The sequence below is a fragment of the Amphiura filiformis genome, chromosome 2 (assembly GCF_039555335.1).
Source record: "Amphiura filiformis chromosome 2, Afil_fr2py, whole genome shotgun sequence".
Taxonomy (NCBI): domain Eukaryota; kingdom Metazoa; phylum Echinodermata; class Ophiuroidea; order Amphilepidida; family Amphiuridae; genus Amphiura; species Amphiura filiformis.
The window spans coordinates 3914757-4042285 of record NC_092629.1 but is presented as its reverse complement, the minus strand read 5'-3'; the positions used below and the strand labels follow the sequence as shown (position 1 = coordinate 4042285).

General features: G+C 38.7%; 2 protein-coding genes and 4 long non-coding RNA genes across 6 annotated transcripts; 4 read left to right on the top strand and 2 right to left on the bottom strand.

Moving 5' to 3' along the window:
* Positions 1–18248: 18248 nt before the first annotated feature.
* Positions 18249–20107, top strand: LOC140172592 (uncharacterized). Its single transcript, XR_011861741.1, has 3 exons — positions 18249–18354; positions 19458–19568; positions 20017–20107. It is a non-coding gene; the product is annotated as an uncharacterized lncRNA (long non-coding RNA).
* Positions 20108–22010: 1903 nt separating this feature from the next.
* On the top strand, positions 22011–27180 carry LOC140172586 (uncharacterized). The gene is made up of 3 exons (XR_011861740.1): positions 22011–22172; positions 24544–24635; positions 27097–27180. It is a non-coding gene; the product is annotated as an uncharacterized lncRNA (long non-coding RNA).
* Positions 27181–32305: 5125 nt separating this feature from the next.
* On the bottom strand, positions 32306–84356 carry LOC140145786 (anaphase-promoting complex subunit 1-like). Its single transcript, XM_072167465.1, is given in 44 exon segments — positions 32306–32456; positions 33504–33638; positions 34603–34792; positions 35740–35832; positions 36355–36513; positions 37026–37169; positions 38038–38115; positions 38297–38414; positions 39054–39277; positions 40041–40151; positions 40621–40711; positions 43082–43158; positions 49893–49967; positions 52049–52127; positions 52353–52483; positions 53102–53188; positions 53798–53889; positions 54727–54911; positions 55110–55159; positions 56569–56709; positions 57445–57646; positions 58310–58387; positions 59658–59816; positions 60177–60250; positions 60252–60463; positions 61029–61104; positions 61700–61848; positions 62390–62484; positions 63684–63754; positions 64473–64661; positions 65067–65135; positions 66405–66592; positions 67976–68002; positions 68005–68035; positions 68675–68824; positions 70699–70848; positions 71014–71079; positions 71242–71431; positions 71863–72054; positions 72930–73183; positions 73994–74136; positions 81831–81910; positions 82379–82458; positions 84264–84356. Coding segments are annotated over 43 exon segments (5277 nt in total). The 5' UTR covers positions 82450–82458; positions 84264–84356; the 3' UTR covers positions 32306–32355.
* A 17489-nt stretch (positions 84357–101845) lies between these two features.
* LOC140172579 (uncharacterized) lies at positions 101846–102720 on the top strand. Its single transcript, XR_011861739.1, has 3 exons — positions 101846–101993; positions 102287–102363; positions 102645–102720. It is a non-coding gene; the product is annotated as an uncharacterized lncRNA (long non-coding RNA).
* Positions 102721–102747: 27 nt separating this feature from the next.
* On the top strand, positions 102748–104312 carry LOC140172506 (uncharacterized). Its single transcript, XM_072195653.1, has 3 exons — positions 102748–102851; positions 103531–103917; positions 104139–104312. Exons 1-3 carry the CDS (start codon positions 102828–102830, stop codon positions 104310–104312), a joined length of 585 nt encoding a protein of 194 aa, XP_072051754.1. The 5' UTR covers positions 102748–102827.
* Positions 104313–104532: 220 nt separating this feature from the next.
* LOC140172573 (uncharacterized) lies at positions 104533–105565 on the bottom strand. The gene is made up of 2 exons (XR_011861738.1): positions 105494–105565; positions 104533–104970 (listed from the first exon to the last, which is right to left on the bottom strand). It is a non-coding gene; the product is annotated as an uncharacterized lncRNA (long non-coding RNA).
* Positions 105566–127529: the final 21964 nt, after the last annotated feature.

Below are 127529 nucleotides of genomic sequence, written 5' to 3'. Positions count from 1 at the left end.
TGGTACATTTTACAGGTTCACTTTACCATGCTTACAGCACGGTGTGTCAATTGCGGGAAAATCCGTCAAGGTGTCCCGAAGAATAATCATTTACAGTTGAGTCACGGTCACCGGCCATCTCGTTTGCATATCCATATTAAACTACAGCGCCTCTAATGACGTGCATGCACTGTTACTGTGCGACTGAACAACCTTTGTTTATTACTTTAGACAGATCAGCACGCTGTGATTGGATGTACCAGAGAGTTGATATTCTTGAGAGGGCACTCTATTCACGTGGTTTCTTTTCCAACGCTAAAAGATCATGAATTTTGGTGGTTTGCAAATGAAAAGTGTCCGCACTATCGATTGATTACGTAACTGTTATGAATAATGTATTAGGTTTTCAATGCAATCGCCTCGACCCATCAATACATATTATCTGTATTTATCAAAGTACTTGGAATAGCAATCTGGTGAGTTCACTGAACTACGCCCTAATACTGATGGAGTTTTAATGGCGTTTAATGGCGCTAATCCTCTCCATACACAGATGAACAAATACAATAGGAGAAGGTCAACACATATGACCTCCTATATGACATGTTATATGAGATGTACAACAACCTGAATATCATAAAGATCAGTGTTCGTTTGTGCATATGAACTGCATATTTACAATACTAAATATTAGTCGTTATATATTATGCCAAATATTGGTATTATGACAACACGGTATATGCATTGTATATAAAACAACTAATAGATCCTGCTATCATGGCGTCAGGTCATTGGTTCATCATATCCCGTATGTTTCTTAAAATTCATTCATATTTGAGACAAATTTCTGTGCCCATTTTATAGGCGTACAGGTGGATCCGGTTTTTGGTCATTTTCATTTCTTTTTGATGAAAGAATTAAGGTTTTCCACTGCACGGAGGCCACTATGTGATACTAATTTAATGCTATATTTATAAATTGAATACGTGTTCCCGATTGGCTCTATAGCGATTTCACAGAAAAGGTATTTCTAGTACAATGCAGCGTCGGACTCTAGCTGAGAGCGTAGTAGCCTAAGTCATGGACTCCAAGAAAGGCTCTCCATACACAAATGAACAAACACAAAGGAAGGTAGTCTCCTCCGTGACCAGCTTGATTTCGATGGAGCGAAAACAAATTGGCTGCAGAGGAGACGGGTAATTTTGCCATGCAAATGAGGTGAGTGTCATCCCCCTGGATGTACTATGTAAATAAGTAAGTTGTTGTTGTAATGGTAACACACCATACTTTGGTAACACGAAACTTCACCCATCCCGTCCACATGTAATGACACGTGATACAGTTTTTGAAAGCTAACTCCCCAGGCTAAATCCATATTCCTCCGCCGGCAAAAATATAGCCCATGATAAAATTAATCATAGTTATAATTATTTTCTTCAAATGTGGTTGTCGGGTTCAGTATACCACAATTAATACAACAATAAAACAATTCCCACCAGATAATTACTTGATATGTAGGCCTATACTTTCTCAATCTAAACCTGAGGTATAATATGGTTTCAGATCTAAACCAAAATCAGTACCACTGACGTCATCTCTGTCTACCAACCAAGTTATCAAAATTTGTCTATGGCATATGCAAGGTATTCTACCGGGACAATACACTAGGATAAATTATTACTTGTGCTGTGATAGTTGCCATCTGCGACGTGATTGGAAATTATGCACATTTACAAAAACATAGGCCTACGTTTAAACTGCTAAAATACATCACGCATTTTGACTATAAACTCATCTATACCATTTTACTAGAAATGTACTATCTCCAAGGACGCTACGACCAACTCAACGAACTCATGCATATGCAAACGAGCCCAATCCCTATGCTAAATCAGGGGTGTGAGAGTAGAAATTGACAGGACGCATGCTCAGCTAATGCTTGTAGCTAATATTCCTCATGCAAGGAGCCCAGGTTGAGTGTGTTGTTGAAAATCATTGCATTAAAAACACTTCTTTCAATGAAATCGCATATAAAATCAATGGATACACAACCAAAATTCTACAAAAGTCAATCTTTATATTAATAAAGCTATCGATGTGTACGAAAAACTTCAGTGGTACAAAATGCCTTTCACATTCGAAAATTTCAGTATAGTAACACCCAGCCAATTCAGAATTAATGCAGCACTGCTGCAAAAACAGTGTGTCAGATTGTTAGGGGAATAATTAACAGCCATCTGGAATCTCAAAATGGCGCCCATTTATGATCTATTTTCAACCATGATTGGCGCTGAACTGCCTGTCGTATACAGTTATTCACCTTTCATGAGAATTAATTGGATAACACTGTGTATACTTTAAGTCATCTGGGATTTGATCAATTAGTAGATAATTAAATCTGGTCAACCAGAAAAACTCAAAAGATTTTGGCCCAAACGTCGGTTATTCCATCTGACCAAAAGTGAGTTTTTCTGGTTGACCAGATTTAATTATCTACTAATTAATTGGATAGTTTAATTGGTAATTACGTAGCATTGAGTGATATGATACCGATATTGAGTGATATGATACCGATATTGAGTGGTATAATACCGATTATGAGTGATATGATACCGATATTGAGTGATATGATACCGATATTGAGTGATATGATACCGATATTGAGTGATATGATACCAATATTGAGTGATATGATACCGATATTGAGTGATATACCGGTATTAAGTGATATGATACCGATATTGAGTGATATACCGGTATTGAGTGATATGATACCGATATTGAGTGATATGATACCGATATTGAGTGATATACCGATATTGAGTGATATGATACCGATATTGAGTGATATGATACCGATATTGAGTGATTTGATACCGATATTGAGTGATATGATATCGACATTGAGTGATATGATACCGATATTGAGTGATATGATACCGATATTGAGTGATATGATACCGATATTGAGTGATATGATACCGATGTTGAGTGATATGATACCGATATTGAGTGATATACCGATATTGAGTGATATGATACCGATATTGAGTGATATACCGGTATTGAGTGATATGATACCGATATTGAGTGATATACCGGTATTGAGTGATATGATACTGATATTGAGTGATATGATAACGATATTGGGTGATATGATACCGATATTGAGTGATATACCGGTATTGAGTGATATGATACCGATATTGGTGATATGATACCGATATTGGTGATATGATACCGATATTGAGTGATATGATACCGATATTGAGTGATATGATACCGATATTATTGAGTGATATACCGGTATTGAGTGATATGATACCGATATTGAGTGATATACCGGTATTGAGTGATATGATACCGATATTGAGTGATATGATACCGATATTGAGTGATATGATACCGATATTGAGTGATATGATACCGATATTGAGTGATATACCGATATTGAGTGATATGATACCGATATTGAGTGATATGATACCGATATTGAGTGATTTGATACCGATATTGAGTGATATGATATCGATATTGAGTGATATGATACCGATATTGAGTGATATGATACTGATATTGATTGATATGATACCGATATTGAGTGATATGATACCGATATTGAGTGATATGATACCGATATTGAGTGATATACCGATATTGAGTGATATGATACCGATATTGAGTGATATACCGGTATTGAGTGATATGATACCGATATTGAGTGATATACCGGTATTGAGTGATATGATACCGATATTGAGTGATATACCGGTATTGAGTGATATGATACCGATATTGAGTGATATGATACCGATATTGAGTGGTATGATACCGATATTGAGTGATATGATACCGATATTGAGTGATATGATACCAATATTGAGTGATATGATACCGATATTGAGTGATATACCGGTATTGAGTGATATGATACCGATATTGAGTGATATGATACCGATATTGAGTGATATGATACCGATATTGAGTGATATGATACCGATATTGAGTGATATGATACCGATATTGAGTGATATGATACCGATATTGAGTGATATGATACCGATTGAGTGATATATCGATATTGAGTGATATGATACCGATATTGAGTGATATACCGGTATTGAGTGATATGATACCGATATTGAGTGATATACCGGTATTGAGTGATATACCGGTATTGAGTGATATGATACCGATATTGAGTGATATGATACCGATATTGAGTGATATGATACCGATATTGAGTGATTTGATACCGATATTGAGTGATAAGATACCGATATTGAGTGATATGATACCGATATTGAGTGATATGATACCGATATTGAGTGATATGATACCGATATTGAGTGATATGATACCGATGTTGAGTGATATGATACCGATATTGGTGATATACCGATATTGAGTGATATGATACCGATATTGAGTGATATGATACCGATATTGAGTGATTTGATACCGATATTGAGTGATATGATACCGATATTGAGTGGTATGATACCGATATTGGTGATATGATACCGATATTGAGTGGTATGATACCGATATTGAGTGATATGATACCGATATTGAGTGATATGATACCAATATTGAGTGATAAGATACCGATATTGAGTGATATACCGGTATTGAGTGATATACCGGTATTGAGTGATATGATACCGATATTGAGTGATATGATACCGATATTGAGTGATATGATACCGATATTGAGTGATTTGATACCGATATTGAGTGATATGATACCGATATTGAGTGATATGATACCAATATTGAGTGATATGATACCGATATTGAGTGATTTGATACCGATATTGAGTGATATGATACCGATATTGAGTGGTATGATACCGATATTGGTGATATGATACCGATATTGGTGATATGATACCAATATTGAGTGATATGATACCGATATTGAGTGATATACCGGTATTGAGTGATATGCTACTAGTGATATGATACCGATATTGAGTGATATGATACCGATATTGAGTGATATGATACCGATATTGAGTGATATTATACCGATATTGAGTGATATGATACCGATATTGAGTGATATGATACCGATATTGAGTGATATGATACCAATATTGGTGATATGATACCGATATTGGTGATATACCGGTATTGGAGTGATATGATACCGATATTGAGTGATATACCGATATTGAGTGATATGATATCGATATTGAGTGATATGATACCGATATTGAGTGATATGATATGATACTAATATTGAGTGATATGATACCGATATTGAGTGATTTGATACCGATATTGGTGAGATGATACCGATATTGAGTGGTACGATACCGATATTGAGTGATATGATACCGATATATTGAGAGTGATATGATACCGATATTGAGTGATATACCGATATGAGTGATATGATACCGATATTGAGTGATATGATACCGATATTGAGTGATATGATACCGATATTGAGTGATATGATACCGATATTGAGTGATATGATACCAATATTGAGTGATATGATACCGATATTGAGTGATATGATACCGATATTGAGTGATTTGATACCGATATTGAGTGATATGATACCGATATTGAGTGATATGATACCAATATTGAGTGATATGATACCGATATTGAGTGATATGATACCGATATTGAGTGATATGATACCGATATTGAGTGATATGATACCAATATTGAGTGATATGATACCGATATTGAGTGATATGATACCGATATTGAGTGATTTGATACCGATATTGAGTGATATGATACCGATATTGAGTGATATGATACCAATATTGAGTGATATGATACCGATATTGAGTGATTTGATACCGATATTGAGTGATATGATACCGATATTGAGTGGTATGATACCGATATTGAGTGATATGATACCGATATTGAGTGATATGATACCGATATTGAGTGATTTGATACCGATATTGAGTGATATGATACCGATATTGAGTGGTATGATACCGATATTGAGTGATATGATACCGATATTGAGTGGTATGATACCGATATTGAGTGATATGATACCGATATTGGTGATATGATACCAATATTGGTGATAAGATACCGATATTGAGTGATATACCGGTATTGGTGATATACCGGTATTGGTGATATGATACCGATATTGAGTGATATGATACCGATATTGGTGATATGATACCGATATTGAGTATGATACCGATATTGAGTGATATGATACCGATATTGAGTGATATGATACCAATATTGAGTGATATGATACCGATATTGAGTGATTTGATACCGATATTGGTGATATGATACCGATATTGAGTGGTATGATACCGATATTGAGTGATATGATACCGATATTGAGTGATATGATACCAATATTGAGTGATATGATACCGATATTGAGTGATATACCGGTATTGAGTGATATACCGGTATTGAGTGATATGATACCGATATTGAGTGATATGATACCGATATTGAGTGATATGATACCGATATTGAGTGATATTATACCGATATTGAGTGATTTGATACCGATATTGAGTGATATGATACCAATATTGAGTGATATGATACCGATATTGAGTGATATACCGGTATTGAGTGATATGATACCGATATTGAGTGATATACTGGTATTGAGTTATATGATATCGATATTGAGTGATATGATACCGATATTGAGTGATATGATATGATACTAATATTGGTGATATGATACCGATATTGGTGATTTGATACCGATATTGGTGATATGATACCGATATTGAGTGGTACGATACCGATATTGAGTGATATGATACCGATATTGAGTGATATGATACCAATATTGAGTGATATGATACCGATATTGAGTGATATACCGGTATTGAGTGATATACCGGTATTGAGTGATATGATACCGATATTGAGTGATATGATACCGATATTGAGAGATATGATACCGATATTGAGTGATATGATACCAATATTGAGTGATATGATACCGATATTGAGTGATATACCGGTATTGAGTGATATGATACCGATATTGAGTGATATACCGATATTGAGTGATATGATACCGATATTGAGTGATTTGATACCGATATTGAGTGATATGATACCGATATTGAGTGGTATGATACCGATATTGAGTGATATGATACCGATATTGAGTGGTATGATACCGATATTGAGTGATATGATACCGATATTGAGTGATATGATACCAATATTGAGTGATAAGATACCGATATTGAGTGATATACCGGTATTGAGTGATATGATACCGATATTGAGTGATATGATACCGATATTGAGTGATATGATACCGATATTGAGTGATTTGATACCGATATTGAGTGATATGATACCGATATTGAGTGATATGATACCAATATTGAGTGATATGATACCGATATTGAGTGATTTGATACCGATATTGGTGATATGATACCGATATTGAGTGGTATGATACCGATATTGAGTGATATGATACCGATATTGAGTGATATGATACCAATATTGAGTGATATGATACCGATATTGAGTGATATACCGGTATTGAGTGATATACCGGTATTGAGTGATATGATACCGATATTGAGTGATATGATACCGATATTGGTGATATGATACCGATATTGAGTGATATGATACCGATATTGGTGATATGATACCGATATTGAGTGATATGATACCGATATTGAGTGATATGATACCAATATTGAGTGATATGATACCGATATTGAGTGATTTGATACCGATATTGAGTGATATGATACCGATATTGAGTGGTACGATACCGATATTGAGTGATATGATACCGATATTGAGTGATATGATACCAATATTGAGTGATATGATACCGGTATTGAGTGATATGATACCGATATTGAGTGATATGATACCGATATTGAGTGATATGATACCGATATTGAGTGATATACCGGTATTGAGTGATATGATACCGATATTGAGTGATATGATACCGATATTGAGTGATATGATACCGATATTGAGTGATATATCGATATTGAGTGATATGATACCGATATTGAGTGATATACCGGTATTGAGTGATATGATACCGATATTGAGTGATATACCGGTATTGAGTGATATACCGGTATTGAGTGATATGATACCGATATTGAGTGATATGATACCGATATTGAGTGATATGATACCGATATTGAGTGATTTGATACCGATATTGAGTGATATGATACCGATATTGAGTGATATGATACCGATATTGAGTGATATGATACCGATATTGAGTGATATGATACCGATATTGAGTGATATGATACCGATGTTGAGTGATATGATACCGATATTGAGTGATATACCGATATTGAGTGATATGATACCGATATTGAGTGATATGATACCGATATTGAGTGATTTGATACCGATATTGAGTGATATGATACCGATATTGAGTGGTATGATACCGATATTGAGTGATATGATACCGATATTGAGTGGTATGATACCGATATTGAGTGATATGATACCGATATTGAGTGATATGATACCAATATTGAGTGATAAGATACCGATATTGAGTGATATACCGGTATTGAGTGATATACCGGTATTGAGTGATATGATACCGATATTGAGTGATATGATACCGATATTGAGTGATATGATACCGATATTGAGTGATTTGATACCGATATTGAGTGATATGATACCGATATTGAGTGATATGATACCAATATTGAGTGATATGATACCGATATTGAGTGATTTGATACCGATATTGAGTGATATGATACCGATATTGAGTGGTATGATACCGATATTGAGTGATATGATACCGATATTGAGTGATATGATACCAATATTGAGTGATATGATACCGATATTGAGTGATATACCGGTATTGAGTGATATACCGGTATTGAGTGATATGATACCGATATTGAGTGATATGATACCGATATTGAGTGATATGATACCGATATTGAGTGATATTATACCGATATTGAGTGATATGATACCGATATTGAGTGATATGATACCGATATTGAGTGATATGATACCAATATTGAGTGATATGATACCGATATTGAGTGATATACCGGTATTGAGTGATATGATACCGATATTGAGTGATATACCGATATTGAGTGATATGATATCGATATTGAGTGATATGATACCGATATTGAGTGATATGATATGATACTAATATTGAGTGATATGATACCGATATTGAGTGATTTGATACCGATATTGAGTGATATGATACCGATATTGAGTGGTACGATACCGATATTGAGTGATATGATACCGATATTGATATGATACCAATATTGAGTGATATGATACCGATATTGAGTGATATACCGGTATTGAGTGATATACCGGTATTGAGTGATATGATACCGATATTGAGTGATATGATACCGATATTGGTGATATGATACCGATATTGAGTGATATGATACCGATATTGAGTGATATGATACCAATATTGAGTGATATGATACCGATATTGAGTGATATACCGGTATTGAGTGATATGATACCGATATTGAGTGATATACCGATATTGAGTGATATGATACCGATATTGAGTGATTTGATACCGATATTGAGTGATATGATACCGATATTGAGTGGTATGATACCGATATTGAGTGATATGATACCGATATTGAGTGGTATGATACCGATATTGAGTGATATGATACCGATATTGAGTGATATGATACCAATATTGAGTGATAAGATACCGATATTGAGTGATATACCGGTATTGAGTGATATGATACCGATATTGAGTGATATGATACCGATATTGAGTGATATGATACCGATATTGAGTGATTTGATACCGATATTGAGTGATATGATACCGATATTGAGTGATATGATACCAATATTGAGTGATATGATACCGATATTGAGTGATTTGATACCGATATTGAGTGATATGATACCGATATTGAGTGGTATGATACCGATATTGAGTGATATGATACCGATATTGAGTGATATGATACCAATATTGAGTGATATGATACCGATATTGAGTGATATACCGGTATTGAGTGATATACCGGTATTGAGTGATATGATACCGATATTGAGTGATATGATACCGATATTGAGTGATTTGATACCGATATTGAGTGATATGATACCGATATTGAGTGGTACGATACCGATATTGAGTGATATGATACCGATATTGAGTGATATGATACCAATATTGAGTGATATGATACCGATATTGAGTGATATACCGGTATTGAGTGATATACCGGTATTGAGTGATATGATACCGATATTGAGTGATATGATACCGATATTGAGTGAGATACCGATATTGAGTGATATGATACCGATATTGAGTGATATGATACCAATATTGAGTGATATGATACCGATATTGAGTGATATACCGGTATTGAGTGATATGATACCGATATTGAGTGATATACCGGTATTGAGTGATATGATACCGATATTGAGTGATATACCGGTATTGAGTGATATGATACCGATATTGAGTGATATGATACCGATATTGAGTGATATGATACCGATGTTGAGTGATATGATACCGATATTGAGTGATATACCGATATTGAGTGATATGATACCGATATTGAGTGATATGATACCGATATTGAGTGATATGATACCAATATTGAGTGATATGATACCGATATTGAGTGATATACCGGTATTGAGTGATATGATACCGATATTGAGTGATATACCGATATTGAGTGATATGATATCGATATTGAGTGATATGATACCGATATTGAGTGATATGATATGATACTAATATTGAGTGATATGATACCGATATTGAGTGATTTGATACCGATATTGAGTGATATGATACCGATATTGAGTGGTACGATACCGATATTGAGTGATATGATACCGATATTGAGTGATATGATACCAATATTGAGTGATATGATACCGATATTGAGTGATATACCGGTATTGAGTGATATACCGGTATTGAGTGATATGATACCGATATTGAGTGATATGATACCGATATTGAGTGATATGATACCGATATTGAGTGATATGATACCGATATTGAGTGATATGATACCAATATTGAGTGATATGATACCGATATTGAGTGATATACCGGTATTGAGTGATATGATACCGATATTGAGTGATATACCGATATTGAGTGATATGATACCGATATTGAGTGATTTGATACCGATATTGAGTGATATGATACCGATATTGAGTGGTATGATACCGATATTGAGTGATATGATACCGATATTGAGTGGTATGATACCGATATTGAGTGATATGATACCGATATTGAGTGATATGATACCAATATTGAGTGATAAGATACCGATATTGAGTGATATACCGGTATTGAGTGATATGATACCGATATTGAGTGATATGATACCGATATTGGTGATATGATACCGATATTGAGTGATTTGATACCGATATTGAGTGATATGATACCGATATTGAGTGATATGATACCAATATTGAGTGATATGATACCGATATTGAGTGATTTGATACCGATATTGAGTGATATGATACCGATATTGAGTGGTATGATACCGATATTGAGTGATATGATACCGATATTGAGTGATATGATACCAATATTGAGTGATATGATACCGATATTGAGTGATATACCGGTATTGAGTGATATACCGGTATTGAGTGATATGATACCGATATTGAGTGATATGATACCGATATTGAGTGATATGATACCGATATTGAGTGATATGATACCGATATTGAGTGATATGATACCGATATTGAGATACCGATATTGAGTGATATGATACCAATATTGAGTGATATGATACCGATATTGAGTGATTTGATACCGATATTGAGTGATATGATACCGATATTGAGTGATATACCGGTATTGAGTGATATACCGGTATTGAGTGATATGATACCGATATTGAGTGATATGATACCGATATTGAGTGATATGATACCGATATTGAGTGATATGATACCGATATTGAGTGATATGATACCAATATTGAGTGATATGATACCGATATTGAGTGATATACCGGTATTGAGTGATATGATACCGATATTGAGTGATATACCGGTATTGAGTGATATGATACCGATATTGAGTGATATACCGGTATTGAGTGATATGATACCGATATTGAGTGATATGATACCGATATTGAGTGATATGATACCGATATTGAGTGATATGCTACCACAAATAAGGATTTGAAATCTGACATTTTTGGTGTTATTTCCAGGGATTAATTTGTCCTTTACTTTGAACTGCTTTTTGACAAAGTTATGACTGTAATTATTTGGAAATAAAAGACATCAGATTTGATTTTTAAAACTTTATTTCCACATAATATCGATTGCTTATACAAGATTTGGTTTCATCGGAAACGGTTAAAAACTGAAGCCATAAGTTTAGTAAGCATCATTATTGTTGCTTTGGATAATCTCCATAAAAATATTTTGTCCAACTGTTTACTCAGGATAAATATTTTGTTCCTATTTGAGCGGGCCTGAAAAGCATTTGGACGTCAATACAAAATAAAACATGTTTTATATGAGAAGAAAACATCGAAGGGTTCAACAGACACACAAATGTTAGTGAAATTAGCCAAATTTCGACTAGACCACGTTTGAGGCTAATTCGTAATTACGTCGTACGTCCTATTTTAAGCAATGGATGCATCTTGACGTGGAAATAAGATGAGCAGTTTGTTAATAACTTTGTATATATCGTTATGAACACGGCAGAGTGCCGAATACGCAAAATTGCTGTTCTAAGTAAACGGCGTTTGAAAATCTTGGTACCATTTCATTGGTCCTTAAAAAATTTTTGAAGATTCGTGAGCACTCATTTAAAATGTATATTATAGAAGTGAGTGTACACTAATGATTTACAATACTTGCATGTTCTGAAACAATCGATATATCCCTCAAAACGCGTTTTAACAGCTATTCGGCTTTATGCTGTATCCAAAATGTCTCTACCACTGCGCAGAGAGTCGTATTCGGGATCGAATATGCATTCAACTACGTGTAAACCATAGCACGCATTCTTGACTTGGGGCTTTTGTGTAGAAATTACTGGTTGTCTTTAGGTTATGTAGACTTAACTTGGTATATAAGTTATAAATAATCATTCCTGTAATATTTAGCAAAAGAAACTCGAGGATTTTAAAGCAGAAATAACAATATTGGCCTACATTTTGCGTATGATTTTCAGTGATTTTCCAATTTCATGGGGGCACACTCACATTATTAAGCCATATATAGCGATATAATGTAGGGAATGTTTGTACTTATTTTGGTATCACTGGATAGAAGATACCTACAGCTATATGTTGATATCAAATATATCAGTATAGAACATTTAGCCTAATATATAAAATTCAGGGTTTCCAGCTATACAATACTATAGATCAACCTCATTTGTACAGCAAAGTATACGATTCGTCTCTTTGCCGAATTCATTTAGGCTATTGCAATTAGGCGCGATTCGTCCAAATCAAAATTTCAATATCTACGCCGGGGAGAAAGATTTACCATTATTTTTTAGTGGAAATAAAAGATAACCTGAAACATAATCATAAGCATACAATAACTCAATTTGCTCAAAATTCTCGATTCGTCACTCTGCCGAATTCATAACGAGATTATAAAGGCATGCAAACGAGGGTATGAGATATTAGGAATTATTCCCTAGCCTCTTAACCACATGTTTGGTAGGCTACAATAGCTAATTCAAGACCCCGGGTTCAAGACACAGGGTATGTAAGGGATAAACCGGGCATATGAGATGTGGATGCAAGTCACATTCGTGAACAAAAATATTATTTTCCTCAATCCCGTGAACTTCAGGGACAATTTGCCTCTACGAAAATCGGAGCCGCCCCCTGTACAACATGGAAATTGACCTTGGACCTGTTGAGCCTCATAACTTGATAACTATATGTCATGTTGGGGTCCTTTAGGGTCACTCCAGAGGAGACAAAATATTTGAATTCAGCATACCGGAATTAACAAAAATAATTTGGTAGCCAGCTTTTAGCGACCTTGATGTACGCTTATAGGCACATTATTTACAAAATAGACAATTTTAATTTCTAAATGTACTAATCAGCTAATGTACACTAAGCATACTATGTACCCGAGGTTGACTAATGTGTTTAAAAACAAGTCATGCACGCACCTAATAATCACCTAAACATATTATGGTGCGTTTTGTGTTTAAGGCAAAACCAACACTTGAACCAACCCAAAAGATATTCATATTTTCATTTTGCTATTTAATCAGCTGGTGTGGGGCCAAAATTTATCAATTTTGGCTGAAATTGTATACAAACCAAAATTCATTAATTTTGGCTGCAAATGTATAGAAAATTTTTCCAAAAATTTCCAGATTTGTCAGATGAAATTTAGGGGTAATTTTAACCTCCAGGAAAACAACTGACCGACCCTACTTGAAAAGTAGCTAAAGGTATGGCCGCCCGTAGAACCATAGGCAAATCATAGGCGTAAACGAAGAGGACCTGGGGACTCAACACAAATGATCATACGGGTATGCTCCCTGGAAAGAACCCAGCTCCGAAAGACCCCTTATATTTGACCAAAATTTGACCGATTTTCAACCAGAAAGCCAAGACAGACCCTTGATTTGGACTGTTCGCAGCTCCAAAAGTCCCCATTTTACTTGTTCGCAGCTCCAAAATACCCCCTTTTATCGGTACGCCGTCAGCTCCCAAAGGCCCACCACCTCAAAGTTCCGGGGGAGAATACCCACCAAAAATGTTCGATGTGCCCCGGGGAGAAGAAGCAAGCACAGAGCTGAACATCACATCTCTCCATCAAAGACGTCAAGTGGCTGCAGCGACAGTCCAGATTGTGCCCACCAGATCTGAAGGCCAAAGCCATTTGTCGTCAATACCGTTCCAGCTTGTCATGCTCTCACAGTAGGCCCTGAGTTTCTAGAACCATATTGGCAGGACCTTCATCCACGCTGCAGTTCACGTTTGGAATAGCAGATGGAGTAGTCGGAGACATGTCTAATAACGGCGCACCGTCCTTCAAGAGCTGCAGAGTGCATAAACATGTTATTTTGAGTGTCTGATGCTTTCCTGTGCATGCTGTACCCGTTGTCTCTTGTTATTCGTAAGCTGCTGTGAACCACTGATTGACCCATATGGTTGTCTTGCCTGTGTCACTCCTCATGGGCTATTGTTCACTCTAGCATTTAATGGAAAAAAACCTTTCCTTTCGTCGCCCTATGGACCTTATTATAATATTAATGATATGAGCTCTTATTCGCCCAGCTTTTGGCAACACTGTAAAATTAAAATAAAAAATCTTCCTTTTGCGACGCGTATAAGGGCATTGAAATCGTACTTTTTGAATAAGTAATTCCCCCATGTTTGTGATCCATTAAGTATATTATTAAAAACAGTAATATAGCGACGGGTTTGTCGTTAACTGTCATAATAGAAACGGTGCGTCTAGAGAAAGGTTATTTCTTAAAACTGACACCATATTCAATACCAAAGACAAGGTGATGTTGACGAAATCGATCATTCTATCACTGGCATTCCTTGCAGGTAAGCATATCCAGCAAACACAAAACGTTTTACAGAAAACGTTTCAGATCTCACACCACCAAATTATAGTCCCATAGAGATGTGTGCTAAATTTGCCTTTTTTTTCTTTACAGGAGCGACTCAGTTCTTACTTAGCGGCAGCTATGATGGTTGTTGACAAAATATTTTTTCAGAAATGTTTGACAAAAATATTTTGCAATAAAATTTTGTCAAAATTTGTAAAATTGTATTGTTTTTCATATAAAATATTTTTTTAATGTTTCAATGACCTTACAACCCGACATTTTAATGTCGAGATCGATCGTCTACAGACATTATGTTCATGCCAATTAACTTCGGAAAATCGTGGGGCGTATCCGATAAGAAGCTGAATGTGTGGTGTTTAAGGTTAGCAACTATTTTAAACTGTTGCGATTTGGTAGTTCACAGCATCTTGCGAATGGTAGTGAGCTTTGGCAAAAATTGCATTGATCATTTCATAGCGAGTGTGTAGAAGAATTCAAATATCACATAATTTGTAGGTCCTGTGATTCTTGATTTATGTTGTAAAGAGGGCTGAAACAACAACAAAAATTGACCTATTTTGACCTACTTTGGGAGATTTCCCCCCAAAACCAAACATGGTTTTAAAAAATAGCTAAATGTTGCTTAATAATCATAAAAAACCGATTTATGCCAAAATGTCAAATATTTTTGGTGAAGTTGATCAAATTTTTTTTAAAATTAAAAACTGGTCTTAGATATGTATATCTAAAAGTGATTTTTTGACAAAATCCAATGTTTTGTACTCATTTTCTGAACTTTCGATGACCGGTTATGTCATTTTGATCATAAATGTCCAGGCTCACTGCACTTTCCGCCGTGGGACTTGGTAGTCTCTTTCCCACATGTTCGTGATTGGTTTAGCAGCTAGTCATAGACGTGATCCAGATAATATATCCATATGTCTCGATTCATGGTTTTGTCGCCACTCCGATCCTTCTGATCCACATGGCTTCACGGATTTTTCTGGTAAATTGATTAGAGTCTTTGTCTATTATCTTTGCCCCCTACCAGTTGATAACATGGTTTTCTTGCGCGATATGGTCTGCTCTAGCAGAAATTACACCAGAGTCCAGCGAAACTAGAATCTCTAACAGAACAAAACAAATCCGCCATAATAATTGACACAGTTCATAATTTATGTAGACAAATCCAATTTCTACTCACAGTTTAGACAGTTTCGTCACCCAGGTCGGGCGACTCCTCCAGTTTGTTTTGTTTTATTTCTTCTTTTACCTCATTGCCTGGGTTACTCATTCAGTGGATGTTTTAAGGTATCCTCGATCTGTTCTTCCATGAGGCCCAGTAATGATCCGCCTACTCTCCCGCGAAATTTCTCATTCCTCGGGTGCACAGTTCTTAACAGTATACGTGGTTTAGAGAGTAGGTGCCCTCGAGGGGCACTGAAACTATCAACCATGACGAGGGCATTTACTCTCTGAATCACATACCTGTGACTCGAGGAATGAGAAATTTCGCGAGAGAATACCCAGCAAACACAAAACGTTTTCGACATCATTCGCAAAAGGTTATAAAAGGTTGTGAGAAAACGTTTAAGTGTCGGGTTATATAAAGGGTATATTAAGGGTATAAAACGTTTTCATAACATTAAAAAACAATTTTTGATAATCTACTGAAAAAAAAAAAAAAATGTTTTACAGAAAACGTTTAAATGTCGGGTTATATAAAGGGTATAAAAACGTTTAATAACATTTCAAACACATTTTTGAAAACTTGATACAAAACATTCTAAACAGAATGTTATTTTGGGGTTGAAAAAATATTTTGCGAAAAATGTTTGCCCAAAATATTTGCAATAACGTTTTGAAAATGTTTTCATGACGTTTATATAACCCGACATTTAAATGTTATTAAAACGTTTAGAAAAAAAACATTTTAAGAACATTTCTGTGTTTGCTAGATGCAAATATTTTAACATAATGTTATTTAAGTGTTGACAAAATATTTGGCAAAAAATGTTTGCAAAAATAGTTTACAATAACATTTTTGAAAACAATTTTAAAATATTGTTGCAGTGCGTTTTCATACAAAATGTTTTAAAACGTTTTCATGACCTTTATATAACCCGACATTTTAATGTTATTAAAACGTTTTTATGTAAACCAAAAGCCAAAATAGAACTTCTTAAAAACGTTTTTGTGTTTGCTGGGTAGGTAGATCATCGCATTACTGAAGAAGTCGCCCGACCTGGGTGACGAAACTGTCTAAACAGTGAGTAGAAATTGGATTTGTCTACATAAATTATGAAATGTATGACTTTATACAATCCTGATGAATCTATTCCTAGTACTTGGAATGCTTAACAAAGTTGGAGTAAGGGTAAAAAAATAATTTCTTTCCAAGATGGTGGTGAGAGGTCATAAATGTTTCCGCAGGGGTCACATTCAAATATTGCTCATTGTAAATGGAATTGTTTTGTTTTTGTTAAAAACATTTTTTGTGTTTTCCAGTGAGTACAGTTATTGTCAACTGTCACATGTGTGTGCTGAAAAGGCGACCAGACCCAAACCAAGGAGGAACATTAAGATGGTCATTGCCCTATGATGAGAGATGCCTTTGTCTTCGAGTGGTAGCCATATAGATACCGAACCATGTGATTCTAAGAAATGTGTTGGTAAAAAGACATTTTGGTATGTGGACGACCCAAAACCCTTTAACAAGCGTATACAATGGGACAAAGAAACACTTGATGTGCTGTTGGATCGAGCTAATTATTGCGGTAAGGACAATCCCTATAGATGTAATCATGATATCGTTATGAGTTTGACAGATTGGTGTTGGATCGAACGAATGCGGTAATGACAGTCCCTAGATAGATGCATCATGATATCGTATGCTGCGATGCTATAAAAACTGAAATCTGAGCCAGGTTTTTACGAGCTCCGCGGTAAAAATTCTCATCGCGCGGTGGAAATTTCGGTCCGCGATGGAGTTGGATTTTGTTCAACTTTATAGCATTATTGCAGCCGTGCACGCTTGTGATTGGCTGCTGGAAAATCGAGGTCGGCAGAATGACCATAAAAGGAGATGCAGACCCCACATGCTTTTAAAACCTCGCAGCATCGCGCTGTACATTTTAATTTCATCGCACGATGCTGCGAGGTTTTTAAAGCATCGCAGCATCGCATCAATAAGGACAGTCCCTATAGATGGCATCATGCTAGCTCCAATTCGCGGCGCGATGCGATGCTGCGATGCTTTTCAAACATCGCAGCATCGAGCAATGAAATTAAAATGTACATTTTTAATTTCATCGCGCGATGTTGCGATGTTTGAAAAGCATGTGAAGTCTGCATCTCCTTTTAAGGTCATTCTACTGACCTTGATTTTCCAGCAGCCAATCACAAGCGTGTACGGCTGCGATATCGCAAACATTGTTCAATTCCATCGCAGACCGAAATTTCCACCGCGCGATGAGAATTTTCAACGCTGACCTCGTAAAAACCTGGCTCAGATTACAATTTTTATAGCATCGCAGCGATCTTGCTGGATCGAGCTGCTGCCGGAGCTGATTATTAGTGATTGCGGTAAGGTTTGTGACTCCCAGGATCTCCAGTTCCTCCTTCTCAGCCAGAAGATCTAGCTTGGTTGGATTCCTTTTTCTTGATATTGTCATTGCCTTACATTTTGATGGCTCGAAGATCACCTTATGTGCCCCAGTACAGGTCAAATACAATCATTATAAAAAATATAATGATAACTAAAACATTTGAATAAGTGCAATATTAATTTTTATCAACAGCAATTTCACTGTGGTTGTGTAAACTGTAGCACATAATGTATTGGTTAATTTGTTCTCATTTATTCATGATTGATTTGCAGCAAACGAGTGTGATTCGAACCCTTGTCATAACGGAGGAACCTGTCAAGATGGACTTGGTAACTACATCTGCACATGCGTAGATGGTTATATTGGTGACAGGTGTGAGCAAGGTAAGTTCCTTTGTCTTTCTTTATTTCTTTATTTCTTTTAATTTAATGATAATAATTATTAAAATAATGGTGATCATGGTGATGATTTTAAGAGCAAGGATTTGAACGTATGTTGAAAAACTGACGGAGATAGCCACTCGCATTTTTCTAATATAAAACACTAATATATAGCCTTTATGTAACCATCGGTGGTAAACCCTTGTTCACCCAAAGGACGAAAGAGAGCCACGGAGTAATAATACATAATAATACATGCAATTTATTAAGCGCCTTATATTGCACGGAACCACAAGGCGCTTTACAAGATAAACAAAATACAACTCTAAAACACTAAAATTAATCTACAACTCAAAAATTACAATTAATTATTTACCTACGATAAAAAAAATTTAGTAGCCTATTACTAATTTGTTCTCGTAGTTATTCCATGATTGAATTACATTTCTAGAAGCAAACGAGTGTGATTCGAACCCTTGTTTTAACGGAGGAACCTGTCAGGATGGACTTGGTAACTACACTTGCACATGCGCAGATGGTTATATTGGTGAAAGTTGTGATCAATGTAAGTCGCAAATGCGTTTGTTTGTTTCTTTGTCTGTCTGTCTGTCTGTTTTCTATTGCAACATTATGAGGGATAATAGGTCATTTGGGGGGAATTTAATGATAATAATCATTATAATAATGTTGATGATGATTAGTTTACATCTGCAGGCTGCATCTATGAAAACCCTTGCGCTGGTTGTGATCCAAGATGTCCAATGTAGTAGAAACAAGGCGTCGTTTATAAACCAGACTGAATGACCGTAGGAAAGAATTGTCCAGTGGATAACCTAGCAAACACAAAAATGTTCTTAAAATGTTTATTCAAGACGTTTTAATAACATTTAAATGTCGGGTTATATAAAGGTCATGAAAATGTTTTTAAAACGTTATTGTAAAACTTTTTTGGGAAATATTTTTGAAAAATATTTTGTCAACACTTAAACATTTTGTTTAAAATGTTTTGCAGAAAGTTTTCAAAAATGTTTTTGAATGTTAATAAAACGTTTTTATACCCATTAGTAACCCGACATTTAAACGTTTTCTGTAAAATGTTTTGTGTTTGCTGGGAGGTTAAACTAGAGATTTCGGTTAGCGATTGATAAACTACTTAGCCCTTGCCGTTCATGTAGTTTTTGAATTAGAGCTATGTTACCAAATGCCACCTCGCAATGGATGGAGCAATAAGGAGGAGAACTCCTCACACATGGGTCCTCTCGCTATTCCGAAGGTCCGCCATTCCGATGGTTCGCTATTCCGAATGTTCGCTTTTCCAACAAAAAACGGTTCTCTATTCCGAAGGTTCTCTATTCCGAAAATTCCCAAAACACAAAAAGGTTCTCTATTCCGAAAATTCCCAAAACACAAAAGGTTCTCTATTCCGAATATTCAAATATGGGTTCTCTATTCCGAAAACGAATAAAGGTTCTTTATTCCAAAACAAGCCACCGTGTTCTCTACTCCGAATATGAAAAACATGGCTAACCGAAAAACTTTACTTGGTTTCTTTTAGGGCCTTTTCCTCCGTCATCAAACGCATCATTCTGTCAAGGCTAGCGCTAAAACTACAAAGGCCCCAGGGCCCATATGTGGTACACTAATGGGCCCTACCCCGTAGATTTATCCTTTGCCCATCTTGGCCCCAGAGGTCAAAGGTCACGGGCCCCAGATTTCGGAATGGAGAACCCTTTTTTTTTCATATTCGGAATAGGGAACCTTTTTTTCATTTTCGGAGTAGAGAACACGGTGGCTTATATCGGAATAAAGAACCTTCTTTCGTTTTCGGAATAGAGAACCCATTTTTTCATATTCGGAATAGAGAACCCTTTTTCATATTCAGAATAGAGAACCTTTTCTGTTTTCGGAATAGAGAACCTTCGTAATAGCGAACCTTCGGAATAGCGAAGTTCGCCCCTCACACATTTCGGCTTAGTCATCATACAGTCTCCTTCTTTGGCGCTAGTGCGCACTCTGCTAGTGACCTGTTAGGGACCGATCGTTATTTACGGCAGGGGGGAATGGGTGTTTTGGCAAAAATATCGACAAAAATTTCGCGTTCCCCCCTCGCGTCCGCTCAAAATTTTCGCGTTCCCCCTTGTTTTCCCAACTTTCTCCATTTAAAATTTAACAATCCCCCTCATGGTTCAACTAAAATTTCAGGTTCCCCCTCAAGACCACAAAAAATTCCGTGTTCCCCCCTAAATTTACCCATTCCCCCCCCCTGCCATAAATAACGATCGCTCCCTTAACACACCTAACCACCATCATCCCGATAATGGGTATACTCATCCTAGATGGGCCCGAGAGATGGCCAAACCTGTTATATCAATTTTAATTAATTTCATTGGGCAAGACCAATGAATTCATGAACTGTAAATAGCTTATTTTCAATTACAGTAGCCTGCGACCAAGATTGGAAAATATTTGGAGAACACTGCTACTTCTTTCTCCTTACCAATGATTTGTCATTGCTTAAAAATTACGGCGATTCTGGAACTGCGTGCCAAAATATGGGCGGTGATCTAGTAAGCATCCACAGCCAGGAGGAACACAATTTCATTACATGTGAGTTTAATTTGCCAAATTAGGCCTATGTGATTATTAAAATATGTGACGTTAAACTATTAGGGCTACGTAAGTATCCAGAGAATTAGCTCATGTTTATGTTATGTGCTCATGGCAGCTTAACACTGCTATAGCTGGCTTAGGGGCTGTGCAATAACTATGAGCCGCCCCCCCCCCCCGGGTGTAAAATTTCCAAACGGCAAAATGCCAAAAATCGCTTGCCCCCCCCCTCTCGGCCCGCCAAAAATTCTTGGCCCCCCCCCCTTGAACCTGCCAAAATTTTGGGATCCCAAATTGCAAACCTAAAATGGTCTAGATGTATGTTACGAGCGCAGCGAGCTGGAAAATTTGCATATTTACGCGTTTCCGTACTGTTTTCCTAAGCCTTTTTAGAGCGTTTTATTAAAAAGGCGCCCCATGAACGCGTGCCAAAAATCGTTTGCCCCCCCTCGGCTTGCCAAAATTGCTTGCCCCCCCCCTTCGGCTCACCAAAATGTCTTGCCCCCCCAATTTTACCCTCCCCAGGGCTCATAATTATTGCACAGCCCCTTCGTACCCAGGCAATTGCTGAGCTAGAGTGTAGGCCTATTTGTTTTCGCATTTCTTAAGATGGCTTGAACGCCTGTATTCTTATTACGTTGTATACTATACGCGCTTATTGCGCTTACAAACAAGATTGTTCAAGAGCCGGACATAAACAACGTTAATCATGAATGCACGGCTGCTCAAAGTGGGATAGCAAAAAGGTAGGAAGATACATCATGATTCATATTTGCTGTTAATCTTGATGAAAATAAATCACCAAATACTATGGTATTTATGAACGGTTCTTCCTCGGGAATTAACAATTGATCTTGCCCTCAATGCTAAGTCATAGTATTAAATAAAGGCTTAATGTACGATTTCCTTCAAATTTTTAATTTGTCATTATATACTCAAAATGCTGAAATAATACTAGTAATAATGATCGGGAATGGTTTCTGTCCATTTTGAGCTGAAATAACGAGGTAACGTGAAAGAAACACTGCTTGTTATTTTGGCCGTTTAACACAAAGTTCTATGGGCGGACATAAAGTCATAATTTCTTGCTCTGTTTACCTACAAACACAACAAATTTGGCTGATTCCATTTAGGTGCAAGTTGTGACATGTGTAAACATTACAAATATACCAAAAAAAAAAAAAAAAAAAAATAAACCAAATTCATATTATAAGATCGTACATTATGACTTTAAGTGCAATGCTGAAGAAAACGCAGCGTACGCGGGGCTTGCAATCGGTGGATTATTTACCAGTCGTTATCCTTGCTTCTTTACACAGCCGTGACGTTAGTCACGGCTGTGTCTTTTTTCTTACAGGTTCTTCTTTCTTTCTTTCTTCTTTCTTCTTTCTTCTTTCTTCTTTCTGTCAACCATTACATTTGCTCTAGCACTCACATGCTTACATAGATTTTGACCTAACTTGGTCACAATGATCATTGACCGTGCCCCTACATGTCACATGAAACTTGTGGGGTCAAAGGTCACACAGGGGTCATAGGGGTCAAAAACGTGATTTCGACTCAAAATGCATCTTCTCCTACAAAGTACGTAGAACAGTGACGCCACTTGCACACATGCATTGTAATTACCAAGTGTCTATAAGGTGTACACAGATTTGGGGTCAAAGGTCATTAAGGGGTCACTTCCGGTATAAAACGGAATACCTTCAAAATTTTTTATTATCTAAGGAAAACATAGGACAATAATGGTATGTTCACATATGAGTTGCAGTTATCCAATGTATATGTGGTATTTTTTTTTTTATTTGGGGTCAAAGGTCATTAAGGGGTCATTTCCGGTATAAAACGAAATACCTTTAAAATGCATCTTCTCCCACAAATTACGTAGGACAGTGACACCACTTGCACACATGCATTGTTATTACCCAGTGTCAATGTGGTGTACACAGATTTGGGGTCAAAGGTCATTAAGGGGTCACTTCCGGTATAAATTGAAATATTTTCAAAAAATTTTATTAGCTAAGAAAAACATAGGAGAGTGATGGTATGTTCACACATGAATTGTGTTTTCCCAATGTATATGTTTTTTTTTATTTGGGGTCATAGGTCATTAAGGGGTCATTTCCGGTTTGAGACAAAAACTTTCAAAATGCCCTTCTGCCACAAATAACATGGCAAAGTGATGCCACGTACACACATACATTGACATTAGCCAATGTCTATGGGGGTTTCATATATTTTGTGGTCAAATGTCATTAAGGGGTAACAACACGGCTGTGTTCGTGGTCTTAGACCACAGCTAAGTCTAGTTCTTATTCTGCCCACTTCACCATGTTCACAGTGAAAATGAACTACATTTTGATATTTTCAGTGAATGTCAATCATGATAGTGTATTTGGATATTATATCGGGTACAACGACATAGCTGAAGAGGGTACATGGGTGTGGACAGACGGCACAGTGGTAATTGCTCTTTGGTTATTCTAAACTAAGGCTCTCATTATTTTGTTCTTATAAAATTACTATTCATTTCTGTGTAAAATTGCAATTGCAGAGGCTTTGTCAACACAAAAAACGGGGAGGGCCCTAATATTTTGTTATTTCCCAAAAGCACTACCCCTAGCTTGAAGAAAGTGTTTGCAATGTGTTTATAAATGATAACCAAGAACATCTTAACATGGTTTTTTTTCATCACAACAATTTTGAAACCAAGGAAGCAAATAACAAAAAATCTCCAAACATCGGTGAGGGCAGAGAGGATATACATGTTATTTATTTTACTTGGCCTAATAATGCTATTTTATTTGTTCCTGGTGGTGGTAGGATGTAACCCACTGATTATTAAAATAAACAGTTTCCGTCCGAAAAGGGAGGGGGGCAAGCAACTTTTGGCAAGCCGAGAGGGGGGGACAAGCAATTTTTGGCACACATTCATGGGGCGCCTTTTTAACAAAACGCTCTAAAAAGGCTTAGGAAAACAGTACGGAAACGCTTAAATGTGCACATTTTCCTGCTCGCTGTGCTCACTACCGTATTAAAAAAAAAAGTGGGATAACTTTGATGTGCATGGTAACTTTTTGCAAGTCACTTTTTACCAGTTCAACTCAATATAAATCTATGGGAATTTTCTTTTTTTCATTTTCAAGCATTTTTTTTCCAAAAACCTCTCACCTTAAGGGTGGTCTTAACCCTGGAATTATGGACACTTAAGGGCTTCATAACTGCTAAATTATTAGTCTAAAGAATATAAAAGTATACATTTTTAGACTGGAAATGACTTGCTGAATTCATCTGTGAGGTCCAATTTGGGCCAAAATGCTCATTTTTGGAGAAAATCCCCCAAAACGGGTTTTTTTGGCCCAAATTTTTTCTTGCAACGGCCTAACAAAAAAACTGTTTGGCCCAAAAAATTTTTTATTAATTTTTAAAAACTAGATAAAAATATCTAGGGACCGTTTTTTTTATTTTTTTGAATTTTGACAAACTTTGAGAAATTTGCACCAAAAATGGTCAAAAAATGAAAAAACGGTCCTTAGATATTTTTATCTAGTTTTTAAAAATTAATAAAAACATTTTTTTTGGCCAAACTATTTTTTTTGTTACGTTGCACGAAAAATTGGGCCAAAAACCCGTTTTTGTGATTTTCTCCAAAATGAGCATTTTGACCCAAATTGGACCTCACAGATGAATTCATCAAGTCATTTCCATTCTAAAAATGTATACTTGTATATTCTTTAGACTAATAATTTAGCAGTTATGAGGCCCGAAAGTTTTCATAATCCCAGGGTTCAGACCAACCTTAAACTTCTCGAATGATTTAAATCAACCTTTTGTACCGCCCAAAGAAAACAATAACTTGCAAGTGCATAGTCCTAAAACCAAACAATATAGTGTTCATGGTCGGGCTAAAACATTAAAATTGTCCTCTAAAGGAAGAAAGGATGAAACTGATTTCTAGGACAGGGCAAAGTATCAGGCATGAGAATGATGATCTATGAAAAAACCTGAAGTTTGAAAAAGCGCGTGAAATTAGGCTTAAAAGTCCAAACGGGCTGCGCTGAAATTAAAAGAAAGTGCGGGATTTTGGACCCGAAAAATAAGCCTGAATTCAGGCTTAAGCCTGAAAATTCTCATGCCTGAAAGTATTGTGTGTAGACGTATATGTAGGGCGGATCTGCCGTCGGGGTGGGGGCCTTCCTCTAAAATTTTGTCTAAATTTAGCCTCGGTTTTGAGAACATTTGGGTTTTGGGTGCTTTTCTAAGATCTGGTAAAGGGAGTGGCAGCGCCAGGAATGTTTTTCGGGAGAACATTGGGGGAGGGGTAAAGTGAATTTCGGGGGAGGGGGGGGGGCACAAATTTGCCACAATAATTTTTTGTTGTAATTTTGAGATTTTACTGGAGGGCAATTGGGAGACAAGACAAAACTGGGGCATTTGCCCCCCCCCGCCCGTGGCGCCGCTAACTAGCTCAGACCCTGAACTAGCTCTCTAAATAATGTAATAATTGAAATAGATTGGTGCACACGGAAACGTCGTCTTTATGTCTATATTTAACTGATATAAAATCATCATATCATTATTTATGATTAACATATTATTTCATGTTAAACATTACTATTTAAATATTTAAAGCAATATTATAACATTTGCTGAGGAGAACGTCCTCAAAACTATTTTAAATTCTGGTTTTTACACGATTGTAATGTACTTTAGTAAACAAAGATACCGAATTACAACCGCTGGAGTAACATGCATTGGGGCTAGTAGTAAATACCAACCATTTTCTTTGCTTTACCTCACTTGTTCGGCTCAAAAGGGGACATATCTGACAGTAAAAGCTAACATTTTATGAAAATAAATACTAATATATTTTAATATAAATGTTATAACATGGCTATAATTTTGCTTATGTTTAACAATTCAGGGTAACTACTCAAACTTCAATACCGATGCGGGCGAACCAAGCGGGAACGGCAACTGTGTGTGCATAATGATCATGCAAAATAGTAACGGCCTCTGGTACGATGAAGAATGCTTAACCCGTGCTTTTATTTGTAAAAAAGATAAGAATTCAGTGGCGTAGATTTCTTTCTGACAAGTGGGGGTGCAAATGTTTTCTTGAAGTACATGTATAGTGAAGACAGCACCTTTTCGCAACTAAGTAAGTTTATGGTACAAATGTGCGAGAAGCACGCAAAAAGTGTTTGCCATATTGAAGCTAAACTAATGAAATGTGGTACAAAAATGAAATTAATTTGGTCTGAAATCCACGCGTGTAGGCTTACAGGCGTTAATATTGGGGGGGGGGGCGATTGCATGGATCCCCCATCAAAATATTGGGGGAGATTTACCCCCCGATCTATGCCTATGTCAGAATTAGGATCTAATGGAGCTTCTGACATACTACGAGGGGGTATCAAAAAGTTCTATAGCAGCATCTCCAAATTTACTTTGTAATTAAAAAGTACGTTGCCTTAAAAGGTTATGCACAGATATTCATATATCTGTCATTTATTATTTTCATGTGAGGTCCTTTGAAAGTCTTCAGATTCAGCAAAGATCCAAAAATTGATATACAAGAAGCTCATACAGTAATTAAATATCCTCATAACAAGGGCATGATACCCAAGGCCATCCATGAAGACATGGTCAGCACACTTAGTGATACCTCTCCAAGCTATTCCACCATAAAGAAATGGGCTGCTGAATTCAAGCGATGGAGGGAGAGTTTGGAAGATGATTCAAGGTCCGAAGCCCAAGATCTTCAACAACAGCAGATCAAGTGGACACCATTCACCAGATGGTGCTGGAGGACTGACGCTTGACTATTCAACAAATAGCTGACAAGATGGGTCTTAGTTATGGTTCAGTGCAAAGTGTTTTGACTGACACCTTAGGCATGAGCAAGCTGTCCGCAAGATGGGTGCCGAGAATGCCGACTCCAGATCAGAAACTTGCCAGGCATGACATTTCGAAGGAACTTCCGGTGCATTTTCAGACTGATCCAGATAAGTTTACTCCAGAATTGTCACTTTGAACCAGAATCAAAATATCAAAGCAAGCAGTGGAAGCATCAAGTTCAAGCAAGTGGCTTCTGCTGGAAATGTCTTGGCCTCTGTTTTTTGGGATAGCAAGGGTGTCATTATGATTGACTACCTTCAAACTCTAGCAGCTAAAAGAAGCCATTAAAGAAAAATGCAGAGGAACGTTGCGGGCTGGGGTCCTTCTGCTGCAGGACAATGCCCCTGTCCATAGAGTGCAAGTTGCAGTGGCCGAAGCTGCCAAGCTTGGCTTTGAATTGTTGCCTTATTCACCATATCTGGCACCATCTGACTTCTACCTGTTTCCAAAACTCACATCCGAAATTCTTGGACACCATTATGAGCCAGATAATGATGTCATTGAGGCCTCGGAGTCCTACTTGGAGCCTCAAGTTGGAGGCCCATAATGAAGCTTTCTTCCATGAGGGCTTCCGAATGCTGGAACACTGTAGGACAAAGTGCATTGAGGTCAAGGGGGACTACGTTTAAAAAAAAACCATGAGTCAAATAACAAGCCTTCTTGTTGAGGCTTAGAACTTTTTGATACTCCCTCGTATAAAGACAAGTTTGAATTTTTATAAGTTATGCATAAATCGTAGAGTTTGACATAATTATTGCACAACCCCTTTTAATATGTAAAAAAGAGACCGTTTAAACTGTGTTAAAAGTTGAGTCTATAGGAGTCAACTCTCAAACAATACAGCAGGCCAGGCCTATTCATGTGTTTGTTGAAGAAAACCCGACTGCTATGGGCTTACGTGCAACTTACATACTTTGTGAATGAACGCAATGATGTGTGAGGCTATAAATTGGTCCACAGGGGTAAAAAAAATACGGCTATACATATCTTTTTACATTTTTACATTTCGTAAAATATTTTTCGACTTATTTTAAAAAGTATTAGGGGGAACTTATAAGTTGTGCACCCTGTATATAAATACTTAAAAATACTTCATTTTTTTCATAGAATAAATAGGAAACATTGTTATTATTATCAATTATATTTTATTCATATAATTATTTATCATTATTTTATTCATCCATTTCAATGAATTTATTTGATTACCCTATTATTCACACATTTTGTGCTTCTTCTTTATTTAGTTCTGTCAAAATTCCGTAATTCTGACAATATTCTCACTGTACGACCCCCTCAGATGGGGGAGGGGAGTCCGGGTGGTTGGAGGAAGCTGCGCTGCTACCAGAGATAGTTGACATCAATGGGTACACACAAATGCATGATAGCAATTGAATAGGAGTAGCTTTTGGCACAAAAAGGTCACCAAACTTCAACACAGAATCAAGTTACTTACTCAAATTATGTTGAAAACCATAGCAATGTATTCCTCTAGGATTCAGAAAACGTTTAATATGGCTTATATATGACATACCATTCTTGAGTTGAACCGAAAATGTAAAAAGCCACATTTTTGGCTATATGTGGGTTAAAAATATCAAAGCGCTCCGAAAGATGTAAAAATGTCAATGGTACTTGACCTATTTTGCTGAGTAACCTAGGTAACTAAACATCCTAGATTGTGCATTCCTATTTCATTTACTTGATTACACATTCTTTTTCTTTCACACCTTTTTTGCTGCTAGTTCTGTCAAAATTCCAGAATTGTGACATTATTGTTAGTATCAAAACTTTAAAATTATTCTCACCGTCAATAAATGTATTGAATACATGAATACAAACCATCCATGTCCATACTTTGGTCAAATTGAGTTAAGTGTGGGAAATTGTTGCTTATACAAAGGCCTATCATAATGTAGAAAGGAACAGCTCAAATCCACCCTCTATGTGCATCTAATGGGCATTTAAAATCCAGCATGTATGAAAGAACAGTCCATGACTTGTATAGCACATTCATTACGTTCATTGCTGGAGAGTGACCTTTGAAAAAAAGGGGTTTAATCAAGTGTTTTGTTTATATTGCATGGCAGTGTGCTCATCAACATACATACCTGTGTGCTTTATTTTGTATTATCTTACTAGTGATACTCTCATTCCAACTTTGCTTTTTTTGTATGTGATTCACTGAAAAGCTAAATGTCATACCTAATACAGTTTAATTAACCCAATCATTTACATGTAAAACTTGTTGATCACTTTTGATCAGGTAAATCTAACTGACGGAATTAAAATGATACTCATTGTTTATTAGTTTTCTCAAAATCACTTTCCATGCACTTGGATGGGTTTTGTATTCAGGTATTCAATTATTAATTAATACTGTATATATATAAATAATTCAAGTTTGAAAATAAAGTATAAAAAAATATATATTTGGCTGTTCTGTATCAAAACTGAGTTTTATTTTCAAATAATTGCAACCATAATTTCCACAAATAGTTCACATAATTTAACTCAAAGTAAATTAAATCATACCTGGAAATTACTACAATTTCAGATTTCAGAGTCTGCAAACATGATAAATTCAAAACTATCTTTGTTACTAAGAGAATAATGTCTATTGCATTTAAAATCCATTATACACCCCTTATGGAAGACATGATCCACAGGGGGTGAAAATTTCAAATGGAAACCCCTATTTGGGTAACCCCACTTGAAATTCACACTCCCTGTGTGGAAGATTAAAGTCATATCTTCCATAGGGGGTGTATGGATTTCAACTGGAATAGTTCAATGCAATGGACAGTCTATTTTATAGGTGAACTATTGCATTACATAATCTGTTATGTTTGAAAACATGTGAACATTTTATTTTGTAAAGAAAACAAAATGGATGTTTAACATGCAAGTTTTTGTATGGAGATACTGACCGTTCAGACATGCTTACTGGATTTACTAATTTTTGTAAGGCCATACATAAATGGATTGATTCAGTACACTGCTCTAAACGGTGAGAAGTCAAAATTTTCATCAAATTTCAACAAAGATAGTCTGTTCAATCTTTGCCCTGATGAAGATCAAATTAGTAAGACACATTGTCTCATTTGCGATATTTGCTGGCGTAGTGCATGTTAGAATATGATCGTTGCTAGGTCAACTGGCTCATGCTTTCTTTGTTATAAACCACTGATCGAAATGATCACAACACAAAGCCTATGGCATATCATAATTCGGAACAGGTGCAGCTAATTTTGGTCCTCATACATTAGTCCTGGGCCAGTACTGATGACATTTTAACACTCATTCATTTACAGTTTCACAGTCATAATCGTTTTACAAACATGAGATGGAAAAAGCAATCCTACATGGGAATCGAATTCAGGCTTGCTAGACCTGCGCCTTATGAACTTTGCCAAAGGAGCTTCATGATTAAGTCGAATGTCAATTTAATATTTAAGCGATCAGTCAATCCTAACTCCCTCAGTTAAATTATCCATAATAAATTATCCATAATAAAGTTAAATTATCCATAATAAAGTAAATTTTTTCAAACTTCATTGGTCTGTTCTGTGCGTTTAACATACACAAGTGTAAATACACAAGTGATAAACAATCATGCTTGCTGATTGGCTGATCAACGGTCATGACAACAAGACTGTTGACCAATTGGTTATCGACACAGGGGGGAGGAGAAAAATTGGTCATCATCATCATCGCGTACCCGGACCATGGAAGTATTGAAAATTTTTCTTCAGAGCCTAAACAACAGACAAATATGTGCCAATCCTCACTCTAGATAATGTATAACAATATCTCATATTCTTCATTCCTCTGCAACAAAATGGTGCTTATGTCCTCACTCACAGTTGTGAAAAAATAGCTGAATTCTAGTTTATATGTCAACTTGCTGCTTATAGAGCACTTATGTGTAAAAAATAAGGCATCACACACCTTTGGGCGAGCGCTATATAGTCTGTGTGATACCTTGCTGCTTGAAGAGAACTGAATATGTGCATCAAACAAGAGACGTCATATTAAAGTTCTGTAATTCAGCACACCCCTCTAGACCGGCTACATCCCTTGTGCTACCTTGCTGCTTGTAATGCACTGAGTATGTGCATCAAACAAGAGACGTCATATTAAAGTTCTGTAATTCAGCACACCCCTCTAGACCGGCTACATCCCTTGTGCTACCTTGCAGTGCACTGAGTATGTGCATCAAACCAGATGCATATTAAAGTTCTGTAAATCAGCACACCCCTCTAGACCAGCTACATCCCTTGTGCTACCTTGCTGCCTGTAGTGCACTGAGTATGTGCATCAAACCAGATACTGGCATATTAAAGTTCTGTAAGGCATCGCACACTTCCGGAAGAGAGCTACAGCCTGTGGGGAAAAATAAAATAGATAATTTCATGTCAAGTCAACAAACTAGCATTTACTGCAACTGTTTCTAGAAAATGGGTCTTTGTTAATTGAGCACATTCACAGGGTATTGAATATGTGAATGTGGTAAAAACTATTCTGAGGTATTTGACAAGAACCAAACATAAAATATAATTTATCCACAAGCAATACATAGTTCAAGAATTATTATGTCCAATTCTGGCAACAAAGACCCAACATCACCGTCTTTAATCACAATAAGGTTAAGGGGGAGAATCACAGGCTGGGCCTGCCCATCTCTCAAAGTGATTGGGCTCAACACCTCTTCCTCCTCCACGGTACGTTATTTTCCTTCATAGCAATTGAATAAAGCCGGTACCCATTTGTACACCTGGGTGGGGGAGAGGCAATGGGGTGAAGAACCTAAGTGCACAAAATGTGGATGCTGCAACGATTTGAACCCACGACCTTCGGCTACCTTCGGCTATAAAATGCAGTCTTAGATCTCTGCACCACTGTCCCCCATTATCACAATATAAACACCAAATGATTAAAGACAATGCTGCCAAATCAGGCTACAAGGATTACAATAAATGCAAATATAACCATTATATGTGTACACAATGTTATATATAACAAGTCCCTAACATGGTTTTAAATGATTGAATCAAGTCACAACATCTGATATTGTAAGGTGAATCATTGCAGAGCTCTGGTGCAATAGATGAGAAAAATAATTGTCTTCTTCAGCCACTCAAATTCCTTTTTTTATTTTCCATGTAAAATCTGCCAAAATTCTCAGAAAACAACAAAAAAGAAAAACATGAATTCCGCTGTTTAAACAGAGAAAATTCTCATGCCTGAGTGGGGGCTCATGGTCATATGTGACCCAATCAGGCTTATATCTCAGTTTCATTATTGCCAACTTTAGGCTGAATGGACCACATCTGGTCACATATGAAGTTGAAATGTCTTCATTTGATGAAACTGAACTATCCTCATATTGAATAATATCACCCAATACTAATCAGGAATCCTATGACTTACCCATCAGAGGGATTTGGTTGATTTCCATATGTGATGGTATGTCATGGAATAACAGGAAACAGAAAAGTAAACACCTGGAACTAGAATCTGGCAACTGGCCATGTATTAAATACCTCACAAACTTGTCTTCATTGTCTGAAAAGAGAAAGGATAAAACATAGACAGGGATGATATGTTCACAGATACATGATTATGGTAATGGATACACAAGAAATTATGTTAACATTAAATTATTATTAATATCATATACTGTAAAGCTATTTAATTTCCCCAGTACTTAATTTCGCTAATTACCAATGACCACCATTTTCGTGGGTATTTAATTTCGCTTATCAAGCAATTCATGTTTACAATTCAATGTATAACTGTCAAATTCGCGCATATTTTACCGAATTAAGGCTTCTGGAGAAATTTAATCGCTAGCAAAAGTCAGTGGTTTTACAGTAATTCAATTGAATTTGAATTAGTTTATTCACATTATGTTTTTCCATCTTACATAGCAATCAATAATGCTGGGGTGATGATTCAGCTTCACACATTTTGTCAATCTTATCCTAGTATTTCAGCGGTCGGTCCGCCACTACTAGTTATAGTGGCAACATATCAGGGTATCTGTTGGATGGGCTGGTTAGGAAAATAGCACCTCCGATGGCCAGTCTTCAAATTAATTTTTTTACCTTGGGGTGAACTTTTGCACCCCATTTTGAAAGCTGTGGTGCAATTTCATCTGATGTTGAGCAATTTGAAGTGCAGTCTCACACAATCAATACGTAAAGTCAGTATAATGTGGTATCACAATTTTGCACCACACTTTTAAAGTTGTATCACAACAGGTGAATTTTGGGGTTCAAATTGCACTGCGATAGGGCTTATTTCGGACACTGCCAATCTTATCAATAACGAAGTAGCCCGTCTCGGATGTGCTGACACACCAAGTCTCTTGCAGGCATTAAACATGAGAAGACTCCAGTATCACACTGTGCAATGAAAAATCAACCGTGCATCCTCTTCTGGTAGAGCTAAACCTGAACCACCTATACAAATAAATTTATCACTGTGCAATGATTAAAGTCAAAATATGAAAAGAAGTGTCTCTCACCTTGTAGCCATGTTTCCAGAGTTAATTCTAGTTGGCTTGATACAGTAGCACACATCTCTGCATTCACTAGTGATGCTTTACTGTAGTCACCACTGGCAACCCTTGCATGTGTGAAGTCATAGTAGGCTAGCAGTAGCTTGATTTGCCATAATAGGTACGGACTTGGATTGCTACACACAGATTTCATCGCCTAAAAGTAAAACCAAATAACCAATCATGTAATTTTAAAGCTTTATGTCTTAATCAACACTGGCACCCCAGGCATGTGTGAAGTCATAGTAGGCCAAAGTTTGTTCGGTTTATATAAGGCTGAAATTATTCGGTTTTTGTTACTGCGCGCATCAATAAAGTCCCAACTCACGCTCACGTAAATTCACATAAGCGTGCACCAGTCATGCATTACGCAACACACAACTAGCATTAGCATCACGCCCAAATGCGTGTATGCCATTCTATATCAATACACAGCGTTATGAGTCTTATTTTTTCTGCCTTATATAAGCCGAACAAGCAGTAGCTTGATCTGACATAACAGGTAAACACAGAACAGAACTTGTTCCCATTTTACATGCACTCATGTGCAGTATACATACATGATGCAAAATGACGTATCGCACAATCATTCACCAATAAGTGTGGTGTTGCTGTGTTTTGTAACACACTATCTTCAATTTTGTCATACAAGATCACCCTGAGCTTCCAGAAACCAATTTAGCACTTGCATTCTAAACTACACACACTGTACAAGAATACAGATTACAAAAAGAGGTGGATCAGAAATTTAATGCGTCACTGGATATAAGACAAGCACTGTTCAAGAATAGACTTCAAGAATAGCTTTGATGGATCACATATTATTAGTTATCCCCTGTTTGTTCATGCAATCCAAAAATATCAGTGGTTTGAGGTCGTATCACACGAAGCCACAGATCCCTTGACATGTACACCTACCTGATGTATCTCTGCTAGCATTGGCAAAAGATGAGGCTTCTCTTTGGTCACACACTCATGAAGATAAGATGCTAAGTTGACATGTACACCTACCTGATGTATCTCTGCTAGCATTGGCAAAAGATGAGGCTTCTCTTTGGTCACACACTCATGAAGATAAGATGCTAAGTTGACATGTACACCTACCTGATGTATCTCTGCTAGCATTGGCAAAAGATGAGGCTTCTCTTTGGTCACACACTCATGAAGATAAGATGCTAAGTTGACATGTACACCTACCTGATGTATCTCTGCTAGCATTGGCAAAAGATGAGGCTTCTCTTTGGTCACACACTCATGAAGATAAGATGCTAAGTTGACATTGAAACCATCCTGGAAATTTAAGCAAACAAACAAATGATACAAAATAGAGGGATGTTGAGGAAAAAAATGTGTCTTAAATTTTATCAACTGTGAACTGTGCAATGGTATAACTCATAATCGTGAGGTCTGGGGATCAAACCCCGCTGAGTCCCGATTTTTATCTGCTCTCTCAATTTATTATATATGTCGGTTTTACCCAAGTTTCATAAATTCATTCAATCATAATTTCATGGGCTTGAATCACTTATTTCCGATCCTTGCATATATTAATTGTGTCTATCATTGTCTTACCAGCCTGCCACGGTGAAGTATAGGCTGCCTTCTTTCTTAATTTATTTTCTTATTTTATTTATTTCTTATTTTCCTAAATTTCAAGCACCTTGCAGGAATTTCATTTTTTTTTTACATCACATTTTTTTTAAATAAAATCTCTCTTACCTCCTCTGCAATTCCAGGCTGCTCGCGACAAAAATACTCCGCAAAGGTCAATATTTTGGGGTCAGAGGTGAACGACCTGATGGCTTTTGAGTTGATGCCATTAGCATGGTAACCAAACCCATCTTGAGTGAAGCTATGGGCCAAATGACTGTGGTAACCCTAGGGAAGATACAAAGTAATATAAATAAGGCACCAGAATTAATTTTGTTCGATCTTTGGATCGACCGTCGATGCTGCTTTCACTGCAATTACAGCAGGTCAAACCAGATCCTCCTGTGTGTTTGTGGCCCCTGAACATGTTTAAAACATGTTCACGTGCCAATGACACATAGGAGGTTTTTCCTGCCCAACGACAAAATATTGTAAAAACTATGCTGTGGTAATGAAATGTGCATTGTGGTATTGAAGTGCATATTTTACACACAAAATGCTATCAAGTGCACATCATCCTGATGCACATATTTTAACACAATATTTATACTGTCAAAATTCAGCATATTGAGATCGCACTTGATCGTCGTCATGTTACCACCTTATTTGTTGCCAAGCGGGCAAATATGCTCTTCACACAGACTGCATCATGTACAAATGGTCATGCAGCAAAATCAACAATATGCAGTGGTAATGATTACCTCTACATTGCGGCACCACCGGATGAATAAAACTCATACCTTAGGGTCTTCTTCATACGACAAGTGGCCAGCTCTCTGTTTCACATATACCATGCCTCCTGCCTCAAAGATGGACTTCAGTGTCTCCGCATCCTTCTCTACATCCAAGATGATTTGTAGATAACGAGGACCCATCACTGTGATCTAGAAAGTGTGAGATGTGAAATAAATAATATCATTACACCAGCATAATACTAGCAGACGCATTGATCAAGAGATGAAAGGCTGGTGATTCAAATCAAATCATTTCATCAATTTCCACCCCAATTATAAATCTTTACCTTTGTCCTAAAACCATTCCGGGGTCAATCACCTTGAGCTTAAGGTAAGCATGTTGCTTATGGGGGTCAATGATAAGGGGGTGTGTTAGTGAACTCACAAATAAAGCAAATAGCGTTAGCGTACACAAAATAAAGTTTGCGCGTAAACACTGACAAGTCGGGCGCTCCTGTGTACGGTCAGATGAGCAATGTCGCCAGGTGTGAATGCTGTACCGGCATAAGCTGAATTAAAGTACGCTCACAGGCATGCAGAGCACAGGCATGGAACATTTCAATCTATGTGTCATTAATCTATTGATATCTGAATAGACTATCGCCAAGTCTTGTTATATTACGTATCAATATGTGTAAATTTAGAGCAATTCTTGGGACTGAAAGAGTATTTTCTTGTATTCTTGTCCTGGATCGCAGGAATGTATGGTTGATTTGATGTATTCAATAAATTTAAGTTCACAGATACGCTAAAAAATTAGAAAAAATAGCTGCCCAGTATTTGAAAAAAATACACTCATAGTGGGCTTGTAAATGTCAAACTGCGGATGCAGCACGCTGCACGCAACAACTTTACATGCAATTATATTGCTTGAACACAAAGCATTGTATGCGATAAACCCGGTAAAAATCACAGTAGTGTTCAGGATACGCAGTGGCAGGGTCAATGGCAGCCTACATATCTTTACACAATTATTTTCTTAGCTGTCATATCCCAATTGATTAATCCCTTCACTTACCTTTTTCAAATGTTTCAACTCTGGTATAATGCATGGAGCAAGCATCTGTACTGTCTTTTCATCATAAAAACTGGATCCCTGAAATGATGAAATGAGAAACAAACATATAAGAATATAACTCGGCTTATATATAAGCATAAATATACATTAAAAATATGTCCCTATCACATGGAATTTTAAAAGGCAGACAATGCCAATAAAACCATAGAAATCGACAGAAATTCAAACATTTCACATGCCAAAAGATGATTATACCTACCTTGAAGACAATTTCAATAGGTGCATAGCATGGCTTGCAAGAGTCTACATCTTTTGGTAATATGAGACGTGGTTCAGCTGCAAGCACATAAAGATGACGAAGAGCTTGCAAATGGTACCTAGTGGTTTAAAGAACAGAATTAAAGAAAGTTAGTTAAATTAACCAACCAAACAATACAACACTGACAACCAACAATCTTGGTAGTCTTCTAACATGTCTACTGGCAGCACCCATGATCAATCGACGAATTGTTTCATTCAATTAAAACCATATTGTAACATTTCCGTAAGAAATAGAAATGTTTTTCTATCATAAAATGTTAGTTTTCACTGTCAGATATGTCCCATTTTAACTTTGACCCAGACAGATGAGGCAATACAAAGAAAATTGCTAGAGCACATGCCAGCCACTCCTTCCAACATGACTCGGGTTGGTTCTTTTGATGTTATGATTGTCTTGCACGACATGTACGTACTGTGTTATGAACATCGTGTGTGCATTCGACTAATATTTGCATCGTATTAATTAAAAGTCTTGTTCAGATGTTTTATTAAAAATCTCTGATTTTGATAAAACTACAGTTTTTAATTTTGGAGGGTAAGTTATAAGTTTACTAAAGTACATAACAATCAGGTAAAAACAAAATTTTGAGAAATATTGAGGGCATCCATCTCAGCAAATGTTACAATCTGGCTTTAATCTATTTGATATTACACACTGTTCACTCTACCTCTCTGTCCACCTCTCTTCATCTCACCTGTTATCACTGCTGTTCTCTGGAAATCTTGGATAGATACTACACAACAACGCTGCAATCGCTGGTCCCGATGTACTCAATGTATAGCGCCCTCCTCCCAGGAATAGCAGCCCAATGGCCATGTGAATAGCCATATGGCTGCCATATGGAACATCAACTGAGATACGGCAGTGCAGTTGTCTGGTGAGGCGCAGCACCTTGAGGTTGCCAGTTCCTGCCATCACCTATGTACAAATAAATAGTAACTTGTTATAGGCGGTGATTGCACGCAAACATTAGGCCAAGAAAAAAAGTCTTTATTTGTCCTCATATGGTTTGTTGGTCAGAAAAACTGTTTAAAATTTTTTTTTTAAACTATAAAGTAAAATCTCTATTGGTTAAATATGAAGTTGACTAAATAATGTGAAACTTGCAATAATAGCCTATTGTGGTGCTCAATTTACGGGCAGTCTTTTTCTGCCTTATCATGAATTAATGACAAATTTTACAGAATTATAAATTGAAAGGGTTTTAAATCCTGACATTCTGTGGACTTTTTTCACACCGGTTTAATATTTCACAAGAAACCGAGGACAGGTATTACACCCATAACCGAGGACCTTTTTTTATATGGTCTAATATCATATTTACAGGTTTCTATGGTTGACTTGCCCACAAGATCAGCTGCAAGTTGAGTACACACACCCACCCACATATAACCCCCACCCCATGCACACATACCCACTTACGAGTGCTAGAGACAGCATGACAGCATTCAGACAGGTTTCTATGGTTGACTTGCCCACAAGATCAGCTGCAAGTTGAGTACACACACCCACCCACATATAACCCCCACCCCATGCACACATACCCACTTACGAGTGCTAGAGACAGCATGACAGCATTCAGACAGGTTTCTATGGTTGACTTGCCCACAAGGTCTGCCGCTGGTTGAGTACACACACCCACCCACATATAACCCCCACCCCAGCACACACACACACTTACCAGTGCTAGAGACAGCATGACAGCATTCAGACAGGTTTCTATGGTTGACTTGCCCACAAGGTCAGCTGCTGGTTGAGTTGATAGACTATAACACCTATTCGCATAGTGAAGCTATAATGTAAAAAAAAAATAAATGACCAATAATCAATATCTATCAATATACCTGATCAATAATCAATATTCATCATAATCAGTATTCACAATTTTACAATAACACATTTAAAGCAATAGAGGCCCTGCATGAACGATTGGCTCCAAACAAAGGATTTGAGCCGGTGTCCTTCACCGTATGGCGGAGTGCAGTCCATTCAATCAAATGTTGTCATCAACCTATTTGATCGTAGTGCAGGGTTATGTGTGTGAGACAAACTGTCACGGTAGATTACAATCATGCTTTTGTTGAATGCATTTGAGTAGTCCGCCATATTTACGGGATGATACGTCACATGCAAGGCCTCTATAACTGATAGAAAGTGCCACTGTCAGATAGACATGGACCAAATTTGGATGGAAGTCAGACTACATTACTTCCATGCATTACAAGAAATCTTATCTCGCCTATTTCTCCTATGATTCTTACCAAAGTTTCAAATGCGCTGTTATTTGCAGACCCTGCAAATCGTAATCCCAGCACCAGACATGCACCAGCAAGGATATTGCACTCAGCTTGACTGAAACAATATAACAACAATATCATGAAAATAAATGACAGTAGACCATGTGATGATCTCATGTTTTTTGTCTCACTTCTCCCGTCCTTTTCTCGCAGCTCTCTCGCTGGCTGTCACCGTCTCTCACATTTCTCTCCCTGTGTCCTTCCCTATGTCTCTCTATGTATGTCTGTCTCCTCCCCTCATACCTGTCCCCATCCCTTTCTTATGGCCTCTCTCTGTCTGTCTTTCACTCTCTCATACGTCTCTCTCCGTCTCACTCCCTCCCATCCCATTTCTGTCTCTCACTCTCTCACACTGTCCATGTCTCTCTGTCCTTCTTCTCTCCTACTCACCCACCATCTTTCTATTTGTATGTCTACCTATCCTCTTCTCTTCCTTTTATGCAGTCAAGTTAGCTTAATCATTAAGGTAGGAAACTCGGTTCCCACACGTTGGCAAGGAAAAAATTATAAAAAATATTCTGCCTCCTGGTGCACACCTCTTAATTTTTATGAGTAAACTACACGTCCCAATGCTTAAAACCACAAAATATTTGAGCTGCTAATTTGCATCAATTAATGAATATCAATTAATTAGTTTAACCTTAATTTTACGACTAATAATTATTGCTAGCAAAAACTTCAACTCTGATTCCAACTTTCACTATTGGAAAAATTGTAAATAAATATTATCTAAAATCTCTCGCCAGCTTTTTCGCCTAAGTCCATTAATTACGTAATAGCACATGTTTCTAGTCTGTGAAAATATTGATGTCATTAAAAATTTATTTCTGCTTAAAGAAGCTGAAAAGTAACAAAAGCTGGCGAGAGAATTTAGGTAATATTGTTATGTTTAACTTTCAATTAAAAAAAAAGGCTACATTAAGTCAATTTTTGTGACAATAATTCTGAAATTCCCTATTTTAGGCTTTTTCACAGAAAACACTTTTATGTATATAAGTGTCCAAATATTATGTAGCAGGTGGCAAATTTCATTCATAAAGAAAGATCTATTTATAACAAATAATCTCTGCTACTTTAAAAGTCTCTGACCAAAGTCTAATTCTTTCACTAGGTGGGAAAACATTATTCAGATAACGCCCTCAAAGTTCTGTAAAACTTTTTTCCGCTAAAACAGGGAGTCTTCAGGGAGTCTTTTAAGATTGCCGTAATTTTGCTCGCTGCCGCCTTTCTTTCGTGAACTCTCATGATGCGTGTTATCGCAATTGGAAAAAAAATTTTAGGCGATGCCCGGCGCTGCATGGGCTCCTTTAGTTGTAGTTTGTACAGCGTTCAATGGGACAGGTCTGGCGAAATCATGAAATTACCAGACATGTAAAACCAAATAATAATGGTTCAGTTATAGAAACATGCATATCTCCACTTCATTTATGACTTTGAGGTATTGGATGTTTACCAAATTGACTGGTAAGTTAATTGTGCGCACGTAAACTAGTGAAATTGGGAGCCAAATAGCTCCATATTTTATACAAGCAGTGTGTGTGTGTGTGAGTATAGGGAATGCTCACAGCTGAGCTGCGTGACATGACAAGACAAGAGTCGCTGTACATTGTGTCGCTCACTAGAAAGCACTGATAATTTCATATATTCTTACTGTACAACTCATAGCATTAAAAACAATTCCCAGAAAAATTTGACAAAAATGTTCAATGAAACTACAGCTACGTTACGCAATGTTATTATTCTATTCATGCATACACGATACTATTGTGATTGCGCAATATCAATGAGACGGCTAAGTTAGTGAAAATTAACATTTCGTTTTTTGATTCAGAATGATTTAAATGATGCCCCGATCTCTAATTTGGGGAAGATATTTATTACAGGATAGGGCACAATTAAGGACATTTTGAGGGGATTCGGTGCATGACACGATAGCCGACGATCCGACCTTAAGGCATTTGACACCATAGTGGGTACATGGCGTGCTGTGGTTCAGAGAGTCGCATAAAATGGTGGTACTGTGTACCAGATGAGCCATATCTGGACATGTAAAAGTTGTTGGACTTTTCATAAAGAGCAGGTGATCAGGCCGGGCCTGTTGTCTGTCATACTCAGCATTAAGGTCAACTTGCAATACCTTTAGGGGCTTGGCAGCATATCAACCCATGGCACGCTTTGAGGGATGCCACCATCCACAAAGCCTGGATAAATGCTGTTTCATTTAATATTATTATTATTATTATTATTATGGTGCAAGAGGTTGCAGGTTCAAATTCTGGTGGTGGTTTAGTATGCTCTCATGGAAAAAATTGAGTTAACTTGAAATTCCCCTGGACAAGGAACTTACTGCTAATTGTCTTGTTGTAACCCATGCCTAGCACACTATAGCTCTTAAGGGTTTTTTTTCTCTTTCCCTTATTCTCACCTCATTGTTTGGAAGTCTATCTCCCCATCCAATTCATCTTGAGCTGAACTTCTTACAAAGGCATACCTCTTGACAATCTGAAAGAAACAGATACATACAAACATGGTTGAGAACCACCAATTATATATGTGAAGCTCAAGACCTGAGGGTTATTTGGAAGTCTATCTCCCCATCCAATTCATCTTGAGCTGAACTTCTTACAAAGGCATACCTCTTGACAATCTGAAAGAAACAGATACATACAAACATGGTTGAGAACCACCAATTATACATGTGAAGCTCAAGACCTACGAGGGTTACTTAGAAGTCTATCTCCCCATCCAATTCATCTTGAGCTGAACTTCTAACAAAGGCATACCTCTTGACAATCTGAAATAGACAGATACATACAAACATGGTTGAGAACCACCAATTATACATGGGAAGCTCAAGACCTATGAGGGTTACTTAGAAGTCTATCTCCCCATCCAATTCATCTTGAGCTGAACTTCTTACAAAGGCATACCTCTTGACAATCTGAAATAGACATATACATACAAACATGGTTGAGAACCACCAATTATACATGGGAAGCTCAAGACCTATGAGGGTTACTTAGAAGTCTATCTCCCCATCCAATTCATCCTGAGCTGAACTTCTTACAAAGGCATACCTCTTCACAATCTGAAATAGACAGATACATACAAACATGGTTGAGAACCACCAATCATACATGGGAAGCTCAAGACCTATGAGGGTTACTTAGAAGTCTATCTCCCCATCCAATTCATCCTGAGCTGAACTTCTAACAAAGGCATACCTCTTGACAATCTGAAATAGACAGATACATACAAACATGGTTGAGAACCACCAATTATACATGGGAAGCTCAAGACCTATGAGGGTTACTTAGAAGTCTATCTCCCCATCCAATTCATCCTGAGCTGAACTTCTTACAAAGGCATACCTCTTGACAATCTGAAATAGACAAATACATACAAACATGGTTGAGAACCACCAATTATACATGGGAAGCTCAAGACCTATGAGGGTTACTTAGAAGTCTATCTCCCCATCCAATTCATCCTGAGCTGAACTTCTTACAAAGGCATACCTCTTGACAATCTGAAATAGACAGATACATACAAACATGGTTGAGAACCACCAATTATACATGGAAAGCTCAAGACCTATGAGGGTTACTTGGAAGTCTATCTCCCCATCCAATTCATCTTGAGCTGAACTTCTAACAAAGGCATACCTCTTGACAATCTGAAATAGACAAATACATACAAACATGGTTGAGAACCACCAATTATACATGGGAAGCTCAAGACCTATGAGGGTTACTTAGAAGTCTATCTCCCCATCCAATTCATCCTGAGCTGAACTTCTTACAAAGGCATACCTCTTGACAATCTGAAATAGACAGATACATACAAACATGGTTGAGAACCACCAATTATACATGGAAAGCTCAAGACCTATGAGGGTTACTTAGAAGTCTATCTCCCCATCCAATTCATCTTGAGCTGAACTTCTTACAAAGGCATACCTCTTGACAATCTGAAATAGACAGATACATACAAACATGGTTGAGAACCACCAATTATACATGGGAAGCTCAAGACCTATGAGGGTTACTTAGAAGTCTATCTCCCCATCCAATTCATCTTGAGCTGAACTTCTTACAAAGGCATACCTCTTGACAATCTGAAATAGACAGATACATACAAACATGGTTGAGAACCACCAATTATACATGGGAAGCTCAAGACCTACGAGGGTTACTTAGAAGTCTATCTCCCCATCCAATTCATCTTGAGCTGAACTTCTAACAAAGGCATACCTCTTGACAATCTGAAATAGACAAATACATACAAACATGGTTGAGAACCACCAATTATACATGGGAAGCTCAAGACCTATGAGGGTTACTTAGAAGTCTATCTCCCCATCCAATTCATCTTGAGCTGAACTTCTTACAAAGGCATACCTCTTGACAATCTGAAATAGACATATACATACAAACATGGTTGAGAACCACCAATTATACATGGGAAGCTCGAGACCTATGAGGGTTACTTAGAAGTCTATCTCCCCATCCAATTCATCTTGAGCTGAACTTCTAACAAAGGCATACCTCTTGACAATCTGAAATAGACAGATACATACAAACATGGTTGAGAACCACCAATTATACATGGGAAGCTCAAGACCTATGAGGGTTACTTGGAAGTCTATCTCCCCATCCAATTCATCCTGAGCTGAACTTCTTACAAAGGCATACCTCTTGACAATCTGAAATAGACAGATACATACAAACATGGTTGAGAACCACCAATTATACATGGGAAGCTCAAGACCTATGAGGGTTAGTTGGAAGTCTATCTCCCCATCCAATTCATCTTGAGCTGAACTTCTTACAAAGGCATACCTCTTGACAATCTGAAATAGACAAATACATACAAACATGGTTGAGAACCACCAATTATACATGGGAAGCTCAAGACCTATGAGGGTTACTTAGAAGTCTATCTCCCCATCCAATTCATCTTGAGCTGAACTTCTTACAAAGGCATACCTCTTGACAATCTGAAATAGACAGATACATACAAACATGGTTGAGAACCACCAATTATACATGGGAAGCTCAAGACCTATGAGGGTTAGTTGGAAGTCTATCTCCCCATCCAATTCATCTTGAGCTGAACTTCTTACAAAGGCATACCTCTTGACAATCTGAAATAGACAGATACATACAAACATGGTTGAGAACCACCAATTATACATGGGAAGCTCGAGACCTATGAGGGTTACTTAGAAGTCTATCTCCCCATCCAATTCATCCTGAGCTGAACTTCTTACAAAGGCATACCTCTTGACAATCTGAAATAGACAGATACATACAAACATGGTTGAGAACCACCAATTATACATGGAAAGCTCAAGACCTATGAGGGTTACTTGGAAGTCTATCTCCCCATCCAATTCATCTTGAGCTGAACTTCTAACAAAGGCATACCTCTTGACAATCTGAAATAGACAAATACATACAAACATGGTTGAGAACCACCAATTATACATGGGAAGCTCAAGACCTATGAGGGTTACTTAGAAGTCTATCTCCCCATCCAATTCATCTTGAGCTGAACTTCTAACAAAGGCATACCTCTTGACAATCTGAAATAGACAAATACATACAAACATGGTTGAGAACCACCAATTATACATGGGAAGCTCAAGACCTATGAGGGTTACTTGGAAGTCTATCTCCCCATCCAATTCATCTTGAGCTGAACTTCTAACAAAGGCATACCTCTTGACAATCTGAAATAGACAGATACATACAAACATTGAGAACCACCAATTATACATGGGAAGCTCAAGACCTATGAGGGTTACTTAGAAGTCTATCTCCCCATCCAATTCATCTTGAGCTGAACTTCTTACAAAGGCATACCTCTTGACAATCTGAAATAGACATATACATACAAACATGGTTGAGAACCACCAATTATACATGGGAAGCTCAAGACCTATGAGGGTTAGTTGGAAGTCTATCTCCCCATCCAATTCATCTTGAGCTGAACTTCTTACAAAGGCATACCTCTTGACAATCTGAAATAGACATATACATACAAACATGGTTGAGAACCACCAATTATACATGGGAAGCTCAAGACCTATGAGGGTTACTTAGAAGTCTATCTCCCCATCCAATTCATCCTGAGCTGAACTTCTTACAAAGGCATACCTCTTGACAATCTGAAATAGACATATACATACAAACATGGTTGAGAACCACCAATTATACATGGGAAGCTCAAGACCTATGAGGGTTACTTAGAAGTCTATCTCCCCATACAATTCATCTTGAGCTGAACTTCTTACAAAGGCATACCTCTTGACAATCTGAAATAGACATATACATACAAACATGGTTGAGAACCACCAATTATACATGGGAAGCTCAAGACCTATTAGGGTTATTTGGAAGTCTATCTCCCCATCCAATTCATCTTGAGCTGAACTTCTTACAAAGGCATACCTCTTGACAATCTGAAATAGACAGATACATACAAACATGGTTGAGAACCACCAATTATACATGGGAAGCTCAAGACCTATTAGGGTTATTTGGAAGTCTATCTCCCATCCAATTCATCTTGAGCTGAACTTCTTACAAAGGCATACCTCTTGACAATCTGAAATAGACATATACATACAAACATGGTTGAGAACCACCAATTATACATGGGAAGCTCAAGACCTATGAGGGTTACTTAGAAGTCTATCTCCCCATCCAATTCATCCTGAGCTGAACTTCTTACAAAGGCATACCTCTTGACAATCTGAAATAGACAGATACATACAAACATGGTTGAGAACCACCAATTATACATGGGAAGCTCAAGACCTATGAGGGTTACTTAGAAGTCTATCTCCCCATCCAATTCATCTTGAGCTGAACTTCTTACAAAGGCATACCTCTTGACAATCTGAAATAGACATATACATACAAACATGGTTGAGAACCACCAATTATACATGGGAAGCTCAAGACCTATTAGGGTTATTTGTAAGTCTATCTCCCCATCCAATTCATCCTGAGCTGAACTTCTTACAAAGGCATACCTCTTGACAATCTGAAATAGACATATACATACAAACATGGTTGAGAACCACCAATTATACATGGGAAGCTCAAGACCTATGAGGGTTAGTTGGAAGTCTATCTCCCCATCCAATTCATCTTGAGCTGAACTTCTTACAAAGGCATACCTCTTGACAATCTGAAATAGACATATACATACAAACATGGTTGAGAACCACCAATTATACATGGGAAGCTCAAGACCTATGAGGGTTACTTAGAAGTCTATCTCCCCATCCAATTCATCTTGAGCTGAACTTCTTACAAAGGCATACCTCTTGACAATCTGAAATAGACATATACATACAAACATGGTTGAGAACCACCAATTATACATGGGAAGCTCAAGACCTATGAGGGTTACTTAGAAGTCTATCTCCCCATCCAATTCATCCTGAGCTGAACTTCTTACAAAGGCATACCTCTTGACAATCTGAAATAGACATATACATACAAACATGGTTGAGAACCACCAATTATACATGGGAAGCTCAAGACCTATGAGGGTTACTTAGAAGTCTATCTCCCCATCCAATTCATCTTGAGCTGAACTTCTTACAAAGGCATACCTCTTGACAATCTGAAATGGACATATACATACAAACATGGTTGAGAACCACCAATTATACATGGGAAGCTCAAGACCTATTAGGGTTATTTGGAAGTCTATCTCCCATCCAATTCATCTTGAGCTGAACTTCTTACAAAGGCATACCTCTTGACAATCTGAAATAGACAGATACATACAAACATGGTTGAGAACCACCAATTATACATGGGAAGCTCAAGACCTATTAGGGTTATTTGGAAGTCTATCTCCCCATCCAATTCATCTTGAGCTGAACTTCTTACAAAGGCATACCTCTTGACAATCTGAAATAGACATATACATACAAACATGGTTGAGAACCACCAATTATACATGGGAAGCTCAAGACCTATGAGGGTTACTTAGAAGTCTATCTCCCCATCCAATTCATCCTGAGCTGAACTTCTTACAAAGGCATACCTCTTGACAATCTGAAATAGACAGATACATACAAACATGGTTGAGAACCACCAATTATACATGGGAAGCTCAAGACCTATGAGGGTTACTTAGAAGTCTATCTCCCCATCCAATTCATCTTGAGCTGAACTTCTTACAAAGGCATACCTCTTGACAATCTGAAATAGACAGATACATACAAACACGGGGCAACAAGGTTTAGCAAGAAGAAAAGAGAATCAACATTTCCCGTCTTATTTATCCTGGCTAATATATATTCAGTCTAAAAAAAAATTCAGTCTAATCTATTCTTATGATATTAGGGTCTACATATTTAATTCATATCGCTTTTTTCAATCTTTGTATTGATCAGAATTTTTTGACAGTACAAAGCCAAAACAATATCATTCATCCTAAATTGCGCTAAATCAAAAAATGCAAACTTCAAAAAAGATAATATTTTAATTTGTATTTAATGGCGTTTAAATTAAATATTGATTCAAGTGCTCCTGAACATAGCATGACTTTTTCCAGCAAGCTAGGGGTCTTATATTTTCACCGTCATCTTTAGGGATTATGTCTCATATACTTTGCATCACAAATGCGCTTATAGTAACATCATTTGGTCCATATGTGTAAAACAAATAGGGCTACCCATACCTTTTACAGATGTGCATTTTGTCAAATATTTTAAAAAATTTTGATTTATTTTAAAAAGTATTCAGGGGGGAACTTCTAAGTTGTGGACCCTATAGGTGACCCAGCCATCCGGGTACTTATTTTACATGATGCTACACTTACGCTTTTCAACCCACAATAGATCGTGGAGCAGACCGACTAGTTGAAGACTTGTAGCAGAGCTGACTCAGTTTGTTTACATTCTGTTTTGACCTCAAATCGAGCAAATTTCTGGGCCGATTTCGGAAAAATAAAGGTTAAATACTTGGCGAAAATTGCATTTTATGTGAAGCTGAACACATGAACATGTAGAGGAGAGTCTTTATTTTTGTTGTTGGCTGGAGGCCCCATGTCAAGAAGTTATAGAAATGGTAGTATTTTGGCCGATTTGAAAAGGGACAAACCACAGAAAACTACAAATTTGACTTCTGAATCGGATTTGTTGTCAACGGAGGTCAACGGCTTGTCACGTCATTCCGGGGTCACCTATATAACAACAATGACCCTACCTCTGGCACATTGCTTTGTATCCAATCACTTGTAGGTCTGACATCCTCCCATAACACTAGTCCTCGACTGATAGTCTGCAGAAAAGAAACAGACAAATAATAAATTATAATCTTATTCCAACTTATTCCTCCATTTAAAGCTGGGAGACCCGATTGACAGCCTTGTCCCCCACTTAACCTTATCAAAATTTCAATATTGAAATAAGGCATTCCAAATTGGTATATTTTCGAAGAAATCATAAAAAAACTGTTGTATTAGTCTTGACTGTGGTATACAACGTTTGAGACTAATTTGACCATTTTTGGGATGATATCTTCCGAAATACACCAATTTAGAACTCTTAATTTTAATATGTTAATGAGAAAAACAGCATCTTTCATTTGAAATCAATATATTATATATATGATCATGATGATTATCATAAATAAAAACATTGTAAACTACTAGTATTATGCTGTATAAATGTCAGTAAATCCATAACGAATTAGTCACATTTACAAGAAACATTTACATGTTTTTTTTGCATGAAAGCTTGAAAGGGACATCATTTTATATTATTCGCAAGTTTTAACAAATTCGATGAACTGCCGAAATCTGGGAGATAATGCAGACGAAACTTCAATCAGACCAAGACTTGGTGAGGGTAAGGCTGAAGATAGCAGGTCAGGGCATTTTTTCAGGACAGCCAAACATAGCTGGCAATCGGGCGTGATCTGATCGGCCCAACTTTATCAACATTTTATCATGGCAATTTCCCAACCTTGCAAACCGGAGGTTTTGCAATAGTATATGCAATGATTACACCTTGTAATTCTGAAGAACCTTTATTCCGTAAGTTCGCTATTATAAAGGTTTGTTATTCCGAAGAGTCATTACTCCAAATTAACACTAAGGCTTGTTAATCCTAAGGGTCATTACTCCCAATGACCCTTCGGAGTAACCTTCGATGTATTGACCCTTTGGCATGAGAGACCTTGTAAATTTGGGGTAATGACACTTCAGAGTAATGAACCCTCATGAATAATGACCCTTTGCAGTGGCGTACCGTGGCCGCCCCAACCCCGGGGGGCTGAACTAAGAAACAATTTTGCCGCCCCTTCCTTAAGGGATCTAAAATTAGCGTTTATTGCGTTTCGACAGTATTTTTTTGTGGGCCATGAGAGCACCTCAGACCTATCGAATTGCATTCTGAATACGAAGCATGTCTTTTTGATATCAAATAATTTTCATTTTTGAAAATCACAATATAATACAAATTTTATGACAAATTATAAAAATTTGATATTTTTCAAATTTTGATATATAACAGTCCTCGAAGTAAATTATATAAATCTAATGACATATTCTTAAAGTGTATGTAGCAGGGAGGAAAAGCCGACGGTCAATTGAAAATTTTGACCTTTCATATTGAAGATATGGATTTTTTCCCAAAAAGACCTAATTTTTTTGGTGTTTTGGGAAAAAAATCCATATTTTCAATACTGAAAGGTCAAAATTTTCAATGATCGTCGGCTTTTCATCCCACCTACATACACTTTAAGTATAAATCATCAGATTTATAAAGTTTACTTCAAGTACTGTTAAATATCAAAAATATCAATTTTAATGATTTGCCATAAAATGTGTATTAAATTGCAAATTTCAAAAAATCAAAATTATTTGATATCAGAATGACATTCTTCGTATTCAGAATGCAATTCGATATGTCTGATGTGCTCTAATGTCCCAAAATAAATACTGTCCAAACGCTCATACCCCAGCCCTTAAAGGTTGACCCAATTTTTTCACGGTCGTTTGAAAAAAGTGAAGAGCAAAAAAAAAAAAGGCAACCTTCTTTCAAAAATTGTTATGCTTTTTCAATTTTTTGCGCCTTTTTCTTTGTTAATTCGCTTTGCCGCCCCTTTGTTTTTGCCGCCCCCTACTTTGACCCCGGGGGGCTGGCGCCCCCAAAGCCCCCCCGCAAAATACGCGCATGCTTTGGAATAACGATCCTTCGGAATAAAAATCTGTTTCCTTATTAACAGGACAGTGGTCATGTAATACACACAGTGGTCTCCTTCATTTCCCCACACTAGGAGGGTGGGGGAAGTACTTGAATAGTGCAAATACAACTTTGTAGCACAATTATGGCAAGTGATTGCATGTAATGTCTTACCCGTAAAAGTAGAAAGTCTGGCTTGACAAAGTCTAGCAAGAATTGTGTGTCCGGTGCTGTCAACCACTGAGCAACAGCCCTGCAAATAAACAATGTAAAACAACTTACAAAACTAAATCTTAACACATAAAGCGATAATTATTTACTATACCAGAAACGTGTCAATCCAGCTATAACTACAAACTGAAGGGGATTAAAATCTCCTTCAGCCCTACTAACTATTCTTACCATATCTCTGATTGGCTCAATACATGGTATAGCCCTCTTTATAACCAATCAAAACAATTCTTAGATGATTACTTACCTGTTGCCAGTTTTGAAGAACATGAGACCCAATGCCAGTGTAGCTCCTGGTGATGTAACGTCTATGTTGACTTGATCACCTTCTTTAATCTGATAACAAGGTGACTTGAACATCTCTCTGTGAGCACCGGCCTGGAAGAGAACATTAATATTTACATATAATTTAAAGGATTCAGACAAGAGAAGGGTTCAGGTACATACCAGAAGGGAGCCTAGTATACATGTGCCCAGGGCCCCTGAGAGCCACTACAGGCCTGGGGTATAATGAACACACAGGCTTCCTTTGATCCGCAATGATCTGTTACTATGAGCCCCCAAGATCTACACCTCCTTCCCTATGCTCTTATGCCCTGCCATTTACAAGACTCTAATCGGAGACAGAATTAAACTACAATTAGACTAGTTTCAAACTACAATTAGACTAGTTTGTGCGTGTATTGTCTGACGTCACCTAACAACCAAATTAAATGATGATTGAGTTTCTGAATGTTGCTGAAAACAGAATGCCTTATGGTTAATTTTGCATCTTTAACCATACAAACCATCTCAAAAGTTTGGTCTTTGTAATGGGATACTTTTGTTGCTTTGTAAAACTTCCATAATTTATCACCATTTTCTGCCATTCCTTTTCTCCCATGAAGACACCAGATGAATCAGTCTTCCTTTTAAAGCACTACTAACCAATCAATGGTTGTGGATAGTTTGATTAACAATGACGTTAGATGCAGATTCTAGATTTGTAGTACTTACAGGTTGTTTCTTGTGTCCTCCAGCCATGTAATGGTACAATTGATCAGCCATGTTGAGATCAGATAAGCCTACTGCATCACTGCCACGCTGTGTGTGCAGGAAATATGTACAAAAATAAATAACACAATCTGATCCAATCAGACCAGATGAATTTTGATGATTGAATAATGATCATCATCAATTTACCCTGGGAGCTGTGGTCTAGCTTATCATTTCTGAAATCCTACATATAAACTAAACTATTTCTTGCATGGGAATTCTTTTGACTTCACTCAAACCAGTTCTTGTGAATATCAGGAAAGAAAGAGCTTTTTTCCTATTTTGATATCAGTGCACCTATAGGTGTACTGCCATGCATTTTGTAATCTTCTTCCTACAGATGTAAATCATACTTTCATATAATTGTTTTGGTAAATATAAGATGTAATTAAAAAAGTCAAAGGCAGCTCTGCTGTCTTAAGGTGCTAACAAGTTGATATGGGCAACTTCTTGTAACATCTGTTTGTAAAATATTTATAACAAGCAATAACAAAATGTCAAAACACAGCTCTAGCTCTAGCAATATGTCTGGACTGATATGCCATGGGTAGCAAACCTAGCTCAATTATGTTGAGCTTGTGTCATAAAATACCAAAAAATCAAATGCTTTTTTAACTCTTCCCTTTTTCATATTTTCTTTAACGTTAAAGTACTCACCCCTAACATGACCATGCCAAGAGCTAACCCTGCTGTTAGAGAATAAGACTCCCTATCCGTACAATTCTCCAGTTCTGGACCCGGAGGACGACCTAAACATTATTTGAAAAAGAAAACACAAACTGGTAATATTTTAGAAGTTAACTGATTACAAAATTAAGCATTTGTACTTTTTTCTATCTGGGTTACAACCTCTCTCAGCCAAATATTAAAATATGACTTTTGTTGCCAGTTAGAACTAACGAAAGGTTTAGGATTTAGCTATGTTTTATTTGGCAAAACAAGATAATATCTTTTAATTCCACAAAAATAGTTCTGTATTATTTTGAAGTGTATGAATAGTGCACAATAGCTGCCTTGCATCATATTTAGGCACCACAAGCAAATTTGTTTGATCTTTGGATCAACCATGGATGCAGCTTGTTATTAATTAACTATCAATTAATTACTCAGAATTCATGGTAAATTTGTATTGGTCAGCATGCAAAGATTCATATGTTATCACAATTAACAATAGTCCATTAATTTCATATATAATAAGGATTGACCCAGTATTGATAGTCAATCAAAAGACCCAATTTGGTTCTATTGCCTTACCAACATACAGTGGAAAGAAGAACCATGCAACCTACATTTTAATATGAAATTACAATGGAAACATAACATGCATAGGCAGTTAAGCCAGATAATAAAATACTGAACATATATACCTGCCTGTGTGGGATTCGAACCCTTGACCTTGTGCTAGCGATTTTGATGCACTTACCACTGAGCTACACAGACTGTTCCTAAGTCTGATATTTATTGATGAGCAATCAGGGTAAACAATATCATCAATTTGATCTTGTGCGCTTGTTTGTAATATCAAGTGTGTTTCTATGTTCCAGTGTAAGATGCATAATCCTCTTCCCTTGTTTTTGTCAACATACCTATTTCTCCTAGTAACACTTCTGCTATATGCCTATGTGCTGTTCCTTGATACACTAAACCTACACCCATAATAGCTGCTACTTGTACAATGTGTGGTACATCTAGCTCTGTGGATGTTGGTGGTAATAAGGCAGCTATGTGAATACTCAGCATTTTTGTGGTAGAAACATCCATGGTACCACGTCTGGGGAAACAAATTGAAAAAACTCATGACTCTGACCATATATCAACATAAATTATGCAACATCTATTTTAGTGTGTCTTGTCTCAAGATGAGAGCAGGGAAGTGATTGGGGATTTGAAAAAAAATCCTAAAATCCGATATCACATAATTTTAACATATTCTGTCTTTAGAGATCCTGGATTAGTCTGTTGTACTTACTTTGCTGCAGCCAGCCCCAGTAAGAGTCCTACACTAGTTATTTCATGGCCCTGAAAGAAAACACAATACATACAAATAAAATAATACATCCTTCCGATTTATTGATCACCCACCAATGTGACTCAACAAGCAAGGCAATGATCATAATAGTGCAATGTCCAGGGCCGTTCCGACCATTAGGCCAGGTAAGGCGGTCGCCTAGGGCGGCAAACGCAGAGGGGCGCAAAAAAAAGAAGAAAAAACGGGAATGGAGTAAGAAAAGGGGAGAAAAAATGAGGGTGGATCATAAGGAAAAATAAAAAGGAGGAAAGAGAAATAGAAAACAGGGCGGAAAAGGGGGACCTGAGAAAAAGAAAAGAAGAGAAACGGGGCAGAGAAAATAAAAGAAGACACGGGCGGAGAAAAAGAAAGAAGAAACGGGGCGGAGAAGAGGAAGATGAAAATGGGCGGTGAAATAACAGAAGGAAAAAAGAAAAACAGAAGCAAAAATAGAAGAGAGGAGAAAAGATACAGAAAACACTAAGTGTCGAAGAAGAACAAAAAGTGGGATAAAAAATACAGAAAACACTAAGTGTCGAAGAAGAACAAAAAAAGTGGGATAAAAAATACAGAAAAGAAGGAAAACCATAGGCGTAGATCTCGGGGGGATGAGGTGGGATAAATTCCCCCAATATTTTGCCAGGGGGGATGGTCAATGCAATCATCCAACCTCCCCTAATGTTGATGCCTGTAAGTGGGTTTCTGATAAATTAATCTCATATTTGGCCATTTTAGTCCCAAAAGTGCAATTTTTATCGCGTTTCGCGCAAATTTAATCCATTTTGGCACCACATTTCAACAGCTTCAAAATGGCAAAGTTTTTCGCGCACTAAGCGCGCATTGGTACCACCAATTTATTATGTCGCGGGGATTGTCGCCATAAGGTGCTGTTCTTTATACTTCGGCCCTCCAATGGAAAAAAAGAAATCTACGCCACTGAGGAATCGGTCGTGGGCAGTATACAAATAGGTCAAAACTGATGAGTTTTCAAGGAGGTGACCCCCTTAACACTTTTTTGGTATGCTTTGGTGGGGCGGCAGGGAGAGGCTTTGCCTAGGGTGGCAAAATCCCTAGGAACGGCCCTGGCAATGTCACTTCCAATGTCATGGCCACACACTTTACAACACACTGGGAAAGAAAAAATGCATCTGGCCAAATTCGAACTGCCGACCTTCATAATAGCACAATGCTCTAACCAAGTGAGCAACAGAAACAAGTTGCAGAAGAGCAAAAGATTTAAATCTTTAAATCTATAGGTTGCCACATTCCATGTGGAAGGTATCGGAACTGCATAATATTTATAACAAATACACAGAGTCACAGAGTTTGAATCCGGCCAGTTGCACTGTGTTTTTCAACATTTATGTGTGCTAGCTGCTCTGGTTAAAGATTAAATATGAGGCTTGAATAGAGTTCCTACCTTGCACAAGTAATCATGTACTTTGAGTGTTGTCAAATTAGAGAGATGAGCATTGAGTCCCAATGCCATGAGAAATCCAGCATGGTCATAAGTCAGCTCACTGCCTTGTGGCTTGTTGTATACTATCCAGGTAGAGTCAATCTAGAAAGAGAACCATGAAAACAGCTTGTCTTTGGGTGGAGTTTGATTATGGGAAATGATATTTCCAAAATCTTCCACAGGGGTAGCCCAATATTACAATCTAATGCCCATTCATAAGAAACAAGCATGCTGAAATATAAAATAACAAATCATCGGGTGCATTAATACATAATGACAGACGTTAAACCCTTTATTTATTTTATTTTTTTATTACATTTGGCAAAAAGCACAGGCAATACCAAATAGTGCTCAAAGACACTAAATTAAAGGGAAGCCCTACATACAAAGCGAACAAAAAATAAACTGAAAAGCAAAAACAAGATAAAAAAGACAATTATTGGGTGTTTTACATAGTGACGGATGTTGATCGCAAATTTATCCAAAAAAAGGGCATCGGGAAAACGTTGAGGTAAATTTAATTGGGCATAAATTATAAACTTGCCATTAATGTTCAGCAAATCATGTGTCTATTAAAAGTAGACCCTTCAAAGATATTTTCAAAACGTTAAGATGTAGTAAAATCGTACATCTCACATATGTAATATATTGCCAAAGTTATCCGTCACTATGTCTTGCACATTTTTTTCGAGATCTCAACATCCGTCACTATGGATTTTACCGTAAAGTGCAGATCCGTCACTATGTAATACACCCGACAAAATATAAAATTAATACACAGTGATAATAAAAAACAGTATATGAAGCAGACAACAATATTTTATTTCTTATTTTTACCTGTGAGCATCCTGGTGCTATTTTGAGTCCAGCTGCCACACCATTATGAAACAGCGGCCAATGGTGGATATTACTAGGTACGTCAATATGAAGGAAATTAATGGTTTGGTTCCTAGGGGGCGCTCTGCCACCAAGATTCAGTTTGGGTATCGGTAATGTTTCTGTGACAACAGCCCGCGATGTACATAATGTAAACATACCCCTATATTAAAGGAAGAATAAACAAGTTAACTCACAACAGACTCACAGATCAGAGTGCCATGATCTGATGAATCCTAATACTTTTTAAATGGAAAATTTTTGAGTGATTAATTTTTCGCGCTTTACAAATTTTTAATTGTTTCCCTAATGTGCTATTCTAAGTTTCCTTACATTGACCTATATACAAAAGGAATATATTCACACATTGTTATTATTAGCTTGGAACAGGAAAAGTGAAAATTTCAACTTTTACAGCAGTTATCTACCAACAGGATTTCATACACTCATATAGCGAGAACCAATTAGAGCAAACGGTTTCTATCTTGCAATAGATATACGCATACTGCGGAAGACAAGAGCGCAGTATTTTGAGGACTTCCATCAAAATAGTTACCAAAGTGGACGTAAATTTTATCCAAACATAGTTTTAAGGTTGATTTGATAAGAGAATATTGAAAGCTTTTATACACTAATTTATGTGAAAACGTATACAGGCAGATTAGGGCAACATGTGCTTGATTACTTCACCACATGCACAAGCAGTAAACACAAAATTGTCTATTGTTGACCCCAACTTTTTTTGCAAAGGCCCGCCGTGTACCGACGGCCTAAGGTGTACCTACGGTCTATGATGCTACGCCACTGAACAGTTACAAACACATACCTTCCAACAGGCAGAGCCATAGTCCTTTGACTGACCATCAGTAGTCTCATTTCCTGCTCCTCTATGAAATCATGATCACTGAAACCAAAAAATAATACAAGATTATTAGCGCAGCAGAAGAGGTTTTGACTCATAATTGCGAGAGAATTAGCGGTTGTGGGTTAGAATCTCTGCAGCATCAACATGTTGTGCATTGGGTGATGTGCTTTACCTCACATGCCTCACCCCACCCAGGTGTAATGGAGAGAAATTGTTTGCTGTAATTCAACTTGGTAAATTATGTTTACAAGTCCAGTGATGTTTTTGACATTTCATCTTCCAGTCGAAAGATTTCATCAGTAATGCACCGATGCACAAATTTGTTGGATCAAAGCAGCAATGTGGATCAGGAAGCGGGAAAACAAGAATGTCAACTGAGATAGAGGGCGTTGCAGCTAAAGAAAACTATTCAAAATACTGAGTTTTATAAGTGGCACTGAAGATAAAAGCGACACTGAAGATAAAAGTGAGTAAAGTTGTAAGGTTTCATCAGCAGTAATGCACTGATCTAGCCGATTATCATCAAACTCATGGAAGCAAATTTGTTGGATCAAAGCAGCAATGTGGATCAGAAAGCGGGGAAACAAGATTGTCAACTGCGATGAAAGAATTGACTCAGTCTTGAACATTTTTTCTGCTACCTCTGAGATAGGTCACAATCATATTGCTTCTCTGAGCTCTGAGTATGTTGTTCCTTGCTGGACCTGATCACATGTGACTTACTGAATAAATTCTTTCATCACAGTTGACAGCCTTGTCTCCCTGTTCTCTGATCCACATTGATCAACATTTTGAGGTCATCAGTGAATCACAGTCAATGTGTTCCATGCCATTGTTCTCTTCAATTTCTACCAGATTAACTCTATACACCTGCCTACTTCATCTTGCCCTAGCCATATACTGGACTGAATTATGGTTTCTACACCAAACTGATCCGTGCTGGTCTAGACGACGACAGCAACCTTCGCACCTCTTGTAAAGTCATCAGCGAATCATAGACATAGCAACCATTCATCAAGGTGCTGCAACTGTACTCTTACAGTCATTTCTATTAACTCTCCCACCTAATTACCCCACCTTGCCATATCCCTACACTAACCTGACCTCTGGTTTCTCTACTAAACTAATCTGTGCTAGTCTAGTCAACTATATTCCTATATTCTGAGGTCATCAGAGAATAGCAGATGTGGGAACTCGTCAATCAATGTATTCCATGCCATTATTTTCTTACAGTCATTTCTATCAGCTATTATTAACACTACACCACCCTACAATGTACCTGATCACCTTGCCTTATCCTTATACTAACCTCACTTCTGGTTTCTGTACCAAACTGATCCGTGCTGGTCTAGATGACTGCAGTAGCCTCCGTACCTCTTGTATCCTGAGGTCATCAGGGAATCGTAGGCGTAGCAACTCATCGTCAAGGTGTTCCATACCATCATTCTCTTCCTTCTTGGATTCTTTACTTTCTTTCTCAGTTGGTGCTGCTGCCTAAAGAGGAATATAAATTTCAGAATGTATCCCACATATGGGCACTACTGCCTTTCTTTACAGTGCCTGTAATTGGTTATTTTCATGATTATAATCATCTCATAACCAATATAATAGAGCTTTGAGATCTCTTAGCAATTTTAAGCTTAATCTTCTTCACTTCTGTGGACTATTCCTACCATATTTCTGATTGGCTCAACACATGATTATAGCCTCTTTGTAACCAATCAAAATAGGTCTTAGATAGGCTGATTCTGTTTAAGAGGTAACTTAGGTTAAAAAGCATACAATTTTTGTTTTGTTTTTAGGCCTTACCTTAGTCTTCGGCACAGACTCCCCAACCACCTTCTCTCCGCTTTCCCTAAGCTTAGCTTGAGCTGACAGATCCTGTCGCCCCATGAGTCTGTCACGCACCCTCAGGCCAGTTAGGCGGCGGGTTCTCATGACATTGATGAATTACTTCCAGCAGGGGGAGCAGGACGCCAAAAGGTAATGAGTTGAGTTTTTCTAGGGTGATGTTCTTGTCCGTCATGAAGAGGACAACGCGCTGTGTGTTGCTCAAGCCTGGATGAGTTTGGAGAAACTTTTGGAGTTCTGTGGATTGTTTTTTAGCTAAATTACCTTCAGAGTGAGAAAAAAATACAAGATTGTCAGTAGGGCTGCATGATTATTAGCTGCTGTTGTATCATTTGAATATGATCTGGCGAGAGTCAACCATCTATTGTGTCCTAAAAATATTTACATAAAATGCAGTTAGATTTACATTTAAAAATTGCTTTGAATCTGTGTGAATATTGCTAAAAATTATATTATTTCAAATTAAAAAATGAAATAACTTAAAGTGCCACTAACCAAATAACTAAATAGAGTGTAGCATCTCATTGGTGGGGTCCAGGGTCCCACCTTAAGGCCACTGATTTGAGGCAGGGGTCCAGGGGTGGGGCTCGTAGGGTTTGGCAATTGAAAGTGGTATAGGAAGGATCTCCTGGCATGTTTTTGTACATGTTTTCCACTATTTTAAGACAGATATAATTACAGATAGGCCTAAATACACTTCAAAATCACCAAAAAAATTTAAAAAATCTTATTTTTCCAGACCTTTTTTTTTAAATCAAAGAGTGTCGTGCGCCACTCTGGAACCTGCGGCGCTATTTGCGGATGCCTGGTTTAGTAATAGTATACATACCCTCAGCTAATACATTTAGTATTCTGCCAAAAGCTTCAAAACTAGTTACATCTGCCCCTAGGTACAAGGAATACAACTGAAAATAAAAATAGGAATATGTAGTGTTGAGTTTGATTGAAGACCTTTGCTGCTAGTTTTTATTATCATTCTGTATTTATTCATTTTCTATTTTAGCATGTTACTTTCTTTTATGAATGGACATGAGATTGTATTATTGGCAGAATAGTTATTCATCTCTTCGTTACATTCACCTTAACAAATGAATTCTTTTGACTTTACATGCTCATTTGTATTTCTGTGATTAATAGGAAGTTTGTTCATAACCTGCTCTTAAGGGCTCGGTCACCCACCTTTGCTCAGTATTTTGCTCAGTATTTTTTTGTGCGACCTGAGACCACTTTGCAATTTGGTGTGTCTGATGTGCTCTTATATCCCACAAAAAATACTGTGCAAATGTGGATGACAGAGCCCTTAAGGGCAGGTTATGAACAAACTTCCTATTGATCACAGAAATACAATTGGTTTCATTACATGCTTAAGTGTATGGTTTCCAAGTAGTGGTTCATGCATGACTGGAAAGATGCCCTCAGTTGACAACGTTCTGGATCCGAGACGTTGATTGAGGAACTTTTGGGCAAATTTCGTAAACAAGACAATTAAATTGTACATACTATTACAATTTCTTGTGATCGCTGACATATATCCGGCAGACATGGGTACGGTTCCTGGTTGTTTCCTTTCAGCATATTGTATATATGACCATAGATACTCGGTGGGTGGTTACAAAGGTACACTGGGTACAGCATCTGTGAACGGTGCTCTGAAAGTCAACATCACAACAAAATATAAACTGAGTATACAATGAGGGCCTGCTTGAAAAGCAGTGCTTGTCACTGAAGCAGTATAACCCTCAATAAAGAATAAATAAATAAATAAATAAATAAATAAATAAATAATAAATTGATTCAATTCTTGTCACTTAAACAGGCCTAAAAAATGTTCATTTCCTAGGAATGTAGACAAATTTCCCTCCAACATATCAGGATTTCCCATCATTTCTTATGTATTTCTTTATCCACCAGATTACCAAATTCCCGGGAATGAGATTCCTGAATTGCCTATTTTTTCCAGGCCTAGACCTTCTACTATAACAGTTTTGAAGCTTGAGGTGGCAGTGAGGCCAGTACCTTGAGGCAAAATGGTTTATATAATGTGTCTTGAGTCAGTGGTCAGCGAATCCCTGTAACCTGTGGTGCACTATAAACACAGCAATTTTTTATTATTAATTTAGCAAAAACAGTTGAATCATATACAATGTATATGTGAATTGCATGTTCTTCGGGTGTGTAAATTAAGCTTACCGGGGCTGACTTGGCTGGTGTGTTGCCTAGCAACTGATCCTAAGGTTTGATGACAACGGAAGTAATAATCAACATACGACATCCAGTCAAGGTCTCTGAAATATTGGTTAAATGAAAACAGAGATTAGTAACAACATTCAAATGAGGAGGAGAAGAAAGGCCAAATGGAACAAAAAGATTTTTTTTGAAATGGGAGAAAACTCTGAATGGGAATTCCATAAAGGTGATTTTGACAGCATACTTTAAAGTGCAATTTTTCTCAATGCCTTTGATACTGCCTGGAAGTAAAATTTAGTTATTTATCACACTAGAATAAAAGACAGACATAGTAAAAAGTGTCTTGGTGCGAAATTTGTACATGACAGGAATGCCTGTGGCTTTACTTCTTTGCAGGAAAAGCCTGAAAAGGTATTAATTTGGACAGATTTTGGCTAAAAATTAAAGCCTCAAAATGGGCTAAAAATAAAGTGTGGAAATTAAGAGTAACGAAGTAGGAAATCCTACAATTGAAAGAAAGCTGGTATCCCTGATATGGGTCATAAAAATGTCATTAATCCTGGTTTCATACTTTCCTGCCGCTTGCCGCTTAGATGATTTTCCTTCACTGCGCAGTCGCACCAGAAATGCTAGCGGTGACCAGCAGCAAGCTGATATATATTTACAACCTCATTAATATACGCAGCAAGTGCGATCCAATCATAGATAATAACTTTTAAATACGCGGACACAAATGCAGGTCATTGAAAAAGTATACGTAGTTTCGTGACGTAGCTAAAAGTACGCTCTACAATGACCGTGTTACGTGACGTGCTACGTGTTCGAACAATTTACGCGGACACTGGCCGCCGTATTTGGACATCGCACGATTGTGTGCTTGTGTGATTGGTCGCTACCGGTATTTCCTTAATGGGCTATTCGATTTTTTACAGGGAAAACGACAGATTAAGTTAAAATTGTGTTCTGTTTTCAAATTAATAGAAGAAAATGTGACGTAAGTTGAATTTAAAAAGTGAAAAGTGACGGTTATGAATGAGGTTAATGACTTTGCATCAGTTATTTTTCGGGTATTGTGAAATATCTAAACATTGTGCTTTGGACCTCGGAATATCCCTCGGGGCTGCGCCCTCGGGATATTCCTCGGTTCCAAAGCACAATGTTTAGATATTTCACAATGCCGCTGCCACTTCACAAGTGCAAGCGGCATGATGAAGTGTCACACCGCTCAGGGGCAAGCAGCAGAAAGTATGAAACCAAGATACCATGATTGATATAATAAAGGCTGACTAGTGCTCACCTTGCTATTTGACATAACAAAATTGCCATTTGATGCAGACATCCAACTTGTGAACGGTCTAACTTCATCTCCTAGATATAAAAAGTACAAAATTATAATGCCACCCTCGTTATTTATAATTAATTTACATTGGCTATGAGACATTTTCAAGAGAATTAAATCATTACATGTTCAATTCGCCGGCAGATCCGCCATGAGCTGTTGTGGCATGTGGTGGTGAACTCAACGACATGTAATCGTGGGTGCGCGCTGGTTCGAATCCGAATGGTTCTGGTTTTTTCTCTCCTTTATTATAATGCCAGTTTGTCCGAGCTCCATTTCCTTATTTATTATATATTTCTCAGGCATGTATCCTCTGGATCCTCGCATTTAATATTTAATGTCTCATATTGACTGATGTCCTGCTAGGACACAGCAGATAGGCTGCCCTCTCTATTTATAAAATATTAAAAGGTAACAGAGAAACCTCATAAACGGTAACACACAACTAACTTTTAATGACTCATTCAACATGTTTTTGTCTCATCCAGCAAAGTTTTGAATTTCTTACGCTACATTTTAGTTAAATACACTAAAGAGCAATGAAAATCCATGCCTTTAATTTCTTAATAATTACAAAATATGGCATTGTTACACTCAGGAAATTAAAAAAACAACTTGTTTTGAGATGAAAAAATTAAACTATTTATCACGTTTTGCCATTTTTGGCAAAAACTGTTTTTGCCAAGCGGTAAAAACCACATTTTTTCCACCTGCGGCAAAACCTGTGAACCCTGACTAGTTACTAACCTCATACACAAGATGAAGAGCATACAATAAAGCTGGAATGTACTGGAACAGCGGTGCTGATGGGTCTATCTGTGCTTGTGTAAGAGCTGGTTGAGCGCCCTCTGATGGTGCGTTATTGATACCCAAGATTCCCAGTAGTGATGAGGCGGAGTCTTGATGATAGCTAGAGGCGAGAAGGAACTCCCAATCCTGTTTCAATACAGGCAATTAGACTTTTCAGTGCCCATGCAACAGTTGGTGGTGCAAGACTGCAACTACAGTACTAAAAAGTGGTCCAATTTTGACCTAATTTGCCCATTTCTAAATTTGCGATTTTTTTTTATAGACCTACACATAAAGAAACATAGTGCACATTGGAATTTTTACGACAGCTGGTCACAACACGGAAATTGATGTTCCACAAATGAAGAGCTTTGTTTCAAAACCCCTTACATCCACTTGCCCAATTTTGAGAACACATCAAAAAATCATCAAAAAAATCACTGATATATGGGGGTTTACAACAAAAGCAGTTTTTGTCGGGATGTTCATTCTACCCAAGCATCCCGCCAAATCTTTTGCTTAGGATACACCTCATCTCTTCCACAGACTCACCTCTTCCAATCCTGATGCTTTGTGTTTCTTTGCAGCAACCACAGGGGACATGGAGTTGTCTATATCATGCTGTGAAAGAGATCAAATTAATTATACAGAGATATATTAATGATAAAGGGACAAACCAAAAGTTTGATGACTTCTTATAACTATACTCCCCCTCCTACATATAAGGCAATGAAAAAATAAAACGGTTCTTTGGGCCTGCCTGACCCAGAATTTAAGTTTTGGAGATTTTTTTTTAATTTAAGTTTTGCTAAAATCATGTAAAATCAGCCATTTTGTGGCCATAATTGATAAATTTTGGCTGAATAATTTTTTAGAAAATATGTTTGCAAAAAATCTCAGCTTTTGGTGATATTTTAGGGCAATTTTGGCCTCCAAGAAAAAAAAAAACAAAACAGACCAACCCTACTTGAAAGGTCAGCCCACCTGTAGAGGGTTTTTTTTTGTTACCTAAGTGTGAAATGTTGAAAATTCCAACCCAAAAGGTCAAATTTGACCCACATTTTAACTAGTTTTACTAAGTAATCAGACTTTTGACTCCCTCCCCAAAGAAAAGGCTTTTGTTTATAGAACTTCATCATACTTCTGGTTTGTTCCGTAACTTTACACCTGAACATAACAGATTCAAGATGAAGCAAAAGAAATCTAATGTTGCTAACCCCATGGGTACTACTGGCTCAATTATCAGCCTCTATCAGCCAACTAATTTGATTTGGTTAAAAAGAGAGCTGTATCATATATTGCACCAATCAGAGATATGGTAAGAATAGTCAGTAGGGGTAAGCAAATTAATTTAAACTTACAATTGCTGAGAGATCTAAAAGCTCTTTTTTGATTGGTTGCTCAGATGATTACATCATGTAATTAACCAATTAGGGGCTCTGTAAGAGAGGCCCATGTTGTTAAATTGATTTAAAATATATCTGAAATGAGAATTCAATTACTCTCTCTAGAAAGTTCTTGCAAATGTTATATTTGAATTTTTGTGTGCCAGCATTGTCTACATTTTCATTTTGAACAGTGAATGTTTGTGCCACATTAAAAGGGAGTATGTGAAGTAAACATGGCACAAAGGACAAGCATCCCACAATAAACATGCACACTTGATATAATATTTTTCACCCTGATATAGCAGTGACGTAAACATTTAGCGTTTAGCGTGCGCATCTATGTGGCATCTTTGAATGCGTACGTGTGTACGCCAGCGCTTTGAGCGTCCGCTATATAGCTACTTGAAGCTGCGCCTAATGAAATGTGAACTGACGTCACTGCCACATCATTGTGAAAAATGGTTTAGACGGCAAAGATTCAGTCTAGACTAGAACACCATACCTGTTGTATTATCCCTAGTTTGGAAGTGTCATATCCCATGAGTCCAAGTAAACACTCAGAGAATTTGATCCATTCTGATTGGCTGCTTGGTCCTCCTGGTGCATTGTGGGTAGTATACCATTTGCTTAACACTTGGAGGGCGATGTCAGTTGGTACGATGTATTTAATAGCATCTAGGCACAGGTTAACTGTAATAAAGGGATAAGACAGTACATAAGAGATCATTTAGGAATATATCAGCCCCACATAAACCTTCTGCATCGATACTTCTTTCTTCAGGTTGTAAACAGCCACGCTAGAACAAATGGACACCTGTGAGTCGGACGTACGTACATGATGCTTGCGCATTATTTACGCAGAGCATAAGTGATGTATGCGATGTTCATGTGCGTCCAAACATGATGAACTGAGCAAGTAAACCTTTTCTCTCAAATGAGGCTCAAATGGAAATGGAAAAACTTAAAAAAACGACAAGGAAATGGTAGTTTTTAGTCTAAAATGATCAAAAAAAGTGGGTAATGGTGAATCCAACGGACGAGGACACAAAACACATCAAGGATCAATAAATGATACAAGAGGATACCTTGAATATATGAACAACTGGAAAGAAAAAAAGCAAGGTACACCAACTTGACGTGGGGGAACAAGTAAAATACAGACAAGACAGTATGTATTGGGGGAACAAAATAGGCATTAGAAGAAAAAGTGTACTAGAACAAGTGATGAAAATCACTGAGCACATAAGCAGACAAAAATCAAACAACCAATGTAGGCCTAAAAAACAGGCAAAGTTCGATGCTGAGTGCCAAAGTTTAATAGCCAAAAATTGCCAATTCCAGAACCCACGGAGGTGTCAGGAAAACAGTGCAAAAGTACACTGGAGTGATGAAAATCACTGTGTACATAGTAGACAAACAAAACCTAACAGACAAACAATCAACCGACGTTTCGAGGAGATAAACTGCTCTTCTTCAGAGTCAGGCGACAAAATATTAAATTAAACAACGAAAACTACATGCTGTAGTTTAAAACCAAATACAAGACAAAAACTGAAGGCAAGTTAAAAGGTAGCAAACAAGACAAGCCCAGAGCACACACTTTCTTACAGTTAAGACATAGCTTATAGTTGCTCTGGGCTTGTCTTGTTTGCTACCTTTTAACTTAACACCTCCGTGGGTTCTGGAATTGGCAATTTTTGGCCATTAAACTTTGGCACTCAGCATTGAACTTTGCCTGTTTTTAGGCCTACATTGGTTGTTTGGTTTTTGTCTACTTATGTGCTCAGTGATTTTCATCACTTGTTCTAGTACACTTTTTCTTCTAATGCCTATTTTATTCCCCCACTACGTACTGTCTAGTCTGTATTTTACTTGTTCCCCCACGTCAAGTTGGTGTACCTTGCTTTTTTTCTTTCTAAAATGATCATTTTCTTAGATGTGGAGGAAAGTAACAGCACACAGAATGTTGCGTATGCTTGGACAGGGTTTATTCTTATATTTTCATGACTTAACATTGTTTATGCCTTTGGGTTCAAGTCATGAACAAATTATGTATATGAAATAAGTACTCACTGAGAGGTGATGAGGTGATCTGAGGAGAGAAGTCCTCAGCATAGTCCCATCGGATAATTCCTGTAAATAAATCATACAAACTGATTTAGGTGCTTATTAAAATCAAGTTGCTTACAGCTGCTTTTACATGGGGCAAAGACTTACTCATCATGCATTGACCCACCAGTGAAGGGACAGACCACTTACCAGAGTAAATCCATTAGCCACTGGCTCCATTAGTGCAGACATATTATGCTTGCCACCCCCTCCTTTCCCTTGGAAGGCAAAATCATCACTCATCATTGACCCACTTACCAGAGTAAACCTAATGGCCACTGGATCCATTAGTGTAGTCACATTCACATGCTTGTCACCCCCTCTTGACCCTTGGAAGGCATAATCATCAATCATCATGGAACCACCAACAAGGGACAGACAACTTAACAGAGTAAACCTACTGGCCACTAGATCCATTAGTGCAGTCATATGCTTGCCATCCCCTCTTGACACTTGGAAGGCATAATCATCACTCATGGACCCACCACTGCCACCACTCATCATGGACCCACCAGCGAAAGAAGGGACAGACCACTTACCAGAGTAAATCTATTAGCCACTGGATCCATTAGTGCAGTCACATGCTTGCCGCCCCCTCCTGATCCTTAGGAGTCATAATCATCATTCATCATGGACCCACCAGCCAAGGGACAGACCACTTACCAGAGTAAATCTGTTAGCCACTGGATCCATTAGTGCAGTCACATGCTTGCCACCCCCTCCTGATCCTTGGAAAGCGAAGTCATCACTCATCATGGATTCATGCAATTTGGACGAGTCACCCATATCAGGTACTGGGGATAACAGGACAACCTAGAAATTGCAACAAAAAAATTGTTATTACCATTACCAACTTAGCAGCATGTAGACTTAAGCCTCCATTCCTCCGCGATACGGAAAACGGGAAAAAATCACGGAAATTGGAATTTGAGCACGGAAAATCGAAAATGAAAAATTCTGAAAAAGTAAGCTTAAAATTGACAGAAAAGTAAGAATTTTCTTGAAAAAATATTTAAAACTATCCAAAAATTTGTCAAACATGAAATAGCTGAACTAAAAAATACAATTTCCAAGCATAACAACTCACTTTAAATCACCCAATACAACCCCTTGTCTCAGTACATGTGCGCTGTTGATGTTGCATCACATGGTTGGAAAATAACTGGGCCAGGTCGATCATGACAGCTCATGACCGCAAACACTACACTGTGTACTACACTGTACATGTACATTGTACATGTGCTGTACTGGTTTACTGTGCGAGCGTACCATGCTTTACGTATGACCTCCTCGTGGCGCATATAATTAGCAGTGAACTGGCTGAAACTGGATCACGGAGTGTGCGCTTTCAGTAGTGATTGACTGAATGCATGCCATGTGCGATTTGTTTGTGTAACGTTCTTAGTCAATTCGCTGATTGGTAGGAAGTTTTTATCAGGAATTTTTAAATTTATTCTGTATGAAAATGGCGGCTAGTGGTTGATGCCGAACGATCATTCAGCAAGTACAAGCACATGCTTGATGATCGACGAGAGAGCCTCACAGAAAAACATACCAAGGAATTACTTATGTTATACTTCAATGGCGATGTTGAAGGTCGGCTTCAGTAAGGTCGGACAAATAACTAACAAGTTCATGTTGTCATTTTGCTTTGTAAGGTGTTTTTATAGGGATTTATGAGTAAAACGGAAAATCACGGAAAATGGCAAAATTGCAAAACGGAATTTTGATTTTGTAAAACGGAGAAATGGAGGCTTTAATGTAGACTGATATTGGACTCTGTCATATTGAGTTTGGGTAGAGCACTAAGAGCAGAGACGTAGCTTGCGACGCCATCACAGCGTCTTCATTACACTCCTCAGGTCACCTGCTCAGCTAAGCTTACCAACTTGCTCAGCACGTAAGCTTACTGATGATGAAAGTCCTTGGCATATAAACTTGTTAAATATGTGACACCATCTGCTCGAGGGGGGGGGGTAAAGGAGGCATTTTTGACAATCAAGTTTCTATAATTATTACCTTACAAACATTAAGATATCATACATTGAAAACTCCAAGGTCCGTATGCACAAAAGAGTTAGACCGGGTCTAAAGTTAGACCTGGTCTAAGTGGAATTTAGTCTCAGGAGAAAGGACATTTTCCTTTACATTTGCTTGAGTTATTTTGTATTATTTTTGAACTTTGCATTAAAATCTTTAGAATTTGCTAGCTACTTTAGGAAGGAAATAGGAGTAAAGGACCATTCCTGATGGAACTAAAATCCACTTAGACCAGGTCTAACTTTAGACTTTAGGTCTAACTCTTTTGTGCATACGCCGTATTCAGTTTTTAAACTGAAAATTCTCATGCCTGATACGGACCCAAAGGTCTAGCATACTTAGTTCTAAAGCTCTGAAGTGTTGTGGCGTCTATTTTCTTATGTATTTTATTGTCTTTTTACTCCATATTTTTGCCTTTATCTCAATTTTAAATTTGCTACCTTTGGCAGATTGTGTCACATATTCACAATCAATGACATTAATGTGCACTATGGTCGCATCAGCATGGAAGATGTGAACTGATTCCCAAGTTCAATGCAGCAGCGCTACACAACTTTTGTATTTATTGTAATGATGACTTGGCCTACCCCACTGCTGCCTGATAATGTTGTTGGGACTTTATAATAGTATTAATATACTAAGCCTACCTCATCCATAATAATTTGAGCAGCACTAGATGGTCTTGATGATGTCTGTGGCATCATAGGGAAATCAAGTGGTGTACTAGGCCTAGGCATACTTCCACTGCTGCCTGATAAGGTTGTTGGTAAAATGCCCGACACATGCACTTTAACCATCTAAATAAAAACAAAATAGACAATTACTGTAACATAATTTCATACAGGTATATGTACAGTCTGTTCCAGAGGCACATTGTTTTCTTCTTGGTTATAACGGTCAGTGTAAAGTTGTAAAAATCTTAATTCTAGTCACTCAACAAGAATATTCTTTAAAACCCATACCTTAATAAGTCCTGTGTATAAGATCATGCTACCATTCAGATCCAGGACCACCATCACATTCAGACTCTGCAAAAGAACAACAAATATCATCAATTTGATGAGTAGACAACTATAGCAACATTGTAATGGGGTATATATTAAAGAGAGTGAGTGCTCCATTTGTACATTTAAGGGCGACTCCCTTTTAGGTGACAAAATTGCAATAGATATAGTAGTCAGCGCTCCTACCTTAACAGGAACAGCATCCTTGGCAGGGAGGGTATTCATGTCACCAAACACTAACTGACTGGTATCAGTGCTTATAGTAAACTGTACGATCTTCAGCTGTCGCCTTGGTTCAATCAGGTACACCAGGTAGTGCTGGTCGCAGAGGTCAGAGGTCAAGAAGACTTTGGTGGCTTTGCCAAGTATACCTGCCCTGTAAATTTGAAATCAAATTTTCAAATCTAAAATAAATTATGCATTAACATTTCCCAAACAATGGGCTATTCCAGTTAAAATCCACACTTCCCCTGTGGAAGATTTTGGAAATAGCCTCCACAGGGGGAGGATGTTTTTCAAATGTTATTAGTCCGGTTTAATCATTTTGAAACTCATACTCCACCCGTATTATGGCTTTACCTAATCTTCCCCAACTGGAGTGAGTATTTCAAATGGAAGTTACCCAATTGTCTAATTGTATTTAAAAGTCATACTCCCTCTGTGGAAAACTAAATCTTCCACAGGGGTAGTGTGGATTTTAAATGGAATAGCCCAATAATAACAACATCCTGCAATCACCTATGTGCAATTAAAGCCGACAGTGGCACAAGTATTCAATTGCCATAATAGCGGAATTTGGTGACTTACCTTTGACCAGTGACTGATTCTGTCCAGCAATGATCCATACACAAGTCTGGAGTCAGTGGTTCCGATACATCCCCGTAGGTTGTGTTAAGGGCTGTAGTCTGTGCAGGGGACCAGCTGAATCTACCTGCCGGTGAATAGAATGCCCCCGATGCTGGACTATTGATCATGCTATTGGTAGGTGACTGGGATCGGCTGCAAAAATGTGCAAATATGGACAACTAATCAAAAATTACTTTAAGTGTTAGATTAGTTTTTTAAGTTTGTTTAGCTTATAATTGGCAAAAATTATTCTGTTTTTGTTCCCAAGTGCGTCAATGAAGTCTGAACTTCCGCTTGTGTAAACTCATATAAGCACGCTCCAGTCATGCATTACTTATACGCTACATCCAACTGCATGCACGCTACTCTATATCAATACATGTTGTTATGAGTCGCATATTTTTCCCCAATTGTAAGCTGAACAAACTATAATAGGGTTAGAGTTAGGGTAGTGCATACGGCAGGGTTGTAGCTATAATCTTTTGCAGTAGGTAAACCTTTGACTAGCGTGTACTACCGTGATGTTGCAAAATCAGAGCTAACAATGCGTACGGTGGAAAGTTCATTCATAAATTTCCACTCAGCAACAGCAGATCGCATGAGCAGCCAATCAGAGACAACTGCGTTTCATCACAGTAAATATGTGATGTACACTAAAATACGCTCTCGTCAAAGGTTTACTGCAAAATATTATAACCCAAGTTGATTGCTGGGCTCAATTAGAGCACTGGCTCAGGGCACAATCTTTTTAGTGAACGCTAGTGATCGGGGAATAAGCTCCAGTGGTTTCACCCCCCTAAATATTTTTTTTTATAATGAAAAAAAAATTTTGTCCCAGGCGGGGCCGCCCCGCTCGGGGCCAGCCACTGTAGCTACAACCATGCCACATGGCATTCCCGAATTAATCGAAGTTCTCAGCGTTTGAAGAAGTAGGGATTCCATGCACCTTCCTATGTATTGGTTTTTCAGTTTTCACACTATAGTGTGCACTGGCACTAGAAACCAATCAATGAAGGATTCTTACATACCTGAGTGTAGCCATGACAGACATTGCAGGACTCTGTGGTCTACTTGAGAACATCAAAGGGGATGCGGTACGACTTGGATAGCTTCTAAACGGTGACATGTTAGCAGGGGACATACTGGATGCACTAAGTCTAGAGTGTGCACTGGCACTTAGCCCAGCTAGAGTCCCAGAGCTACAGGTACTGTGGTGGTGTGGTGTGGTGACGGCTGATGTAGCTGTTGTCATATTCAAGAGTTTTGTGGTCACACACACCTCCTGTAATAGAGTAATCATGATCATAAGTTATGTCTTCTTTGGTACTCTTACCTGAGAGAGCTCCAGTACAATGCAATTGGGAGAAAATGGGCTTTCTGTTGAGAGTAAGTGCATGACATACCCTATGTACCAGAAAAGGATTTAATATTTTGCTCACTATGCAAATAACACAATTTACGTGTCCCACAGAACTTGTGCATTTATCAGGAAAAAACCTTTTGTTAAGCTAAGTTGCCTTCAAAATATTGCGTGTTGAAGGTTGCGCTCTACATATATCAGTGAACACCAAAAGAGGAGCTAGTCTGTTCTCTGTGTCAAATAATGACACAGAATTTCTGGGCCACTTGTGTATAATAATTCTGTAATGTATGCAATGACTTTTGTCAGTTTCTGTACATATCACATGAGGTTTGTAATCTCTTTGTATAGAATCTGCTGTACCTAAATTGTTTTCTTGTACAACGCAAAGAGGTTATTTTACATTGGGCACTTTAGAAACTTCTTCATTAATATTACTATTATTATTTTGTACTTCAGCACCAACGAGTCAATTCCGTCTAGCAATTTTAAAATTACACCCATATGGAAGACATGACCTTCATCTTCCACAAAGGATGTTTAGACTTCAAATGAAGTCACCCACCAATTCAGGTAACCCCATTTGAAATTCGCTCTCCTGAGTGGAAGATTGAAGACATGTCTTCCATAGGGGGTGTATGGATTTTGACTGAATAGCCCAATAAGACCCCAGTATACTGAGCATGCAAAATTCCTGTCTGACTGGTAACTTTCATTGGCTGTCAAACTTACCTCTGTTCTGGCCTGCCGTAGCAACCATACTGAGTGAAGACCCATGGCTGTGTCAAAGGTCACGATGAGTGAGGGCTCTTTGCTGGTAAATACCACATTTTGTGTGTAGTCTGACATGAAGTTAATCTTCATCCCCATACCAACTGAAAGTAAAACAAACCATATCATTTAGTAGCTGAAGCATTATGAAGCATTAACACATCCATGTATTAAATACTCATTTTTTGTCTGGTTTCTTCGTCATAAGTGATGACTTGATTCCCCTCTCAGAAGTGAGAGGGACATACACAAGCGCACGATACTTACCTCCCACGACCTGATCTATGCACAAAACGAAGTTTGGGACCACAAGAAACCCCTGTACCACAGAAAAGGTTTTGGCACCCCGGAAGAACGGGATGACAACGCCCAGGTGTTGGTGTCGCCCAACACTAACGAGATATCGCCCTCACCAACACACGTTTCTTGCGACCCTCTACGTGTGAGAACGTATGACTTTCTTGAGGGGTGGAACGATAAAACGCTGGAAGGGCTCAGGTCGTGGGAGGTAAGTATCGTGCGCTTGTGTATGTCCCTCTCACTTCTGAGAGGGGAATACACTGCGCACCCTCTACTTACCTCCCACGACCTGATCTATGCACAGAATACCACTGAGAGCAAGGAGGTGGAAGAAAGTCGTGAGAGGTAAGGAGGGCACACAGTGCAAACTCCGCTCAACCACAACAAAAAACCACCCAACTCAAGACTCACCTAACGTCCTCGATCCGATCCCTGGCGGCCTGCAAGCAGTGCTGCAGTACCTACAGCTGAATGACTTGCGAGGACGCCCTTGAGGTAGGTCGACTGGAAGGTGGTGGGGCTCTTCCAGCCTGCTGCGTGAGCACCTCCCTCAGGGACACCCCAGAGTGGAAAGCCCAAGATGCTGCTTGGGATCGAATGTCGTGACACCTGACCTGTGACTGTGCCTGTGTCTGAGGACCCGCCATCCGCTCGTGATGTTTTTGGTGGGCGAACGGATGACGGAGGCAACCCAGTGGCTGATAGTAGCTCCTAGCGGCCGGCCTAAATGGCCTGGCCGATGTAATGAAAAAGCTGCCTGATGTCCCCCTGATCTGCTCGGCACGCTTTAGAAATGCGATCTAAGGGCCCTAACGGGACATGACGGTTTCTCCGCCTGTCCTGCGACCAGGACCAGATCAGGGAGGAACACCGGGGCCGGAGTAAATGACATGGTCTGGTTCTTGGCCAAGAAACCGGTCCTAGGCAGGATGGAGACACCCCGGTTGGTAAAGCGTAGATGGTGCTGCCGATCGACAGAGCATGAATATCAGAACAACGCCGACCGAAGGCCACTGCCACTAAGAACACTGTCTTTAGTGTCAGGTCCTGCAGCGAGAGGTCCTCCATGGGCTCGAAGGATTCGGCGAGGTATCGCAACACCAACGGGAGGTCCCACTCGGAACCAGGGAACGGACTGGGGCCTCTGCGAGAACATGCCCTTAATGAGGGCGGAGAGGGCTGGACTAGAGGAGACAGTCATGCCGCCCCCAAAGCCATGATGGACCGCTGCTATGGCCGTCCTGTACGCTTGGCGGTCCGAGGCATACAGCCGCCGTGGAAAACTTCTGTAAGGAAGTCCGCGACTTCGCCTACAGGGGCAAAATGGGGGGCGATTTCTCGACCGGCACACCACCTGTAGAACCGGCGAAGTCGCGAATCGTAAGTCTGTCGAGTCGACTGTCGCCTTGCCTTTGCAGCGGGCGCGGCAGCCGACTCAGAAAGTCCCGCCGCCTGGTAGGACTGGCGGAAATACGCCAAACAGTCAGATGGAGGTTGTTGATCACTCCCATCTGAACCTGCTGGCGTGACGGAACGGACAGAAGATCCCCACGGCGAGGAAGGCTGACTGGCTCCCCCACTAGGAGGTCCAGGAGGCGGGGGAACCACCACTGCTTGGGCCAGAGAGGAGCGACTAGAAGGAGAATACAGCCTGGAGAGCGGGCTACCTTCTCCAGCACCCGAGGGATCAGAGCAATGGGAGGGAAGGCGTGGCAATCGAATCGCCCTCCCAGCTCTCCCGCATGGCGTCTCTGCCTATCGCCTGGGGGTCTAGGCCCCAGGAGAAGTAGGTCGGAAGTTGGTGGTTCCGATGAGACGCGAACAGGTCGACATGCGGGCGATCTAACCTCTGGAAGATGGAACGGCAGACTGCTGGATGAAGATGCCACTCTACTGACGCTCCCCTGGGCCAGGCGCGTGGATGACTGAAGCCCCCCTCGGGACAGTGAATCGGCCAGGGTGTTGTCTACCCCGGCCAGATGCTCCGCACGGAGGGAAATATCCCTCCGTAGACACCACAGGAGGAGGGACACCGCCTCCTTGCAAAGGCTGGGACTTCTGGTGCCCCCCTCCCTGTTGATGTAGGACACAACTGTCATGCTGTCGCATCTGACCAGGATGAACAGGCCGTGAATCCGTGAGACCCAACTGGCGGAGGGCGAGGAAAATGGCCCATAGCTCGAGGAGATTGATGTGTCTCCGAGCTTGAGTCCTCGACCAACGCCCGGAGAGCCTGATGCCCTGAAAGTGGGCTCCCCACCCTGACTTGGATGCATCCGTGGTAAGGACGTGGGAAGGGCGGGGTTTCGGGAATGGAACGCCTATCTGAACACTCGGCTGACCTATCCACCAGGAGAGGCAGGGGAGGAGATGCCGAGGGACCGGAATCCTGAGGCTCAAAGGATGGCGCCACGCTTCGATACCGTCCCGAGGAAGTACAACTGTATCTTCCTCGTGCGTGTAGCCGGCAGCCTGGAACCAGATCTATGAGGCTGGCCATCAGCCCTAGAAGGCGAAGCCACGACCGAGCCTGGACCGATGCTGCCTGCCTGATCTGCAGAGCGCAGAGCCGAACGTCGGCGATCCTCGAGTCTATAGGAGAAACCCGGCCCCCGGCGAAGTCTATAGCCGCCCCTAGGAACTGAGGCGACTGAGATGGGGAGAGAAAAGACTTCTGGTGGTTTATGATAAACCCCAGGGACTCTACCAGCCTGCACACCCCTGAACATCCTGGGCGCAGACACTGCGGAGAGGGGCTACCAACAACCAGTCGCCTAGGTAGACGAAGATCGTGATCCCCTTCCTCCGGAGAAACTCTGCCACCGACTTGACTAGTCGAGTGAATGTCCGGGGCCGTGGAGAGGCCAAACGGGAGGACCCGGAACTGAAAGGCGGTACCGTCGAACACGGCGAAGCCATTTCTGGTCTGACTCGCAGATTGGTACGTGGAGGTATGCATCTTTCAGATCTAGGGTGACTCCCCACCAGCCTGGCTGAAGGACAGATAACACCGCCCGCAGCGTCTCCATCCGGAAACGTGGGGGCCTTGATGTAGGCATTCAGGGGCTTCAAGTTGAGGATTGGGCGCCACTCCCGGATTTCTTTGTGGTAAGGAAGAACGTGGAGTAATGGCCTGTACTGGAAGGCCCTGGGGAGAGGTGTGATGGCTCTCTTTGTTAGGAGAGCTTCGATCTCCCCACCAAGGCCTCCCTCTGTAAGGGATCCAGCGGTGACGGGGTGACTCGAACCCCCGGAACCGAGGAGGACGGAGGTGAACTCGATCTGGTAGCCTAGAGACACTGTCTCTAGGACCCATCGGTCTGAGGTCACCCCGCCAAGCCCTGGCAAATGCCAGGAGACGACCACCCACTGGGAGCGGGCGGTCGGGTCCCGGAAGGAGTCAGAACCAGGCGTCCCGACCGCGTCCGCCATAGGCGGACGGGTCGTTACGACCGCACCGTCACTCTTGCCTCGCCTCCCTTGCGACTGCGATTGCGGTTGTGATTCCGCCTGCCGCCTCTTGCACCTCGCACGGGCCAGAGGGGCATGGGTGGCTGGCGGAAATAACGGTTGCAAGAGGGAAGGATACTGCTGCTGCTGCTGCTGAAATTGCTGAGCAACCAGCTGCTGCGGCGGGGGCACCTGGATATAGGTCGGGTTGGCTGTCTGACCTTTGGACCGAAACCGCTTGGGCGCTGATGTGGCCGGTGCCTTTGGTTGGCTGGCCTCCTTAGCCGCCTTCCGTCTGGTACGTTCCTCTTCGGTCAGCCTGGGAAAGGCCCCGCCGAGTAGATCAGTACCAAACGGAGCAGACCTCAACTCTCTTTTGTCCGAGAAGTTGAGCGCCTGGGCGACCAAGGCTCGGCGCGCCAGGACAGACCGAGTTGAAATCCGAGCGAAATGCTCCGCTGAGAGATGATTGAGGTCAGCCAGCACATGTACCGCCCTCAGTGTCGCCTCAGGAGACAAGGACCTTTCCTTGTCCAGCAAGCTCCGTGCTAGATGTGCGCTGACGAGCTGTTGGACATTGGAAATGCGGAGCCCGCCTCTGGCGAGAGACTCCAGGGACCGTAGCTCCTCATCCCGGGCTTTATCCCAGGGAGGCACCTTGTGGGGCGCCTTTGGTCCAGCCTGCCTGGGGGCTCCCTCAACTCCTGAGGGGAGGGAGCTCTCCGGCGACACTTGGTCCCCTTATCCCGCTCCATCTGGCGATAGGCCGCCTCCGGACAGAGGGGGGGTTTCTAAGAACGCCACATCCTCTGTAACGTGGGGGAACGCCCGTGCCAGCCACGGGAGGCGGTCTACCTCACCCTTATCCTGTACGGCCGTGGTGAGTGCCTTGATGTCACGCGATAAGGGGATGAAGGGCATTGACTTGGGGGCTTAGCTGGCTTTGCCGCATATCCTAAGTCGGAAGCCAGTTGCGGAGGTGTCTCGAACTCCAGTCGCATCTTAGCGTCCGATAGGGACGGCTGCGAAAAGGGAGCCGAGACCTTAGGAGTAAGGAGCCTCCTCCCGCAACTGGTCCTCCTCGGAGCCTTGAGTCGGTGCTGGGAATGAATAAGGGTCCCCCCAGCCTCGACACTGATCATAACTCCACTGGTACCGTCCAGGTGGAGCCGGGTCGGGCTGAGGAACCCCTCCCCACCGAGATCGCTCCTGATTGGGGCCACGCTCTGGACCGAGGCGGCCCGACCGCTCTGCGGTCGAATGTAAGGAGAAACCTTTAGTTTCTGCAGCGAACGTCGAGCCAGCTAAGCTCGGGGGAAGGTGTGGAATCTGAGCCTGTGAGCCTGACGGAAGGAAGGACTGGGTCATACTCACTGGCGGAGGAAACGACGAGGGGCCTGGGACCAAACGCGAGAGAGAGTAGGATCGACCCTGTTGGTCGGCCACGGTGAACATGTCTGGCCAAAGTGCTTGGCTCTGCAAGGAATACCGACCAAGAGGGTTGTTGGGAAGCTCCGAGGGAGACCGAGAAAGGCGCTGAATGACTGACGGGTCGCGATGAACCCCAACGGGATATCAGAGCCCTCTCTGTCAGCCCTGGGGAGTCGAAAAAATCCCGAAAAGACTCTACCTCCGTCTGACTCTGAGAGCCATCTGAAAGCTCATCATAGCTAGCCTCTATGCTAATCGCATCGGACTGCGGATCCGGACCTGTTGAAGGCAAACCTGGACCCACTGGTCGGGTTACCGCCGAGGGCACCTGACCGGATCTTTGCCTAACAAACCAATGAGTTGGTTCATGCGGTCCAACGCCGACGGGTCCGAAAGTGATGAGATGAGGGTTGACAGTGCCTCCGCCTGAGATGCCGAGCATTGACTGCTCTGGGATCTCGGATGCTCAACCATCGAGGGAGCAGCTAGGGCAGAGGAGGGATCTCAAACACGCTCTGGCCAGGGGCCGAGCGTAAGGGATCCGAAGCGGTTGACCGGTGGACCATGGCTGCCGCCGAAGTCGCTTACCGTCCTGGACGGACGGGAGGCCTTCCGACGGTCGAGCCGTGGAACCATTGAGGTCGACCGCACACGGGAGGACGCCTGAGCAGCGCCACGCCTGGGCACTCAACCCGACCGCAACTGGTGCTGCCGAGGAGTGGCCGCTGGGCGCGAGCCAGCCCATTGCTCAGAGGATGCCGGGCCGCAGATACCCACCTCACGGCACTCGACCCGGACGCCAGTGGCGCTCAGGGAGCCGCCGTGAGGGTACGAGCCTCCTAGCATAAGGGCGGGCGGAGCCAAAAGGCTTGGGGACTGCCCGATCGAGGGACAGATAGAGAGATTGACTCTCTCATACCTGGTCTCCTGGAGCTAGAGGACCCAGGGGACGGAGGACAAACTCCCTGGCTGGCGGGGTTAGGGACACTTTCTTCGCCGAGCCAGACGACTCCTCATGCGAAGAAGAACGGCGCTTATGGTTCCTGTCCCTAAGCCCCTCCACCTTACGTTGGTGAGACTTCTGTAGTTTCACCTTATGGGCCAGGGACCTAGCCCAGGCCTCCTTGGACCAGTCACGGTCAATGGTGCACGGTTGGTCCGGAGAGCACGACCTACAAAGCAGGCATGCCTCATGCGCATCGTCTTTCCCAAGGAATGCCTTGCACGCAACACACTGCCGAGGTTTGCTTCTGGTCCCCAACGCCTTGGAGGGAGTACTCTCTTTAGACATTTTGATAACTACCTGTAATGGAGAAAGGGTAAGAAAACATGTAAACTCCCTCTCGTCTCCGAAGGGACTGGAGGGAGGGACCCCAGCGTAAGAGGAGGGGGATAAGCAAGAGTGTCAACCTGTAAGGGGTCACAGACTCCCCAAGGGAGAACCCCTCCTCTACCGCCAGAGAACCCAAAACATGAAAAGGCGCACGGGATCCAAAAAAGTGAACACGAGATCCCCTACTACTGAGAGGTGCGCATGGGAACAGTTTTGACATAGGCCCCCGCCCTATTAAGCGAAAAAACCGCGAATTTTAAGCTTACCACATGTGCGAGGGAAAATGAATCAAAACACCGACTCACGAAAGCCAAAGTAGCCGGGACAGAAGGGAGATCGCCAAGAAAAAATCCCGGCGACCTCCCAGTGGAATTACCAGGGGGAGCCGAGTGAAAACCTATGAATATTTTACTTGGGCGGTCTCACTTCGCCACAGAGACTACGAGAAACTAGCAAGAAAAAACATCACAAATGGAAAAAAAATCTTGCTAAAGTTACAGAAAATATCACCGAAGTGATTACTGATACTTGCGTAACCGTTACTCGGAAATAAGCCTCACGCTGTACGATATTTCTCAACAGAAATTGAGCTCTTCAGAAACACGTCCTTGTTGGTCGCAAGAAACGAATTGGTGAGGGCGATATCTCGTTAGTGTTGGGCGACACCAACACCTGGGCGTTGTCATCCCCGTTCTTCCGGGGTGCCAAAACCTTTTCTGTGGTACAGGGGTTTCTTGTGGTCCCAAACTTCGTTTTGTGCATAGATCAGGTCGTGGGAGGTAAGTAGAGGGTGCGCAGTGTATCCAGGAACACTAGTAGTGTTTCTAGAAGATGTAGTGTTTCTGACATCATGCCACTGCAACAAACCACATTAGTCTGGGAGATGAAAGATATCCCAGACGGATAAGAGAATCCAGATGGATTAGAAGCAGTGGAGACAAAACAATGAATAATCAAGGGAGCACAGCATTCAACCCAGCAGGCATGAGAATGACTTTTTTGAAAATTGCCTGAAAATGTGTGTGAATTCGGCCTTAAAAGGCCCAAAACAGGCCTAAAAACAAAGGCGAAGGACTGGTCTATCGATATGCTTGAATGAACCGCTGCACTGTTCAATGGCTTTCTTGTACTATATGAAATGTGGTGGGCGATTTAAAATGCAAGTGCCCCAAGCAAACTACGATGCGTACGCACACTGCAGGGCAAAGAACAATAGAAATTGCCATAATTTGCGCGCATACTGCCGGGCAATGGCGTAACATGTCAAGTGGTCTATACACATACCTCCTGATTTACATATGACAGGTGCTGGCTCATCTAGTGGATGCAATAAGCTGAACAACGTTGGTAAATTATCTGCCCCTCTGTGAGAAAAAATTAAGGGGATAAAAACATATCAAAACTAGTCATCCAACTAAAACAAAACACATTCCTCTTTATTTACATTATTTTATTCATTAGACTTCATCGCTGTTATTAAAACACATCAAACATGCAAGTAAAAATATTAACATGCATTTGAGTGGCCTTAGAACAAAAATGAAGAAATTTACAACTCTGAAGCTGAAGTTTGTTCGGTTTATATAAGGCAGACATTATTAAGCCTTTGTTACTGCGCGCGTCAATAAAGTCCCAACTCACGCTCGCGTAAATTCACATAAGCGTGCGCTAGTCACGCATTACCCAATGCAAACCTAGCGTAATCACTGGCCTAACAGCATGCATGGCATTCTATATCAATAAACAGTGTTATGAGTCTTGATTTTTTCTGCCTTACATAAGCCGAACAATCTTTAGCGATCGCGATTGTAGTAAAATCCTACTAAGCTTACCTCTTAGGGCTTGATATTTCAAGTTGTGAGACGCTTCTTTCCAACAGCATGCCACGGTTAATTGGCCACATCTTAGATATCTGAGGAGAAAAGTTTTAAAATGTATCCAAGTATAAATAGTAGTCTGTTAGAACTTGCTTATGACTGGATATGACTAAACATGATTGTTACTTATAATATTCACATATATGAGGTATATCATATCGTTATGAATCAAGAATTTTGAGTAAATTGAGTTATTGTATGCTTGTGATTATGTTTCAGGTGATCTTTTATTTCCACCAAAAATTAATGGTAAATGTTACTTCCTGACATAGATATCGAAATTTTGATTTGGACGAATCGCACCTGAGTGCAATTAATGAATTCGACCAAAAGACGAAACTGTACAAATCAGGTGGATCTATAGTATTGTAAAACCATGAATTCTCTATATCAAATGTCCTATACTATTATATTTGATACCAATGGATAGCTATAGGTGTCTTCTATCCAGTAATACCAATATAAGTACAAACATTTCCCACATGATATTGCTATGGCTTAATAATGTGAGTGCGCCATCGCAAAATCCCAAAAATTCATGCAAAATATAGGCCAATATTTTTATTTCTGGTTTAAAATCCTCAGGTTTTGCTAAATTATTATGACTATTTTATAACTTATATCAAATGTAAAGTCTACAGCTTTTGGACAACCAGTAATTTCTACACAAAAACCCCAAATCAAGAATGTGTGCTAGGGTTTACACGTAGTGGAATGCGTATTCAACCTCGTATACAACTATTTGCGCAGCGGTAGAGACATTTTGGATTCAGCATTCAGCCGAATAGCTGTAAATACCCGTTTGGAGGGATGATATCGATGGTTTCAGAACATCTAATTATTGCAAATAATTCGTACACATTCACTTCTATAATATACATTTCAAATAAGTGCTCAAGAATGTTCTCAATTTTTAGAAGGACCAATGGAATGGTGCAAAGATTTTCAAACGCTGTTTACTCAGAACAGCAATTTTGCGTATTCGGCACTCTGCCGTGTTCATAACGATACAAGAATATAACCTTGAGCATTTCAAGAAATTCGGGGTCAAAGTTTACAATGGGCTAAAACTCAAAATTGTTCTGATTTGATTAAAACTTATTCCAAATATTCCCCTGGTCACAAGCATTCAGAAAATATATAGTTTGACCTACCCACGACTAATCAGTCTGGAGTTATTGGCGACAAGGTCAAAGGTTAGAAATTGGGTGCTATAGGGGTAAAACACAGAAAAGTTACCCAATTTTGATGGAAATGGTCTCGCACTACCTACAATGTTTTGTTACTATCCATACCTCAATATGTGACACGATCAAGAGAAATGAGTCGGATGTCGCTAATATTGGTTTTGAGATATTGGCAAAGAAAGTGTTAAAATTCTTTTGTTTTATATTGTTTTCAGCGATTGAAAAATTGACATAACTTCACAAAGAAAAATAGGATCAACATGGGGTTTTCAGTTTCTGAAAGTTCTAAATGTCCGCTTTAGAATTATGTGTAAAACTCATTTTCGACCAGGGCCGATATGTGACTCATTCCCCTTGATCATGTCACATATGGAATCGCAAGATCTCAACAACTACACATTCTCTCTGAGTCACATATTTGATCCTCTGCTCAAGACCAACGCTAGAGACAGGAATACTTCCAGGAAAATCAAAACATCCGGTCAAGATTCCTGCTCCAAGCAGATGGATCAATAACATCATCAATGCTTTGACAAAGCCAAAGTTTTTCATTTAATTTGGTCTTGACATATGACCTCAAAATAGCCAGCTGAATTCTATTTACACACACCACCCCCCCCACACACACACACACACACACAAAGAGACCATACCTCAAATGGCAATGATACAGCAAACTCATCTCCTTCTTCAGCAAACACAATGAGAGAATTCCCTTGAGACACACATACACTAGGTACTGGGTCCACTGGAAAGAGAGAGACACACCACAGTGAAGAGTTACATTGGTCTGGTTAGCTGGCCTTACTTCCTAATATTAACTATGTACATTTTGTGTTGTAACCATGGAGATGGTGCATATTTGTGACCATACACAATGAATCCAATGTAATTGTCAAGTCACAATTTTTGAGTGGAAATCTCTACAAAATAAGCTTTACATTGGTTTATTCCTTTGTAGCCATTAGGCCATGCCCATACCCTCAACCACTAACCTCCACAAACCTACCCACCCACCACACCATACCTGGTTGTGTTTCTTGTTGTTGTTCTATTACATCATCTGCATCTGGTTTATTCCCTTGTAGCCAAAACGTTATCCATTGAGCCTGTAAACAATTTAACAGATTATCCGTAATAAGAATTTTGAGCGTGAGAAAATATGAGAAATTGTAAGTCCCAGATAAGGTACAAAATGTCCCATACATAACAGCAAGCTGCAACTTTTTTATGCAGATTGTTATTTGTTGAAATAATCTAGATTCACCCTGTCATATTACGATGACAGGAATTCATGCATACACGTTATGGGAAGCTTGTCCCGTACTGTAAAAGAAGTTAATTTTGTGATCTGCAAATTGTGACGGTTAAAACACAATTTGACAGTGGCTTCGAGAGCAAGTCACCAAAGCGCGCATGATTTGAATTTGCCACTAAAAAATCCAACATGGTGTTACTCTCAACTTGATACGAGACACAGTATAGTGTGATATGGCTTGGTGGTGACAAAAAGTAACTCAATGAACACAGGACATCCAGTTCTTGCAAAATATGTCTCGACTATGAATCGACCCATGTTTAGCCAATAGCAAGTCTATTCTCAACACAAAAACAAAGGGTGCCTGTATAAAGTAATAGGATATCTTCTCTGCAAACATATGTACCTGTAAGATAGGTGAATCAACAGTGAACGACTTTTGGACCACCCTTGCTTGTCCCTGACATCCTCGGCTCCACACCAGTGTATTTCCTTTGCTGTATAGTTCTTCATCATGATCAGCAGATTCCAAATGGCCAGGGGTCCGTCTAACTTCCCAAAACTCGCTCTGCAAAAACAAGTGTGTCATTATAATAATTGTAAAAAAATAACATAATAACAAATAATAAGGGCCTCCCTCACTGATTTTTGAAAAAGCCTTCCAGACGATATACATGATATTTTTTTTACTTGGCCTAACTTGTATTAATTATAAATCTAATTACCCTTGGACAGAGAACCTAAAAAGCACAAGGACGTAACTTTTTTGCTTGCATGTTGGTAATCAAACACGACAACCATTTATTTCACTTTGTTCAGACCCTCACCAGTACCTATGAACTCAGCCGTGTTATAAAAGATATTCTCAAAATTGAGTGACTGACCCAACCCAAAACTTTTTCATTTATGATGAGCAATTAAAGCTCTCCCTTCATAACTAATTATTTTCAGGGACAATCATACTTCTAAATTTGACACATACTTAATTTACTGATACACATGCATGTACCGTACTTAACTTTCTTACATAGCTTCCCCTACATGCCCGCAAAGGGAGTGGCAGGTGGGAAAGAAAATATTTAGTTGTTGTCATGTCCAATTTCCAATCAACAGTGAAAAATACCAACGAAACACACCCCAAGCCCGCGAAAGGCGACGATACCCATTGGTCCGGGTCAAGTAAACAAACACGCTGCCATAACAATTGACCTCTGACCCAGAGAACAAAACATGGGATCGGTCATTTCTCAGCCAGGGCAAATTGAGTTTAACTTTGTTGCACATCGTTAAACTTTATTAAATACATTGTACACCTGTTTGCCAAAATAAGTTTGACCTACATTGTCAACTCTAGGAACTTAAAAAGTATTAGAAGATCGACCACATAGCTTTTAACATTGGCATAGCACTTTTTAAATCTTTATCCTTTGTCAGAAAAAAAAAAAATGAATTTTATGGTTCTCAGGGAAATTTGTGTAAATTTTTGTAAATTAGCTACCAAATAAGCATATTTTACTATGCAAACCTACATTGTAATAGAAGGAAGACACACTGACAGACATTAACCAGGAAGAGGCATAATGAACGATGGACAAAAAAACCAGTAGTTTGTCTCAAAACTAAATCTAAAACAGGCTTTTTGGCCCAATTTTTTCGGACAAAATCAGGCTTTCTTTTACGATTTTTGGGCCAGATTTCGCGTTTTTTGAACATTTTTGGTCCAAATTTCTGAAAGTTTCAAAGTTAGTCGAAATAAAAAAAAAATAAAAAAACTGGTCCTAATATTTTTATCAAGTTTTTAAAAATGAATAAAAATAAAATTTTGACTTTATTTTTTTGTTACATTGTTCTAAATAATTTGGGCCAAAAAACTTCTTTTTTATTTTCTCCAAAACTGAGCATTTTTGTCCAAATTTGACCTTACAGTTGAATTCATCAAGTCTTTGCCATACTGTACTTTTATATACTTTAGACCAACAATTTAGCAGTTATGAGACCCAAAAGTTTCCATAATTACAGGGTTATGACTTAAAATACTTCTTTCATCAATAAAAAAGAAGAAAAACAGTAATTGCCTGGACAGTAGTAGATTAAAGTACTGTAAGTATCCTAGATCAGGATCGGACAAGACAATAAGCATGCCCATGATGAGTTGTCTTGTGGTCGTATTTCTCTACCAGGTCAAATCATTAAATTGTCACTTTACAAACCTTTGCATTGCTTTCAATGGCTATCTCTCTGAATGCAGCCAGTGGCAAGTCTACTACATGTACATGTTTGACACTCTTGGTGTACCCATGAGCTGTGGTACTATTTCTCTACCAGGTCAAATCATTAATTGTCACTTTACATACGTACAAACCTTTGCATTACTTTCAATGGCTATCTCTCTGAATGCAGCCAGTGGCAAGTCTACTACATGTTTGACACTCTTGGGTGTACATAGAAGACTATTACCAGGGTGGCTAGAGCAGTACTCCTTCCTAATGGAATAAATTCCTCGGCTCTGTGGCGCTATCATGGCCTGCAAAAAGAAAATAACAACAGAAATATATTCTTAAACAGTGAACATTACATGCTTTTGGTTCAAATAAATGATATGGTTCATTGCCTATTTCATTAAATTTGTAAAGTGCAGAGTTAGTGTACATGTAATTTTCTTCGGAATGGGGGGGGGGTCATGAATATACTGGGGGGTGTCATAGAATTTTTTGACCACAAATTTGGGAGTTTTAATTTTTTTAGACCAAGCTGCGCACGCATTCTTTAAACTTACAATCAAGATGTGCACACAATCTTAATAGTTATATCTAGACCTTTTTCCTGTGACATCTCTTTAAAATGATATTGGGGTCTCAGATGTAAACGAGTAACATGTGCGTTTCCCACGTGCCCGTAATGTGAAAACACCAAACAGTGACAAACACTGCATATTTTCTCCTCGATTTTGTCATCTTTCACTCTGGCCCTCCACAAAATTATTGTTTGAACAGAACTGTATACATGTACACTCGCCAACAACATCAGCAAAGGTTCATGCGGCTTGATTCTAGCTCAGACAACTACAGGCAAAGCTTCTTCAAGAACTCTGCATGACTGGGATGCGCTCCCCTCTAACATCATTGAACTGCCTACAGTAGAGCAGTTCAAGGGAGCCATCAACGCCTACATTGTAAGTCATCTAGGACTAGAGCCACCTTTTTACTTGCACCGTTGTATATATGAGAGCACAAGTGTCCAATGTTTGAGACACCACACACATCCCTCGTTTAGTTGCCGAGCAGGTGTTGACGAGTATTTTCGTAGAAGTAGATGTAGAAGTTTTGTTTCATCTAGTTTTGATACGGTACTATAATTTGCTATTTGAAAATGAATCTTTGTTTTGTTTTACAATTTGTATACTTTAACTAAACACGTACCAGTACTACAAGCTAGCAATCTCGTGCAGGATGCCTATTGTCACACAAAGTTGATCGCGCGCGCCGGTGATCAGGGTAGTTTGGGTGCGGATGACTCAAATGCTGGAACCAATATTGATTGGTGACGTCTGGGAAAATGCAATATTTTTGTGTGCTTCGCGTGCCTTCTTTACGATCCAAATTTTAATGCTCCACACTTTCTTCACACTTAATATTATTTCAGCACAGACAACAGTTGTGGAGTTACAGTAAAAAAATGAGGGAAAACCAGTATTTGATCAATAAATCAATAACTACTTGCCTTGAGTTGCTGAATTTTCAGTGCAGTAGTTGCAGTGCTTGCCCCTATAATATACATATCTTACTTGTCACCAATGTGCTATAATTTTTGAGAAAAATGCAAAAATAGGCACAAAATTTGCCAGGGGTGTAGTACCCCCTTAAGTTTTTTGCCCATGCCATGCACATACAATGTACAAACTTATTCCATTGACACTGTTAGGTATGTCCACATTGCTTATTATAGAGGGCGACGTTCAACTCAAATAACTGAATTTCAAAAAATAAAAAAATATTTGAAGAAACCTCAAAAAAGGAAGCGGGAGGGGACGTGAAACATGTTTATTTTTTTTATTTGGCCTTAATTGTTTGTGTGCACCATTCTGCATGCATGCCATGCATGTGGGCGAAGCTCATTTGGCATTGCTAGATGCAAATGTCAAAGTGTGCATGCCCAGACTGCCAATAGAAATTATGTACAGTGTCAAGTGGCGAGTCAAGTGTACACAAAAAAGAAACTGCGCGTAACTATTAGATGAGCAGATGAGCGATGATGCCGCGCACGCTAGCCGCTGCACTATGCCCAGCGAGGTCACGTCACACTTCCGGTGTGACGTGCCCTGAACTCCAAATAACTTTCGCAAGCGACAGGCAAATTGCAGGAAAGCGTGCCAATTTAAGCTTCCTGTAATATCAATTGCACATGACATACGAAGTCACAAACTTACAAACTTCAATATGCACTTCAAATAAAGCAGACCAGCTGTTAATTTCATGGAATCCCGTTGTTCAGAATTGCGAATCTCATTTTTATCTCATTTTTGTCTGTCAAATGCGCTGTGGATGTGCTCAGAGATTTTATGATGTGCTTCATTAAATCACAGGTGTGAAACTGACTTTATACCACTCGCTCGCTTTCGCAGAAAAGCGAAGCCTCCACCTCGTGGCGCTGCACGCTGGGGCATGACGTCATCATGGGCGTGTGTAAAATTTCCGACGGCCGGGCGCCATAACCCGTTTTGTGATTGGTTGCAAAAACTATTAATTGCAATCGTTAGCCAATCAATGAACGCGACAGCCTTAATTAATGTGACCCCATGTGACCCGCCAGTAAAGTACGTCTAACCTGATTGGTTTACATTACAAAACTACTTTGATAATTGCCAAGCCAGTCAGCATGCTCGATGCTTAACAACCTCGTAGAGGTTACTTTGATAATTGCCAAGCCAGTCAGCATGCTCGATGCTTAACAACCTCATAGAGGTTTTCGAGAGGCGAATTCACATGGTGATCCAGCGATCGAGTATAAATTCAGCGTGACAACTGCACTCGCAGATGGACACAATCACTGCACTGACATTTACACAATCGTGACAATGTAATAATGAATTATTATTTACATACCGGATCAGCTGAATTCAAGTGCACTTAGTTAGAGAGCACAGGCATATTTCAAATTGTTCCAATCTATGTGTTTAATAGAAAGAACAAGTTGATGCCATCCTACTAGATTTTTCCAAGGCCTTCGACCGGGTTCCCCATGAACGACTCCTACTGAAACTCCACCATGTCGGCGCGGCGCGGTCATCTCCTGTCCTGGATCCGTGACTTCCTGTCCGGCCGCACCCAACAAGTCATCTTGGAAGGAAAAAAGAGCTGCACATCAGACGTCACATCTGGCGTCCCACAGGGGACAGTGCTAGGTCCCCTCCTCTTTTTGGTTTTTATTAATGACCTACCAGAAGCCGTCACATCCAACATACGTCTTTTTGTCGACGATGCACTCCTGTATCGACCAATCAGATCGAACCATGATGCTTCCGCCCTTCAAGATGACCTGGCTCGTCTTCAGACATGGGAGAAGACATGGCAGATGGCTTTCAACCCAGACAAAGTGCGAGGTGCTTCGAATTACCAACAAGAAGAAAGTTGTTAACGCCCAGTATTCTATACATGGAACACACGCCCGTTTGGGCGCCAATAAAAGGCGATAATAAAGTTTTGCCAGTTCGTGTGTTGTTTATTTGTTTACTCCAATTATGACCTTTGACCGCACACCGCCAAGTTTGACCTACTTTCCTTCGTCTAATTTCTGAATTGAATGGCCCATGTACACCCCAAACAAAGGCAGAAATTGAGAAAAATAAAAGAGTAAATGCAAATTTGAGTCCCCATTATTGTTTCTTATGTATGTCTGTCTCTAATTTGTGTATACAGAAATCGTGTTCTTTAAATACTGAAATCAGAAATTTAATCAGAATACGTGCAGTGAAAGTGTACTGTTTCAATGCCGATCGCCGAGTTTCCGAAGCACGAAAATAGGAGTATAATTTTAAAGATTTAACACTGAAAACCAGTTCCCCGCACTTATCCCTTTTAAAATTACTAAAATAACACTCCAATCTATCAAAAAATGTAATAAAAGTAAACAGGCCACTTCTCTTTTCTGAAAAAACTGCCATGATTTCCGACCGAATTTCATGTATCGCGAATGTACACAATGCATAGAAGCAGCGTATACCGCGGTATACAGCGGTACGACTGCACAAAACATGGCTGATTTCACCGGCTGCTGTGCGCTCTGATACTCGCTCACGAATACGGTTATTTTGGCAGTTTTTTCTTCAACATGGATTTTGAATATCACCAGGAGGCCCTAGATAAATTGTGTAGAACATGTGGGGAACGCTTACTAAAAAAAGGAGAAGCACCGACAGGGTACAAGAAGCCAAATCTTAAATTCCTGTACCCCAAAGAGGTAGATGTGATCTGGGGGGTTAACATTTGGCAGGATGATCCTGATATTCACCCTAAGAAAATCTGTCATAGATGCCAGAGGATCATCAGACATTATCATTAGGGCAAAGAACGTCCTAGGACATCACAAATTTCCTGGGTTAAACACTCAAGATGGGGTCAATCGTGTTCAACATGTAACATGTACAAGCAGCAAGGGCGAGGAGGCCAGCAAAAGAAAACGGCACCGTCATGCACGCCGAAACAACCAGAAGCCTCATCAGAGCTACCATTCGCTGGGATCAACAAACATATTTCAGCACCTTCAACTGGCATCCACCAATTCATCTCCTACATTACCCGACCTGCAAATTCTACATCATTCAAACACTGAAAACCTGTTTGTCTGTGCTATTTGTTTGTCTATGATCTCGCCTGGTGTAACAACTTCATGTGATCATAATTTTGCTCGTCCTGTCTGTCCCATTATTTTCAGTTTCATGAATCGCTTCTGTACCTTGTCCGGTTTGTTTACAGTCAGTCCATTATTGTGATGTCAAGTCCAGTCCTCATATGTTAAATGTTTTGATACCTAATTTACTGGTATCATGTTGTCAATGCGAGAAGTAGGCGTCTTTCGCCAAATGGCTGGGCACAAATGTGCTGCAAAACAGACAATAATAACATGTCCATGCAACTCCTGCACAGAGACATCACCAGACCAACATCATGTACAGCAGACTTCTAATTCACAATCACACGTTAAAAACCCCATCACAATGGCTTGTACTATCTTAATGGAAGCAGCAAAACAGCATGACAAACAGGCAAACATACCTGAACAGATTGAAAAGGTGACTGACAGATGGACCTGGCTGAAGCTAAAGAAAGATCAAAACAAAATGGCTTTCATCAAAACAGCAGGGATGGTACGCTTTTTCTTCTTTACTTTTTTAAAACTTTATTATAACAGATTCGTTCCATTAAGAGCCCATGCCCCATTAAGCGCCCACCTAATATGTTTGTTAAGCTCCCAAAATCACCAGCACATGACTATGCACATTTTTGTACATATACCTGGACCAAGGAAGAATTAAAAAAATTTTAGGGCTCAACCTATATCACATTTTCCTACTGATCTGATCAGAAAGAAAATAAAAACAATTTTGTTGGCGACTTTTAATTTGGAGAACCACTGGACCTACATGTATTCTGAAGTGCCCATCAGTTAATTTTAAAAAAATTGGAAAAAAATTACAGTTTGCTATTCTGGCATTTATAATATGTAACGGTAGGCCTACCGTACTGATGCGAGTATAGTCCCATCCCATTTTTGGGTGAACATTTTTGAAAATTGGGGGTGGGACTATACTCAAATTTCAAAGAAATTTTTTTTTTTAAGTCATTTATTTTATCGGCTTTGTGGAGTGTCCCTGGACCTACATGTAGACCTAAATGCTAGGATCATTCATGGTTGATTTAAAAAAAAAAAAAAAATGTAGGCCTATTTTTTTTTTTTTTTTTTTTTTTTTAAGACATTTATTTTTTCGGCTTTGTGGAGTGTCCCTGGACCTAGACCTAAATGCTAGGATCATTCATGGTTGATTAAAAAAAAAAAAAAAAAAATTGTAGGCCTATTTTTTTTTTTTTTTTTTTTTTAAGTCATTTATTTTTTCGGCTTTGTGGAGTGTCCCTGGACCTAGACCTAAATGCTAGGATCATTCATGGTTGATTTATAAAAAAATTGTAGGCCTATTTTTTTTTTTTTTTTTTTTTTTAAGTCATTTATTTTTTTGGCTTTGTGGAGTGTCCCTGGACCTAGACCTAAATGCTAGGATCATTCATGGTTGATTTAAAAAAAAAAAAAAAAAATTGTAGGCCTATTTTTTTTTTTTTTTTAAGACATTTATTTTTTCGGCTTTGTGGAGTGTCCCTGGACCTAGACCTAAATGCTAGGATCATTCATGGTTGATTAAAAAAAAAAAAAAAAAAATTGTAGGCCTATTTTTTTTTTTTTTTTTTTTTTTAAGTCATTTATTTTTTCGGCTTTGTGGAGTGTTCCTGGACCTAGACCTTGCTAGGATCATTCATGGTTTTTAAAAAAAAAAAAAAATTTTAGGCCTTTTTTTTTTTTCTTTTTTTTTTTTTCATTTTTTTTTCGGCTTTGGGAGTGTCCCTGGACCTAGACCTAAATGCTAGGAATATTGATGGTTGATTAAAAAAAAAAAAAAAATTGTAGGCCTATTTTTTTTTTTTTTTTTGTCATTTATTTTTTAGGCTTTGTGGAGTATTTCTGGACTTAGACCTTGCTAGGATCATTCATGGTTGATTTAAAAAAAAAAAAAAATTGTAGGCCTATTTTTTTTTTTTTTTTTTTTAAGACATTTATTTTTTCGGCTTTGTGGAGTGTCCCTGGACCTAAACCAAAATGATAGGATAATTAAAAAAAAAAAAAAAAAAAAAAAAAAAAAATTGTAGGCCTATTTTTTTTTTTTTTTTTTTTTTATTTTATGCTTAAATTTTTTTTGGATTTTTTGTTATTTTTTTTTCATTCATTTTTTAAAATATTTTCTATTTTTTTTTTTTTTTTTTTTTTTTTTTTTTTTTTAAGTCATTTATTTTTTCGGCTTTGTGGAGTGTCCCTGGACCTAGACCTAAATGCTAGGAACATTCATGGTTGATTTTTTAAAAAAATTGTAGGCCTATTTTTTTTTTTTTTTTTTTTAATGCATTGAATTATCATTTTAATAGAGTATGAAATGAGTTCATTTTTTTTTTTTGTAAATCAACCATGAATGATCCTAGCATTTAGGTCTAGGTCCAGGGACACTCAAAAGCCGAAAAAATAAATGACTTAAAAAAAAAAATCGAAAATTTGGGGGTGGGACTTAACTCGAAGGTGGGACTATACTCGCATCAATACCGGTACGGTAGATGAAGAGGTAAACATTAGTTTGTGGTTTGCTATTACTGTAAGCTTAATAATTTTTTCCTTTTTTTCAAATTACCTGTGAATGATCCTAGCACTTCAGGTCCAATGACCAGTTCTTTCTCTAAAGTCATCAAAAACTGTTAAAAAATTAATAAAATAAACTATTTTTTTTTACTGATCCGGGCCGATATGATATCCGATCCGATAATCGGTTGAGCATTAAAAAATAAATAAATAAATTTTAACTAAATAATAATAAATAAACAAATAAAGAGATGAAAATCAAAAACTCGACCAGCGGTTGACCGCCGGTTCCATCTGGCTACCATCGTTTAGAACAACAGAAACTGGACGGTCAACCGCCGGTCGAATTTTGATTTCATCCCTAAGTAAAAATATACATTTAAAATATAAAATAAATTGTTATAAATGTACCAAAACATGGTTTTGCAATGGAACACTGTAAACTGTGTGTAACATACCTGGTACGCTACCATACAAAAGCATGTGTTATAGGCCCACAAGTTATTATAATGAAGAAAAGTATCAAACTTCAAAGCAAACATCTTTGAAACTACATTTGTACAACCACCCTATTTAGGCCTATGCACATGTACAATGTACTCAATGATTATCAATTGGTCTTTTTCAAACAGCACCAAATATAAATATACACTGTAAGTACCGGTACAATACAATGTACATGTACATGTAAGTCGGTAGATGCACATGTACAGCATACATTGTACAAGTACTAAAGTAGTACACTGATATTTTTGTTTTTGAATTATCAATTTTTGTTACAGCCAGCCAAGATCCATCAGATCACCAATGCCCGTAAACCTTCAACAGAGATAACATGAGCATATATCAAGAAAAGAACAGGGGAAATCAACAGCCTACTTAAATATTATATCACTTGACCAGCCGCAGATTCATTTGCAGGAAGAAATCCAAACTTATGCCCTTCAGGCCAGCATCAAGTTGGACACTGATTCTGCTTTGGCTATGATGCGCCATGTGCGATTGACTTGGGAGCAGCTCCGGAAGTTAAGAAGGTAAAAAAAAAAAAAAAGGAAGGCACTCAAGGCAGGAGTATGTTTTTTTTGTTATTTATTATAAATTATCATTATTTACATTTACTTTAAATATGACCTTCAAAATTCCCCTCACTACCCTACAAATTTGCATACCCTTTCAAGTGCCCCAGACCCCCAGTGACTAGGATAATTTCTTGTGTGCAGTGACGGTACTACTGGGAGTGGTAAGGCGAATTCCCCAAAATATTTTCCACCTACTTTTGAGGCAAAACCCTCAAATTACACCCCTTTTCACTTTTCACCCCTAAAATTCACTTTGTCCTCCAATGTCCACCCCCTACTGTATGTGTGTGTAGCCTCAGAAATACCAAGTGGTATTTCTCTCAGAAATCAGTAAGAACCATTCTGATGTGTGCACATGTTGGATTGTTGGTAATCCAAATGCAGGAAAACAACACTACATTTTTCTACAATGTCTGCAGTCAAAATTACATGTACATGTATTGAACAGGTAAAAATTGCTGGTTTTGTGTATACATACATGTTACGCATTCAGCGGAAAAAAAATCAAAACCTGGTCTGACCAGTTTTTGTTTTTCATCAAATATCTAAAAATTATTTTCTTTTTTAAGTTTTATGTTATCAATTGTTTAAAATAAACTAAACCTGTTGTCATAGTGAAGTGGCAGCTGGGGTGGGGGACATTAGGGTGCATCATACGCCCCCTATGTCAACGGATTTTATTGCTATTTGGTGAAAGTGTGCCACTTGCTAAAATATTAATCACCACCAAATTTAAATTCACTCCGAAGTCGTCTAGTGGGTCCACCGGGAGCTCAAAGTTTCGACGCGATCTTTACAGCAAATGCCGCGATTTCACATAAGGCAGCCACCCCTATCCCCATTCCTTTACACAGTGAAACCATGTCCCCCGCTTGCAATTTGTATTCTATTCATGCTTAAAAGTGTGGTAATGGAATATTTTATGGTTTTACATCATTTTCTAGTGATTGACAAGTGTTATACAATTACTACTGCATCAGAAATGAATAGCTGCCCTATACAAACATGTATATTTCCATTACTTTGACAGTGAAATCATGGCTCCTGCATGAATTTTTAGGCTTAACAGAGTAGCAATGGCTTCATATAATTTTTAGTGACTGACAAGTGTTGTACAATACTACTATTCTCATATATTGTAAATGAGACTATTCACCTTGTCCAAGTCGCCATGCAGTTTCATTAAAGTTGCAGTTTATGCGTTTTTACAGAGATTTGGCCGCTTTCTTCTGTCGCCTTCCACAGTCTGTAAGATAGCCTGATAATGCTCCTCAGAACGGGCAGCTGACAGGAAGTCAGAACTTAGCTTTAAACCACGCTATGCTGCATCGTTTACAAAGTTAATGGCACGGACATTGGCAACAGAGGTCTGGAAAGCTGGGGATTGAGGCCAAGTGTCAACGCTGTCTGAAAGGAAGCCATCATCAAGCTGCAAAATGCGCATGGTGAACCAAGAGTCCGCTCCTGCTAGGTCAGCTAGGGTTGTTGCTTCTGTGATGTTTGTTGGGAAATTAGGTTTCTTGAAGCCTTTACCATAGCGGTTACTTGGGATGATAATTTCTGTGTCAGGTTTGACTGCCAGGAGCTTACAGGCTAGAGCTTGTTTCTCTACTCCAGGTACTTTTTCACTGAAGAGTGCTAGTGGAACCATCTCTTCCGTGAGATACCACAGATGCCGCTCCATTGCTGCGATGGCACTTGCAGAAACACAAGCATTCACCTCTGAATACAGCAACAACTGCTTGTATAACTTCAAGTCGTTATACGGCGCATCAACAGCATTGCTACATGTTAACCACCATGTGCTGTATATGATGGTTGCGAATGTGACAAAGTCGAGAATCTTAGGGAGTTGGTGCTTTGTTGTGACTGTTCCTTTTGGGAGTTGCCGAATATGATCTTGCAAAAGAGAGATCTTGATTGAATATAATAATTTGGCCATCCACCTTGCCTTATGTACTGCTCCTGGCCGCTTGAAAGTGATGGAAGTCTGGAATCCAAGGTAGAACATGGAGAGCTCAACAAACTCATTATAATCATCTCTTACAAGATCCATTTTGGACCTCAGGACAATTTCAGCATCAGCTTTGAATTTCCGCAGTAAGGTCTGTTGTGTCTGACTAAACTCAGTAATGTCAAATTGGGCAAGTGGCTGCTCGCTATTCTGCGGCAATATGTTGTAGTTGGATTTGTATCGGGAAAAGAGGGTTACCTCAGGTGATTTGGATGTCTCTATTTGGAGATCCTTGAAGATTTGGGTCAGCATGACCTCGCCTACATGGTGTCGGCATGCTGACCATAGGAGTGCTTTTCCAAGATGAGTCTGGATTGCAATGCATGCAGCGGACATATGGCCTGTGTTAGAAGCAGTAGTATCAAACACCAAATTTTTTATGTTGTCAGCACAATTCCAGGATTGGAGCAAGTTGACAGATAACTTGAGATGATGTCACCCGACTTGCGGTCTGTACCAGGCCTGTAAGCCGGTACTCCAAGGAGTTTCACATTATTAGTATCTCCCACCAGGACACTTAGTCTTTCCTCCTTTTCATTTTGGTTTGAAATGGATGACATAAGTTTCCCCGTCCCAGTGCAGAGATGCAAACTTTGGCGGAGTCCATGCCTCTTTGGCTGAATTTGCAATGTCTCCCACCACTCTCCGTCTAGTTTTGTCTGCGGTGGCATAGGATAAGGCCAATTTTGAAGTATCTCCACCAACTTCTCTTACTAGTTCTTCAGTAAAAGCAGATTGTTGTGTAGGTGTTATTCCCATTCGTGTGCTAAGAGAAACAAGATTTGGTGATGCCAAAATGTTATGAGGTATGAAGACTGATGTTCCTGTTCGAGTACGACGGTGTCCTGTTGGAGTTTCTGTATCACATTCAGAATCGCTATCAGATGAGTCTGCATCACTATTGCTATCTTCACTGGAACTAAGAAGAGAATGAAAACTAGTTGATGGTTCATCCATCTGCTGTTTACTTCTTTCTTGTCGCTTTGCTTCCTGCGGCTGCATGTTCTTCTTTATGCTTTTATTTTTGCTGCAAGTACTGTATCACTGGAGCCAAATGTTGCACATCGATCTCCTCTCATGGAATTCAGGAACAAGCGGTCTTCTGGGATTGTAATCAGTTCATCAACATTTTGTGGCCAAATTGCAAATGTTTTACCGAGTTGGCTTTCAGCAAGCTGCAATTTAGCACAAGTAGCTGGAGTTTTTCTCCGCGAAAGTGGGATTGCTCGAATCTTTGCGTTTGCATCGGCAAGCTGTATGATCTTCTTACACGCCTTCTTTTCTATGATCATGGGAATGTTAGCTTTGTTGTAGAACTCGCAACCTGGTCTAACACAAGCTTTGCAGTCTGATACTTGGTTTGTTTTGAAGCTAGTCCTTGCTTTTGGTTATACAAGTAGCACCATAGAACCTGTCTGCTTGTTGGAAGCTTTGATCCTGTGATAATTGAATCGGCAGTAGTGATTCCTTTGCCAAGCCCAAATATTTCAATGCTTTTTCTTGTACACGATTTAGAAGTTGTCTTGGATGACTCTGGGGTTTGTTCTGCACTGGCAGAACTTTTTTCAGCCATATTGTCATTGATATCAGGATGTTGATAGCTGCAGTGAAGACAAACAACTTGTGAAGATGCTGAAGAAAATCCCAATTATAGGTCTATATACTAAGGAATAAGGTATTTCTCATCAGGGTCAACAAGATGGGGCATGTTTCTTGTCATCTCTCTGACCATGAAATCATGCTCTGACAGAAACATAAACAAACAACCAGAGGAAGTACTATTTATAGAATTATTAATACCCACTTTTCCTAGAATTATGTAAGATCCTTTTGAGAAAAAAAAATACAGCCATACAGTACTCATGGAAAGCAGACAAAGTAGTGACATTGACATGTTGGTAAATGGCAGCTATTAGCTTCTAAGGCAGCTATTAGTTAAAGCAGTATGCCTAATTATTGAACAACACTTGATAACATCAAATTTCATTTGCCACTCTTTTAAAGCAGTAGGGCCTAGTATTAGACACAAATACATATGGCAGCCGTGATTTTAATGTGCAAAGTAATGGAAATATACATGGCAGCTATTAATTTCTAATGTAGAAGTGATTCCATGACACCATGCCAACTACTTAAAATGTTGTGAAACCATTAAATATTCCATTACCATTGTTTTAAGCATGAATAGATGCAAATTCCATACGGGAGCCATGATTTCACTGTGTAAAGTAATGGGAATATAAATGGCTGCCTTATGTGAAATCGCGGCATTTGCTGTAAAGATCGCTGTCGAAACTTTGAGCTCCCGTGGACCCACTAGACGACTTCGGATTGAATTTAAATATGGTGGGGATTAATATTTTAGCAAGTGGCACACTTTCACCAAATAGCAATAAAATCCGTTGACATAGGGGGCGTATGATGCACCCTAGGGGACATGGACATAAATTTTGTCAAGCAGTTTTAATTTATTCTAAATTCTCCCTGCATACATGTACCGTATCAATTTTTTTCTTTATTTGTACAGGTATTTCAGCTCTGTCAATACCACTGTTGCCTCAGAAGAGTCTATGCGGATCAGAAGAAATCAGCTCTTGGGGGACAACATAGAAGGAAAGCTCGTCCCCTTAGTTTTTCCAGACACATCCGCCAAGGGTTCTAATGGCTTTTATGCGGTCAAGGAGACACCATTTGTCTCACGTTAAGGATTTACCAAAATGGTTTTGGATTTGCTGGACCGCCATAGCCAGTATGTAATTTTCTTTCTCTCTTTCACTCTGATACATGTATGACACCACATTTAGGTCCAAAAGAATGCTTGATTAGCGTAAGGGCCCATACAACAATGTTTTTTTCCTTTCCGGAGTTGCCGCCTTTTTAGAACTAAAACATATTTTTGAATCTTTTGGATACAATGTAATGATACGGTACTGTTTAAAGAATGTCCCTGGTAATCACAACACTACTATGCCTTAATCCAGCCTTATAAGGCAAAAAAAAAAATTGTTGTGTTGCCCTCAAGTGAGAAAATGGGAAAGTTGGGTAGGACGGTCGGATTTCTTTTTTTTTTTTTTTTTAAACCTTCAGTTTTAAAAATCCCTCAAATATTAAATAATGCTTCTTCAATTAGGGGACATTTGTCAATTTTGACTTCAGGATACCTGTTAGACATCAATTAAAGACTAGTCTTTCAATAAAAACATTGATTTTTTGAACAAATCTGTAAAAATCATCATTCAAAAAAAAAAAAAAAAAAAAATTATGCCGACCCCAGATTTTTCAGGATTTAGGGGCGGGCGGTTGAGGGCAACACAACAATTTTTTTTTTTGGCCTAATGTTAGAAACATAATTTGGTTTTATTTACAAAACTAACTCATGACAATAAAGTTCAGCTTGCTTTCAATAGCAATACGGGTATTCAAAATTACTGCGCCGAAATCATCTTATTACAATGACGCCATGGTTATTTGTGCTCAATTGTTGCCAACCTTCATTGTATACTGGGACGCCATTGCACTAGACAAGGAATTTTGAATATCGCATGTTGACAGACGGCTGTATATTAACTAGTTTATTTTTTTTTGTGGTCAATATGAGTTAGTTTCAAATAAAAACATGCGATTTGTGATTGGTATGTACATGTACATGTATGTACCGAAAAACAGGGTTGCTTTGGACAACACTCTTTGAATTTGTTTCTTTAAGGATAGACAAGGTATTGTTGGTCGAAGCAACCTAAAAATCGATTTTCATTATCTAGTTTAATATATTATTGAAAATTAACACCTTGATGTTTGGCAAAAGTCCATTCTACAAATCGTATACTTTGCAAACTTGCTTAAAATTTATTGTTGTTTAATGAGTTATGTACGTTTTATAAAAGTGTTGTTGTTTCAGCCCTCTTTACAACGTAACTCAAGAACCGCAGCACCTATAAAAGTATATCTGTGATATTTCAATTCTTCTACACGCCGCTACTGAATTGAGCAATGCAGTTTTTGCCAAAGCTCACTACCATTCGTAAGATGATGTGAACTACCAAATCACAACAGTTTAAAATAATTAATAACCTTAATATTTTGATTTATAGAGCAAACACCTTAACGTGGCATGACGGGATGATCCCGGATGAGGAGATATGGATCAAGATAGGTGAGTTCCTATCTGTCAGGTGAAGTACATCCCAGAGAAGTATTAAAGTTCACTTCCCACAATGCACTTCTTCCATTTCACTTTCCTGTACTGTACTGATAATTTGTTAATTGCAACATGGGTCAAAAGAAGGACGATGAATGTTGAGCATGTACGGTACATGTACATCCAGCTTTTGCAAAAGAAGTTAATTTCTTGGGTCTTGGCTATCAGCCCTTTTTTGCAAGCCATTCTAGGTCACAGTACAATGAATTTCTTTTCATGATTTTAATCATTTCTTTTTTACATTTTAAAATTTATTTCAGGAGGAGACAAGGGTGGAACAATGATGAAGATGTTCTTTCAACTTGTCAATGTCTCAAACCCCAACTCAGAGGCAAATACACGGATGTTTTCTTGTTTTGAGGCGAAAGACTCGGTTATAAACATGGACCTAACCTTAGAAGGTTTCAATGAACAACTTGAAGCCCTAATGAACATGACTTGGCAGTAAGTACCAGTTTTAAGTTACTAGTTTTGATACATTTTTTTATACCATGTATTTTAGAATTGTGAATTGAAAACATCTTTCAATGAACCTAGAAACACATTTTTAATTCTGCAGTGACTGCCTTTTAAAATGAGGAGTTATTAATAGCTTCCCTGATTTGTTCAAGGAGAGCCGAGAGCTGTAGGAGAGTTATGTGAACTGTTTACCATTGAGTGAATCACAATTGAGGAGAGCTACAGGGGGTAAATTAAGTTTCATATTTAAAATTGTCTTTTTTTCACCTTAATTTCAGAGGGAAAAAGATTCGACTACTTTTCTTTGGTGATCTGGAACTCATTGACAAGATCTATGGTGTACTTGGATGTAATGGTGCGTATTGTGATTTTTGAATGTGAAAAAAAAACCTATAGATTTTTGATGGAGCCGTACATTGTCCCCGCGTCGCAGTTGGATAGGCATCAAGGTTAAAGCTATGGTGGGCACCGTCAGGCGGCCACGCCCGGGACTGACGCCAGCCGCCCGGAATAATGCATGTTGATCTGACTGCAACACATGTAATTATCAGAAATCGTACCTGCATGAGCGGGCCATCAGAAGGTTTGTTGATTGACCTACATGAACACAATTTCTTGTTTTCTTTTGTTTTACAGCGGTCTACCCATGCCCATATTGTGAGACATCCTATGCCGATTTCCAATTATCCCTTCAGGACAGAGAGGCAGGACGGTTCAACACAGGCAAACATCAAAGAGAACTTTGAGCGGTATACCACAGAAGGAAATTTTGACAAGAGGAAATCAAAGAAAATCTCCAAGAGCATTGTTAGAGAGCCGATGCTCTGCATTGAGCCAGAGAATGTAAGTCGTACAGGGATACACCCGGGGATACATCAAACTCAGAGCACCCAAAACAGCCGGGTTTACATGCATGTACACTAAAATCTCAGAAACAGAAAATCTGTGGGACCTGCTGAAGAGGGTGATTTTTTCAGGGTTTTTTTTCATCGCCATGTACACCATACAAAATAGGCCTAAAAAATTGTTTGAAAAAAAAAAAATAAACCAAAAATTAGGGTAGGTTAGTGTTTTTTTTAAACATTCACATTCTGTTAATTGTGTGTATTAGGCCTTAGAACATTTTTATCAATATTAATATTTTTATTTTTTTTTTTTTTTTTTTTTTAAAAAAAATTCTTATTGTCGTTGGGTTTCTCAAATTAAACAATTGCTTTAGGCCTTAGGCCAAAAAAAAAAAAAAAAGTTTGTCTCAGCTCACGAGTGGTTTAAAAAAAAAACAAATGCGAAATGCGATTTTTTTAATGTTATTTTGAGAAGAAAAGTCTGATTTTCGCCGAATTTTTCCGGAAAAAAATATAATTTTTTTTTTTTTTTGAAATAAAAAAATGTCCGCATTTTTTTTTTTTTTTTTGCGCGATTTTACAAATGCGCGTGCAAGCTTTGAGACCAACCTTTTTTTTTTTTTTTTTTAAAATTCATTTGCATACATTCATATTGAATTGCCTCAATTACTGTACAGGTGGTGGTTCCATCCCTCCATGTATCCTTAGGGATATTCAAAAGATTGTATGACCTATTGGAGGAAGAATGCAACACCCTGGACAACACCATCTTCAACTACCAGGTTGAGTGTGAAGAAGAGGCCTCCCAAGATTCACAAGACTCTCAAGATCTAGTCGACAACAACTTCACACAAACCATCAGATCAGCCAAGAATCGACTTCATGCACTTAAAACCAGCATTCAGAAGAAGGAGGCCAAATTGGAAGACCTCATAGAAGATCTCCCACTTCAGCTTTTAAAGCTAAGTCAGGTTGAGAATGACAAAGTTCCTACTGATGATGATGATGCACTTCAGGACATCATTGTTAAGCAACAATGCCTAAGGGAGCAGATTGCACAAATGGTAATTTATGACCAACACCAACATTTTTTATCCAGACAAATTTGTAGGTCTGGCTGAGTTGGACCCAACAATTTGTGATTTTGGTTAAAACCATCCAAATTCATATCAAAAAATTGATGTTTTTAATTCATAACAAAAATACCAAATCTGGATCGGTTGGACCTGAAAATTTTTCTGCCCTTCTGACCATCAATTTCCTTTTTTTTTAAATGTTTTTACAGCAAAAAGAACTTGATGAACTGAAAATGGCTTTTGGATCTGGGCCGGTGTCATCGGTCTGGACGACGCCTTACAGAAGCACCATATTCAAGACAGGCCTACCATGGAAAAACCTTCACAGGGAATCATGTGAAAAGGCTTGTCAGGTAATTTTTTCTGAAATTGCACAAACATAGCACACACTGTTCTGTGCTCCTAACTAATTTTTTAAAACTAATAATTATAATGTAGACATGAATGTTGGACTACAATACAATGTACTTACACGTACTTACCTCTGCAGTCTGCACAGTTCTGTAACATCTCTTTGCTACAAGGATATATTCCAGTAGTTATATTCCAACCAAGTAATTTAAAGATCTCAGATCACAATGATCATGCACACACACACAGGTGTTTTATTTTTCCATTATTTTAAATGGTAACATTTTTATTGCACATTTTCGATATGAAAGTGGTGATTCCATATTTTTAATCACGTAAAAAGACATCATGAAGCCAGCTCTAAATGTATTTCAGCATTGATAATGTACAAAATGTACCTTCATGTACATAAATTGTACGCATTCCAATGTGCAATTTTTTGTATCATTATAATCTCCATGCATGTTTTCCACAACTTGATGCAACTGTATGTGTACAGCTTTTATAATCTGTTCATGATCTGTTAGCATCATGCAAGTTTCAAGCTAATTTCCATAATTACATTCCAATGGCTGGTATCTTTTTGTTATGTTTTATAGCCAGAAGTGATAGAGGACCTTGCAAAACATGCATTGGACACTGTGAACAGCATGAATGACCACATCCCACTTTCCATCTTCAGGACTGCATCTGAAATCAAACAGAAGTACACAAGGATACTGAATAACTTTGCAGATGTGCATTATGTTATCAACACAAGTAACAACTTGTCTGATGAGGAAATTGAGAAAGCAGGTTTGTTTGATTTTTGGTTTGTAAATTTGTACATTGTAGTATTGGTCATTTGAATAGACCTGTAATAGGTTTCATTGCACTACAATGTACATTGTTTCTGTACCTAAAATGAAAATTCAGCTCACAAGATTATAAGACTCGTTTTACCAGGTTATTAACGAAAAGAGACGTCCAGTCCGGTGTTGTAAAAATGGTTGCGGGTTGGGGTAGTTAGGGTGGATTCAGCGGTAGATAGGACAGGGAAGTCCATGATTGGGGTGAAGAAAATCTTGCCCTGCACAGCTCTAAAGGGGAACCCGCTGATTTTTGCCAACTAATTATTCCTGAAGATTATTAAGAACTGTCACTTCAATTGGAGGGGGGGGTATACACTACCAACATGTACTTGACATTGGTTTTAACTTATATTGTTACTCACATTGTAGATATCTGCATTAAGGAATTTATGATGTCGTATTGACTCCTGTTTCCAAACTCAAGAATATCCCTGAAGCTCCACACATATTGGAAGATCATGCGATGCAGCAGATTCGGGCGCTTCAGAGCTGGACTTGGAAGACTCAATGAACAAGGCGGGAACGAGCTCATAAAGAACAAAATCGAGAAGAGGCCATACATAGCAACATCCAGAACCTTCTGCAACGCCTTTCTGGCCATGATGCGTGCACACCACACCACTTGTTGTCCAGAAGTTCAGGCTAAGTTCCAAAGAGGAAAAAAAAGAAAGACTGAGGAGTGATATAATGTACATGATAAATTAGTTCTACTGCTTTATTTATTTCACATCAAGTCACTGGATATTTTGACGTTGCTGTGTGGAGATTGCATAGCCCACAAATCAGTTTACAAAATAGCTGCTCTGCTTGCTTTCAGTTTTATCAAGCATTAACAGAGCATTTGCATGCTTCATTTTAGGCACTATTTTCTTGCTCAGGGGTATTATTTTCCTGACAGTGATACATGTAGAAACATTTACAAAGGCCTGAAAAATTGTAGTTCAGTAACTGTAACCATAGACTCTATGGTTACAGTGCACTCTATTGATATCTTTTCCACAAATAAGAAACATCACAATATGTGGGCTCATTTTGGGCTCCAAGGATGTAGCCGAGGAACTCTCTCAAGGACAGTTTTGGCCAGCATTGATGATTTTAATCCCATTGTACCAGAGTTTGGGCTTATATGGATGATTTTAATTCCATTGTACTATACTAACATACCAAAGTTGAGATAATTGATCTACATTGATCTCATCTTTTGGGTGGGTTCAACATTCCCGAGTTGGCAAAACCTGGAGTAATTTACTTAGTGCAAAAGTGATCAAAATATTGCTCTGCAAAATTGCTTTATTTTCATGATTTGGATTTATCATATTGAGCAGCATTCTCCTTGTGATGTTTCTGCACTGAGAGGGTCTACAACATCTCTGAGGTAAAACTGACAAATGCAAGGTATATTTCTTGATGCTTGAAGTTTGGATTTCTTAAACTTACAGTGCATTCCTATGTACCGCTGCAAGACTTCAGGTCCGTACATGGTCATGTTTTTTATACTGGGACCCTAAAAAAGGTGGTGCTGTCACATTTTGCTAGATCATTTTGTCTTCTTATTCCTATATTTTTGCTAAAATTCATCATGAACAAATGGTTTTGGTCTTATTTTGAAGATAAATTATTAATCTAATGAATTAATAACAAATACAATTAAATAAATGTATTAATTAATTACTACAGCTTAATTAAGTTAATTAGTCAGGGTGGTGCCGAAGTGGAGGAGCCGGAAGCGGAGGAGCTCTATGTAAATCCAATGGGAAGTTGGTGTGCATTAATAAAATTCATGCACTTTGGTGCCTAGTAGAAGTAAAAATGCTGTTTCATAGTTTTATCTTATTTTTTTAACTTTCAAACTATAATTGCTTAATAGTTTATCTTAATAAACTTTAGTAATTAAGGATTTAACGAGCTTTTAATTAATGCAGTGGAATATGTGTGTCATGCAATTCAATAGAATTCAGGATATAGGATAGGTTTTCATAAATAGATGGACTTTTAAATTGTTTTATCTTTGAAATATCTATAAATATGTCTTCTCAAAGGAGATTATTACAGTCAAAGGATTAATCTGATGACATATTGATCTCTGGTTATTGTTAAATAGTTTGTTGATGTAGGCTTTAGAATTATGCATGTATATGCCTATGTACCATTGTTACAAATTACTTTATATTGATTTTTGGAACACCCTTTATGGGAATTAAATATTTAAATGTGATATTATAGCAATTCTTTTAACTATTTTGAATATATTTTCCAAATTCAAAGTGCATTTGATTACAAATGCTACAATTAATGACCCTTTTACATTAAATTAAGCAATTTAAATACAACTTTTTTAATACCTTGTATAACACAATGGGCTTAACAAATATGGTGCAAACTATATATTTAATGAAAGGGCTAATTGCATACATTCCAAATATCAAGTTCATTTTCCAATTTAATATACTATGTAGAAATATTGGAGTGGTAAAGAAATGTTATTTTTTTTTTTTTTTTTTTTGGAAACACCCTGTATATTTTTTGGCACAACCTGTATATTCATTCAAACTTTACATATTTGTAATCCTGACAATATATGCTTACTAAAAATGAATAACTTTACATAGTTTAGGTGAAAACTCTTTGAAATATAATCAGAAATACAAAAAAGGAGTTGATTTTTGACAAATTGCAAGATGTGACACAATTGGGTCCCACCTCAAAAAACATGACCACATGTCATTATGTTTATGATAAAGACTGAAGACTGGCAAGACTAGTAAAAATGAACCAGCCCGCAGGGCTACACATACACCATGAATATGAATGCAGGTTTGAGAGACAAACTTTGTTTTGCCTTTTTTATGCTTTGTAAAATTGTATCATTTTTTCCTTGTAAAAAATACTTACAGTCTTTTGTGAGTTTCTAATGTCCACAAATCCACTGTTTCAGGTTCAGGATAAGACACCATTTAGTACACCGTAACTAGTTCAATTATGCACATCTATACATGTAGCCTGATGTAGGTGTGACTGTGTGTAAGCACGCTCCAGAAGTTTCCTAAAAAAGAAGAAGAAAAATTAAAACATTTTTAAGCAAGTACAAACATGCAGGCTTATATGGTGTGCATCAATTTAATCTTTGAAAATACATGAATACATATTCAAGGTATTTTTTTTTTTTTTTTTTAAGGTGTGGGGAGTTTTCTCCTTACATTCTATTCAATCATAAATGCTGTAAACAGCTCTCCTTGACTGATCCCGAAGAGCTAGTTAATGCTCTCCTGCCAATTCCAAAAGACAGTTCCTAGAGCAGGCCTTCTCAACTGAGCGGCGCTGCGCCACTTGTGGCGCTTGGAGTCAGTCGGTGGCGCACTGAAGTGGCGCACGGTAATTTTAATATTTTTTTCACATAAATATTGAACAAAAAATAGGTGAAAATACTCGATCTGGGCCTTTAAAAAACCTTAAAATCCATGAGTTTCCGGGTGCGCTGCCCCCTGGACACCCGATAAAGCTTCATCACTGCACCGTACCCGCTATACGCCCGCTCTAACTCACGAAGTCCTCAGGCGCCCTTAACATTTTGGCACTTCATGATCACAGAAATTTTCCAGTTGGCGCTTCAAATAAACTAGTTGAGAAGGCCTGTCCTAGAGTATGTTAGCTGCCAAATGAGGAGATATTTGTGGTAAGGGGGCACTGAACAGTAACCTTCCGCGACCGGAAGTGTAACGTCTGTATAGTACCTTAAAAACACAAAATTTAGGCCAAATATGTGCGTATTTCCACCAAAATGTACGTATGACATCATTGTAGGGTGTTATGTTAAAGCTGACATGTTCTTGTTGCCCATGGATGCGAAAAAAATCACTTGAATTTTGTTTCGTGATGTGTAAGATATCCCACAATGCAATGCGTCAAGAACCCGATTTTGAGAGGTGAAACGCTTACAAAATACAAAATGAGTTAAAAAGTGAAATTTGTGAAAAACTGACACTGTCGATCTATGTGCAAAAAAAGATATATTAAATTTAAAGAGTGTTGCTCCATCACCAAACAGTTCAAATAACCCCATCTATTGCACGGACTTGGCAATAGCTCGTTCTTTTAGGCCCTCGGCGCATGTATTTTCAATGGCGACGCTTACTGTTCAGTGCCCCCGTAACACACCTCATGGTCTGTCCACGGTCTGCTGATAGGTGCAGGTTGACGGAAATTATGTTAAAACGAAATTTAGAACATGTCGACACTTGGCGGTATGGGGTGTACCCCCCTCAGATACAGTCTGTCCACATAGAAGTACAAAGTAAATATACCTCGGAAACCAGAGGTATGAGAATAATTATTTTGGTCAATGCTTCTTTCGCGCGCCAACTGCTGCGCGATTTGTACTTGCCGAGCAGCGAGCACACCACACACTTTACACGTCACATTCATTTGTGACGCATCACGCAAAGCCTCGACCCCCTGATGCCACAGATTTGGTTTGTACTTCTATGTGGACAGACTGCAGTATCATATCATAGTGTGTAGTGTACAGTATGTCTATGTCTGAGTGCAGGAATGTGTGTCCTTGAATGGATAGTACAATGGTTAATTTCTTTTGTACGTCATTATTTTGAGGCGCTTACATGAAGGGGGGGTTCACTGAAAAACAGGGACCAACCTATGACATTTCACTATAGCCAAAATAACAATTTCTCGATCATGAGAGGATGTACCTTCTGCGTCAGCGTACTTTTCATACATTTTGTAGACCTACTGTAGAGGTAATGCTGGGATCATTCATGGTTGACCTACAAAAAAAAAGACAATTTTTGTCTTTTTCATATATAGCAAAGTGATAATTTGTGGTCATGCCATACTTTATTTTAAATGATTTTAAAATGTATGGAATTTGTATCAATTTTGAAATCAATTGGTGGAGTATAAGGCAAAAAAAAAAAAAAAAAAGGTTTGTCTCAAAGCTCGTGCTCGCATTTGTAAAATCATGCGATTTGACAAAAAAAGAAATGCGGAAATTTTTTTTATTTCAAATTTTTTTTTTTTTTTTTTAGTTTTTTCCAGAAAAATTCGGCGAAAATCAGACTTTTTTTCTCAAAATACCATAAAAAAGTTGGAATAAAAAAACAAACGCATTTCGCATTTGTTTTCAAACCACTTGTGAGCTTTGAGACAAACCTTTTTTTTTTTGTCTTGTTTTGTTGTCTTGTTGAAATAAAGGTGCTAAAATTGGCTCTGTTGAAAAAAGTTCTCTCTCACTGCTCCGTTTATTATAATGCTCCACTGACAAATAAGAAAAAACCTGTTCTACAGATGGAGGGACTTGCCACGTAGGGTTGGTGCCTTGGTGGGCCATTTCTTTTTCTGGAAGCTCATGAATGCTAAGGGGGCTGGCATTTTCTTCGGAAGGGGGGGGGGGGTCACAAATATGTCGGTGACCGGAGTCAATTTTTATGACCCCCTATCGCGGCAAATTTTTTATTACGACCCCCTCTATCGCGGGTCGAAAAAATTTATGACCCCCCCCCCCTTCCAACTACACAGACTCAAGAAAAATTATTCATTGCCGGAACTAAGGCGCGGAGCGCGTCAAAACTTACAAGTGAAGAAAGTGTGTGGAGCGCGTTAAAATTTTTATTGTAAGTGTAAAGAAGGTGCACGGGCGTGTACAAAATTTGCATAGATTGTATGCACATTTCGATTACCCCAGTATTTTTGGGACCCCCCCTTCCGAAGAAAATGCCAGCCCCCTAAATGACCCTAAAACGTCACTCAAAGCTTGAAAAATCTAACAACATTTTTATTGCAAACACTTTTTTGTCAATTTTCTGATAAATAAATAAATAAAAAAAAAAATAATTAAAATAAATTAACTGGCCAAAACAGTCCCTGTTTTTAATGAAATCATTGGCAGGTGGCGGACCGGAAGCACGTAGTCCACGTACCCACTAAATTTCTACAAATCGGGCATCCCCCCATAAAATCATAATAGATCGCAGAACAAATAGGCCTACATTGTAAATCAATACTTGAGCATCTTACTTTTCCGTACGAAAAACAGTGTTTTGGCCCAAAATTTGTGCACTTCCCACTCATTGGCTTGTCATTCAAATCTAGCAAAGCGGCGAGCGCACCTCCAAAAGGGGGTACTCACATATGTAAATGGGGTATGGGTATGTGCGGCGGTCAAGGGTCCCTTTTTCAGGCTCACCGGCAGTTCCTTAAGACCCACATTTGGAGCATGCTCCAGTTCTTTGAGCCTCAAACTCTGGCAATTGCAGCTCTATTAGCCAAATTTGGAAAATTTTGGAATTTTTTTAGTTCCAAAGTCTATAATATGGCCCAATTTTAGTTCACAAGACCCACCAAAAATGTTGAAATTTCAGTTCATCAAGCCCCCTATTTTTCCCAAAATCAGTTCTTAGTTCCCAAAGTTGGCAAGTGCGCGCATAGCGCCCACACACCTACCAAAGTTTCAGTTGAGTGCCCCCTGGCCTGGGGCGCACCTAGTCACCTACATGTACATTCGGGCTCTTGAAAATAGTCTCCAAATGAAATTGCTAGAACTAGAAGATTATAATGTTTCCGCTGCGCGCTGCCACTATTACACTAATCGATTGGGATGCATTCAAATTCAGGCAAGATTTTTAGTTTCAGGTCAGTCAGTGACAGTGTGGGTACTATTATACTAGATTGTATAATTTAATATCACGGCATGCGAACTGTCTGTCATGCACAGTCTAGTCCAAACTGGTTTTTTTTAATTGTTTACCTTGGCCTATTCTGTTTGAGCTCACAGCCACACACGTTTGAATTTGTTGAGTCCTATCTAATTTCATGTTCATCTAGATGAGCTACATGTACGTGCACTGATCTGGAGTTCATACAACAACAACACAAAATAATTGTAAGCTTACCTGCAATTCAGTACTCATGTACTGTGTGCAACGCGTGCACATTGATACACGTGTTCACCGTGTGGCGTGCACTGTGAGGCCTGTAAACCTGCAATCCAACGATTTCTGCAGCATCATTTTCCTCAGTCAGTCAAAGCTTTTCTCATTTTACAACTAACATTCAATAACTGCTGCAGAATCTGATCAGATCATGTTGATATTGCTGATAATAGTGCGTGGAATCCACGGCGGCCGACAACGAAACAGCTGATTTTGAGCAGTTGTTGACGAACGCGTCGATATCGCGGGATTTCCTGGGTGGCCATAATATTTAAATATAATGCTTACGTTATTACCAATTTTAGAGCGTATTGTTTATTATTATAATTTCTAAAAAACATTCAACCACATGGAAATTAATCTATAAAATTTAAAATTACAATAATTATTTACAATATAATAGAACAGTAAGTAAAAATTAAAAAATTTTATCGACTAAAACTTATTAGTTCGTTGTTTTTTAGTCAAGATAACGACATGAAAAAAATTAATACAACCGGGTGAATCATAGAACGCAAACAAGACATTATTCTTTTGGGCTGTTTTTCCACAACCTCTAATGACCTTGACCTGTGCGTGATAACACGACTGAACTGTGTTGGAACTGGTCCGTTTTCAAGTGACTATTTTGTAAAATATATGGGCCGCCTATCCACTTTTATTATTCAATAAATATCATTCGTATATAAATTAATGTTGGTGAAGTTTTGAATATCGGATGACGTGGAGAAACGTGTATTTACTTCTTTAATCTGACAGGGGTTTACGAGGTCAGTTTTGTTTACGTTTAAACACACGCAAAAGAAGGCACGAAGTTTTTAAGTCAACTTTACATTTATTTCGCATTTGTTGTGCATAATGCATAGTTTGCTTGTTTGCTGACTTGATTATGGAAACATATGTTGCAGTTCGGCATAATTTCGGACCCTATTTTCATTATGATTAAGCAAAATAGGTGTGCTTGTGAGCGGCCGGTTTGGCCGAGTGGAGTACTGGCGGCTTGCTGAGACTATTTTTGCGAACAGATCTATGACGTCACAGTTCACATCTAGCGCGTGCGCGTTGAACTTTATTATACTTCGAAACGGGCGTGAACAACTCTACGCACCGTTGATGAAGCCAAATACTTAGGTGTCACCATTCATAAAAACCTAAGCTGGAAACCTCATGTCAATAATATCTGCAAGAAGGCAAATAGTACCAGAGGGTTCTTACAAAGGAACCTCAGGAAGTGTCCAGCCAAGATCAAGGAACAAGCTTACAACGCCTATGTTCGCCCTACTCTGGAATTCGCTTCATCAGTCTGGGACCCCCATCCAAAGGATCTTGTGACCCGGTTAGACCCGGGGGGGGCACTCGAATTTTTTTTTTGGTAGGGGTGTGCCACTGCCAGTTTCGCACTCGAGGTCTAAGGAACTGATCGGCCGGCCAAAAAGGGGGTCTAGGGAACTGATTGGCAGGCCAAAAAGGGGGTCTTGGGAACTAATTAACCAGCCAAAAAGGGGGGTCTTGGGAACTGATCAGCCGCCAAAATCTGAAAATGGGGTCTCGGAACTAAACCAGATTTTTGAAGGAATCGATTTCACTTTGATCAAGAAAATCATTATTGTAAAATTGGTCTGGGGTGGCCTCGATGGAAATCTCAGCAAAGCAAAACAGCATTCGGATCAAAATTACTAGACCCTGCAGACCTACCTATAGCCTACTGATAATTATAGCAGCAGCGAGCAGCATTACATATTAAGCCCACCATAAAAACAAACCCACAAAAATAATTTTTCAGTGCCGTAATTAGGCCTACTAAAGAAAAACATTTAGGCTACATTGAACTGTCATGCATACATGAGACGATTGAGTGAAGTGTGCAGAATTTGACAACCATTCCACTATTGGCACTAAACCAGTAGATCATAAATTACCTTTTAATTCACTGTTATGGCCAGCTGCAAGGACGTGTACATAATTATTTGAGGTACTTTTCCTTATAATATTTGGCAATTTTATTCCCAAAAGAGATCTCAAAATCATTTATTTCCAGCAAAATGTTTATCAGCTGAAGGCCTCGGCACTCGCCGTCCGGCAGTGCTGCAATCACTGTTTACAATCAACCAACCAGTGTTGCCACTACTACAAAGTACAAGGAGCCCAAAATCCCGCCCAAAATCCACCTTATTCCTTACAATGTGTTTCAATGCTATGGGGAAGAAATTGATGGAAAATTCCCTTTGAAGCTTTTGGGCTCGAAATAGTAGGATAGAAAACACGCCAATCAAAATGCCAATGAGAGCGGAGATCGGTGATCTGAGCCCGGGATCTGAGAGTCTATGGAACGGCTAGAAAAATTTTTGGGCTTCAAGAGCGGCAATCAATGAATTTAGTGGGTCTAAGGAACGGCTAGCGGCTCTGAAAAAGGGGGTCGTCGCCGCGGCACATACCAGATAACTGAAATCGAGTGCCCGGGCCGGGGGGCACTCAATTTTTTTTGGTAGGGGTGTGCCACCGCCAGTTTCGCACTCGAGGTCTAAGGAACTGATCGGCCGGCCAAAAAGGGGTCTAGGGAACTGATTGGCAGGCCAAAAGGGGGTCTTGGAACTAATTAACCAGCCAAAAGGGGGGTCTTGGGAACTGATCAGCCGCCAAAATCTGAAAATGGGGTCTCGGAACTAAACCAGATTTTTGAAGGAATCGATTTCACTTTGATCAAGAAAATCATTATTGTAAAATTGGTCTGGGGTGGCCTACGATGGAAATCTCAGCAAAGCAAAACAGCATTCGGATAAAAATTACTAGACCCTGCAGACCTACCTATAGCCTACTGATAATTATAGCAGCAGCGAGCAGCATTACATATTAAGCCCACCATAAAAACAAACCCACAAAAATAATTTTTCAGTGCCGTAATTAGGCCTACTAAAGAAAAACATTTAGGCTACATTGAACTGTCATGCATACATGAGACGATTGAGTGAAGTGTGCAGAATTTGACAACCATTCCACTATTGGCACTAAACCAGTAGATCGTAAATTACCTTTTAATTCACTGTTATGGCCAGCTGCAAGGACGTGTACATAATTATTTGAGGTACTTTTCCTTATATTTGGCAATTTTATTCCCAAAAGAGATCTCAAAATCATTTATTTCCAGCAAAATGTTTATCAGCTGAAGGCCTCGGCACTTCGCCGACCGGCAGTGCTGCAATCACTGTTTACAATCAACCAACCAGAGTTGCCACTACTACAAAGTACAAGGAGCCCAAAATCCCGCCCAAAATCCACCTTATTCCTTACAATGTGTTTCAATGCTATGGGGAAGAAATTGATGGAAAATTCCCTTTGAAGCTTTTGGGCTCGAAATAGTAGGATAGAAAACACGCCAATCAAAATGCCAATGAGAGCGGAGATCGGTGATCTGAGCCCGGGATCTGAGAGTCTATGGAACGGCTAGAAAAATTTTTGGGCTTCAAGAGCGGCAATCAATGAATTTAGTGGGTCTAAGGAACGGCTAGCGGCTCTGAAAAAGGGGGTCGTCGCCGCGGCACATACCCGTATAACTGGGGAATGCGAGTGCCCCCCCCCCCGGGGTTAGACATGGTTCAACGAAGAGCTGCCCGATTTGTTAAATCTGACTACCACCAGAGCACCAGCACCTGCCTGTGGAACCAACTTCCTGCCTCGGTAGTGTCAGCCGAATCCCTGGATTCCTTCAGGAGTAGGCTGAACCCGCTGACACTCCGCTAACCGCTCAGTGGTTTTGGTTTTTACTTGCACCTTATTCTGCACCTGCATTTGCCTGTAAATACATGAATAGTTTCTCCAAGAGCATCACTGGAAGTCGTGTTCCTGCTCGCCACATTTGCACTGCACACAGTACGACAATACTCTCGTAGAGAGGACTGTACTTCAAAGGAAGAAGAAGAAGATCTATCATGCAAAGAATATCATGATATTCAAAACAAACAAAACATTGAAAATCAAAATGGTGCAAAATTCTGCACCCACACTGTGAACCAAGTCAATTTCTCTTCTTATTCACTAACTATCAACCTACCTGCTTATCCGAGGTTTCCTCCAACGTTGCAGTTGTACCAAAGTCAAACTTAAAACAGATTGTTTCACCTCAATTGTGTTTTCAGAAACAATTTAGAGCATTATTTAATGTCACATAATTCCCGCGACTGATTCAGTAATTCCTGAATTCCAATGGCCGGAGGTAGGTATGAATAATTAATTATGTGACGTCATCATGAGTTTTCACAGATTACCGGTACTTGGGGAGTGCAGGTGGAATTTTGATTTGGATTTGGAAGATACCTTCTCTTAAATAACAGTATTGCGAACCACCAGCATACATAACTCGATGTACAGAGTCTTTCCTATTCAGAGGAAATATTGCAATTACACACCTTAGGGGCAGTCACTATTTACGCCAGGGGGATGGAGGATTGAAGGGGGAACACGAAAAAATTCTATTATGATTGGGGGAACACGAATTATATTTATTCCATTAGGGGGAACATGAATTTTTCCCCAAAAAAAAAAAAAAATATAAAAAAAACCACTGTAAAACAGGAAAAGCAGAGTGACAGAGCGGTAGTACATGTTGATATTAAAGCATATGTGCATATTCGCTACTTTATTTAATCTTTTGACAGCCTTGGTGGCATGACATGTTTTCTTGGATTACATGTAACATAAAATACAATGTACAAACAAGGCTGATTCACTACTGATTTTTACAGTGAAAGTCAAAATTGTTCCCAGGTTTGTGAAAGTGCAGGCTACAGGGCCTCGTTCTTTTAATGTGTAAAATGTGCAAATACTTGCAATGTACGTGCATGTTAGGTGCTACGCAATTATCACCATGGCCCCGCAGCCAGCACTTTCACCACAAGCTTCAAAACAAATTTGAAAGTATTTTCATTTTTGCTTTTGCTACAAATACAGATGATGTTATTACTATTCTACACCTACAAAACAGCACAGTACACTCTTTCAAAACCATTAAAGTACAAAATACAAAATGTATGTGCAAATCTGAAAGCAGATGGAGAAAAAAGTCTTACAGCCTGACTAACCCAGGAAAATATTAATCATACAAAAGTATCAATGTACTAACCCACAATTCTAAACTGTTTTCTTGAATGAAAAATGTGTATTATTGATATGATCCAAAAGTAAATTGAATTTTTAACCAGTATATGAAGACAAATATAATTATTACTATTCAAATTTTAATCTTGACAAAAGGACAGATCCCACTACTTTTCTTGGCTTGTAAATTACTTTTTGCTGGGGCATGGGGTACGTCAAACCTAAATTTTGTGAAAAATACAAAATGCTGTCAAGTATTACCTTTCAAAGTTATGTACTCAAATCATACATTTTTGGAAAATCCAGGGCACTACATGGATGTCTTTAATACCCCTTCTATGGATGGCGACAGTGCACGCCAAGTTGATGATTACCTTCCTCGGGCACAAATCAAGATCAGATTCAGAGAAGGGGTCCTAGCAGCTTCAAATGGAGAGGCCATAAAGGCATTTGCATCAGAATTTGCAGTCAATGATGAATTAGTCCAAAAATATGTGAAGCACCTTCACCATTTGCAATGCAAGGAAGAGATGCGTCAAAGGCAGCGGGACATGGCACGGAATGAAAGGGAGCGGCTGGAGTATGATGACTACGATTGGCATGAACTGGTGGGCAATGATTCCCTTTCCACACTTTTAGTTAGTGAACTTACTAAATATCTCAAGAAACACAATCTTCAAACCACAGGTAATAAGCGGGCAAAAATACAACTGATTAAAAGGCACATCCAGAATCAGGAAGATGCGCCCAGAAGTGACTCTGAGAATGCTGAAGAGGAGAGTGAAGACAGTGACCATGAAGAAGTTGAAAGTGAAAGTATTGAGGAGGAGAGTGAAGACAGTGACCATGAAGAAGTTGAAAGTGAAAGTATTGAGGAGGAGAGTGATCAAGTATATATGGTGTTGTAGGATCAGACACAAGTGATAGTGAGCACGAGGAAAACTTTGAAGATCATGTTGTAGTAACAAGAAGTGGAAGGAAAGCAGGGTCATGGAGAAGTGTTTTTTCATTTTAAAGTGGTATGTTCCTTGCACAGCGTTACCAACAGGCAAATAATGATTCAACACGTACAAGGTTTCCATATTTGATAGTCATTTTTGTGTGATGATGGTCTACAGAAAAGATGAAAATATCCTGATACTATTGATATAGATGAACTTCAGTGTCACATTCTTGCCCCAAAAGAGAAAATACAAAGCAACTTTAGAGGTATCATTGTACAAAATGTGGCCGGGGCCATGAAGGTTTATCAATAGAATAGACTGAAAATACACAGGTCAAAATTGGCCTGCCCCTTTTTTAATTTCACCAAGTTATTCTGCTGTAAATAATAGTATTCAGAATTTTCTCTTCAATAAACAGTGTTGGAAATAACCAGTAAAGCGTAGCAACAAGCTGCACCCTGGGTATGTACACAGCCAGAATCTTCAAAATCAACTGGCAACACAGGTATAATGTTAATCACCTTGAGTCCTACTTGTAGCACCCTCGAGTCGCTTGGTGCACATATTAAACCTGTGTTGCCAGTCACAAGAATCTGCCTGTGAATACTGTGATATTTAATACATGCACAGGCTAGAGTTCTGTGCACCTGTACTATACTTTTACCAGTAACTTAATTTTATTTTTCTGTTTATATTCCATTTGTGATTTTAAAAAGGCCAAGAAAAAGAAAACATTTCTTGTACAAACTTATTAAAAAACAAGGGGTACAGTATACAGAACTCTTTCCATGATTATGAATACTCATATATTTCATTATTTTAAAAGAGAGACAATAAAAGTACAAAGTAAAAATACATGAAGACCGTAGTATTGTTTTTTGTTAGGGAGGGGGAACCTGAATTTTTTACCTGATCGATGGGGGAACCTGAATTTTTTCTGAAGCCAACAGGGGGAGCATGAAAAATTTGAGGGAAAAGTTGGAAAATCCTCCATCCCCCCCCCCTGGCGTAAATAGTGACCGCCCCCTTATAGAGGGTATTCATTACTACGTCATTGGTGTGATTGCTCATGCATACAATTCCTCCACATAGGCTGTTTAGCTTATTCATGAAAGTGGCCTCTTGACATGATATAACAGTAACCTTTATGTCATTAGTGAGGCCCACTTACAATGTTCAACACAAAGTGAACAATGCTATAACTTGGAGGACAAACAAACGAACACCGCCAAATTCGACTGACGTGTGTACAACGTGGGAAGCTATGGGGAAATTGAAGACTCGCTCTCTGATCATGCATGTGTTTATGGTTCGGTTAGCGGTTACTTAGCAACTCTCGTTCCGCTTGGGTTTATTGCATACACTCTATTGCCTTTTAACAATAACCATTGACACTAGCACATATCAGAGAAGATGTAAGAAAAGGAGGGAGAACAGAATTATATCCATGAGATAATCCCGTAGGTAATCCTGTTGCACCTATTCATAGTCCTTTATTCTCAAGTGGTGGGTTAACCAACAATTAACAATGCGAGGACATTCCTGAACCTCGTTCAGTTGGGGATGATTTGAAGTGACCACCAATTATGACCATTTGATATTTAATACCAGCAATGTGAAAAAAAAGAAGAAATAATGTAGTGCCAAAATAATGTACCCTTTTACGGAAGGAGCAAAGTTTAACAAGTTATAACTCCGGTTCTGCAGTACGAATGTCAGCGGCGAATGTCAGGTTATTATTTCCCAGTCTTTAAAAAAAAATTGCAGGCAGAGGTGGGAATCGATCTCGGTACCTCCCGGTTAAACAGCACTGTGCAAGACCACTAAGCCAACTAAATATCTGTTGTGAGATGTGTGACATTAATCTTTGATATTGCTTAATTGAACAAATCGCGAAATAAATCAGTAATTAAAGAAGTAGATTCTTATATAGCGGTCAAATTAGATAAAAGGGGAAATATTTGTCCCTGCTCTAAAGAAAATATAGGTTAGAAAATTATCAAATAAATTTAAATTACAAATTGAGATTTTATATTTATAAAATCTCAATTCGAGGCAACATTATCACAGACAAACACTGTATAAGCTAAAAACTCGACCCTCATCACTAGATTCTGTCATAGCTCAATGGTAGAGCATCATACTGCTGATATCAATATCGTTGGTTCGAGTCCTCCTGCCAGCAATGGTTATATTAATGATTTTAATGCTACGCTAAAATTTGTTCAATTTGTTTATTTATTTATTTATTTATTTATTTGTTTTTGTTTATTTATGTAAATAATTTGATATATTTGAAAGAGGTATTTGAGCAATTCGAAATTTTGATTTTATAATCCTATGGGATCATTATGAACCCCACCCCTCCCAAATTGCCAAACGCACAACACCTATGAGTTTGCATCATGCATAATGATCAGGACGTCCATGTCATCATCATTAAAAAAACACCATTCTATGTAGGCCTATACCTGACGCCGGCAACTAGACTACTATAAAAAAAAATAGTATCACATCTTTCCTGCTCAATCAAAATAATACTTGTAAATTATCAGCTAATTCGCAAGCTCAACCGCGAATAAAGCATTTTCAATCCCGCCATCATCTACCTTTTTGCATAGGCCTACCTGAAAAACAAACAACATAAATACACATATTTTGGGGAGCACCAAGCTTTGAGTGCCAGACACGAGCCGACGTTGTACGGATCAGGGTATGTAGGCCCCTATACAGGAAAGTTCTGCACTTACCGCATGGCCGACTGCCAGCCTTACCATACCATACCATATCATGATTTATGCTTATCCTTTTCCACAACTTTATTCTCCTCTTCTCTTCATTTAACGCTGCCCGATCATCCGCAATCTAAGATGAAGTCATAGCTATGCAAGTAGAATCTACGTTTATCGATCTCCAAAAGCGATTCGCGCTACTGGAACGGACTGAAACCGCTTCCTCCGATCCGCGCCGCGTTAAAAAAAAACAATTAAAAAAAAACAAAAAAAACCAGCGATCATGGCTTAATATCAGAAAAGCGCGCATTGTAATTACGAACATAATACAAATACCGATACATTGTCTACTCGTTACCTATTCATACAACCTTCCCTCAATTGGTTCTACTCAACAAGAAGTATTACTTGCCTCATTTATCGGATCTCTACAAATAATCGTCTGATTATTTTCAAATTGGTTGCAAAGTTGCACGCCCGTGTCTTGGCTATCAAACTTAGTCAGTGATCGAATCATCCCATGGATGTATTGGCCCAATACACTCCTTGCTCACCAGAGCATATCCTGCACATTATTATGCAAATACGCTAGCTTTAGCTACTATTGAAAATATATTAGATCATAGTTTACTAATCTAATCCTGTATTATATAGACCTGTAATATCACCTGTAATATAGGTGATCATTGTTTACATGGTTTGTTATGGTTGGGATTAGTGTCCGATCTCTGTAATGTAATGTAAATGAAGCATATTGATATGCAGGAAGAATCGATCAGGGCGCTAGCTTCATTGTCCTATGAGATGTAGGGCCTAGTGCGAACTGTCCAAGCTGATTGTTCATTTAGTATCATAATCTATTAGGGAAAGATAAACACTATTCAAAATATCAATAGATAAGACGAAAGGGATTTAGAGATTTGTAATTGAGTCATGCATGATTTAACAGAAGGTTCTTTCCAAAACCCAAACGTAATGTTCATGTCCTAAAAAAGAAACCAAAAATATACGTCATTAAAGGCCCATTCGGTGATCCATTCCCAGCGCAAGTGTAAAAAGTGTAAAGTGAAGGATTTAAAATTGTCATTTGGTATTTTTGAAATGAAAAATGTGGCAAAAAGAACGAAGAAAATAACAGTATTGACGAAGTTGAAACCTCATACTGACATTTTTACTGTCAGTAGGCCTATATCATAAATTACAGATTCATGTAAATGCCTTATTTTGTCTTAAAGGAGTATTTCGTGATCCTAGCATCCTCTTTTTATGACATTTTTCAGCAGATATCCACAAAAAAAGCTTATTCCCAAAATTTCAGTGGATTCCGATTTTGGATTTGCGAGTTATGCATGATTATGTGTATTACACTGCTCCATAGACACTGTGTTGTAATTTCGTTCTGGTATACCAGAATGAAATTCAAATTTCACGATATCTTTGCTAAATGAATTAATCTGCAAGAAATATTTTGTAAATAATCATTATGTAGCCAGAGGTTTCCAGTGATATAAAAATCTCGAATTTTTTTGAGAAAAGTAGGGGGATGATGCTGTGGACACGAAATGCCCTTTTAAATAGGGCTACACGGCTTTCGGCGGAACCACTAGCAGGCTATACAGCATTCATGAATGAGCTATATTCAGTAGATAGCAGCATTCACACAATGTAATATGAGCCATCTTCAGTATTTATCTATAGATAGGCCTATAGCAGCATTATGTAATATTATGATCTATACCGGTATTCAGTAGATAGCAACATCCACACACCGTGCAATATGAGCTATATTCAGTTAATAGCATTCACACAATGTAACAATGAGCTATATTCAGTAGATAGCAGCATCCACACGGTAATATTATGAGATATCTTCAGTAGATAACAGCATCCGCACAATGTAATGAGTATAGATAGCAGCATTCACACAATGTAATATGAGCTATCTTATAGATAGCAGCATCCACACAATGTAATATGAGCTATATTTAGTAGATAGCAGCATTCACACAATGTAATATGTGACACGATCTGGTCCATGGGGGCCAAATGAGGCATTTTTGAAAATTGAGTTACTGAAATTATTACATTATATATACAATAGGCTATCATTTACTGAAAAGACCAAAGGTCTAGCATTACATGGGTCTAAAGTTATGAAGTTTTTTAGATGTCAATTTTCTTATGTATTTTATTGTTTTTTAACTACATAATTTTACTTTTATTCTCAATTTCAAATTTGCCGCCTTTGGCCCCCATTGACCAGATCGTTTCCGATATATGAGCTATATTCAGTAGTACTCCACACCATGTAATATGAGCTATCTTCAGTAGCTCATATTACACTGTGTGTATGCTGCTATCTACCGAAGATAGCTCATATTACATTGTGTGGATGGTGCTATCTACTAAAGATAGCCCATATTACATTGTGTGGATGCTGCTATCTACCGAAGATAGCTCATATTACATTGTGTGGAATGTGGATCCTGCTATCTACTGAATATAGCTCATATTACATGGTGTGGATGCTGCTATCTACCGAAGATAGCTCATATTACATTTCGTGCGCGCTGTGTGTGTGCCGTTTTTAAAAAAACAGTTTTTAAAAAATTGGCGCCCAATTAGTCTCTTAAATATAACTTATAAATTAGCTTCTTCATGTATTGCTGAAAGATTGAAACATATCCTACTGAATTTAATAAATGATGACCAAAAAGGCTTTATGAAGGGGCGGTATATTGGGGGAAATATAAGGTTACTTTATGATTTAATTATGTATACCGAGTTACACGACAAGCCAGGTATGTTACTCTTAATAGATTTTGAAAAGGCTTTTGATTCCGTTTCTCACAAATTTATACTTAAAACATTAGATTTTCTCAATTTTGGAACTTCTTTTAAAAAATGGATTAAACTCTTCTATAACAATAGTCAATCTTCAGTTCTGGAAAATGACAACGCTTCAAAGCAATTTAATTTGGGTCGAGGCTGTAGACAGGGTGACCCTTTATCCCCGTACATCTTTTTAATCTGTGTGGAGATTTTGGACTGCCTTATTAGAAAAAATAATTATATTACTGGTATTGAAGTCGAAAATATTCATTGTAAAATTTCTCAATATGCTGATGATTCCACAGTTATTTTAAATGGAAGCGATGAGAGTTTGGTACAAACATTGAATACTTTGGATTTGTGTGAGAGATTATCTGGTTTGAAAATAAATGAAGACAAAACCAATGTTGTTTACATCGGTTCACTTCGAACCCCGAACTAACAAACAAAAAATTGAATTGAGTGAAAAATGGTAAATATTCTGTTCTGGGTGTTGATTTTTCAACAAATTTAATGGACATGCCAGAGATTAACTACGAAAAAATTATGGAGTCGGTGACAGGTTTAATAAAACACTGGTCTAAAAGAAATATACTGTATTGGGAAGAATAACTGTTGTTAAATCTATTTTGATGCCAAAGTTTAACCACCTTGTTCTTTCTATTCCAAATCCATCTAAAGAATTTATCAAGGCCCTGCAAAAGCAATTTTATGATTTTATTTGGAGGGGAAAGAGAGATAAAATAAGTAGAGATCAATTGTCAAATGATTACTGTGATGGTGGTTTAAGATTGGTAAAAGTAGATTTGTTTTTGAAGCACTTAAAAGTACTTGGATCAGACGAATTGCAAATGGTAATATTGATGAAAAAGGATTGATGTTTTTAATAAGCTTACCGGCATGAACATTGATGATCTGGAAAAGGAGCAAATCATACTTTAACAGTTGCGAAAAGGATACAAAATATTTTCTGGAAAGAGGTTCTTTTATCGTGGTCCCATATAAAAAGAATCATACTCCTCAAAAACTTGATGACGTTTTAAAATCATGTTTGTGGGACAACGAGCTATTCAAAATTGGTGGAAAAGAAATTAATTACAAGAAATGGCGCACATCGGGAATTTGTTTCATTTCGGATCTGGTTCATGCCGATAGTAATCGTTTTCTTTTCTTGAATGAAATTGAAGCTAGGTATGATTTGAAAATGAATCCTTTAAAATATAATGGTGTACTTCGTGCAATTAAAAGCAATTTTAAGCATATATTCCAGGCAAATATTCAAATGTACCCAATCTTAAAACCTTTTATTCCTTTTCATTTGAGTCTGATCCTTCAGGATAAAAAAAGGTTGCAAATCACTTTGTAATCAACTAATGAATATAAAGGTTCCAAAAGCAAAACAAAATTGGAGGGAAAAATTGGGCTTCCCTTTTCAAGATGATGAATGGAAGATGCACTGTTTGATACCTTTTAAATGCACAATAGACGTAAAATTGCGGTGGTTCAGTATAAAATTCTAAATAGAATCTTAACCACCAATGCCTTCATGTATAAAATCAACCAAAGAAATAACAATTTGTGCACATTTTGTAATGAGGAATCTGAAACAATTAAGCATATCTTCACAGAATGTAAAAAAATCCACACAATATAATATGAGCTATCTTCAGTAGATAGCAGCATTCACACAATGTAATATGAGCTATCCACACAATGTAAAATGGGCTATATCTTCAGTAGATAGCAGCATCCACACAATGTAATATGAGCTATATTTAGTAGATAGCAGCATTCCCACAACATGCACAATGTAATGAGCTATATTTATTATATAGCAGCATCCACACAATGTGGGGGGGGCAAATCTATAGAGCTATTGTAATCTTTACATATCAAAACGTTAGGGTACCCTAAGCGTCATTACTCATTTTCTTATTTCATTCCATTAACAACCGTCCACTGACATCAACAAAAATCAGACTTTTCTCAAAACATTTGTATTACTAAAATCACAACTTTGAAATTATTAGTCATATGTCACAGTCGTTACACCAAAATAAACATGAGAATGTCCTGCAATTTATGATCGCATCGGAAATAATGTAGATGATATTGTTTACTCGCCAATAATTTTTATTCACCTCCACCTATGTATTAAAAATGCTTCGTTCTCTGCCTGAGATCGTCGTTTTCAGCTTTTCTACGTATTTTGACCAGTCATCTTAAAGCGTTACAACAACATGGGACCATTGTATACCTGGTCGAGGTATCCAATTGAAGCTTGGGATGTTTCCAAGCTTATCATCTAAGAAAGAATTTGATTTGTCAAGTATCTCACTCGCCGGATCGCATACAGCGAAAAATCTGAAAAAAAATTGGTGCAAGCAAAAACCCCAATTCACCTCTGTTTGAACTAGGTATATTGGTCTGTACACAGTCCGTGCACAGTCCGTGCAGTGAGCCGATTGCTATGTTGAGGTTTTACCAAAGGTTAAAGATGGTAATCTGAGACTGCATTGAACTACACACAGAGATCGCGTTTGACCTTGTGATCCCTAGAAGCAGTGTTGGAAAGAAGTAATAAGTCGCAGTTTGAAATGGGTCTCTCATAGCTAAAACGTTTTGATATGAGGTTCTTTATTGAACCTTTCAAGGTTCTTTATAGAATTTAAATATTGCTTAGGGGCTATAATTTTCTTTGGAAGGGGGGGTGTCCCAAATTTACAAAAGGTCGACGTCAATGAAATTGCGACCCTTATTTCGGCCACCACCACCATCGACACACCTTACCGCCTAAATTGTACTAAAATCAGTCTTTTTGAATAAAATAAACACACTATCTGTGGTCATCTTGTGACTCCCTACCGGTACATTTTGGTCATTCAAAACAAAATTTTATGATCCGCTTATCTTTCTTTCCAAAAACTTTTGACCCCCCCCCCCCCCGATATAATGGACCCCCTTCGAAAGCAAATGATAGCCCCCTTAGAGTTGTACCTCTTTCTTCTAAGAGTGTATGACAAACTAATTGTGCATGATGTGGTTGATAGATTTTACACCCCCTCCCCGGCATTAGTTGACAATCTCATTCTAACTCCTTTTTCCACGTCTCTCTCTCCATGCCCCCCCTCTCTCTCGATCCTCTTCCTCCCATCTTTATCTCCCTTTCTCTTTCTTCCTTCGATCTCTTCATGTTTTCCCTTTTGTAGGGATCGCCATTTATTTATTTATTTATTTATTTATTTATTTCGCGGCGTGAGCATTCCGCGCTAGAAATAGAAATCAGTTTCCAGTGATAAGCATATTCTGACGAGTGTAGGTCGGCTTCGGCTGGCTTGCATGAAACAATATTGTAAATAATGCTTTAATAAATCACCAAGTCTATTTTAAATGTATTTATTTATTTATTTATTTATTTATTTATTTATTTATTTATTTATTTATTTATTTATTTATTTATTTATTTATCTATTTATTTATTTATTTATTTACTTATTTATTTACTTATTTATTTACTTTTTCATAACAATTTTATACTATTATTTTGATGTAATAAATATCAGTATGATTTCGAGTTCAACTGAATGCTTTCATCATGATTTAATAATAACATGATGCGTATAAGTACTCATTCCCCGGGACTCATTCTTCCCTGCATCAATTGATCTATGGAACAAACTTCCTGCCCCAAGTAGTGGAAGCAAAAACATTGCAGGGCTTCAAGTCATCACTGCGCAGCCATGCATTGTAGTGATGTTGAACTTGGGACTTTACATTAAACAATTTTTTTCTGCACATCTCCATGCGAGTTCACTGGTCAAGTTGACTTTAATATATGCTTCAAGCACAACGTCG

What these genes read in the sequence shown, in the direction of transcription:
- LOC140172506 (XM_072195653.1), top strand. Translation starts at nt 102,828, where the DNA reads ATGCTCTGCATTGAGCCAGAGAAT. An exon ending in TCTGCATTGAGCCAGAGAAT is followed by an intron (nt 102,852 to 103,530) that starts GTAAGTCGTACA and finishes ATTACTGTACAG; the next exon opens with GTGGTGGTTCCATCCCTCCA. An exon ending in GGGAGCAGATTGCACAAATG is followed by an intron (nt 103,918 to 104,138) that starts GTAATTTATGAC and finishes ATGTTTTTACAG; the next exon opens with CAAAAAGAACTTGATGAACT.